The 121,896-nt window shown below is 56.1% G+C and overlaps 6 protein-coding genes across 9 annotated transcripts in view; 4 read left to right on the forward strand and 2 right to left on the reverse strand.

Annotated features, from left to right (window-relative positions):
- The window catches only part of ALG8 (ALG8 alpha-1,3-glucosyltransferase), a 13,072-nt gene extending 9,909 nt beyond the window's left edge, over positions 1-3,163 (forward strand). For both annotated transcript variants that reach the window (XM_078881233.1, XM_078881234.1), the window contains exons 12-13: positions 384-456; positions 1,363-3,163. In XM_078881233.1, coding sequence (XP_078737359.1) covers positions 384-456; positions 1,363-1,606 — 317 coding nt within the window. In that variant the 3' untranslated portion in view covers positions 1,607-3,163. The remainder of the gene's footprint in view (positions 1-383; positions 457-1,362) is intronic.
- Positions 3,164-3,963: 800 nt separating this feature from the next.
- LOC144951012 (NTF2-related export protein 2-like) lies at positions 3,964-8,495 on the forward strand. The gene is made up of 4 exons (XM_078881243.1): positions 3,964-4,322; positions 4,977-5,063; positions 5,788-5,932; positions 6,887-8,495. The coding sequence occupies exons 1-4, from the start codon at positions 4,311-4,313 to the stop codon at positions 7,054-7,056; spliced, it is 414 nt and encodes a 137-aa protein (XP_078737369.1). The 5' UTR covers positions 3,964-4,310; the 3' UTR covers positions 7,057-8,495.
- Positions 8,496-12,848: 4,353 nt separating this feature from the next.
- SNX25 (sorting nexin 25) lies at positions 12,849-35,882 on the reverse strand. Of its 3 annotated transcripts, none has more exons than XM_078881232.1 (20): positions 35,811-35,882; positions 31,707-32,547; positions 29,304-29,388; positions 28,758-28,974; positions 28,110-28,282; positions 27,462-27,648; positions 27,203-27,267; positions 25,750-25,949; positions 24,942-25,073; positions 23,798-24,304; positions 21,642-21,830; positions 21,004-21,135; positions 20,388-20,534; positions 18,973-19,086; positions 17,453-17,617; positions 16,797-16,917; positions 15,904-15,970; positions 15,270-15,451; positions 14,064-14,164; positions 12,849-13,571 (listed from the first exon to the last, which is right to left on the reverse strand). In XM_078881232.1, exons 2-20 carry the CDS (start codon positions 32,202-32,204, stop codon positions 13,398-13,400), a joined length of 3,456 nt encoding a protein of 1,151 aa, XP_078737358.1. In that variant the 5' UTR covers positions 32,205-32,547; positions 35,811-35,882; the 3' UTR covers positions 12,849-13,397. The 3 variants fall into 3 exon arrangements, with proteins under 3 accessions (XP_078737358.1, XP_078737356.1, XP_078737357.1); XM_078881230.1 differs by lacking the exon at positions 35,811-35,882 and adding an exon at positions 35,385-35,800; XM_078881231.1 differs by lacking the exon at positions 35,811-35,882 and adding an exon at positions 35,369-35,800.
- Positions 35,883-37,200: 1,318 nt separating this feature from the next.
- LOC144951011 (uncharacterized) lies at positions 37,201-45,318 on the forward strand. Its single transcript, XM_078881242.1, has 5 exons — positions 37,201-37,455; positions 40,041-41,061; positions 41,896-42,052; positions 42,619-42,724; positions 43,887-45,318. The coding sequence occupies exons 1-5, from the start codon at positions 37,382-37,384 to the stop codon at positions 43,894-43,896; spliced, it is 1,368 nt and encodes a 455-aa protein (XP_078737368.1). The 5' UTR covers positions 37,201-37,381; the 3' UTR covers positions 43,897-45,318.
- Positions 45,319-58,305: 12,987 nt separating this feature from the next.
- Positions 58,306-93,224, forward strand: OCA2 (OCA2 melanosomal transmembrane protein). Its single transcript, XM_078881135.1, has 23 exons — positions 58,306-58,500; positions 59,355-59,516; positions 60,399-60,668; positions 61,950-62,007; positions 79,371-79,443; positions 80,538-80,727; positions 80,852-80,935; positions 81,070-81,223; positions 81,699-81,770; positions 82,802-82,867; positions 83,587-83,643; positions 84,841-84,965; positions 85,431-85,569; positions 86,148-86,280; positions 86,684-86,831; positions 87,559-87,616; positions 88,318-88,426; positions 89,003-89,130; positions 90,149-90,208; positions 90,876-90,980; positions 92,050-92,143; positions 92,561-92,654; positions 93,137-93,224. The coding sequence occupies exons 1-23, from the start codon at positions 58,310-58,312 to the stop codon at positions 93,222-93,224; spliced, it is 2,658 nt and encodes an 885-aa protein (XP_078737261.1). The 5' UTR covers positions 58,306-58,309.
- Positions 93,225-101,141: 7,917 nt separating this feature from the next.
- Positions 101,142-117,870, reverse strand: LOC144951001 (gamma-aminobutyric acid receptor subunit gamma-2-like). Its single transcript, XM_078881222.1, has 9 exons — positions 117,316-117,870; positions 112,841-112,989; positions 112,004-112,071; positions 105,696-105,916; positions 104,715-104,797; positions 102,755-102,892; positions 102,482-102,634; positions 101,738-101,958; positions 101,142-101,508 (listed from the first exon to the last, which is right to left on the reverse strand). Exons 1-9 carry the CDS (start codon positions 117,405-117,407, stop codon positions 101,176-101,178), a joined length of 1,458 nt encoding a protein of 485 aa, XP_078737348.1. The 5' UTR covers positions 117,408-117,870; the 3' UTR covers positions 101,142-101,175.
- Between the last annotated feature and the right edge of the window lie 4,026 nt (positions 117,871-121,896).

Below are 121,896 nucleotides of genomic sequence, written 5' to 3' on the forward strand. Positions count from 1 at the left end.
GAGACGCCTCCAGCACCGCGCACAAAGACAAAGGTCCCCCCTCCGTGTAGCCTGGACAGACTGTCGGGGCAAGTGCTGTTAGTGACAAGCACCTATGAAGTTGCCGCATCATCGTATGGAAATCTATAGCAGCCAAACACTCTAAACGCGTGACGTTGATTCTAAATGTGGAGGGAAAAACCGGAGGACCCGGAGAAAAATCCACGCGACCACGGGGAGAGAGAGAGAGACACGCAAACTCCAAATATGCAGCAGGCTTCGTCAGGGTCGGGATCGAACCCACGGCCTCCTGCAGACCAGGCGAGGTAGTTAACATCTCCTAGCGTCTCACGATCCACGCGTTTTGCACGATTTCACTTTTGACTTCCTATCTCTCTCCACAGAGTTGCCCATCAAGATCGGCCTGATGCTGATGTACACGATCTTTAGCTTCTCCACCCTCAGGTCGCTCGTGTGGTGAGTCCCGATGTCTCTCGAATGTACGTACGTATGTGTGCTGGGTCACGAAGCCCGCATGCCCAGCCACCGCGTGCCCAAGCAGCTTCTGTTTGGCCGCATAGAGGGGGCTAAACGGGCGCGGCGCGGGCTAGAGAAGAGATGGAGCTGATGCGGTACAGGAGGATGTGGAGCTGAGTGGACTTGCCGTTGACCGGTACCAGCGGTGTCAAGATCGGCCTCAGTGGAGGAGGCTCGTGAAGGACGCTACTGGGCAGTTGGAGGCAGTCGCCCTCCAGCAACAATGGAGGGCGGAGGAGCGACGCTCACAAGAAGGGGCCGAGCGGCTAATATGCAGCAAGTAGGCACAGTAGGGGGCACGGATGGTGCATCTACCAGTCTTATCAGTTGGCCAACCAATGGCACCTGGATCTGTCCCGAGACCTCCAGTCGGCGAGCCTTAGACACTTCACGTGGCTTCAAAGTGCACCTGGCCTGGCACGGGCGCCGTGGTGACGTCACCGTCACATGGTGGCGAATGGCGGGTGTTTCGCTGTACTTACGGGACCTTTTTTGCCAGTATCATAATTATGAAAGAATCCGAATAGGCGTTACCTCTCTGGTAGCGAGACAGGAGGTGTTACGACGTCCAAACACCAAATGTAGACACCTATTGGTGTCTGTGTTTAGGTCGTGGTGCGAACGTAACGATAGGGGGTTTCATACATTTTATTTACGTGTCACGCGGGGGCAGCCCATAACGGGGAACCCAGGGGAGACGGACGGCCGGCCATGCGGGGTGAGAACACAAACTCCAGACAGAAAGGCGCCCGAAGCCAGCAGCTGTGAGGCGCGACCATCGCCACAAACGCGCGTCGATTCTCACGGACGGTGCTGCCGCCGGTGTCTCCCCTGCCCCTTGCCCAGCGGCGCCAGGGAGCGCCTGCTGGGCCCGTGCGCCGCGGGCTACCTGGCCGGCCTGGCCGCGCTGGCGCTGCTCGTGGAGGTCGCCTTCCCGCTGTCGCCGTGGCGAAGCGCGCTGCCCTTCCTGCCGCTGCTCGCCACTTCCTGCTACTGCGCCGTGGGCGTCGCCCTCGCCTGGCTCCGCCTCCTGCGCTCGCTGGGCTCCGCCCGCCGCGGCCGAGACGACGACCGGCGGAAGGCGCAGTGACGGCCGGCGGCCATCGCGGTCGTTCAGACATCTTTCGACGACCACGAGGAGGAGGAGGAATTTTCGTTTTACGGACCTCGACCGCCATCCCCGCGATCTTGCCCCTGGGGAAGCACCCCCCCCCCCCCCCCCAGCGGCAGCTGCCCCTGTGCGGCACAAGGCGTACGCAGCACCGGCCTGCAAGTGGGGATTAGGCTGCCAGTAGTGGTAATGTACGAGCAGGTTTACAAACTCGGGCCGTGAAGCCTTCTCCGTTCTAAACGAGGGCATTGGGGATCTCGAACGACCGCTGCGACGCAGTCGGCGGCCTCACCTTCATTCGTGAGCGCACCCACGCGCAGTATTGAACCAGGGTGGTCGCCACCGTCGAATCGCGAACCTCTGCAATGAGCGGGGGGGCAGAAGGGCCACGAAGGGAGGGTGAACTCGCGAGTTCATTGTCAAAATAAAAAATGAGCATCGCTTTTGTCCAGAAGTCGACGGTAGTTGTCCTATGGGTGGATCCTGCCCCCCCCCCTCCCGCCATACGAATGTGGAATTTCCATCGCTGGCCGTGCAGCGTGGCAGTAAACGGGAGAGGAGCCCCGATGCCTCGACCCTCATCTGAGTGGCGGGAGATCCGCTCTGACCTGCAGGCGCCGTCGTGCGTGTCGTGAAGCTTCACTCGGCACTCCGCCGTCCACCACTCCGGCTCTTCTCGTTAGCCTCGCAGGCCTGCTGCGTTGGGCCCGCTGCGTTGGGCCCGCTGCGTTGGGCCCGCTGCGTTGGGCCCGCTGCGTTGGGCCCGCTGCGTTGGGCCCGCTGCGTTGGGCCCGCTGCGTTGGGCCCGCTGCGTCTATTCCACGTTCTTATTTCAGCTTTGTCGGCCTACTGTTGGACGTGCTGGAGTGATTCTCTGAAGCAAGGCGCATTGCAAATGCAATTTTTTTTAATTGACTTTAAAACTGCCTTTGAAGTGGTGCTGTTGTTGGTACGTAGTTTGCGTCTTTAAACGACGTTTACAACGACAGCACGTAACGGGGGAGCGACCTAAAGTGTGAACTCGGTGCTCTGTAGGGTTTTTTATACTTTATAGTCGGGTTTTGTTTCACTTGATGGAGTTGTGACGTATGTTTGTTAAACTTCTTTTGCACCGTACGTAGCCAACCTGTTCTAATCCGAGGTACGGGGGGAGGACGACAAACTACACACGGCAAAGAGCCGAGGTAAATAAATGTGTTCTCAATCTCGATGATGTAACTTCCTAATATGGGCAGGAAGAGCGTTCCAGACGGCCGCAGAAGCGCATCTGAAAGCGCCGCCTTCGATGGCCGAGCCAAAAGGCCGCTGCTGCTGCTGCTGCTGCAAGGATGACCGCAGTTTGCGTGAAGATGGTTTAAAATGAAGTAATCATCGCCATCGTCCGCAGCGATCATCACCGCACGCGAGCATGTGATGCAAGGGTTGGTGGGTCACGGAGACATCTGTGAAAGACTAAAAACCCGCTGAGCTGCGCGATTCCAGTAGGTGGCAGTACAGCAAGTGGGTTAATAAATTTAATCTGATTGTGATCCCCCACGAGTGTGTGCGTCATTTGCTCCTATTGGTGGTACTCCGCTTTCTTCCCACATTCGAATGGAGTTGGTTAAACATCACAAAATGTGTCTCGAGACTCGGTGCGGATTTCCTGGATTAATAAAGAACAATGATGGGGCAACCGATCTTCATCGCCACATTCATCACAACAACCGCTATCTTCATCGCCACAATCATTACACCGTGAACGACTCAACTGGGATTACCGTCCACACACAGCGGCAATCGTCCCCTGCTGGCCGCAAACTCATGCCCAGGGACAGCTGCCACTGGGGATGCCCCTAGGGCTTGACAGCAGAAGCTATGGCCCATAATGACAGGTCAGATCACTCTCGTGGATTAGACTTCCATCCCCTGGTCTCTGAGTTGTCAGCTGCTTCAATGCAATTAGCTTGAACACGACCTCTTCGTTAAATCAGCATCATTAAAAAAATTATAATTGACCAAACATCCCAATGTAGCAACACCTCCTGCGAAGCGTCTTTAGACTCGATGGGTGTTCCTGGCTAAAATATCCTGAGTGGCAAGTAACCTTCCCCGCCTGAGTGGGACATGACATTACAGAACTTAAAAACGTGGAATAATATTGGCAAATGTATGGTTATATAATCAAGGCTCCCAATCACATTGTGAGTTTAACTGATTGCATGTGCTTAAATCAAAAACAGTTTTTGTTTGAACTGTTCAAATTCTTACGTTAGAATAACTCAACTTGTTGGACGTATCTGTTACATCAGTGGCATCGGTTGGTAACGTGCGGTGCGAAAGAAGTTCAACATGCAGGCGGATTGGGGATTGCCTTCATCCAGCATCGGATTTGACCCTGTCGGGGTTTTTTTTGTTCCGCCCTTGGGTCTCACCGATTGTCTCCGTCTGCGCCCGATTCATTTGAACCCTGCCGGCTCAATCACCGAGACCCAAGGGGGCGGAACAAAAAAACCCATTCCCGACTCCCGCGCGCGCAGTTGGAAGTTTCCGCCCGGAACCCCAAGAGCGTTGGCGCCCCATTAGCAACGCGACTCCCGTCAACTTGACGATCGCGACTCGGCGACTCGGCGACTCAGAAACTCGGCGACTCCTCGACTCGTCGCTCTCCACGAGCTCTCTCGTCCTGCCCGCGGCCGTGGCAATGGCCACCCTGGTACGTGGCTCGAAGTCCCGACGATGCGGAGCGTTTTGTCTGTTTCACCCCCCGGTTGGGTTAGAGAGGTGCGGCCTATACCATCGCCAGGCCTGTGCTGTGGGCTCGAGGCTTCGCTACTTTGTCGCGAATTAGACCCGCGATTGTGGTGGTGGTGGTGATGGTGGCGGTGGTGGTAGTGGTGGCGGCGGCGATGGTGGCGGTGATGGTGGTGATGGTGGTAGTGGTGGCGGCGGCGGCGATGGTGGCGGTGATGGTGGCGGTGGTGGTGATGGTGGTGGTGATGGCGACGGTGACGCGATTGTGTGGTGGTGGTGGGGAGCGGTGGTGTAGTGGTTAGCGCTACGCTGCGCTACGAACCCGGCTACCCGAGTTCGATTCCCGCTCATGGCCAACACCGGTGACGATTATCTGAACCGGTCCCGGGACTCCCCTAGGTCGACTCAGCCTAAAATGAGTACCTGGTGCGGTGTGTAAACATCGCCACTAGGGAGACAAAGGCGGTCGGGTGTGGTGCTACCCACCCACTCCCTCGTGTACCGTTCCGGCCTTCATAGGTGCTCGCTAACAGCACTTGCCCCTACAGTCTGTTAAAGCTATACGGGGGATCTTTGTCTTTGTTTTTTTGGTGGCGGTGACACCGTCGTTCTGCAGGACTTTAAGATGGTTGTCGACCAGGCGTGCCGCGCTGCCGAGGAGTTTGTGAGCATCTACTACGAGACGATCGACAAGCGGAGACACGTGCGTTCACACCACTCACCACACACCTCACCAACCACCATCTCACCACCCACCACACCGCACCACCCAACACCCATGACACCACTCACCACACCACCCACCACACCGCACCACTCACCACACCACTCACCATCTCACCACACCACTCACCTCACCACCCACCACCAACCACATCACACCGCACCACTCACCACACCACTCGCCACACCACCCACCGCCTCACACCATACCACACACACCACTCACCTCACCACACCACCCCTCACCTCACCTCACCACACCACCCCTCACCACACCTCACCACACCACACCACACCTCACCACACACCACCCCACACCACCCACCACCCCACACCACCCACCACCCCACACCAAACACCGCACCACAGTCAGAACGTCGTCAGTTCAAATCCCTGTCAGGTTTCAAGCCGGATCACCATCACCATCATGCCATCATTAGTATCATCATTATTAGCTTATTGTCATCAACAACCAGAAGCAGATCTCATCACTTAAAACAACTTTATTTTTCCAGGCAAGGTAGTCCCACTGAGCTGTCTCGCTCTCTTTCAGAAGCGACCTGTCCTCAAATAATAGCTCAACGAACTTGGCATATTACGTCAAAAATGTTTAGTTATTTCTTCTTCGAAGAGACGTCGGGTCCGAGCGATGGGACGTTGCCGTTTGTTGACGCTGCGTGGGGTGCCGCCGTTGTGTGCCGCAGGTGCTCACGAAGCTCTACCTGGAGACCGCCACCCTCGTCTGGAACGGCACGGCCGTCACGGGGCTGGAGGGGCTCGCAAAGTTCTTTGAGCAGCTGCCCTCCAGCGAGCACCAGCCGACCGTGCTCGACTGCCAGCCAGTTCCCGGTGAGCCCACACAGCAGCAGCAGCGCGCTGTGCCGCACCGAATTTGAGACGTCGCACCTGGACGGTTGGGTGGGTGGGTGGTTGGTTGGGTGGTTGGTTGCGTGGGTGGTTGGGTGGTTGGGTGGGTGGTTGGGTGGGTGGGTGGTTGGTTGAGTGGGTGGTTGGGTGGGTGGGTGGTTGGGTGGGTAATGGGTCGAATTGCGTGAATGGTTGGTTGGGTTAACCGAGTTTATGATTGGCTGACTTGATAATATCAAGGAGGGTGGGGTGGGTGAATTCCACGCCCTGCACATCGACAATTAACAACTGCTAAGTGGACTAAATGTGTTACAAATTTAATTGACCAGACTTTAGAGAATCACCGCATGAAATATACAGACTTAAGACACAACTCAAACTCCACTGGGTGTCGTTAAATGGACCAATGCCGACACTTGAATGAAAATCGCTGGCGACGTTAAACTAAAACGAAACTATTAAACTCTTGTTATTTTACCAGGTAAGCTATAGTGCTCTTTTTCAGGAGCGACCTGGCTATCACAAATGATAGCTCAGCGAAGTGGCTTATCACGTGGAAATTTATGTGGAGGGGGAAAACCGGAGGGACCCCGAGAAAAATACACGTGACCACGGGGAGAGAGAGACGCAAACTCCAAATATACAGCAGGCGTCATCAGGGTCGGGATCACACCGACGACCTCCTGTAGACCAGGCGAGGTAGTTAACATCTCACCACGGTGAGAGAGATGCAAACTCCGAATATACAGGTGTCAGGGGTCGGGATTGAACCCACGACCTCCTGTAGACCAGGCGAGGTAGTTATCTCACCACGGAGAGACGCAAACTCCAAATATACAGGTGTCAGGGGTCGAGATGAAACCCGCGACCCCCTGCGTACGTTAACGCTGCTCTGCGTTGTGTCACTTTCTCTCTCGCGCGACGATCGCTCCACAGAGGCCGCGTCGCAGGGCCGCACCACGGTGCTGGTGGTGACGAGCGGCACGGTGAAGTTCGACGGCAACCGGCAGCGCTACTTCAGCCAGAACTTCCTGCTCACGGCGCAAGGGACCGGCGCCGGCACCGTGTGGAAGGTGGCGAGCGACTGTTTCCGCTTCCAAGACTGAACGCCGCGCCCCCCACCCCCCCCCCCCCGTGACTTTGGACCGAGTTTGAGGTTGGGGCAGCAGCAACAGGAACAGCAGAAGCGTCAGCAAGAGGAACGGCAACAGCAGCAGAGGCAGCAATAGCAGTAGGCAGCAGCAACAGCAACAGCAGCAGTAGCAGCAGTAGCAACAAGAACTGCAGGAGCAGCAGTAACAACAGCAGCAACAACAGCAGCAGCAGCAACAACAGCAGCAACAGCAGCAGCGGCAGATGCAGCAGCAACAACAGCAGCAGCAGCAGGGGGCAGCAGCAGTTGTTCACCGATTGGCCGAGCTGCACCGCTGCCGTTTCCTGTTTTGCGTGCTGGTGTCACCTGCTTGACCCGCTGCCCCGACTGGACATCATCTGTTAAAGAGCTTCATGGCTCATCGGTTTCCTCCAGGATAAATGAAAGATTCTGATTCTAACATTGGAGGTGAAATATATTGCGTGATCCGAGCACAAACGTTTTAGCATTGAGAGGAGTCAAATGTTAACGCATTCTAAAGCAACGGCAGCATCATCATCATCACAGCAGCAGCAAGTCTTAGCATCATCTGTGGTAGTAGGAGCGGCAACAGATGCAGTAGCAACAACGGTAACAGCTGCAGCTGATGTTCCTGTATTTCTTACATATTTTATTCAGGCGTTGTATTTGTTTAAATCTCAGTGGCAGTGGTTCTTTGCCGACAATGGTTTTTGTGTTTATCGCTTTAAAGCCACCGCAAGTATTTATTTTTGCCTCCAAATGTTAATTGTGTACAAGCGTTTAACATTTTAGCTTCGAACACTGCTTGCCATTGCCGTGGTTGTAGAAGCGGAAAAAAATATATTTTGTAATTTTGTAATACCTTGAAATGAAAATAAACCGAGGTTTTCCCGAACGAGCGGTAAGCGTAATAGTTCTCCTTACAGCAGAACGCATCGCAGGGCGCTGCTACAATGGGATGTTTGGTCAACGCCATGTTGATGACCAATTCGGCTTTGTGTGGGAGGAAGCCGGACGAAACTGGAGGAAACCTGAGAAAACCGGAAGAAACCGGAATAAACTGGAGAAGCCGGAGGAAACCCACCCCGCACACGAGGGGGACAACACTCGCACCTCCTCAAAGATGGGCTCGGGAAGCCACTAGCCCTCTCCTGGCCACCTCGCAGCCCAAGCAGGTTCATGGGTCCCACAGATTTGCACGGACCAGCATGAACATCGTGGTCAGTCCACTGCTGGATGAGGTCCTACGATGCAACGGTCAGAGCGCACGCAATCCCGTTTCAACGCTCCGTATTCGCTGCGGACATCCTTCTCGGGCGTTGTTCCCTCCTCCGGCTGCCACTTGTGAGTCTTGATCACCCCACCCGACCCCGATCCATCCTAGCGGCGATGTGTTGCCAAAGCCGTCCGGGTGTCCCAGTCACAGTTCTTAAAAAAAAAAATCTTACCAACCACAATGTTGTCTCCGGCGTTACCTGGTCCGCCCGATCCACAACCGCGAAGGAGACGCTGCGGCGATACTCTCCGCTAACTCCTCACGCGCTCGTTTGGGCTTCACCACCCGAAGAATGTGAGATTATAAAGTCGTTGATCTGCTCCCACAGCGACGTCGGCAGCCTCACGCCTCCGTGCAACCCCGGCGGGCTCCGCTCCACCGCGCTGCTCTTCTGTGTGCGCTGTCCACGTCATTTGCCCGCGTTTCTGCTGAGCGCATTGGCAGCGGCGGAGGGGGCGACTCAAAGAGTTTTTAAAATCAAACTTTTAATCGACGAACACCAGCAGCGGGCGCTGCCACGCGGACAGACAATCAAAACGCGGTGTGCGGCGAGCGACCGTTTGCGCGTCTCTCTCGCCCTGTCGCGACGAAACCAAACGCGCGGGGGGGGGGGGGAATGGTTAAAGTGGCGTATTGCACGTGGGATTACGTTGGTCGGCAATCTCCTGGCGGAATGTGTCGTCTGGTTCTGGCAAAACGGGCGAATGTGCGTGGCTTTGGGTGGGGGTTGCGTAGCCCGCGGACCTTGCCGTGTTGTGAACGCGCTCCGCTCCGTGTTGGGGGGGGGGGGGGTTTCGTGCTCCAAGCCACCACTCGTGGTTACTGCCACGTGGGCTGCGAGTTCGACATTCGAGCGATCGTCCTGGGAACATTGACAACCCACATCACGAAGTTTAAAAACGTCTAATTAAAAAAAAGTTAATTTTTTTTGGACCGTTTACGTAATTGACTTCACGTGGCCCCCCAATGCCACGTGGCGACGCCATCGTGGGGGGGGGGGGAGGGGGAGTGTCGACGTGACGGGCACGCGAACCGTTACCCGGGTCGGACTTTGCATTGCCTGCGACACCGCCGGTGCCCTTCGTGTTTGCCGCGAATTTCAGAGGCTCGCGGAGCCAGACTAAGGCACCGTTCGCATCGCTGGAGTCCAGTGCGTGGCGTCTGCTCCCTCCTTCGTTTGCGCACACTCGCACCAGCTCGGCTATCATTTATTTTTTACCGAAAAACGATGGGAGATCGAAGCCTCATACGGTGACACTTTAACTTTGTCATCCTTCCCCCTCCCTCGCCGCACCTCCGATTAGCACGGTCGGCTCACGTGCGGTGGTGTGAAAGAAGTTCAACGTAGGTACATAAACTCAGCCGACATCATTGCACTCTGTGGTCGTTCAGCCGTGCGGTCGGACACGGGTTAGCCAGGATTTCCAGGTGAGCTGGAAGGCCATCAGAAATAAATACAACAAAACGAAAACTATTTTAAATAACTACAACCACCCCGCAACACTGCTCTCTGCATGCGCGGGGTTATCACAGCGCACACGCGGCTGAATGTATTTTTCTATTTTTGCTGGGTGGGTACCCCCGTAAACCGGAAAGTCCTCCCCAAGTAGCCGGGTCTCCGAGAGGTTCACTTCACGATTGGCAGCGTAGCACGGTACCAGGCATTGTGCACTTCCAACTCCGGAGACCGCTCAGGACAGCAGCGGTGCCACCGATATCCCATCGCTCCGGCGTCAAAACGAACACGACCGCACGGCAAAATCAACGTCTCCTCGTGGTCCACCATCTCGACACCATCTCGACACGATCTCTGCACGATCTCTGCACGGCAAAATTATTCATTAGCTGTGTAAACAAGTGATTGGATTTTTTTCTTTCTATGTGCTTATTCGCTTAGTAAATCCTTACAGGGTGGCAAAAACTGACGGGTTAAAACATGAATTGTATGATGTTGTGTGTGTGCGCGTGCTTGTCTGCATGTGTGCGCATGTGTGTGTTGTTGGGAGCGGTGGCGCAGTGGTTAGCGCGCTGCGCTGAGAAGCCGCCGACCTAAGTTTGATTTGCACTCAAGGCCGACTCCGGTGACAATTATCTGAACCGATCCTGGGCCTCCCCTAGGTCGAGTCAGCCTCAAATGAGTACCTGGTGCGAGGTGTAAACAACGCCACTGGGGAGACAAAGGCGGCCGGGCGTGGTGCTGGCCACCCACCCCCCTCGTGTGCCGTGCCGACCTTCTTAGGTGCTCGTTAACAGCACTTGCCCTCAGCAGTCTACAACGCTACGTAGGGGACCTTTGTGTGTGTTGTTTGTGTTGTGTTCATATTTGTGTTGTTTGTGTGCTTATGTTTAAGCGTGTGCGTTTGTGCAGTTATTGGTGACTGGGCTAAGACCCGCTTTAATCACAACCCAGAGTATGTGTCTTTATGTGAGTTTATGGGTCTGTGTGAGTCTATGGGTCTGTGTGAGTCTATGGGTCTCTGTGTGAGTCTATGGGTCTCTGTGTGAGTCTACGGGTCTCTGTATGAGTCTATGAGTCTGTGTGAGTCTGTATGAGTCTATGGGTCTGTGCGAGTCTATAGGTCTCTGTGTGAGTCTATGGGTCTCTGTGTGAGTCTATGGGTCTCTGTGTGAGTCTATGGGTCTGTGTGAGTCTACGGGTCTCTGTGTGAGTTTGTGGGTCTCTGTGTGAGTCTGTGGGTCTCTGTGTGAGTCTACGGGTCTCTGTGAGTCATTGGTGACCAGGCTGAGACCACCATCGACTCTCGCCCATCTTGAGAACCCAGCTTCATCGCGGGCGACCAGCTACTTCGTCCTAAGTGCAATTTCTTAAACCGATTTTCAAACGGCAAGTTTCTGGCTTTTGAAACAAAAGCAATACTACCCCATCAAGAATAATAACAACAACAATACGAATGATAATGATACGAATCAAAGTCGTAGCTCTCTCTAGCGCTGTGTAAACTTAGCGGTGGCGACGCACTGACAGGGGGGGCGCGACGCCAAAACGCCGTGCCCCATCACGCGCTCGGGGTGCCCGGCACGACCGCAAATCTTCCGCGGCAAAGCGGTGGAACGTGGCGACCGCTCCAACGAGCGGCGTCGCCAACGGCCGACCGGCTCCCCGCCTGCCGGCAGCCGGCGCAGTATTCGTGCACGCGCCGCGTAAACATCATTCGGGGCCATCGAGAGGCGTCGCAAACCCGACCCTCGTCACAGTGTAAGTCGCGCGCTCTCAATCCCCGCCCCTCGGTGCCGCGTCCGGCAATTTTTTTCTTCCCCCGTAGGCGTTGGCTCACCGGGACCCGTCTGAGTTTCCGACCGACCGACGGTCGCCGGCTTCGAGCGGGACGCGCCGACGTCGTTCAGAAACGCGCGGCGGCGGTGGCGGCAATTCGAGATTTGGGATCGCAAGTCGAGGCCGCGACGCGCCGCGTCTCCGACCGCGGGGGGGCGAACGTTCAAACGGTGTGACGACGTGCACGGCCGCGGAGCGACGGCAAGCGGTCGCCCCCGTCGCTCGCGAGAGCCCTGGCTCAAGGGGCCGACGTGAGGAGCGGCGTTGGACCCTCCACAAGGACTCGCGGCGCCTTCGCGAATTATCGCGGTTAAAAGTTTACAAGTTCCATGTCGACGAGAGCGACCGTGAACTTTTCGCCGCGGGTGTTTTCAAATCGTCACTCGACCGGAGGAAATAATGGGATCCAGAGATGCCTGGAGAGGGGAGGAGGGGGGGGGGGATAAACAAATAAATCCATAAATCTGGGGGGGGCGATTCGGAGATAATCCAAGGAGGAATGTGAAGAAAGCAGTCGGTGTAAATCCGGAGAAAATACCGCGGGAAAGCTGTGAGAAAGAACGTTGAGAGAAATGGGACGAATCGAGCTCCGGGGAAATCGGGTGGACGAAGACAAACTTGTCCCACGGCGTGGGGAGCGAACTTCTGGGCGAGCTCGATTCTTCCTCGCACGGCGAGTGGGTCGGTCCGAGGCCTTGGCAAGAGGGCACCTGCCATTCAAAACTATTCAACTATTTAGACCTGGCCACCGCGAACGATTGCTCGACGAATTAGCTTCTGTGGAAATTGAGAGCAGGCAAAGACTCTAAAACGCAAAATCCACGCGACCACGGGGAGTGAGAGCGAGAGACGCGCAAACTCCAAACGTACAGCGGTCGGGATCGCACCCACGACCTCCCGCATACCAGGCGAGGTAGTTGACATCTCCTGGCCACGGCAGCGCCCCAAGTGCCCCCGCCTCCCTCGCCCACTCCCCTACCGCCGCGCTATATTCACACACGACGTGTAAACAGCTCAAGTCTCAACGTCGGCGGCTGTCCCCCGGGGCTCCGCCGCAGTCCGACGTTCCGTCCCCCACGCGTACTGAGGGGGGGGGGGGGCTGGTTCTGGGTTTTGAAAGGGAGCCGAACTGCGAAGTGGCGTGTTACGTTACACCCAGCGTGTAACGAGACCCCCCCCCCCCACTCTCTAGACCCCCCCCCACTCTCTAGACGCCCATCCCCCCCACTCTAGACGCGATGCTACATGTAAGCGCGAGAGTGATCTCTCTATCCCTACAGTGCCCACGGGGTGCAGGGGGTGCGTGCGAGCGTGTAAACCATCGCCGCTCACAGCCAAGTGGGTAGACCCTGTAAGAACTTAAGAGGGTGACGATGACGACGATGACGATGATGATGACGATGACGACAACAATTGGTGAAGGGAAGCGAGCATGAAGCCCAGGGACCCAAGCAGCTCCAGCACGGAGTGCCACCCAGATTCATGAAACAAATTGGGGTGAGCAGAACATCACCAGCTCGAGTTCAAGTCGTCGTCAACGCAACGCTCCGAGTGGCATTGCTGACATCACTCCGTCTCTACATCACCATCACATCACTCCGTCTCTGTCTCTACATCACCATCACACATCACTCCGTCTCTGTCTCTACATCACCTCCATCCACCCTGCTCCACCCTGATCCACCCGCTCCACCCGCTCCTGGCGGCGAGATGCAGGGAGGGGGGCGAGCGGGGGGCGAGTTCACGGGGCGAGCGGGCGAGCTTAGTCCAGGTTGTCGTCCGTGTCGATGGCGGTGGTGGCGGTGGTGGCGGCGCTGGTGGTGGTGACGACGTTGGCGGCCGCGCCGGCGCCGGCGGCGGCCGAGTGGTCGCGTGGACGCTCCACCAGCTCCTTGAGCTCCGGGCACAGCTCCAGCAGGAACATCTGCAGCAGCACCTGATGCACGGGGATCAGAGACAAAGATCCCCCGTGTAGCCTTAGCGGACTGTTGGGGCAAGTGCTTCACTCACCATCCATCGCCACCACTCAGCGCCACTCACCACCACTCAGCTTCACTCACCACCACTCAACATCACTCACCACCACTCACCACCACTCACCAACACTCACCAGCACTCACTGCCACTCACCGCCACTCACCAACACTCACCATCATTCACCACCACTCACCACCACTCACCATCACTCACCATCACTCACTACCCATCACCACCACTCACCACCACTCACCACCACTCACTCAGCTTCACTCACCACCACTCACCACCACTCACCAGCACTCACCAGCACTCACCATCACTCACTACCCATCACCACCACTCACCATCACTCACCACCACTCACCACCCATCACCAGTCCACTCACCATCACTCACCACCACTCACCATCACTCACCACCACTCACCACCCATCACCACTCCACTCACGTAAATTAGGTGTTTGTTGGCACGGTTCTCCTGCAGGCCAGCGAGCACCTTTAGGGTTCCGTGCCGGGCGTTCTCCGCCCCCACCAGGCCCTGCAAGAGGTCTGCACGCGGGGGCAGCATTCACGCGCACACGGACGCAAAGCGCGCACGATCACACGGCGCACTAACTCACAACCCACACACACGGCGCACTAACTCACACACACACACGGTGCGCTAACTCACACTCACACACGACACACTAACTCACAACCCACACACACGGCGCACTAACTCACACACACACACGGTGCGCTAACTCACACTCACACACGACACACTAACTCACAACCCACACACACGGCGCACTAACTCACACACACACACAGTGCGCGAACTCACACACACACACACACGGCACACTAACTCATAACTCACACGGCGCACCAACTCACACACACACGGTGCGCTAACAAAGACCCCCCGTGGAGCCTCAACAGACTGTCGGGGAAAGTGCCGTTAGCGAGGAGCGCCTACGAAGGCTGCCACTGCACGCTAGGGGGGTGGGGTGGCCAGCACCGCGCCCGGCCGCCTTTGTCTCCCCACTGCTGATATTTACACATCACCGGGAACTAATTTGAGGCCGAGTCTACCTTGGGGAGGCCCAGGACAGATTCAGATAACGGGAATCGAACCCCGGGTCGAACCTACACACACGTATGCGTGGGCACACACGCGCACACGCAACAACAGCAACCATCGCCATTCGCCACTAAGTGGCGGTGACGTCACCACGGCGCCTGTGCCAGGCTAGGTGCACTTTAAGGCCGTGTGAAGTGTGGAACGCCCGCTGGCAGGAGGTCACGGGACAGACCCAGGTGCCATGGGTCGACTGATTGAGATGAGTGACCGATACACCACCTGTGCCCCCTACTGTGCCAACTCGTTTGAGTTTTATCCACCCGGCGGCGCTCCGCTCGTTGTTGTGAGCGTCGCTCCTCCGCCCTCCGTTGTTGCTGGAGGGCGACTGCCTCTAGCTGCCCACCAGCAGCAGCAGCGTCCTTCACGAGCCTCTTCCACCCACCCTCACTCACCGCCACCCACACTCACCACCACCCCACCATCCATCACCCCCCACCCACACCACCACCCCACCATCCATCACCCCGCCACCCCTGACGTAGCCACGGAGGGGGCTAGGACCGCGTGTGGTGCCGCCCCGCACACCTGGGATGTTCTCGAGGAGTCGCTGGCGTGCGGCCGCCCGGGCCTCGCGAGCGTGCGTGGGCGTGCGCGCGGGCCCGGCCGTGGCGAGGCGCCCGTCAGGCCAGTAGGCCTCGCGCAGCGCGTTCACGTACGACGCCACCATCGTCTCGCTGAACACAAACTCGATGCTCTCGCCGATCTGCCTGTGAGCGGTGGGGGAGGGGGGGGGCATGGGGGAGATGGGGGAGATGGGGGAGGACAGTGGAGATGTTTACACGCTTGATGCTGAGTGCTCATGTTCTGGCTGAGTCGACCTAGGAGAAGCCCAGGACGGCTGTGTGTACACATATATATCACTCGTCACTGGGAATTCAAAGCTGGCCAACCGATCTTTTCTGCAGAGCGAACCAGCGTGTGACCGCTCCAAAGATAAAGATCCCCCGTCTAGCCTCGGCGGACTGTTGGGGCAAGTGCTGTTAGCGATAATATATGCACTATCAGAGTTATGTTTTTTTGTTGCATTATGGCTGCAGGTATTGTGGTCTATGCAAACATGACTCCTTGTAAAAAAGGTGTCAGTTTTGTTGCCAGATAGAAGGGGAAAAAAACAATTATATTTTTTACTGGCAAATGAGGTTCTAATGGTGACCCTCACCTGTTGATGGTTCTCCCGAAAGTGATCTGCACGAAGCCCATGAGCGTCTTCCGCACCCACTTAAACACTGCACGCACACACGCACACACGCACACACGCACACACGCACACACGCACACACGGCGACGGACGGAGACACGCACGCTGTTGGGGGCTGCCGGAGAACGCAGCTTACGGCCGCACAAATCCGCCACGGCAGAGGTCGCAACCGGGTACCCGATACCCGTACCCTACCCGATACCCGGCTACCCGTACCCGGCCGGGTACGGGTACCCGTTTGCGACCCTGGTGCGGCCAGGTACGGGTACGGGTAGGCCGTGAGTCACTGGTGAGTCACCGTTTGTCACTCATTTCCCAACGTCTTGTCTCTTCTCACAATTCAAGTTCCTAGAATCAACCCACCCGTGCCTGCAACATGGCTTCATCCCAGAGGTCGCAATCGGGTACCCGTACCCTACCCGATACCCGTACGGGTAGCCGGGTATCGGGTACGGGTACGGGTACCCGTTTGCGACCCTGGTGCGGCCGGGCACGGGTAAGGAATCAAACCCCGTTTGCGACCTCTGCGCCACGGTGACGGTGACGCCTTCCGGGGCGAGATCGGAGCGATCCCGGGGCGTGCGCGTGACCGTGGCCGCACAGTCCGGAATGCGTGCGGTCGGGTGGAGGACGAGACCCGGACGGTGCAACCTTCACTGTGTGAACCGGAGGCTTGAGATTCAGGTGACGTGATGCACGGTGTTTGATCCCGAGTGGTCTGGAGCCCACGATGTGGAGTGAGCGATGGCGAATCTGTGATCTAGATAGCACCATCTGGAGCGTGCGGTTCAGATCGTGCGGTTCGTGTCGTGCGATCCGTGCCGCGCGATCCGTGCGATCAGTGCCATCCTTACTTCCGCGCAGCTCGAAGATCTCCCCGAGGAGCAGGAAGCAGGGCTCGGCGATGGAGTCGCGCCGGCTCAGCAACCCGTCCACCTCGGAGTCGGAGAGGTCGCTGTCGCTCTCGTCCTCGTCCTAGCGGCGGGGACACCGTGCCACAAACACGCAGGCGGGCAGACGGGCAGGCAGACAGACACGCAGACAAACACGCAGACAGGCAGACGGGCAGGCAGGCAGACACGCAGGCAGACAGGCAGACGGGCAGACAGACACGCAGACAGGCAGGCAGACAAACACGCAGACGGGCAGGGGAGCGGTAGTGTAGCGGTTAGCGCGCTGCGCTATGAACCTGGCGACCCGGGTTCGATTCCCGCTCACGGCTAACACCAGTGACGATTATCTGAACCGGTCCTGAGCCTCCCCTAGGTCGACTCAGCCTTAAATGAGTACCTCGTGCGGTGTGTAAACATCGCCACTGGGGAGACAAAGGCGGTCGGGCGTGGTGCTGGCCATCCACTCCCTCGTGTGCCGTGCCGGCCTTCATAGGTGCTCGCTAACAGCACTTGCCCCTACAGTATGTTAAGGCTATACGGGGGATCTTTATCTTTGTGTGTGCGCGTGTGTGTGAGTGCGCGTGTGAGCGTGGGTACGATTTGACTGCGCGCCTCACGTCCTTATGGGTGAGCAGATCTCCCGGGAGGCGCTCCAGGAGGTTGGCCAGCGAGAAGCCGGAGCTCTTCTTGCAGCTGCCCGTCGTCTTGAGGTAGTCGGGCGAGGGCGAGAGGAAGGCGTACAGCGCCTCGCTCTGACACAGCTTGTCGTCGAAGAGGAGCTTCTGCAATGGGGGGGAGGACGTGGGGGGGCGAGGAGGTGGAGGTCAAGGCTAGCTTGACGAGCGGGCAGGCGAGCGGGCGAGCGAGATAGCGGGCAGGCGAGTGTATGAGTGAGCGAGCGAGTGAGAGATAGCGAGTGAGTGAGAGAATGAGTGAGCGAGCGAGCAGGCGGGCGAGTAAGCCTGTGAGTGAAAGAGAAAGTGAGTGAGAGACTGAGAGAGAGAGATAGCAAGCGAGAGAATGAGTGAGATAGCGAGTGAGTGTGTGAATGAGTGAGCGAGCGAGTGAGAGAGATACAATATGAGCGAGCGAGAGAGTGAGAAAGATCGCGAGTGAGAGAGCAAGCGGGTGAATGAGTGAGCGAGTGAATGAGAAAAATAGCGAGTGAATGAGTAAGTGAATAAGTGAGTGAATGAGTGAGCGAGTGAATGAAGGAGTGAGAAAGATAGCGAGTGAGAGAGCAAGTGGGTGAGAATAAGTGAGCGAGTGAATGAGCGAGTGAGAAAGACAGCGAGCGAATGAGTAAGTGAATCAGTGAGTGAATTAGTGAGCGAGTGAATGAGTGAGAAAGACAGCGAGCGAATGAGTAAGCAAGCGAATGAGTGAGTGAGAATGGTACCATGTGAGTGAGCAAGCGAGTGAGTGAGCGAGTGAGAAAGACAGCGAGCGAATGAGTGAGCAAGCGAATGAGTGAGTGAGAATGGTACCATGTGAGTGAGCAAGCGAGTGAGTGAGCGAGTGAGAAAGACAGCGAGCGAGTGAGTGAGCGAGTGAGAAAGACAGCGAGCGAATGAGTGAGCGAGTGAACGAGAAGCCTTCACTCAGTAGTTGGTATTTCGTGACGATGGTAGCCGAGTAGAAAAGTGGTCACTTTGTCATTACCGGAGAACCATTGCGTTTCTAACGGAGCTCGGGATGAAACCAACGCCGCTCGTTCAAATGAGGCGATGTGTAACGAAGTAGTTGAGTTCTCTCTACGTGGAGGGACGGACACGGGAGGAGGCGGACTGTCTGGCGAGTGGATTTGTGTTGGAGAGCAAATCCACAACATTTACAATCCGAGTGTTGATTTGCTCTCCAACACACCGTTTAGTGCTGTACTAGCGACTAATTGGCACGTTCTGTTTACGTGACAAACCTTACTCATTGGCTGTGTCGGGTGGTGGCGGGTTTAACGACACATTTTATTTTACGCGATCTAACCCAAAAAAATGTCTGTGATAGATGACACTGGTCGCGAAAGCCTCCGTGTTGAACTGATCACTGAAGGCCTAACGGAACAGAAGTGGCCTAGGGCCGACAAGACCCTTAATCCGGACCCGTCACGGTGTTGTTGTTTCGTGTCGCGGCTGGGTACCTCCAGGAAGAGGTTGAGCTGGTTCTTTGACTTCTCCAGGAACTTCTGGTCGATGGATTTGAAGGGGATCTTACTCAGGGTGGGCAGAGGCATTTTCTTCAGTGCAGGGCAGCACTGCACGCACGGAGTTAGACAATCAAAACAAAATCCTCCCACCCACCTCCCCTGCCCGTGTAGCCTTTAACAGACTTTTGGAGGCAGTTAACATCTCCTAGCCACCGTGGCATCACTGGTGCTGGGAGTGAGCGGGTCGCCCGGGGTTCGTAGCGCAGCACGCTAACCACGACGCTACCGCTCCCCACCACAGGACCGGTTCAGATAATCGTCACTGGTGTTGGCCGTGAGCAGGAATCGAACTCGGGTCGCCGGGTTCATAGCGCTAACCACTACACTACCACTTCCATGCACACACACACAGTCAACAACAACCGCCATTCGCCACTAAGTGGCGGTGACGTCACCACGACGCTTGTGCCAGGCCATGTGCACCTTGAGGCCACGTGAAGTGTCGAACGCCCGCTGGCAGGAGGTCACGGGGCAGACCCAGGTGCCACGGGTCGACTGACCGAGATGACCGAGATGACTGGCTGATGCACCACCTGTGCCCCCTACTGTGCCAACTTGCTGTGCTTTAGCCACCCGGCGCTCCGCTCGTTGTTGTGAGCGTCGCTCCTCCGCCCTCCGTTGTTGTTGGAGGGCGACTGCCTCCAACTGCCCAGTAGCGTCCTTCACGAGCCTCCTCCACTGAGGCCGATCTTGACACCGCTGGTACCAGTCATCGGCAAGTCCACTCAGCTCCACGTCCTCCTGTACCACATCACTCCATCTCTTCTCTAGCCCGTGCCGCGCCCGTTTAGCCCCCTCGATCCGGCCGAACAAAAGCTGTTTAGGCATGCGGTGGCTGGGCATGCGGGCTACATGACCCAGCCAACGCAGCCTTGCCTGCCGGAGGAGCTCACTGATGGGGCTTTGCCCAGATCTTTCAAGGACTTGTGAGCTCCTCACACAATCCAGCCTGGTTAAACCCAGGATGGATCGTAGGCAGGCCAGCCTAACACACAGACACACAGACACACCCACACACACACAGACACACCCAGACACACACAGACACACACACACACACAGACACACACACACGCAGCGGTTAGCTCTGCGCTGCGCTACAAACCCAAGTCCGATGCCCGCTCGCGGCCAACACCAGCGACGATCATCGGAACCCCCTCCTGGGCCTTCCCCTAGGTCGACTCGGCCTAAAAACGAGCGCCCGCTGCAGTAGCGCGCGCCGCAAAACAACCCGCACCGGGGAGGCTCCGGCCACGCCGCCCGGTCGTCACGACGCGTCGTCGGCCTTCGCCGGCGCTCGCCGCTCGCGGGGGGGGCGGGGGCGGGGGGGGGGGCGGGGGGAGTCGCACCTCGCAGAGGCGGCGGTGCAGCCGGTGGAAGTCGGCGAGGGTGCGGGACACGACCCAGCCCATGGAGGAGGCCGAGGGGCGCTCGGCCCGGCCCAGCTGCACCATGATCACGTAGCACGGCACCTGCTCGCCGCCCTCCTCCTCCGCCTGGGGAAGCCGTTCCCGCGCACACGGACGCCAAGCGCGCACGATCACACGCAGCACTAACTCACAACTCACACACACGGTGCGCGAACTCACACTCACACACGGCACACTAACTCATAACTCACACACGGCACACGAGGGGGTGGGTGGCCAACACCACGCCAGGCCGCCTCTGTCTCCCCAGTGACGATGTTTACACATCGCACCAGATACTCATTTGACAAGACAAAGATGTTTGTTGTGTGTGTGTGTGTGGGCGACATGCACACGTCTGTACGTAACGCAAAAACAGACACACAGACAGACACACAGACACAAAGACAGACAGACACACAGACAGAGACACAGACACACAGACAGACACACAGACAGACAGGCACACACACAGACATGCAGACACAGACACACACAGACAGACAGACACACACAAAGACACACAGACATACACAGACACAGACACACACACCACCTCGCAGTGGGAGATGGTGGCCGTCCACTGGCCGATCTTCTCCCACCACGTGTCCGTGCGCTCGATGTGGAAGTCCAGCTCCTGGCACTCCTTCCTCAGCGCCGCGATGTCACTCTCCAGCTTGCCCACCATCTGGGGGCGGGGGGGGCGGACGCAGCGGCTCGTTTGTGCCCACTCGTTTGTATTGTTCAGTCTCGTTTGTAGGTTTCCATCTCGTTTGTATTGTTCTGTTTGTCTCGTTTGCATTGTTCTGTGTGTATTGTTCTGTCTCGTTTGTATTGTTCTGTCTTGTTTGTATTGTTCTGTGTGTATTGTTCTGTGTGCATTGTTATGTGTGCATTGTTCTGTCTCGTTTGTATTGTTCTGTCTCGTTTGTATTCTGTGTGTATTGTTCTATCTCGTTTGCATTGTTCTGTGTGTATTGTTCTGTCTCGTTTGTATTGTTCTGTCTCGTTTGTATTGTTCTGTGTGTATTGTTCTGTGTGCATTGTTATGTGTGCATTGTTCTGTCTCGTCTGTACAGTGTCTCATTTGTTCCGTGTCGTTTGTCCCGAGCATTGTTGCCGTGAACGAACAAATGAACGAGCGCGGAGTCACCGCCACCGCCACCAGGGTCGGCGTGACGACGGCCGCCGCACCTTGCGGTCCGGCTTGGGGGCGGTGAGGATGGAGGCCAGCGCCTGCCGCTTGTACTCCAGCTTCTCGCTCAGCTGGTGCAGCTTCGAGACGGCGGCGTCCGTCTGCTCGCAGGGGGGGCTGCCCCCGCCCCCCGCCCCGCCCCCCGCGCCGCCCCTGCCAAGGCCACCGCGGCCGCTACCCTCCTCGGCCTGCGTGGGGCGGTGGGGTTGGGGAGGGGGGGGGGGGTGACAGCAGGAATAGAAGCTCAAGTTTTATCGTCGTTGTCATCATCGGCAGAAGCACGGCATTATCTTTGGGTTTTTTGGTAAAGTCACGTAGGCGAAAACTAAATAAAATAAAAAATAAAACAACGAAATTAAACCACGACGTTTCGGAAGCAACACAAGCATCGGTCATCAGGTGTGACTGCTCCAGCAAAATTCATACGCTACAGTAGTTTTGCTGGAGCAGTCACACCTGATGACTGATGCTTGTGTTGGTTCCGAAACGTCGTTATTTAATTTAGTTGTTTTATTTTTATTTTATTTAGTTTTCACCTACGTGACTTTACCGAAAAAACCAAAGAGTATGGATCCTTGCAGTCACGAAAGCTTCAATTCTAGAATTAACACAGCACTCTCATCTAGAGCCTTATCACCATGAACAGGAACAATCGTAGCATTATATTATCATCAGCAACAGCAGAAGCAGCATTCCCATCGACAGCAGCAGCAGCATTATCTTATCAGTACGGAGGCCTTTGGATAAACACCATCGCCCCCACCCCCTACCGCACAAACTTGGCAGGACACTGCAAGTGCAAGAAGAATAGCAGCCGTCGTGACAACAGCAACAACACAGCGTGGGGAGAGGCCTGGTGCGGGCAGTGGTGTCGATGTGCGATTGGCCTAAAACTCTGGCTCGGCGTTAAACGCGGCACGCGCGGCGTGCGTGCGGTTCCTGCTGTGGCGAGCGTGCATGTGCATGCGTACGTGTGTGCGTGTGCATGCGTACGTGTGTGTGCGCGTGCGAGTGTGCGTGTGTGTGCACGTGCGAGTGTGCGTGTGTGTGCGTGTGGAAGTGCGAGTGTGTGTGCGTGTGTGCGTGTGCACGTGCGAGCATGTGTGTGTGCGTGCACGTGTGGAAGTGAATTTGCACGGTCAGCGCACACCGAGTTCCGCGCGCGTTCGGGGAGCTGCTGCTGCTGCTGCACTGCTGGTAAGTGCCCCGTGGTGCCCGTGTGCTCGCGATCTCTCTCTATTCTTTCTCCAACGATGTCACGAATCACAAATTGGGTTTCTCTCAGTTTGGATGGTCGTGTCGATTTGTGTGACGCTAAACGCTAACCACCACCGCCACCACCAGCCGACGGAGGCAGTCAAACCACGGGATTGAGGGCTTGAGCTGCTGTTATCACCTCACGATGATGATGACGACGATTGCTGGCTGGAATCTCCAGAAAAACGTCTTCAGAGGAAAATTGTCAAAAGTTGCTCGGGCTTTTCAACATCCCCCCTCGCCTCGGGTTTTGCCGATCAACTAAGATCAATCGGCACGTTTTCCCTGCGCGACGTCACAACTCCATTTCGCTCGCTCTCCCGCTGGGCCGGTAGAGGGGGGTTATGGTTAAATAAAAAAATTTGACATGGCGATTCCGAGCCCAAAAGGAACCGATCGTGCTAGCGATTGACCCGAGTCTGCGTTTCCCGATTGCAGCCAAACGCGCACCTCCCCGTTCAAACGAGCAAAGGGCCGCCATTAGGCTCGGGGCCAGTGGTGGAAATTCCACATTACCGTGGCGGGGGTTTAGTCTACTGCCAATTAGCCGACATCGTTAGGGACTGTCGGCACGGATGCTGTTGGCGAGCGGGGGGTGTGACGTGTGTGTGGCGGCGTGGACAGCACCACACGTGCCTGGGTGCCTTTTGTCTCGGCGGCGGTGATGTTCGTTTTGAGGCTGAGTCGACCTAGGGGAGGCCCAGAACTGGTTCAGTTAATCATCGAACGATCGAACTCGGGTCGCTGGGTTCATAGTGCAGGGTGCTAACCGCAACAGTGCACAGACACACACAGAATTGCACACGAGGAAATGCGCACGCACCAACACAATTATGCCAAAGCCTCCCCCCTACTTCTGCCCTCCGCTGCCGCCCAACACAACAGCAGCCGCACTCACGTGAGCGCGAGCGCCTCCATCTTCGTCTCCCTCCTCGCCGTCGTCTTCTTCCATCTCATCATCCTCCTCCTCCTCGTCCTCCTCCTCCTCCTCCTCCACCACTTCCTCCTCCACCACCACCACATCTTCCTCTTCCTCCTCCTCCTCCTCGTCATCTTCCTCCTCCTCCCCTTCCTCCTCGTCGGCCGCCCCGGAGCCCCGCACGACGGCAGAGCGGCGCCCCTCGGGCCGGTCGACGGCGGGCGGCGTGCCGGCGCCCGTGTCGTCCTCCCGGGCGCTGCCCGCCAGCCACGCCTCGTAGGCCCGGCTCACGAGGAACGAGGGGTAGTACTTGTCCCGCAGGGAGGAGGCCACGCCCGCCTGGATGCCGTGCAGCACCTCGGGGCCGCGCTCGCCCGAGATGCACTCCTGCACCGCACGGTAGCTGGCGCGGTCGACCGCAATGGCGCGCCGACTGTCCACGAAGAAGTCCTGGTAAATCTCGCCCACGATCTGAGCCGTGTCGGTCTGTGCGGGGGAAGGGGGGTGGGGTGTAGGGGTCGAAGGTCGAAAGGTCAGCGGTTTTAAGGAGCAGTGGCCAGTTGTGAAGAAGTAGAATTCCCAGAGTGAGGCTCTCCCACCATCGATTGATTTGAATCGGAGCCGAAGGAGGACTGCCCTCCGGCTGTTTCACGCAACTGGCTACAAGTTCGTAGCGATGAGTCGCCTGCTACTGTGAGGCCAGTCTGTCCGGGTCTGTCTATAGACCCCACCAGGACCAGTCTGTCTGTGGTGTGAGAGACCCACCAGGACCAGTCTGTCTGTGTGTTGTGTAGAGACCCCACCAGGACCAGTCTGTCTGTGTGTTGTGTAGAGACCTTACCAGTACCAGTCTGTCTGTGTGTTGTGTAGAGACCCACCAGTACCAGTCTGTCTGTGTGTTGTGTAGAGACCCACCAGTACCAGTCTGTCTGTGTGGTGTGTAGAGACCCACCAGTACCAGTCTGTCTGTGTGTTGTGTAGAGACCCCACCAGGACCAGACTCTCTGTGTGGTGTGTAGACACCGGTCCGTCACACTTAACAACCGGTTGGAGACATTTTGCTGGTAGTTAACAACCGGCATTATCAGGCTGTGGCTGGCGCCGTTGTTGTGTCGCCAGCGACCTTGGGCGCTTGCTTGAGGTGCTCCACCGCCTCCCAGTAGTCCAGCAGCGTGCGCTTGTCCCAGCGCTCCAGGTAGCGGCCGAAGCACTGGCGCGCGGATGCGCTGGCGAGCACCTCCTCGAACCTCAGCAGCTGCGACGGGAAATCGCACGCACGCACAAGGACGCAGATCCCCCGTGCAGCCTTGACAGAACGTCGCGGCGAGTGCTACGCCCGGCCGCCTTTGTCTCCCGAGTGGCGATGTTTACTACACACCGCGCCGGGGTACTCATTTGAGGCCGAGTCGACCTAGGGGAGGCCCAGGACCGGTTCAGATAATCGTCACCGGTGTTGTTGGTGGCCGTGAGCGGGAATCGAACTCGGGCCGTCGGGTTCGTGGTGCGGCGCGCTGCACCACCGCTCCACCCGCACGTACGAACGGACGCACACAGGTACGCGCGCAAAGACTAAGATCCCCCGCGTAGCCCACGTAGGCTGTTGGGACGAGTGCGCCGAGAGCAAGGCCGGCACGGCCTGGGGTGGTCAAATCTCAGGAGGGGCTGAAACGTGGAATTGAACCCAGAATGCCGGCGGCGCTGACGCGGCCATCGTGAAACCGACCGTGCCGACCCTAGAAAAGCCTCGGCGAAACCCACGCACGCTCACGGATCCGTGTTGCAACCTCCGGAGAGCGAACTCGGGCATCGAACCCAGGCGCTCCGCGTGTCCCACCCCCCGGGGTGGCGTGGGCCAGACTCACGCGACGGTGCGGGGTGGTGGTGGTGAGACTCACGCGACAGTGCGGGGTGGTGGTGGTGGTGAGACTCACGCGGCGGTGCGGGGTGGTGGCGGGCGGCCCCCCCCTCTCCCCGTCGGGGACGGCCGTGCCCCCTCCCCGCGGGGGCCAGGCCCCCCCCCCCAGCAGCGCGATGCGCTTGTCGCACTGCGCCCGCGCCACCGTCAGCTGGTTCAGGTAGCGCTTCACGTTTCGCGAGCGCAGCAGCTCCCCCTTGCCGGCCTCCCTGCTCACTGGCGGGTGGGGGGGGCACGTGGGGGTGGGGGGGCACGTGGGGGTGGGGGGTAGAGGGGGCACGGGGGGGTGGGGGGTAGAGGGGGCACGTGGGGGTGGGGGGGCACGGGGAGGTGGGGGGTAGAGGGGGCGGGGGTTGGAATTGGTTGACGCGTCGCACCTCGAATCGATTCTCTCGCGCGTTCGTCTCCGTCGTCGCGTGAGGAGGGAGGGGCGGGGGAGCGTGGGGGGGAGGGAAGGGGAAGTTGAGGGATGTGTGGGGGGGGGGGAAGGGGCTGAGGATGGGGAGGAGGGTCAGCAGGAGGTGGCGGTGGAGGGAGCCCAGGGCCAGTCGGTCCTCGTGGTTTAATTCGCACCGGCGCTGTAATCCGATTACCGGAGTCATCGAGGACTCCACCGATAATAATCGCTTCGGTTCCTCGACCACTCGTGCAGCACGAGAGGGAGTGGGAATAACGACTCTCGCACCTGTTCCCGTGTGTGCCGCTGGACGGGAGGTCACGCTGGTCATTTACAAATCTTCGTCGATTAATCCGTTATCAATGGAGCCGGCGGCGTTGCACCACGAGCTCTGATCAACCCGTCTCGTTTCTATAGACACGGTCACGAAGCGGTAACCTGGTGATCCGTGCAAGTTAACATCAGTCCATCTCCGCGTGCTCACGTGCGCGCGCGCGTGTACGGCACGCACACGAGCGTGTGCGTGGATGTGCACTGAACTTCTTTCGCACCGTACGTAGCCAACCGTGCCAATCGGAGATGCGGAGGCCACGCTGGTTAGAGCGCCGCGCTACGAGCCCGGCGACCCCGTGGGTTCAATCGCCGCTCGCGAACAATAACGGAGTCAGAATATTCCTTTATCCTGGAGGACATCCGACGAGCTACGAAGCTCTTCCGCACAGACGTCCGATGGGCGAACCGCTGCCGAGCCTCCGCTCGCTCGACTCGCTCCCCGTGAACGAGTGACAGCTCGCGCGGAGTGTTAACGTCGCCAGACAAAGGCGGCGGGGCGTGCGTTGGTCCCGGCCCACCCCACCGCCCCGCGCGCCGTGCCGGCCTTCGCAGGCGTTGCTCGCAAACGGATCTTTCCCCCGACAGCCCCTTGAAGGCTATGCGGGGGGGGGGGGGGGGGGCGAGGGCGGGGGGGGGGGGGACCTTTGCCTCGGTGCTCGTAGGCCGCGGGTGAACGGAGGCTCCGCGGGTTTAGCGGGGGATACCGGGCTCCGAGCCCTCGGCGCCATCGGCCTCTCACCGTTCTTGACTTGCGGGAAGTGGCTGAGCGTGGTGGCCTGAATGATCTCCACCATGATCTGGTACCTGCACACGCGGACGCGCGCACGGGCACACGCGGACGACGCGTCAGCCGCTCGACGGTCGCCCTCCTCTCCTCTTGAGCGCAGGACGCCCGGGAGAGGCCCAGAAAGATTGTCAGAAGCGGCCGGTGCGGCGCGTGGGTCGGAGTCGTGACGGAGGCAGACGCGTGTGGGGGGGGGGGGGGTCGAGGCGGTCACCTGAGCTGCATGAGGAAGTCGATGTCGCTGCTGCCGTGGATGAGTTTGACGAAGTCCTCGTAGCTGGGCGCGTAGGCGTAGGAGCGGGGGTGCTTGCCCCCCGCGCCGCCGCGACGCTCCAGCTCGGCGAGGAGCGAGCGGTTCACGAAGTCCGGGTCGCTCAGCAGCTCCACCAGCGGCTTCAGCACTGAGACCAGAGACAAGGATCACCCCCCAGCCCTCCGCCACCTGTCGGGGCGGCTGTCGCGAGTAGCACGGCTAACGAGCGAGCGGGCGGGCAAACACCACGTCCGGCCGCCTTTGCCTCCCCGGTGCCTCCCCGGATCAAATATTCGCCCGCTGTTATCGGTCGCGAGGGAGAATGAAACCCGGGTCGCCGAGTTCCCAGCGCAGGGCCCTAAACCGCGACCGTTCCCGCTCCCTGCTCGGGCACACACACAAAATAAACCAGACTGTTGGGGCGCCGCCGTTTTAGACTGCCGCGCCGGGAGATAGGATCGGCGACTTCCGGCGCCGACCCGAACCGAGAACGCGGCCGAGGCGCGAAGGTGGGGGGCGTGGGGGCGATGTGGGGGGGACGTGGGGAGACGTGGGGGGACGTGGGGGGGATGTGGGGGGGGTGTGGGGGGCAGGAGGCCGTGTGGGCACCTCTCACGGCGAACACCTCCGTGAGGACGACGACGAGGCCCAGGGAGCGAGCGTCGCGCCGCGGCAGCAGCGCCAGCAGCAGCGCCCGCGTGCACGCGCGCACAAACTGCAGCTCCGCCTGCGAGCTGCGCAGGCACGGGTGCAGCGGGAAGGGGAGGCGCTCCGCCTCCCACCTGCCAATCGCAGCGCAGGTCACGCCCACGAGTGAATTGTCTGCGCCTCCAAGCTGTCGATCACGGAACAAGCCTACATCTTGCCAAGGTGGCGAGATGTTAGCTACCTCGCCTGGTCTGCAGGAGGTCGTGGGTTCGATCCCGACCCTGACGCCTGCTGCTGTATATTTGGAGTCTGCGTGTCTCTCTCTCTCCCCGTGGTCGCGTGGATTTTTACCCGGGTCCTCCGGTTTTCTTCCCTCCACATTTAGTAACACGCGTTTACAGTATTTGGCTACTTCTATACATTTCCACGTAATGAGCCACTTCGCTGAGCTATCATTTGTGGCCAGGTCGCTTCTGAAAAAGAACTATACGGCTCAGCGGGCCTTACCTGCTAAAATAAACATTTATTTTCATACAAACACAGTGTTTCGGTGCTAAAAGACAAACCGCAACGGTGAAAACTACAGCGGCACCGGTGCCCGCGACTCACCTGTCGCTGGCGACGCGCAGCGCGGCAAAGTGCGCGGTGAGGGCGCGCGCCAGGTCCCGGGCGACGAGGCGTGGCGCGTCCACACGGCCCAGCCGCGAGCGGGCCTCCCGCACGGCCGCCCACAGGTCCTCGGTGAGCAGGGCCTGCAGCGTCGCCTGGTCCAGGCTCAGGGGCGCGTACCACGAGAGCACAAAGTCCCGCAGCACGTACTCCCACACTGCACGGCGGCGTGGAGGGACGCGGGGTGAGGTGGGAGGGGGGCGGAGGGAGATGCGTGGAGACACGGGGAGACATAAACGAGTACCTGGTGCGGTGTGTAAACACTGACACGGAGACGGCTGGGCGTGGCGCCGGCCTTCATAGGTGCTCGCTAACAGCACTCGCCCCTAGAGTCTGTTAATGCTACACGGCGGGGGGGGGGGTCTTTGTAGGTGTGGTTATTGTTTATGGTTGTGTGGCTGTGTAGTGTGGTTGAGTGGTGTGGTTGTGTGATGTGGCTGTGTAGTGTGGGCATCTTTGTCTTTGTCTATCAGCTGTTCATCGCACCTTCCTTGAGCGCCTTGTCCATGGTGTGAGACAAGTGGATCCGTCTGTTCTGCGAGCACTGCGACGGGATCGCCATTATCGCCCTCTGCAACACGACACGGCACGGGCGCGAGAGTGCGCGCACATCACAAGGGCGGCGTGGCAAAGACCCCCCCTCCTCCTCCTCCCCCCCTCCTCCTCCTCCCCCCTCCTCCTCCTCCCCCCTCCTCCTCCTCCCCCCTCCTCCTCCTCCCCCCTCCTCCTCCTCCCCCCTCCTCCTCCTCCCCCCCTCCTCCTCCTCCCCCCTCCTCCTCCTCCCCCCTCCTCCTCCTCCCCCCTCCTCCTCTTCCTCGTGATACATTTTTTCGTGGCTTTCCAACTGGGACCGAGAGCGCCATTGCCAAAACTCTGTCCGCCCGTCCGTAACGGAGGGAAGAGGGGGGGGGGGGCAGTTCACGGGAACTCTCGTGACGATGATCTAATCCGACTTAAAGTTTGCTATAAAGTTGTGGTGCCGTTTAGGCCCGTGGCCCAAAACTCGGGAGATTAACACCGGCGCCTTGCCGACCAGCGTGGGGCAAGCCGTGCCGCTCCCTGCTGACGACGTCACAATATCGACTGCCGTTCATTTCAAGGCCCACACGCTGGCAGTGTTGTCATTGACGTACGTACGCACGCGTTTTCAACCCTGCGGCGTCACACGCGGCCTGAAGCGTAACTTCATCATCGCCGATGCAATACTTCCCGAGGGCAAACGCCTGAAGGGAGGCGTCACAGACGTCTACCATTTCTTTAGAACCGCTCTTTGTTGTTGCGTTAAGTTTGCTGTCCTTCCCCCGCACCTCCAATTAGCACGGTTGGCTACGTACGGTGCGAAAGAAGTTCGACGTACATACGTACGTGCCTATGCACGATTATCCTTCACATATTAAACGCCGGTTTGCGCCATCGACGTCGCGTCACGGGATCAAGAATCCATCGAGAACTCTCACAGGGCGGGGCGACCCTCTCTGTGTTGTCCGAGCACGGCCCCCGTGGAAGTGGATATCACAGAGCTGCATGCGAGATCGCGTCGCGCGAGCCCTGGGCCACACAGGGGAGAGGGCAGGGCGCTTTCCCAGGCGCGCGCGCGGCAACGGCAAGTAATCCTCGCTCGTCGCAGCGCGGTCGACGCTTTGAAACCGTCTCCGAGCTTGGAATTGATCCAAACGAAGTGCAGAACAAATGAATGTGAATAGCGAAGCTAAAAAATTTCGTGCAGTCGTTCATGACCAGGCCGAGACCATCAACTCGGTAAACCTGAGAACCCGGTTCTCAACCACGGGCGGTGCGCGCAAACCCAGATTCAAGCCCAGCACCTCAGCGGTACTGGCTGCAGTGCCCGGATGCAGCCATTATGAACCCCCCTAAGAGAGACAGCGACATTCAAACCAGGAGACGACATCCAGAGCAAGGGTTAGAACCCAGGATACTTGAGAAATGGCAACCTTAGTGCTCAGATACATCCTGGACTAAAACTTGACTATTTTGTTTATTTTACCAGCTAAAGCCCCTTACTGAGCTGTGTAGCTCCTTTTCAGAAGTGACCCGGCCACAAATGACAGCTCAGCGAAGTTGCTTATGACGTGGAGATTTATAGCAGCAGCCAAATGCCCTGAACACGTGACGTTGATTCTAAATGTGGAGGGAAAAACCGGAGGACCAGGAGACAAATCCACGCGACCCCAAATATACAGCAGGTGTCGTCAGGGTCGGGATTGAACCCACGACCTCCTGTAGACCAGGCGAGGTAGTTAACATCTCACCACGGAGAGAGAGACACGCAAACCCCAAATATACAGCAGGCATCATCAGGGTCAGGATCGAACCCACGACCTCCTGTCGACCAGGCGAGGTAGTTAACATCTCACCACGGAGAGAGAGACACGCAAACCCCAAATATACAGCAGGCATCGTCAGGGTTAGGATCGAACCCACGACCTCCTGTCGACCAGACGAGGTCGTTAACATCTCCTAGCTACCGTGGCTTCCCATCCTCAGTGGTACCAGGTCAGGGCTCAGCCTCCCCATGCCAGGCTTTTGCCCATTGCAAACCCCCCCCCACCCCCCCCTTGTCTTCCCAACGCACGACGCCTCGTCACTTTTCAGACCAAACCCAGATTTCTGCCGCCCTCGCCAGCTACGACCAGGCCCATCCCAACCCCTTCCTCATCCAACCCCTCTTGGTTCAGCTGTCATCGAAACTACGCCACCACTCACGACAGCCCCAATCCTTCATTTCAAATAATTCTCACGCCACGTACAATCTCGCAATTCAACTCGAAAGCGCCTCGGCTAAAATGCGCCGTACGAATCTCGACAAGTCGTTCGGACGCTAGCGCCAGCCTCCCTCCCCCCGCGAGCCGCCCGAGGCGACCGCCTCACCGAGAGCTCCTCCAGGCGCTCCTGGGCCAGCGACCGCCGCTGGAGCCGCCGGCGTCTCCACAGTCGCCGCTGGCGGAAGCGCGGGCCGGGCTCGGCGGCGTCGGCGGCGCCGGGCCTCAGCGCGTCCACCACCCCGAGCGCGAAGCAGACGCCCCACAGCAGCGCCAGCAGCAGCGCCCGCAGCCCCGGCAGCAGCGCCGGTAGCAGCAGCGGCAGGGAGAGCCCCGCGGCCAGCAGCGCCCAGCCCGTGGCGAACACCAGGAGCGAGCGCGAGGGCGGCCCCGGGGAGGACGGAGCGGTGGCGCTCACCGGCGCGGTGGCGCTCACCGGCGCGGTGGCGGTGGCGGCGCAACTGGGAGCCTGTCCCGCTCTGACACTCGTGCCAATGCGTAGGGTGACACTGCTGCTGCTGTTGTTGCTGCTGCTGTTACTGCCGTCAGCACCGCCAGCGCCACCGCCGCCATCTTCTGCAGGCATGGCTGCGGTCGTGTCCATCATGTGAGGCGAGTCATTGCGCTGGCGCTAGTGTGTTTGGCCGGTGGCGGCAATGGTGGTGGTGGAGATGGTGGAGCCAGGAATGATTTTGTGATACAGAGCTTCCGCTGCTGCTGCTGCTGTGTGTGGCGATGCTATTGTTGATGCAACGCTGCTGCTGTGCGTGTGGTGATGCTGATGATTATTGCAACTGATGCTGCTGCTGTTGCCAATGGTGCTGCTGTTGCCAATGTCGATGCTGTTGCTGCTGATGCTGTCTTCAATTCCACTGCTGTTGCTGCGTCCGCTGCAATTGTCTTCACGTTGCCAGTGCTGCTGCTCAAAGTTGCTGTTGCTGCCGTTGTTGCTAAAAGAACAACAGACAAGGAGGAAAAATCATGCAAGTAGCAATGGACTCGACAGTGCTTTCCACAATACACGTTTGTCCTCGACATGATTTAATCGGTGATAACAGCGCTACGTCGTAAGCGAGTTCTATTTGAGTTCACGGCTAACGACAGCGGCGAGTAACATCAGAACGGTGATATAGGGACCAATCAGCACTGCCCAGCGTGGTGAAGTATGCATGTCCCAGTTGCTGTTCCCTCTTCATATTCTCATTACTGCAATATTTTGCTGTCTTTCTTGGATTTTCTGTTTGCACTCAGTCACATATTCACTTTAAGATGTTTTTTTGTTCATGTTTTTGCTTTTTGTTTGTTGCGGTTGCACCCGATTCAAGAGCCGAATGGCTCACAGGGCTATACCTAATCAATGAACTTGAACTTGATTACACGGCTATCACTCATTCACCCCGTTCATTCAACCCATTCATCATCACCATCATCGTCTGTCATCAATTTCTCGTTCACCAAATTCACGCATCACAGATTCGCCCCCATTGCTTCCCCCTCGTCCATTTCATTCACCGCATCTCCACCATTACATTCACACACGAGTTGTTGTCGTTGTCGTTGTTGTACCGTTGTTAACTCTTTGCAAAGCCCCTTGGTTAAGGCGCTGTGTTAATTGCATGAAGATAAGATGCATGTATGTACGGGTGGCGAACTTCTTTCGCACCGTACGTAGCCAACCATGCTCATCGGAGGCACGGAGCTGCCCGTCATGTGCCGTAACTACAATGGTCAAACAGCCAGCAGCAGTGGATTGACAAAAGGGCTGTACAACAATAATGTTATTACTACAGACAACAGCTGTTTCACAAGAGGACAACCGTCGTGTAACAACCACATTAAAATAACCACATTTCGCAAAACCGCATCAAATGCAGTCGCTCTGTGTGGCTGTGTGATGCAGGTCGTGGTCCTGGTGGTCGCTCTGTGTGGCTGTGTGATGCTGGTCCTGGTTCTGGTGGTTGCTCTGTGTGGCTGTGTGATGCTGGTTCTGGTTCTGGTGGTTGCTCTGTGTGGCTGTGTGATGCAGGTCGTGGTTCTGGTGGTCGCTCTGTGTGGCTGTGTGATGCAGGTCGTGGTTCTGGTGGTCACTCTGTGTGGCTGTGTGACGCTGGTCCTGGTCTTGTTGCTCTGTGTGGCTGTGTGATGCAGGTCGTGGTTCTGGTGGTCGCTCTGTGTGGCTGTGTGATGCAGGTCGTGGTCCTGGTGGTCGCTCTGTGTGGCTGTGTGATGCAGGTCGTGGTTCTGGTGGTCGCTCTGTGTGGCTGTGTGATGCAGGTCGTGGTTCTGGTGGTCGCTCTGTGTGGCTGTGTGATGCAGGTCGTGGTTCTGGTGGTCACTCTGTGTGGCTGTGTGACGCTGGTCCTGGTCTTGGTGGTTGCTCTGTGTGGCTGTGTGATGCAGGTCGTGGTCCTGGTGGTCACTCTGTGTGGATGTGTGATGCCGGTCGTGGTTCTGGTGGTCGCTCTGTGTAGCTGTGTGACGCTGGTCCTGGTCTTGGTGGTTGCTCTGTGTGGCTGTGTGATGCAGGTCCTGGTCCTGGTGGTTGCTCTGTGTGGCTGTGTGATGCAGGTCGTGGTTCTGGTGGTCACTCTGTGTGGCTGTGTGATGCTGGTCGTGGTGCTGGTGGTCGCTCTGTGTGGCTGTGTGATGCTAATACAACCACTCACCACCATCACACCACACCACTACACAACCACACTACACATCCACTCACTACACAACCACACACTGCACCACTACACAACCACTCACTACACCACTACACAACCACACACTACACCACTACACACTACACCACTACACACAACCACACACTGCACCACTACACAACCACTCACTACACCACTACACAACCACTCACTACACAACCACACACTACACCACTACACACTACACCACTACACACTACACCACCACACACTGCACCACTACACACTACACCACCACACACTGCACCACTACACACTACACCACTACACAACCACACACTACACCACTACACACTACACCACTACACACTACACCACCACACACTGCACCACTACACACTACACCACTACACAACCACACACTACACCACTACACACTACACCACTACACATAACACCACCACACACTGCACCACTACACACTACACAACCACACACTACACAACCACACACTGCACCACTACACACTACACAACCACACACTACACCACTACACACTACACAACCACACACTGCACCACTACACAACCACTCAGCACCATCACACTACACCACTCAGAACCATCACACTACACCACTACACATAACCACTGTACAGTGACACTACATAACCACTGTACACCACTCCACACTGACACTCTACAAAACCAGACCACACAACCACACTGCACAACCACATTACACCATACCAGACAACCATCACACTACACCACCACGTGACACAACCACACACTACACCACTACACAACCACACTACACATCCACACCACCACACAACCACACTACACATTCACCCACCACACACTTCACCACTACACACAACCACACACTACACCACTACACACAACCACACACTACACAACCACACACACCACACTCCACAACCACATTACACCATACCAGACAACCACCACGTGACACAACCACTCTACGCAACACAACCACAACAACATCACCACCAACAACAACATCACCAACCAACGACAGCAACAACAACAACGGCGGCCTCCATCGCGAACGACAGCCGGGGGGGGGGGGTCAATGAGCCAAAGGGCCTCCTCACCAGAGGGCCGTCTCACCAAGGGGCCGCCTCACCAGAGGGCTGCTGAGGCCGCTACCCACGCACTCTGTGTGTGTAGATGTGTGCCACTGTGTGTGTGCTGTGTGTGTCACTGTGTGTCACTGTGTGTGTGTGCCACTGTGTGTGTGGTTGTGTGTCACTGTGTGTGAGGTTGTGTGTGTGGTTGTGTCACTGTGTGTGTGGTTGTATGTGTGGTTGTGTCACTGTGTGTGTGTGTCACTGTGTGTGTGTGGTAGTTGTGTGTGGTTGTTGTTGTTGTGTGGTTGTGGTGTGGTTGTTGTTGTGTGTGTGTGTGGTAGTTGTTGTTGTTGTGTGGTTGTGTTTTTAACTCCCCACGGCGATGCCCGAGACGCCCCCCCCGGCTCGCGGCGGCGGCGAGCGAGCCGAGTAAATAAATAAACAATCAACAATCACGGCGACGTACCGCGCGTGACGTCATTCCACTAAACACCGGCGCGACGTCACGACAAACAAACCGCGCGATGACATCATCGCGAGAGGGCGCGTGATCGGCGTGACGACTTCACGCACCCCTCCGTCCCTCGACCCACCCAGGTCCCCGCCCAAAGCGCGCGATGACGTCATCGCACGGGGGCGCGATCGGCATGACGTCATCATCCCCCCCCCTCCCCCGACCCCCTTTCACCCCCTCCCCTCGGTGGTCGTTCATTGGCGGGTTAAATGAAAGTTTCCGGTGAGAAACAGTTAAGCAAACGAGGTTAATGGCACTTTAGGTTCCGGACGCTCGTTTTTCTTTTTTTATGCTTACACAGATAAAATCGGTTAAGATCGACCGATACCGTCATGAACGTTCCTTCTAAAGAAACAATTTAATACGCCTGCTACTAATCGAAGCAAAGTTGTTTTTGTAAAATAAAATTACACACGTATGACCCCCCGGAACGTTATTACGTTGTGGGGCGGGGGGAAATAGCAACCGCGGCGGTGACGTCACGCCGTTGCCGAGGTAACGCGTGCGGAGTGGGGGGGAGTTGGGGGGGATGGGGGGAGTCATGGGGGAGGGGAGGGGGGGAGTGGGTGGTGGGGGTGATGGGGGGAGTGGGGGTGAGGGGTGGGGGTGATGGGTGGGAGTGGGGGTTGAGGGGTGGGGGTGATGGGGGGAGTGGGGGTGAGGGGTGGGGGTGATGGGTGGGAGTGGGGGTTGAGGGGTGGGGGTGATGGGTGGGAGTTGGGGGTGAGGGGTGGGGGTGATGGGTGGGAGTGGGGGTGAGGGGTGGGGGTGATGGGGGGGAGTGGGGGTAATGGGAGGGGGTGAGGAGTGGGGGTGAGGAGTGGGGGGTGAGAGGTGATGGGGGGGTGAGGGGTGGGGGTGATGGGAGGGAGTGGGGGGTGAGGGTGATGGGGGGTGAGGGGTGGGGGTGATGGGGGGAGTGGAAGGTGATGGGGGGGAGTGAGGGGTGGGGGGGTGATGGGGGGGGTGAGGGGTGATGGGGGGGGGTGAGGAGTGGGGGTGAGAGGTGATGGGGGGTGAGGGGTGGGGGTGATGGGGGGAGTGAGGAGTGGGGGTGAGAGGTGATGGGGGGTGAGGGGTGGGGGTGATGGGGGGGAGTGGGTGGGGGTGATGGGGGGAGTGGGGGGTGATGGGGGGGGAGTGAGGGGTGGGGGTGATGGGGAGGAGTAGGGGGTGATGGGGGGGGTGATGGGGGGGGGTGAGGGGTGGGGGTGATGGGGGGGGTGAGGGGTGGGGGTGATGGGGGGGGTGATGGGGGGGGGGTGAGGGGTGGGGGTGATGGGGGGGGTGAGGGGTGGGGGTGATGGGGGGGGTGATGGGGGGGGGTGAGGGGTGGGGGTGATGGGGGGGGGAGTTTGAATCGCGGCGGTTTCCGAGTCGCGAGCGGGCGCCGGACGGCGACCGTTTGACCCCCTCCAGCCCACCCCCTCCTCCTCCACCCCGAGTCGTCGTCTTCGTTGTTGTTGTCGTCGTCGCTCAACAGCCCCCCGAGTCGCTAACAACCCGCGAGTCCCCGAGACTCGATGGAGCAAGGCGCGGGTCTCGACTCCTTCTTCGACTCGGACGGCGCCCGCGAGTCGCCGTCTCCGCCCGCCAGGTGCGCCGTGCGCGGCCTTCGAGCGCCGCTCGCAACAACGACGACGACTAACGCTCACACTCGGCCGTTTGAAACTTAAAGAATAAATATCACGCACACAACACACACACACAACACACACACCACACACGCACCACACGCACACCACACGCACCACACACACCACACACACACATACCACACACACACAACACACGCACACACCACACACACACAACACACGCACACACCACACACACGTGTGGCGAGGTGGTGAGCCTACCTCGCCTGGTATAGCAGGGGTTCGATCCCGACCCTGACGACGCCTGCTTGCTGTATATTTGTAGTTTGCGTATCTCTCTCTCATCATCATCACGGTGGCTAAGAGATGTTGACTACCTCGCCTGGTCTGCAGGAGGTCGTGGGTTCCATCCCGACCCTGACGCCTGCTGCTGCTGTATATTTGGAGTCTGCGTGTCTCCGGGTCGTCCCTTACACATGTAGAGCCGCGCGCAGTTCAAGAGGACGAGGTCGATATAACAAATCTCCACACGGAGATAAGACACGAAGCTGGGGCCATCATTTGTGGCCAGGTCGCTTCTGACAAAAGATCTATGAAGATAGCTCAGGGCGTCCTTCCCTGCTCAAAATATATATTTTTAAATCGTCTAATGACTTTCCATGCGCGCTACGAGGCCTTACTTGACCATACTTCCCCGCGCCGGTCATCGCCGTCAACCCCGTTGACAACCTCGGGGTTCCGCCCCCCTCAGAGGTGTGCACCTAGCCTGGCACAAGCCACAGTGGCGTGACGGCGCTTGATGTTGTTGATGTTGTTGATCGGTTCGTTGCGAACGCTGCGCAATGAACGAACGACCCCACAAGTACGAAGTGGGGGGGGGCACATCACGCGATAGGGAATCAAGAGTTGCCTACAACGGAGGAATGAATCCGATGAGTACCCGTAGGTTTGTTCGGTAAAGTCACGTAGGTAAAAAAATAGAAATAATAATAGAAATAAAATTATCCGAATCCGATAAGCTGTAAAGCTCTTTGTTGTTCTTCTTGGTTCTTTCGGTAAAGTAACGTAGAATGGAAATAATAATATAATAAAAATACAACATTAAATAATTCTCACGACGTTTCGGCCACAACGCAAGTAGCCGTCCTCAGGTGGAGAACAGGTCTGTCGAGGAGACAGTCTGAATGACAAGCCCCAGGCTTGGAGCGACTATTTAAGCTGGGATGGAGGGGTGAAGAGCGCCTTGACAAAAGAACGTCGTGAGAATTATTTTATTATGTTTTATTTTTATTATTTCCATTCTACGTGACTTTTACCGAAAGAACCAAGAAGATGAATCCCTGCAGTCACGAAAGCTCTTTGTTGTTGTTACTGCCCCACGCCTCCGCTGACGCTCTCGCCTCGTGCTCGACAACACGTGGATGTGTGAGCATTGTAATCGTCGTGGATCTGCAGCTGAGTAGCGGCATCTAACCTATCTGCACAATGCAGGACACACTCCGTGTTCTTGTGCCGGCCGTATCAAAACGGGAAACGACAAGAAAAAATGTCTTTGTGTTTCTCCCTTGTGATGATGGGACTTTGTAGAATGAACGTAGAGATGTATAAGGGGCACGGGGTAACCTATAAAGATCTGAAGTGGTCTGTGATGAAGTCGGGCACTGGTAAGGGGTGGACAGGTTTACGTGTCAGCCACACGCATATACCAGCGTGGTGAAGTATGGTTCAAAGAAGAAGACAAACCCATTCGTGCAGATGCCTTTATCCATCTGTTGATTGAAAATGGCATTTGCTTACACAACCACACACTGCACCACTACACACTACACCACTACACACTACACCACTACACACTACACCACCACACACTACACCACTACACACAACCACACACTACACCACTACACACAACCACACACTACACCACTACACACTACACCACCACACACTACACCACTACACACAACCACACACTACACCACTACACACTACACCACTACACAACCACACACTACACCACTACACACAACCACACACTAGACCACTACACACAACCACACATTCCACAACCACACACTACACCACTCCTCGACTTGTCCAAAGCGTTTGACACCAGTTCACTGCTGTCGCGTTGAAAGGCTAAAATGCCAAACACATTTCAGATTGCGAAATCAACTCCACGTGCAACATCTCTGACCGATTTCCAGTCATCTCCGTCAACATTAGGCCACCTGGCAGAACCCCCATGGCTAAGGGAGTTCCCCAGGGCTCTGTGCCGGGCAACTATAAAGTTTGTTTTTCTTCACGCCAACAATCTGGGCATCTGCAATGTGCGCTCTGACAGAAACTTTTTTGCCGATGGCACAGCCCCCTTGGACTCCGGGAACTCCATGCAGGACCTCGATAATGTTCAAGTTAAAACCGCAATTAGTGATGTTTTCGTCTTTGTTGTGTTGCTGCTGCGCTTACGCACCACTGATCGAGGGATCATCCGTGTAACAAGTGAAATAAACTTTATCTTTGACTTGATGCTGTACATTTGAGGTGACGTTTGTGTAAATAACGTCTTCTGTGCACAACACAGGCTCGAGATGCCAGCCAATCCGCTCGACAAGGGAGAGGGCAAGCGATCGCCTCCCACCCACAGCGACGACGACTGCAGCAGCAGCAGCAGCGGCAGCTTCAGCAGCAGCAGCAGCAGCTTCAACAGCTACGGCCGCTCGCCCCGGGCTCGCTCCCCAGGCAGGAAGAGCGTCACCACTCCTCCTCTTCTCTCCGACGACTCCGACTCGGACCCGACGTCGTCTGCCGCCTGCCGGAAGGGGCCGAACCGTCGCGCGAAACTGGAAATGAAAATCCCGACGGGGACTCCGAGAGCCGGGGACGACGAGTGCTACTCGGACGACTTCGACGACTGCCTGGAGGAGGCGCGCAAGCGGCTGCGCCGGCTGCGCGCCGAGTCGGTGGCGCACTGCGGAGAATGCCTCGGAGGCGCCGCGCCGGCTCGCGACGGCGCCTGCGGCAGCGAGTCGGGCGGCAGCGTGACCGACGTGACGCCGCTCTCGTCCGCCGGCAGCAGCCCCCGGGACGCGCGCCGGCGGCACGACCGGCGGCCGCCGCCGCGGCAGGAGAACCTGAACTTCCGTCTGCGCGGGCGCGAGCGTCCGCTGGCCGCTCGCAAGGATCCGGCGACGCCGGCGGGCGCCGGCAAACGGGAAGGTGACGGCGGCGAGGAGGAGTTTGACGACCTGCTGCGGTCGGTGTTGAGCGAGAGAAGGGGGCGCGCGCCGGGCGCCGTCGCTGCCGCCGGCGCCGGGAGCCGGCGGACGTCGGCGGGCAGACGGAATTTCTCGTTCAACAACGCCGAGTGCGAGCGCATCGAGCGAGAGAATCGGCGGCTGCTGCGCGAGCTCTGCCACAAGTCGACGGCGCCGGGGCCGGCGGGGGGAGGAGTACGGGGAGGTGGAGGAGTGGGGAGAGGCGGCAGGGATTGCGCCGGGAGGCCCTGCCGCGAGGCGGCGCCGGCGCCGGTGCTGGGCGCTCGTGCCAGCCCCTCCGCCAAGAACCGGCAGAGAGAGCACATGCGCATCGAGAGAGCCAATTATGTGAGGATGCACGCAGAGATGTTGTTGTTCGTATGTACGTTGAACTGCTTTCACACCGTACTTAGCCAACCGCGCGAATTGGAGGTGCGAATTTTATTGTTAAGTCGTCCAGTTGCGTATGTTTGTAATGTGGGTGTAGCGTTATGAAACTGCAAGCAGCCTGTTGAACCCGGTCCCGTTCTGATAACTACGTGCACGTCATCTTACGATTCCGTTCCGATGGCGTAGACGAAAAACTAAAGTAACGTTATTCGTACCGAGACCTCCCGCACCTCCGATTAGCACGGTTTGCTACGTACAGCGCAGAACAAATTCAACGTGCACACGTACAAGGCCATGTGGGAGGGCGTGTGACACAGTTTGGCGCCAGCTATCGTAGAGTTGCGGTCGTGTCGCTGTGGTTGTCTGCGGTGAGTAACGACGTCTTTAAAAACAACGGCGCCGCCACGACGCCTCTCGAAATGAAATGAACGGCGAGCCGCCCGCGGCGCTTTTGAGATGCAGCGGCGAACGTGGACACCCGGCACCCGGCACACGTCTCGTTACTACACCTGCCAACGGGGTTGCCCTTTCAAATGTACCAATTTGAGATGTAAGTGCCTCATCGCAACCTATCTAAAACAAATGATTTAGCGTTGATGTCCACGTTTCCGGTCGGCATGTCCACGCGGGCAGTACACACCGTCCACTGCTGCGTGTGTGCGTGCTGTGTGTGTGCGTGCTGCGTGCGTGTGTGCGTGCTGCGTGCTGTGTGTGCGTGCTGCGTGTGTGCGTGCGTGCGTGCGTGTGTGCGTGCTGTGTGTGCGCGCGCGCCGCTGTGCCATGTGCCGCCAGGCCTTGCTGAAGCGGCTCGAGGCGGCCAAGGTGTCCCCCGGGTTGCGGCGCGCCGAGCAGCTGCGTGACCACGCGCGTCTCACGGGGCAGCCCCTGCCCCCGTTGTCATCCTCCCGGCCAGCCTCGCACAGGTCCAAGTCCCAGGGCCGAGCCACCGGTACGTCAGTCTTTGTTGTGTGTCCGTCTGACTTTGTGTGTGCGAGTGTGTCGATGGATGTATTTGCGGGGGAGACAAAGGCGGTCGGTTGTGGCGTTGGCCACCCACCCACTCGTGTGCCTTGCCGGCCTCCATAGGTGGTCGCTAACAGAACTTGCCCCAACAGTCTTCTGAGGCTATACGGGGGATCTTTGTCTTTTCGTAGGTGTATGTGCGTGCATTTATGTGCGTTATTGTGTGTGTCTATGGGTGGGGAGCGGTAGTGTAGCGCTTAGCGCCGCGTTGCAAACTCGGCGACCCGAGTTCGATTCCCGCTCACGGCTAACACCGGTGACGTATCTCTGAACCGGTCCTGGGCCTCCTCCCGGTCCGCCGAGCCTTAAACGAGTAGCTGGTGCGATGTGTATAAAACATCAGCGCTGGGGAGATGAAGGTAGCCGGCCGCCGCTTCCTCCGTGCGACGGTCCCGACCTTAATCGGTGCCACTCGCTGACAGCACTTTGCCCCCACGGCCCGTGGAGGCTACACGGCGATCTTTGTCATTGCTGCGTGTGCGTGTGTCGCAGAGGGAAGCACCCGTGCGTCCAGCTCCTTTGGGTCCCGTGGCGATCGTGTCCACGGCCTCCAGCCGCGGTCGCTGCTGAGCGCCAGGCCGGCCTGGGACCCCCGCTGGTGATGGAATACGAGTGAACGTGCAGTACATACTCGCAGGGTGCTCCACATTATTTGTTAACACTTATATGGGACTGTCGTTTTTAATGGAAAAAATAACGGATTATAATTCACTGTAACATGATAACAAATGTGCATGTTAATCAAAGAGTTTCCACTTGTTCGCCATCGTTGTCAACACGTGGCCTGGAATCTTCTCCAGGTGGTCTCCAGATCCCGGGGGCACATTTCTCGTGGTGTTGTTGCAAATTCTCAGAAGTGTTAAAACATTTTTTTGAAGCACCCTGTGTGTACATACACACATGGTGAACGCAAAGGATTACAGTCGAACGTACCATGCATAGACACGCACACATACACATGCCCTCTCGCATACTCTCAACGTGTAAGCGGAATGTGTACGAATGTTGGACTTCTTTCGCACCGTACGTAGCCAACCGTGCTAGTCGGAGGTGCGGGGGAAGGACAACAAACTAACACGCAACAAGCAGTTCCAACGACGCTCTTCACACGCGCGCGTGGCCTCACTCGGCACTGGGCGTGCGAGGGCTGACCGGTCGGGATCGGTTTGTGCCGCGCGAGAATCGATTGCTTTCCCAACGCGCCTCTCGTGCCGCTCGCAATCGCGTCACCTACACCCCGCAGCCATCGGAGGCGCCGTACGATGCAATCCGCGACCGCCACCACCGTCTTGTCAAAGTGCGGGGGGCGGTAAATTGTCGCCCACTTAGCCGCCACGTGGCAAAAGCGTGCACGTGGGGGATGCTCCTGCGGTGTCGTGGTTAGCGTCTCTGCACTTGCAGGCCGGGGTTTTTCCCTCGGTTCCATCTCTCGGCAACGGGAGTTGTTTTAACAACGGCGGAGCACGTTTATTACATCTTCAATAAATCATTAAAAACTTCTATTTCTTTGAAGTGGCCTTTCTAAAAGTTATGCCCCCCCTCCCTTCCCCCCCCCCGTACGTTAATTATTATCCTCCAATCAATCGTTAAAACCGCGCAATAAAAAAAGTAACGGGGTTAGTCTACAACCGTGTGCCTTGTAACATTTGCTCTCAAGATGTAATCAGCGAATGGCAGGCTGAACCAGGTACGTTTTAAGCGAATGTATTTTTCTTGTACAACCCGCGTCAAACCTCTCGGCGACGCGTCTCTGTCCGCAGCGCATGGTGACCACACGGGAGCTCGTCACCCGGGGAGCCGGTTGAATCGCGGGGGGCGGATGGGACCCGGATTCAAACCAAGGCCCCCCCCTCCGACGGTGCAGGCTCCGTGGCTCTTGACGTGACCGCCACGTCACCCAAACCCCTTAATTTAAACGTTTGTGTTCGTGTGTCGACCATTAAAATAGGTGCATGGGCGTACCCTGTATAAAACCACGTGTGGCAATGCTTTCCTTTCGCGTATTTTCTATAACTTTCACCGACTCGCAGAGTTACGGCGCGACACACGTGGGTACATCATCGCGTGTAGCTCATCGGCGGATCGCGACGTGCGGTCGGGTGAAGTGTGGGCGACGCCCACGTTTTTCCAAGACGAACGGCCGGCAATGGAAGAGTCGACCAAACACTGACCGGAGCTCCCTCCGGTGCAACCCGGAATCGCGTTGAAGAGCTACGCAGCGCAACCACGGAAAGCCAGCCAGTAGCAAAATACAGTCGGTCATCGATTATCCGGCAGCTTCCAACGTTATCCGGCGGTCCTGGGCCGATCCGGCGAATTCGGCAAAACCGTTCGAAAGCCGGTAACCAGTCTGGCGATCGGCACCGTGCTCGTGACGAAAAAAGTAGCTACGCTTGATTTCAATGTTAAATATTGTTTACGGTACGGTACATTATACACTACATACAACTTAAACAATGACAATACTGCACGTGTATACAGCACCACAGGCAGAGTCTTTGAAATTGAAGATGTAAGTACGGTGCAGTAAATTCAGCAACTTTTTAAAGTCGGATATTTATTTTGGTCTTTGTTTATTTATGCCAATTTCACGTGGTAAACGAATTAAAAACTCTAAAAAAACAACACCTAAAAGCATAACTTCATTCATGAATGTGCAAAAATAAGCAAAGTTAAATTATGGTGTGATTAGTAATTATCTGGCGCTTTTGAAAATCCGAAGCCACCGGATAATCGATTGTCTCGACTGTATTTGTGGAGATTGCCGCTCACGTTCTCGTAGGAGCCCCCTGCGAAAAGAAAAGTCTCGACAGGCAACCGAGGCACTCCTGAGCTGGCGCTGACGGTCCGTGCGTGTCGCTGCTCAACCCAGACGCGGGATGCCCCTCGTCTGCGCTTGGCAAACCTCGGAGCAAGTTTCGTGGAAAGTCCACGGTACGAATTGGCTTTTCCGGAGTGGCACTGACCCAAAGAAAACAGTTGTGCGCTGCGCACAGCGTGCCATCGAATATTACCGGGTGACCGTAACTTTTTCACCGTTCTTTTCTTTTCCGATCTTCCTGCCGCCCAAACGTGGAAGATTGCGACGAAGCGCATCGCGATTTTGCTCGTCGTCAAAATGTCGCAACGCCGCCGACGATTTTACTTTTTGTGGGGTTCCTTCGTCACTCCCTCTCGCCCGCGCGGAAACGGTGGCGCGGGATAAATAAAGTTGAATTTAATTTCACGAAAATGGCTCTCCGTGTCGCTGATTTCACGCGTGTTTCTGACAACCACAACCCATCAGCCAGCACGGCCTTGCATCGATTCATTCCGCATGTGCGTTGGACTTCTTTTGCGCCGTACGTAGCCAACCGTGCTCATCGGAGGCGTGGGTGGGGGGGGGGCAAGGACAACACTAAACACAGATCTCGATTGAGTTCTAAAGAAATTATTTTCAATACGCAACTAATTTTTCAATCCAGAGCACGAGCAAAACTGAACCGGTTTCGACATAGAGCGGCTCATCAGCAGGGCTCAGGCTTGCGTGTAGTTCGACTTGCGGGGGGGGGGGGGGGGGGGGGGGGCTGCCACGGTGGATCGGAGGGAGAAGCACGTGGCCTTTGTGTTGTGTGTGAAGGCGGCGGCTGCACCATCGCTTGGGAAGTAGGGGGCTGTCGGCTCGACGCGCCGGCGATGACCCGCCGGTGCGTGTGACTTGTCAGCTGAGCAGCGGCAGCAGCAGCGGCAAGAGGGGGATTATGGTGACGTTGCTGCCAGGGTTACAGAAGATGATGATGATGTGTGTGTGTGTGGCGCGTTGTGTGCGATGCAGGCTGGGCAAGCTTTGTCGTTTTGTCCGGTGCGACGGTGGCGACGGTGCCGAATTGAAGGTCGCGGTTTCGGTGGACGATGCAGCGGTGCAGTTGAAGTTTTGCGTCGTCCCTTTCTCGTCGCCCACCACGTCGTTGCGGCATCCCGTGACGACCTGTTCGTGCGTGACGGTCTGTTAGTGAGTGGTGACCTGTTCGTCTGTTCGTGAGTGGTGACCTGTTCGTCTGTTTGTGAGTGGTGACCTGTTCGTCTGTTCGTGCGTGGTGACCTGTTCGTCTGTTCGTGAGTGGTGACCTGTTCGTCTGTTCGTGCGTGGTGACCTGTTCGTGTGTGGTGACCTATTCGTCTGTTCGTTAGTGGTGACCTGTTCGTCTGTTCGTGAGTGGTGACCTGTTCGTCTGTTCGTGTGTGGTGACCTGTTCGTCTGTTCGTGAGTGGTGACCTGTTCGTCTGTTCGTGAGTGGTGACCTGTTCGTCTGTTCGTGCGTGGTGACCTGTTCGTCTGTTCGTGAGTGGTGACCTGTTCGTCTGTTCGTGCGTGGTGACCTGTTCGTCTGTTCGTGAGTGGTGACCTGTTCGTCTGTTCGTGCGTGGTGACCTGTTCGTCTGTTCGTGCGTGGTGACCTGTTCGTCTGTTCGTGCGTGGTGACCTGTTCGTCTGTTCGTGCGTGGTGACCTGTTCGTCTGTTCGTGGTGGTGGCCGCCCGCCATCCCAATGCTTCTGTCCGGGATGAACGCAGCTTTTGCGAGTGCCCGAAATCGGGCGTGCGTTCCGAGTGGATTTTTTTGGGGTTTTGTTTGTTATGCACGGGGCGTCTGCAGCTAATATAGCTGAGAACTTACACTCGTCCTTGACAAAGTCACGGGGGGGGGGGGAGGAGGAGGCTCACTTGGATTGGAGGGCGGGACTGGCTTGCCCAGTTTGCTGGTCTTGTGAGCTGCGTGTGACGGCGCTTTTGTACCACGTGGGGTGAGCGCGCGGTGGGTGGGTGAGTGGTGTGAGTGAGTGAGCACCGGGCGGGATTTCACGTGTCCACTGCAATGCGGCCCCGTGACCTCTGGGTCAGTGAGCCGATTGCTGCGTGACTGGAACAATGCGAACATATGACCAGAGTGAGAATTTAATGTATTGCCCCCCACCCCACCCAGCCCCCCCCACCTTTTAGTTGCGCCAGCATTCACGAACGAGTCGGCACATTTTTGATCTTTTAGTCCTGAGTCTTCTCTGTGGCAGCAGTGAGTGGTTAGCTGCAGAGACTGTGATGGAGTTGAGTGGTTAGCTGTGAGTAAGGTCTGTGTCTGATTGAACACAACACTACAGCGCATTAACCAGGAATGTAACACGATGCAGAGGCCACCCAAAACACTCGATGCCTTAATGGGAGGATTATGAGCCGCAAGCCGAGGCATTAGATAAGAGATCAGAGCTCTCTGCTGGGTTTCGTCCAACGCCTTCCCATCACACGGCTCCACTCTCAGATCCCCACGTGAGCTCCCGTTAAACTGCTGCTGCTGCCAGCGAGTCGCTGGTGGGCACGGACCTCCCCCCCCCCCATCCTCATACATTCCGCCCTAGCCTCAGTGAGTGTATGGGTCTCTGTGTGAGTCTCTGGGTCTCTGTGTATGGGTCTGTGTGTGGGTCTCTGTGTGAGTCTGTGGGTCTCTGTGTGAGTCTGTGGGTCTCTGTGTGAGTCTGTGGGTCTCTGAGTGGGTGTCTGTGTATTTGTCTCTGTGTGAGTCTGTGCGTCTGAGTCTATGGGTCTATGTGTGAGTCTATGGGTCTCTGAGTGAGTCTGTAGGTCTCTGTGTATGGGTCTCTGTGTGAGTCTATGGGTCTCTGAGTGAGTATGTGGGTCTCTGTGTATTTGTCTCTGTGTGAGTCTAAGCGTCTGAGTCTATGGGTCTATGTGTGAGTCTGTGGGTCTCTGAGTGAGTCTGTGGGTCTCTATGTATGGGTCTCTGTGTGAGTCTATGGGTCTCTGTGTGAGTCTGTGGGTCTCTGTGTGAGTCTATGGGTCTCTGTGTGAGTCTGTGGGTCTCTGTGTGAGTCTGTGGGTCTCTGTGTGAGTCTATGGGTCTCTGTGTGAGTCTGTGGGACTCTGTGTATGGTTCTCTGTGTGAGTTTATGCGTCTGAGTCTATGGATCTCTGAGCGAGTCAGTGGGTCTCTGAGTGAGTCAGTGGGTCTCTATGTATGGGTCTCTGTGTGAGTCTATGGGTCTCTGAGTGTGATGCTATGGGTCTCTATGGTTTTCTGACTAAGTCTATGGTTCTCTGCGTGAGTCTGCGGGTCTCTATGAGAATATAGGTCTCTGAGAATATAGGTCTCTGTGTGAGTCTATGCTTCTCTATGTGAGTCTATGGGTCTTTGTGTGAGTCTATGGGTCTCTCAATGAGTCTGTGGGTCTCTATGTATGGGTCTTTGTGTGAGTCTATGGGTCTCTATATTGTTCCACTCCATCTGGGTGAGATTCTATTTTTGTTATTTCCCACTTGTATTTAACTTGCCCTGCTGTCTTGTTTATATTCTTTCATATCTTTGACGCCTAATATCGTCGGATCTCCGAAGTCTCACGAGTTGACACTTTCCACACACAAACTCATCGTCGCCCTCCGAGACGATTCAAGATTTCGTTTAAAGAACCGCTTCAGGTCCCACCGATCCTGGGCCTCTCTTCGTGGATTCTTCACGAACATTTTTTATTTCACTGTTTCAAATATATTAGGATTATCCAGACAACAATTGACTATTGTTATTGTCTGGATTTAGATCTTAGAATGAATTTATACGTATGCACAAGATTACAATTAATAAATGAAATCGCTTAAACTAAAAATCGAAAATGCAATTTACAAGATTTATTTAAAATGTTTAACGAATCAAATTTGATTCATTCTGGGGTCAACGGAATGTAAATGCAGTTTAACACGAAGGCTTTCGCGACCAATATCATCCAAAATAGAGGTGTTTTGGGTTAGATCGCGTAATTATATAAATGTGTCGTTAAACCCGCCAACACCCGACACAGCCAACGAGTAAGGGTTAGTGTCACGTAAACAGAACGTGGCCAATTCATCACTAGTACAGCACTAGTGTGTAGTGTATAGTGTAGTGTAGTATACTAGTACAGCACTAATCGGTTGTGTGTTGGAGAGCCAACACACAACTGAACTTCAACATTACATAATCTTACTGTGTGAAAATTACCAGAATTTACATTGAAGTCTTAATTAAGTAAATAACAATGAGACTAAAAAAAAGAATGTCATATATATATTTTTTTACGGTAAACAAATATTTTTTTCCAAAGACCACACACTTTTATTCGCACTCAATAGTAGAAAATACATTATTTTGACCCCAGAATGAATCACATTTGATGTGCTCAATAAAAGTGTGCGGCTTGCATCAAGACACTTGAACACACTGGAAGGAAACCGCCCACTGGTATTGAGCACATCAGATGTGATTAATTCTGGGGGTCAATATAATGTATTTAATACTTTTGGGTACAAATAAAAGTGTGTTGTGCATTGACCTCAACTTGCTTTCTATCTTAAAATCTGTTATAGTCCACTCCGTCCTGGGGGAGGTTCAACAGAGTGTGGGTCACGTGTGCACCTTGGGTATCGTGACTGGGCTCTGGCATGCGTGCATGTGACAGACATGTGACACACACACACCACACATGTGACACACACGCAGACCACACATATGACACACACACACCACACATGTGACACACAGACCACACATGTGACACGCGGACCACACATGTGACACACACACACCACACATGTGACACCACACACAGACCAATGGAATCCGCCTGCCTCTGTATCAGCCAAATGCGTCCCAGGCATCTGCCCGTGTAGACGCTGAAGCCCTGCCTGATACGTTCGGAAAACCCATCCACCCCCATGCGCGCGTGCACGTGCTCCCGTGGGGAATGTTTTGAACCGACGCTGGGCCTCCCTCTAGGTCGACTCAGCCTCAAATGAGTACCTGGTGCGGCGTGCAATAAACATCGTCACTGGGGAGACAAAGGTGGCCGGGCGTGGTGCTGGCCACCCGATCCCATCGTGTGCCGTGCCGGCCTTCACAGGTGCTGCTGCTCGCTAAACAGCACTTGCCCTAACAGTCTGGTAAGGCTACACGGGGGATCTTCGTCTTTATCTTTGTTCCAGTGGTGCGGTTAAGTGTGATTGTGTTCAAGAGTCGATGTGTGTCGGAGCGGTGGCGCAGTGGTTAGCGCACCGTGACAAAGACAAAGCTCCCCGTTACAGACCGTCTTGTCGTATAGCCTCCACAGACTGTAGGGGCAAGTGCTGTTAGCGAGCACCTGTTAAGGCCGGCAAGGCGCACGAGGCGGTGGGTGGCCAGCACCACGCCCGGCCGCCTTTGTCTCCCCAGTGGCGATGTTTACTACGCACCAGGTACTCATTTGAGGCCGAGTCGACCTAGGGGAGGCCCAGGACCGGTTCAGATAATCGTCACCGGTGTTGGCCGTGAGCAGGGAATCGAAGCCGAGTCACGGCTCCCCACTTTCACACACACACGCACAGACAAAGATCCCCCGTATAGCCTCAATAGACCGGTGGGGCAAGTGGCGTTAGCAGCACGCGAGGGAGTGGTGCTGCTGACTCCACGGCTGTGTCGTCTGCAAGTCACACTGCTCCAGGCCCCGTGATTCTCTCTCCGTACGTTATCTCACTCATTCACATTGTCTCATTCGTTCACGTCTCACTCATTCACATGGAAGTCATTCACGGTTTCTCACTGCATTCACATTTATGCATTCACTATTCACATTCTCTCAAAACTCACCCCATCTTTCTAAACTCTCCCCCCTCACCCTCTCTCACCCTCTCTCGATCAGAGGAGATAAGAAGATGCTCGGTGTAGTCGGCACTTTGCTTCGTTCATCATTTCGCTTTTGTTTGTTTGTTTTTTAATGCTTTCCTTTATGTACCCCCCCCCCCTCACTCTCTCTCTCTACACTCTCCCCCTCTCTCTCACCATTTCTCTCTGCTCTCCCCCCTCTGTTTTTTTTTAAAGGAAGGTACTGCATATTTAGTGTACAATTGAGGAGCGGTGGCGCAGTGGTTAGCGCGCTGCGCTACGAACCCGTTCACCCCCAGTTCGATCCCAGCTCAAGGTCGACACCGCCGACGATTATCCGAACCGGTCCCGGGCCTCCCCTATCTCGACTCAGCCCCCTCTCTCTCTCTCACCCTCTCTCTCTCCACTCTCCCCCCCTCTCTCTCCCCCCTCTGTCACATCTCTCTCTCTCTCTCTCACCCTCTCTCTACTCTCCCCTCTCTCCCAACCATTCCCTCTCCACGCGCTCCTCTCCCTCAACCCTCTCAACCCTCTCCTCTCATCCCTCTGCGCTGTCTCTCCCCCCTCCACTCCCTCTCACCTCTCCTCTCTCCCTTCATCTCCCCCCCCTCCTCTCTCCTCCTCGAGTCCCAAGTTGTCATCATTCAATGCTCCAACTCCGACAAGGTGAGGCTACCCGCGCACGTTGTACGAACGATATTCGTTTTAATCTTCATTAGGTATGTTATACTTTACCGAAAGAACCAAAGAGTAATATTAGTTTAGCTGTCATCATTATCATTATCAGCATCACCACTGTCAGTGGGCATTGTCATTCAGGGTGGAGGGGGGGAGATTATATGTAATGTGTATTTATTTAAATCGGGATTATAAGACGCTGCCGATTTTAAGACGCACGCCCAAGAAAGACGAAGAAAGTTCAACAAATCTCGTCTCGCGCACGCATCGTAAGACGCACCCACGAGTCACAAGATTGTGTTGTTGAATATCAGTCGTATTTCATTCACGTGAACTACGCCATGTGTTGTTATGTTCGACTGCGTACATACTTTACGTTTGATTTGCCGCGGTATTATATGTTTGATCGTTAACAGCAGATGAACAAGTTAAAGTATCCAACATGTGAATAAAATAACCGGCATTTAAATACGTTGTCAAATGATCAAACGTAGACGTAATATGTCGTCGATTAGAATTAAGGACATGTTAAACAATAAACGCGTTACTTAAAACGCCGTCCATAACTTACAACACTTTGTTTTCTAAAACTTCTAAAGTTAAACGTTGCCTAAAGATCAAAAAGCAGCGACAGATATCGTGCCACGGTCTGCCTCGACAACGCGGATTGGGGAACACGCCCAGGGTGGAGACATCGCCCCACTGATCTACATCCAGCAGTGAAGCCACCACGGTGGTGGTGATGATGACACTGAGAGAGAGAGGCCCCTCATCCAGCAGTGAAGCGACCACGGTGGTGGTGATGACACTGAGAGAGAGAGAGAGGCCCTCATCCAGCAGTGAAGCGACCACGGTGGTGGTGGTGATGACACTGAGAGAGAGAGGCCCCTCATCCAGCAGTGAAGCCACCACGGTGGTGGTGGTGACATTGAGAGAGAGAGGCCCTCATCCAGCAGTGAAGCCACCACGGTGGTGGTGGTGATGACACTGAGAGAGAGAGGCCCTCATCTAGCAGTGGAGCGACCACGGTGGTGGTGATGATGACACTGAGAGAGAGGCCCTCATCCAGCAGTGGAGCGACGAGACGACTGTGGATGTACAAAGACAAAGATCCCCTGTGTAGCCTTCATAGACGTTTGAGGCAAGTGCTGTGAGCGAGCACCTCTGAAGACCGGAACGGCACACGAGGGGGTGGGTGGCTAGCACCACGCCCGGCCGCCTTTGTCTCCCCAGTGGCGATGTTTACACACCGCGCCAGGTACTCGTTTGAGGCCGAGTCTACCTAGGGGAGGCCCAGCACCGATTTAGATAATCGTCGCCGGTGTTGGCCGTGAGCGGGAATGGAACTCGGGTGGCCGGGTTTGAAGCACAGCGTGGCGCTAACCGCTGCGCCACCGCTCCCCCCACCACATTAACAAAGACAAAGGCGCCCCGTGTAGCCTCTTGACAGACTGCTAGGGGCAAGCCAGCTCTCGGCCAGCACCACAATCAGAACATTGATACTGGAGGAATCCGATGAGCTGTAAAGCTCTTTTGAGAATGGGTGTTACCCTTTCTGGCAATCAAACAGTTGTGTTCAGATGTTAAAGCACCAAACTGAAACCTTTTGCCAGGAGTCATGCCTGCATTGATCGCCTCGACTCGTGGTGAACATGCAAACCAAACAAACCCATGCTCTAAGAGTCCTCGCATTGTCTTCGAACCTGATTGGTCCACACCAGAGACAGCTTTCTTTGAAGCACTTTCTTTCACAGACTCATCATCCACGCCAGTGACAACACCAACAGGCCACTAAGTCACGGTGACGTCACCACGACGCCCGTGCCAGGCTAGGTGCACTTTGAGGCCACGTGAAGTGTCGAAGCCTCGCTGGCAGGAGGAGGTCACGGGACAGACCCGGCAGGTGCCGTGGGTTGACTGCTGTGCCAGGCTAGGTGCAGGAGGAGGTCACGGGACAGACCCGGCAGGTGCCGTGGGTTGACTGCTGTGCCAGGCTAGGTGCAGGAGGAGGTCACGGGACAGACTCAGCAGGTGCCGTGGGTTGACTGCTGTGCCAGGCTAGGTGCAGGAGGAGGTCACGGGACAGACCCGGCAGGTGCCGTGGGTTGACTGCTGTGCCAGGCTAGGTGCAGGAGGGCACGGGACAGACCCGGCAGGTGCCGTGGGTTAACTGCAGTGCCAGGCTAGGTGCAGGAGGAGGTCACGGGACAGACTCAGCAGGTGCCGTGGGTTGACTGCTGTGCCAGGCTAGGTGCAGGAGGAGGTCACGGGACAGACTCAGCAGGTGCCGTGGACTGGCTGGCAAGATGCACGCCGGCTATGACAACAGCGACATTAACCACCGCCACAAACACCGTCGTCATCACACCACTGACATCTCTGTCACCACCGCGTTCGTAATTCCTGCGCCGAGTGCTTCCCCGCAGCAGTTTGGCCCAATTTGGTGCCGCGTGGCAAGCGAGAGAGAGAGCGAGCGAGCGAAAATCCCGTCTCCCCGCTGTGGCACCCTCCCGCATGATGCGATTACATCGTTCCTAAGTCATGCCCCCCCCCCTCTCTCTCTCGCATCACACGTTTAGTTTGTGAACGCCTTGACCCAAATATGCGAGCCTCATTATTTTCTTCAGGCCTTTGTTGATTTTTTGTTGCATAATCGAGGCAATCGAAGCACCTCCGTTGTGATGGGTGGTGGGGCAAAGGGCTTCCTTCGATATTCAGGATTTCGCCTAACGCCTTTTAATTCATCATCATCATGATGCTGCATCGGCAATGACACTCGCTATGTCTGCTTGGGCTCGCACAGTCAACGTGTGACTTGAATTCCATCTTTAATCAAGTGTCTCTCTCTCTCACCACTCTCCCCGTGTCTCTCTCCCCGTGTCTCTCTCCCCGTGTCTCTCCCCGTGTCTCTCTCTCACCACCCTCCCCGTGTCTCTCTCCCCGTGTCTCTCTCTCACCACTCTCCCCGTGTCTCTCTCTCACCACTCTCCCCGTGTCTCTCTCCCCGTGTCTCTCTCCCCGTGTCTCTCTCTCACCACTCTCCCCGTGTCTCTCTCCCCGTGTCTCTCTCCCCGTGTCTCTCCCCCCGTGTCTCTCTCTCACCACTCTCCCCGTGTCTCTCTCCCCGTGTCTCTCTCCCCGTGTCTCTCTCTCCCCGTGTTTCTCCCCACGTGTCTCTCTCCCGTGTCTCTCTCACCACTCTCCTCTGTCACGATGTTGAAGGTGAAAGTTCGTAGTGCGGATGGATTTGTTTATATCTTTATACTTATATATGTGCGTGTGTTTTTGTATGCATCCGTATATTTACATATTTTTTATTTCATACATTTTGTGTATTTTATATATTTAATATATTTTTTATATCCATACAGTATACATATTTAGAATATATATCTTTAAATCTATATATGTTTTTTATATCTATACAGTATATATATTTTGCTATATTTATATATATGTATATGTATTTACTGTATATATACCTATCGAGTGTAAATGTTTTTGAGATTTGTCTGAAATTTGCTGCCTTACTCCACAACGGGTCACGGGATGGAGAAGCGGGCCAAGTCGGGGGGGGCACGAGGGAGGGGGCCATGGATGGGGCATGGGGTGAGGGGCATGGGGGAGGAGGCATGGGGATGGGGGGCATGGGGGAGGGGGCATGGGTGGGGGGGCATGGGTGGGGGCATGGGGGAGGGGGGCATGGGATGGGGGCATGGGGCAGGGGGCATGGGTGGGGGGCATGGGTGGGAGGCATGGGGGAGGGGGCATGGGTGGGGGGGCATGGGTGGGGCATGGGTGGGGGCATGGGGGAGGGGGCATGGGATGGGGGGCATGGGGAAGGGGGCATGGGGGAGGGGGGCATGGGTGGGGGGGCATGGGTGGGGGGGGCATGGGTGGGGGGGCATGGGGAGGAGGCATGGGATGGGGGGCATGGGGGAGGGGCATGGGTGGGGGGGCATGGGTGGGGGGCATGGGGGAGGGGGCATGGGATGGGGGGCATGGGGGAGGGGGGCATGGGTGGAGGGGCATGGGGGAGGGGCATGGGTGGGGGGGCATGGGTGGGGGGGGCATGGGTGGGGGGGCATGGGGGAGGGGGGCATGGGATGGGGGCATGGGGGAGGGGGCATGGGTGGGGGGGCATGGGGGAGGGGGCATGGGTGGGGGGGCATGGGTGAGGGCATGGGGGAGGGGGCATGGGATGGGGGCATGGGGGAGGGGGGCATGGGTGGGGGGGGCATGGGTGGGGGGCATGGGGGAGGGGGCATGGGATGGGGCATGGGGGAGGGGGCATGGGTGGGGGGGCATGGGTGGGGGCATGGGGGAGGGGGCATGGGATGGGGGGCATGGGTGGGGGCATGGGTGGAGGGGCATGGGGGAGGGGGCATGGGTGGGGGGGCATGGGTGGGGGGGCATGGGTGGGGGGCATGGGGGAGGAGGCATGGGATGGGGGGCATGGGGGAGGGGGCATGGGTGGGGGGGCATGGGTGGGGGCATGGAGGAGGGGGCATGGGATGGGGGGCATGGGGCAGGGGGCATGGGTGGGGGGGCATGGGTGGGAGGCATGGGGGAGGGGGCATGGGTGGAGGGGCATGGGGGAGGGGGCATGGGTGGGGGGGCATGGGTGGGGGGGCATGGGGTGGGGGGCATGGGGGAGGGGGCATGGGGTGGAGGGGGGGCATGGGTGGGGGGGCATGGGGTGGGGGGCATGGGGGAGGGGGCATGGGTGGGGGGGCATGGGGGAGGGGGCATGGGTGGAGGGGCATGGGGGAGGGGGCATGGGTGGGGGGGCATGGGTGGGGGGGCATGGGGTGGGGGGCATGGGGGAGGGGGCATGGGGTGGAGGGGGGCATGGGTGGGGGGGCATGGGTGGAGGGGCATGAGGTGGAGGGGGGCATGGGGGAGAGGGCATGGGAGAGGGGGGCATGGGTGGGGGCATGGGGTGGAGGGGCATGAGGTGGAGGGGGGCATGGGTGGGGGCATGTAATGGGGGAGGGGGCCACGTGACGAGACTTTTGGCAGCAGCAGTCCCAGCAGCTCGGACCGCTGTCCAGGAATGAGGGGGGGGGGGGTAAGAGGGGGGGTGAGTGGGGGGTGAGGGGAGGGGGTGAGAGGGGGGTGAGGGGAGGGGGTGAGAGGGGGGGGTGAGGGGAGGAGGTCAGGGGGGGTGAGGGAGGGCGGTGAGAGGGGGGGTGAGAGGGGGGGTGAGGGGAGGGGGTGAGAGGGGGGTGAGGGGGAGGGGTGAGGGGGTGAGGGGAGGGCGGTGAGAGGGGGGGTGAGAGGGGGGGGTGAGGGGAGGGGGTGAGAGGGGGGTGAGGGGAGGGGTGAGGGGGTGAGGGGAGGGCGGTGAGAGGGGGGGTGAGAGGGGGGGGTGAGGGGAGGGGGTGAGAGGGGGGTGAGTGGAGGGCGGTGAGAGGGGTGTGAGAGGGGGGAGGGAGGTGAGAGGGGGGGGGCAGCGGCAGGGTCGAGTTGGAGGCGTGCTTCACGTTGTGATCTTGTTCACACCGCAACGCAGAGGCAAAGATCCCCCGTGTAGCCTTAAGCAGACCCTTGGGGCAAGTGCTGTTAGCGAGCGCCAATGAGGCCCGCCACACGAGGCGCCGCGCCACCGCTGACACCGGCGACGATTATCTGAATCGGCCCTGGTTCTCCCCTAGATCGACTCGGCCTCAAATGAGTACCTGGTGCGGTGTGCAGCGAACGGCTCCACCGACTGCTCACAGAGCCCCCTCGGCTAAGGGGCGAATCTGGGCGGCCGCCCCGGGCCCCGCGCTTTGGGGTAGGGGGGGGGGGCTTCCCCCTCGCGTTTCTGCTGCGTGCCACAAGCGTTGCCGTCGTGGAAGGCGCGCGTCGTGGCGTGAACACCGCCACGCGTCAAGAGTGAACACCGCCACGCGTCGAGCGTGAACACCGCCACGCGTCAATCGTGAACCCGCCACGCCTCGAGCGAGGACCCAAACCGGCGAAACGTCGTGAGCGGCGGCCGCAGCTGCCAAGTGATCTTCATTACACGGCGACAGCAAAGTAGTGGGTGCTTCAAAAACCACGTCAACACTTGCATGGGACGATCGTGTTTAATGGATAAAGAACGGGCACTAACACTGCACTGTAACGTGGTAACAAATGTGATGTTAGTAGCCTCAAAAAGTCAACGAGTCTCCCCCACGTGTCCACCATCGTCGTCAACGCGTGGCCTGGGATCTTCTCCAGGGGTCTCCAGAGCTCGGAGGAGGCGGCGGCGCGTTTCTCGTGGTTGTCGTGGTTGTTGTTGCAGCCGCCGCCGTGTTTACGCGTTTCCGAAGTGCCCTGCTGCTAGGGGATCCTTGTCCCTGCCTCTTGCTGAGCGCCCTCCCTGTGTGTGTTCTCTTTGCCCTGGTTTTGTGTTGCAGGAAATTGGCCCTGAACCCAAAGTTACAATTTTATCCCCAAAAAAATTGCCACGTTCCAAGCAACGTCGTACTCGCCCAGGCCTTGGACGTTAAAAACGCGAGAGACAATTTACGTCGAAGAGCTGAGACGAGCGTTTGAATCAGGCCCCTTGTGAAAGACAACATCTTGGGCATCTCAAAATAAACAATCAAACGTGTTTTTAACATTTTCTTCCTGCCCAAAGCGCTCCACACATCAAGACATTCGACTGCGCGCACTTGAGCTAAGAACAAAACCACATTTTTTGTTAATTTAAATAAAATTGTCATCATTTACCACAGACAAATTACAATTCCCCCCCCCCCACAAACAAAGAGAGAGAGACAATTTGACCAACGCCGGGCTTCGTAAAGAGTCGAGCCCCGCGGGAACGCGACAAAGGCAGTCGGACAGATCCCACGAGGAGGACCTCCCGGACAAAATGTTCTTGGACCCGAAGTCGTCGCAGTGCGAGGCGGGCGGCCATAACAACGCGGCCGAGGTTGGACACGGAGCAGTGGCGATGGCGATGGGCCTCGCGAGCCCCAAGCGACGGGAGAGGCGCTGGGCCAGGAGCCCCGAAAGGTCCCCGCGCCTCGCCACCAACGCAGGGCCGCTCCTGATGAACGCCAGGTGAGGGGGAGGCGGGGCCCACGTTGACTGTACTCACTCGGAGACACGCAGAGACTCGCTCAGAGACTCACTCACTCAGAGGCTCACTCACTCAGAGACTCACTCAGAGACTCACTCACTCAGAGACTCACTCACTCAGAGACTCACTCACCCAGAGGCTCACTCACTCAGAGACTCATTCAGAGACTCACTCAGAGACTCACTCAGAGACTCAGTCAATCACTCAGAGACTCACTCAGAGACTCACTCACTCAGAGACTCACTCACTCAGAGACTCACTCACCCAGAGGCTCACTCACTCAGAGACTCACTCAGAGGCTCACTCACTCAGAGACTCACTCACTCACTCAGACTCACTCACTCAGAGACTCACTCACTCAGAGACTCACTCAGAGACTCACTCACTCAGAGACTCGCTCAGAGACTCACTCATTCACTCAGAGACTCACTCAGAGACTCAGTCAATCACTCAGAGACTCACTCACTCAGAGACTCACTCAGAGACTCACTCACTCAGAGACTCACTCACTCACTCAGAGACTCACTCAGAGACTCACTCACTCACTCAGAGACTCACTCACTCAGAGACTCACTCAGAGACTTTATGATGAAAACGTCGCTGTGATGTCCAGCAGCTCCCACGTCACGGCAGGGGGGGGGCGGGTGGGGGGCTGCGGGGCCCGGGGCAACCTCCCTCCTCCCCCTTCCCCCCCGATGCCTTCGAACTAAAGTGGAGGCATTACTGCTGGTCGCCTCGCAAGTCACGACATCACCCACCCCCCAAAGCGCGGGGCCCGGGGCGGTCACCACCACCGCACCCTCCCGGCCACCCCGATGCAGCGTTACCCCCACAGAGCTCGCCTCAAGTCCGTGACGAGTCGTCTCAGCCCCTTCCCCTCGCCCGTCAGGTGTGAGCAGGGCGGGCGATTTGGCGACGTGACGGTGGGAGACGTGGCGATGGGAGACGTGGCGATGGGAGAGGTGACGGAGAGCACGCCGCTGCTCGCAGCGCCCAGGTGACACGCAGCCTCGCTCGCAACGTCAGCTGTTGGTTGTTGTTGTGGTGGTGCTGTCTCGTCACTCCGTGTGTCTGCTGGTGGTGGTGGTTGTTGTTGTGGTGGTGGTTGTTGTTGTGGTGATGGTTGTTGTGGTGGTGGTGGTGCTATCCCATCACTCAGTGTGTCTGCTGGTAGTGATGGTTGTTGTTGTAGTGGTGGTGATGATGGTTGTTGTTGTGCTGGTGGTGGTTGTTGTTGTGGTGATGGTTGTTGTGGTGGTGGTGCTATCCCATCACTCGGTGTGTCTGCTGGTGGTGGTGGTTGTTGTTGTGGTGGTGATGATGGTTGTTGTTGTGGTGGTGCTCCTCGCTAACGGCACTTACCCCAACAGTCTGTTGAGGCGACAGGGTCAAAGACAAACACTCAAACATGGCTCTCCTCCTTCTTTGAAAGGTTACCGACCCCTCTGCTGTAAACTAAGCTATACAACTATGTTTTATTTGACCAGCTAAGGCCCACCGAGATATATTTTCAGATGCAACCTGGCCACGACTGATAGCTTAACGAAGTGGCTGATCCCGCAGATATTTCTGGCAGCCACATCATCTGAACGCACGACGTTGATTCTAAATGTGGAGGAAAAAACCGGAGGACCCAGAGATCACGCGATCACGGGGAGAGAGACACGCAAACTCCAAATACACAGCAGCAAGCGTCAAGGTCGGGATTGAACCCACGACCTCCTGTATACCAGGCGAGGGAGTTAACATCTCACCACGGAGAGAGAGAGACACGCAAACTCCAAATGCACAGCAGGCGTCAGGGTTGGGATTGAACCCACGACCTCCTGTAGACCAGGCGAGGTAGTTAACATCTCACCACCGCGGCGCCCTACCCTAGGTGGCCGGCCCTGCCCCAGCCGCTGCAGCCGGGGCTACCGGACGATCAGGGCTTCTGGGAGGACAGCTTCAGCCGGGAGGGCAGCGGCGTGCAGAGCCGGTGCCGGCTGGGCAGCGAGGTGGCGGGCCTGTCCCTCTCGCCATCCTCCTCCTCCTCCTCGTCACCCCTCTCGTTCTCCTCCTGCTCCTCCTCCTCCTCGTCACCCTCGCTGGGCCCCGCCGACAAGGCCGAGGGGCTGCACGCCCGGCTCGCGTCCTCGCAGCGCCTGCGGTGAGCGGGGGTCAAAGGTCCCCCAGACTTGGGGGCAAGTGCAAAGAGGTAGCAAGAGCAGCAAACTTTAAAAAATATTTAAATCTAATTGGTTATTTCGGTAAAGTCACGTAGAAGGGAACTAATTAAATAAAACATTAAATAAACAGGTCTGTCGGAAAGACCTGTTCTTCACCCGAGGACGGCTGCTTGCGTTGTGGCCGAAACGTCGTGAGAATGATTTTATTATGTTTAAATTTTATTATTTTATTATTTCCCTTCTACGTGACTTTACCGAAAGAACCAATAAGATGAATCCCTGCAGTCACGAAAGCTTTAAATCGAAATTTCAAATATTTGTATATTATATATAGACTAAAACTATTTTATCTTACCATGTAAGGCCCGCTGAGATGTATAGCTAGGTTTTTAAAAAATATTTAAGATTTTTATTTTTTCTATTTACGTGACTTTACCGAAAGAACCGAGCATGTGTTTAGCTGTTTTATTTCACAAGCGACCTCCCTACCACAAATGATAGCCCCGACGAAGTAAGTGGCTTATTATCATCATGATCATCACGTGGGCATCTATAGCGGCCAAATACTCTAAGGGCGTGACGCTGATTCTAAATGTGGCGGGACAAAACCAGAGGGCCCGGAGAGAAATCCACGCGACCACGGGGAGAGAGAGAGACGCAGACTCCAAATATACAGCAGCAGGCATTGTCAGGGTCGAGATCGAACCCACGATCTCCTGTATACCAGGCGAGGTAGTTAACATCTCCTAGCCACCCTGGCGCCTGTGCAGGCTGGTAAGACGTGTGGGGGTTGGTATGGTCAGTCAGCACCCGCGCCCGGCCGTCTTTGTCTCCTCCCCAGTGTTGATGTTTTACATGCTTCACTAAGTACCACATTTGAGGCAGAGTTAACCTACCAGACGCCCAGTAACCGGTTCATATATTCGCGCAACAATGTTAGCCGTGAGCGTACAAGGACAAAGCCCCCCCGTATAGCCTTTAACAGGTTGTTGGGACAAGTGCTGTGAGCGAGTAATCAACCTATTCAGGCCCGCATGGCTTAACGAGAAAGCAGTGCGGCCAAGCACCCGCGCCCGTTCAATTGATCAAATACTTTACATTCGTCGCATGATGTCCATTGATTAAACAAACTTGCTAAAGGATGAAGGCGATGTAAATGTGTGGCACAATTTTGGTGTGGGCGGTCCGGGCAACCAATCGATATTTTTGGTGTTGTTACATTTAAGATTTCCCTTGCCCCGCTGGTGGCTGTCGTTTTTCAGATCCGTGCTCTGCAACCTGAAGATTTACGGCCTCTTCGTCGTCGTGGTCATCTGCTCTGTGAGTATCCACTATCGGCGACGATGGTTGTCCTGCGTTGTGGATTTGCTGTGTGCGACAATTGGGAAGAGTTTGGGGGAGGGTTCATTGTTTGGGGTAGGTTCATTGTTTGGGGGAGGGTTCCTTGGGGAGAGACGTAACACAGCAGGTGTGTCGGTCGCTTTGCCACACTTTTAAAGATGATACTTTCATGCGCACTTATAGGCAGAACCCCACAAGTATTGTCTGCCTTGTGTGATCTCTATGTGACTTACTTAAGTAAAAGGAACCCGCTTGGACACGCGACGCAACCGAACGACGCCGTCGCCGTTATGCACCCACAGGACTCACGGTCCTGCGTGTCCCCCCAGTTCTCAATAGTCAGCCTGGAGCAATGTGCAGAGCTCTAGCGCCTTCTTTAGTGCCGTGTCTCCCTTGGGGTGACGTCTCCACACTGCAGTGGTAGGTAGAGCAGGTGACCCCCTTGGGGTGACGTCTCCACACTGCAGCGGTGGCCCCGATGGAGATTAAGGGTTGCTTTAAGTATGACAGTTTCGATTTAAAGCTTTCGTGACTGCAGGGATTCATCTTCTTGGTTCTTTTGGTAAAGTCACGTAGAAGGGAAATAATAAAATAATAAAAACAAAACATAATAAAATAAAATTCTCACGACGTTTCGGCCACAACACAAGCAGCCGTCCTCAGGTGAATAACAGGTCTGTCGGAAAGACAGCGTCCGAATGAACACCGCTAAGCTTGGCAGCGTATTTTTAAGCTGGGTCGGTGGAGGAGGGCGCCTTGACAAAGGAATTTACATATCAACAGAGGAATTTAGCATATTTATGGCAAATGCAGATATGGGATTAGTCACTACTTGTGGAATGTGTAGGTGGTGGGGAGGTCTCAAAGTCATATTATGCTCGTGTATTATGTAGGATTAGCAGTATATTTGGAGTTTGCGTGTCTCTCTCTCTCATCATCATCACGGTGGCTAGGAGATGTTAACTACCTCGCCTGGTATGCAGGAGGCCGTGAATTTCGATTTAAAGCTTTCGTGACTGCAGGGATTCATCTTCTTGGTTCTTTCGGTAAAGTCACGTAGAAGGGAAGTAATAAAATAATAAAAATAAAACATAATAAAACAATTCTCACGACGTTTCGGCCACAACGCAAGCAGCCGTCCTCAGGCGAAGAATGAGAACATTATCAAGCTAGGAGCTTATATAGGTGTAGCGAGGAGGCTCTTCAGAAAGGTGAGAGACTCGATTAGCTGAGCCTTCTTATCCCGGAGCTTGTTGAAGGATCTCAAAGTTATGTGGAAACCCTCCCCGTAGAGGCGGTTAAATTTCGATTTAAAGCTTTCGTGACTGCAGGGATTCATCTTCTTGGTTCTTTCGGTAAAGTCACGTAGAAGGGAAGTAATAAAATAATAAAAATAAAACATAATAAAACAATTCTCACGACGTTTCGGCCACAACGCAAGCAGCCGTCCTCAGGCGAAGAATGAGAACATTATCAAGCTAGGAGCTTATATAGGTGTAGGGCTGTTACAGAGAGCCCGTTATGCATGGCAGCCTATGGTAAACAAGCACAGTGGGCGGGGCTACGTCAGTGCACGGGCAGGTGCCCTCTACGACGTCCGCGCTTCGGACGTTACGATCCCCCGGGGCCCCACCCCTCAGGGAGGGGGGTGTATAAAAGGGGAATGTATCGGGAGGCTCGGGAGTGATGTTTAGCTAAAGAAGAGGAGGAGGAAGACGTCTGAGATAGAGCCCTGGACTCCCCCTGGTACGCCGTCCTTATCAGGACCGCGCAGGCTCGAGCCAGTGGCGTGGTACCAGAGCCAGAGCCAGTGCTGGTCTGGACTCTGGGTACCGGGCCCGACTGACCAGTGTCGGGCCAAGATAGCCTCCCCTAGCCCATTAGTGGAGGACTCAGAGGCAGGCTAAGGTTAGCCTAGAGGTGTGTCCTCAGATAGACGGGTGAGGGGGCCGATACCCCCTCAATTGTGTATGTCACAAAGTTGGTATTCAAATAAACAAGTGTGCCTCCAACTCCGGTGTCAACGAGTCGTAAGCGTTACTACATCTGGCGTCAGAAGTGAAACAAAGTACGAACATGGATACACGCCGGACGACTCGAGTCGGAGTACCAGGGGCGGAGGACACCGCTGCAGTTGGAGGGCCCGAGATGGCTGAAGATGCCATCGAGCAGCCGGGGCTGGGTGCATCCACGCCACAGCAGCTGGAGGAAGGGGAGCCGTCGACGGAGGGGCTGAGGCAGGCGCACGCGAAGCTGGCCGAGCTGCTGTATGCCGCAGCCGCCATGCTCGACAACATCACGCGGCTGGGGGCTGCGGGACCGCCACGAGGCGACAGCAGCCAACGACCACAGCGCCTTCCCGCCATTTCAACGGAGCAACATTTTGAAACTCCCGCCATCGCCGCAGCTGCTGTTGAGGGCGTGGCCGCTCTAAGCATCGCGTCCAACGGCGGGAGTACAGTGCCTGCCGCGTCACCACGGGTGCGACCGGCGATGCCATCGCTGCTTCGGGCCGACGCTGAGTCGAGTGAGGGAGACGAGGGAGCGCGATCGTCCTCTGCAGCCGCTGCCTTACATCAGCGACTGCCGCCGCTCAAAGAATTTGTGGGCGAGGAGGGCGACTGGGGCGGCTTCCAGCGGCGCTTCCTCGCTCACCAGGAGATGGCACAGTGGACAGACGCCGAGGCTCTCCGAGCACTGCCAGCACTCCTCGACAGCGACGCCCTCGCCACACTAACATCGGCAACGAAGGAGAGGCGTTCCACGCTGCGGAAGGCGATGCAAGTGCTGTCCGCTGTGTATGGGCCACCATCGGACTGTCGTCAACTCTTTTACGATCGCCAGCGGGGGACGAAGGAGTCGCCCCTGGCGTACCGTACAAGCCTCCTGGCGCTGGCAAAGGAAGCCTTTCCACGGATGGACGACGAGGGGATCGACGCCATGGTGACAGAAAAGATACTTTTGCTGGCGGACGACTTAGACATCGTCATTGTCGCACAGGACGATGCAGAAATGTGCTCCCTCCAAGCGGCCCGTCTCCTCCACGCAAACCTGTCCTCTCAACGACGGAAGGCCAGCAAGGCGGCGAGCGGGCGCGCCGTCGCTGCGGCCACCCTCCCGGCGGAAGAGGTTTGCGCCATCAACCATCGACGGCAGCACGGAGCGGGAGCGCGGGAGGACCGGGCCGGTTCAAGCCGTCTACAACGTCCATCGTCGCCACCAGCGCTTCCACGCTGTTATAACTGCGGCATCCGGGGCCACGTCGCCTCGGGGTGCCGCTCTCCTCGGCAGCGCGGGACGACACCTCAACGGGACGCCGGCCCTCGTCACAAGCTCCACCATCATAATCCGGCGAGTCGCGGCACCCCTCATGTTTGGCTTACGCACACGCCCGTCACACACTCGAACACCGCAGCGAAGGGGGGGCAAATATCGCGTACCATGGCACCAACACGCACCGCTCTGGGTACTCACATTGAACCCAGCCAGTGGTCCGTGTTGGCCCATCGGGTTGTAGCCGCGTCATCGGGGTCGTCGGCCGTTGTGGGTCACATCGATGGGGTCGAGGTGCGCATCCTGGTCGATACAGGGGCATCGGCGACCATTATTTCGGAGTTGATTTATAACATTCTCCCTGCCCAGAGCCGTCCTTTGATGCCTGTTAATGTACCATTCTTTGCTGCTAACGGGGGTTCACTTGGCATCATCGGACAAATTCGAGCCCAGATTTGTGTCGGGGATATTAAATTATCTGGGCCGATTTTTGTTTCCTCCTCGCTGGCGGTTCCGTGCCTGCTGGGGACGGATTTCCTGGCCAAAATGCCGATTAGGATATTAATCGACCAGGGATGCATTGAGCTCCCATCGGGCCGACGCATGGCGTTTCTGCCATCCCCCGCTACGAGCCGGACGGCGTTCGCGACGGTGCCGGCGTTCGTAGATAGAACGGTGCGCGTTCCTCCGGGGGCGCAAATGTTAATTCCTTTGAAACTTCGGCGGCCCTTCGCTAAGGGCATTGGGGCTCAAGGGGTTCTGCTGGGACCGTCTAGGGCCGGGGTCAGTGGACCTAATTTACTCCCGGCCCAGACCATAGTGAGAGGGGAAGGAGAACCCTTCATCGCGGTCCTCAATGTGGGCTCGCAGACGGTGGTGGTCCCACAGGGGACCGTGCTTGCTCACGCAACGCCGGTGCCCTGTGAGGAACCCGTCGCGAGTCATGTCGGCGCTGTCCCTGCACCGCGACCACATTCGGACAGCGATGAAGGGTGGCTCGAGGCGCTTTGCGCGGGATCGACGGACCTGTCAAATTTAGAGCGCCAACGTCTTAAGACACTACTGAGGGAATTTTCCGACGTTTTCAGTCGGGATAAATACGATTTGGGCTGCACTCATCTGCTGCGTCACCATATTGATACGGGTGACAGCGCGCCAATACGCCAGAATCCTTTTCGGTTGAGTCCCGCCGAAAAGGACCATGTCAAATCGGCTGTTGATGACATGCTAGCCGCCGACATCATTTCTCCCTCCAACAGCCCTTGGGGAGCGCCGATCGTCCTGGTTAAGAAGCAGGACGGTTCGTTGCGGTTTTGCGTTGACTTTCGGCGCCTTAATAAAATTACGGTTGCCGACGCATACCCGCTCCCACGGATGGACGAATCGCTTGACGCCTTGGCGGGAGCGCGATTCTTCTCCACATTGGACTTACTTTCGGGATTCTGGCAGCTTCCTCTGGACGATGATTCAAAGCCTAAAACTGCTTTCCGTACTCCGCACGGCCTGTTTCAATTCAACCGGTTGCCGATGGGCTTACACTCAGCGCCGGCAACTTTCCAGCGGTTGATGGAATTGGTTTTGGCTGGATTGCAATGGGAGTCGTGCCTGATTTATTTGGATGACGTCATTGTCTTTGGCAAAACTTTTGAGGAACATCTCCAGAGGTTGCGGGCAGTTTTCCTAAAGATGCGGGCTGCTAATTTGAAATTTAAGCCCCAAAAATGCCATTTGTTACGCGAGTCGGTGCGTTATTTGGGGCACATCGTGGGGCGCTCAGGTATTTCTACCGATCCCACCAAAACGCAGTGTGTTAGCTCCTGGCCGACTCCCACCTCAGTGGGAGAGGTTAGGAGTTTTATTGGGTTTGCGTCGTATTATAGACGCTTCGTCGCTAATTTTGCGACTATCGCCAAACCCCTACATGCTTTGACATCTAAAGGGGTTCGGTTCTGCTGGGGTCAGGAGGAGGAAGCTGCTTTTTGCTCCCTTCGGGACGCTTTGGTAAACGCTCCTCCCCTGATTTACCCTGATTTTTCAAAACCGTTCTTGCTCGACACCGATGCGAGCAACACGGGTATTGGGGGCGTGCTCTCCCAGGTGGTTGACGGCGTGGAACGTGTGGTTGCGTACGGCAGTCGGGTGTTGTCTCCAGCGGAGCAACGGTATTGTGTCACCCGTAGGGAACTGTTGGCAATTGTCCATTTCGTCCAACAGTATCGCCCATATCTGTACGGTCGGCATTTCACCGTCCGCACAGATCATGCGGCACTGCAGTACGCCCTGAGGGTTCAACAGCCATCGGGACAATTGTCCCGATGGTTGGAGGTCCTCCAGGATTACGATTTCCAAACCACATACCGTAAGGGCGTTCGCCACACCAACGCGGACGCTCTGTCACGCTTGCCAACCACCTCCGAGTGTGCATGCCTCCTGGGGTCTGGACGTTGCAGGCCTCCAGGGGACACATCGGTACCTGTCTTGGCGGCCGCCAACGACGACGATGCAATGGTTCCTAATTCGATCGAACAACAGGGCAAAGATTCCCTGTTGGGGTTGCCCGTCATTGAATGGGGGCGCCTCCAGATGGAGGATGTCTCCCTCCTCGGGTGGCGACGTCGCGTTGGCGGTGCGGCGGGGGGAAAAAGAGGTGCTTCCGACGCATGGGAAATGTGCCAAGGTCTGCTAATGCATTGGGACGGGAAGTCACGTCGACATCGGCTGGTTGTCCCTACTGGGTTGCGGGGTAGGGTGGTATGGGCCGCTCATGAGCGCCTCCTACACCTGGGGACCCAAAAGACTCTCGCCTTGCTGCAACTTGATTTTTACTGGCCTGGCATGACGAGGGATGTTGGGGATTTGTTGGGATCGTGCCCTCAATGTGCACAACGCAAACCGCCGGCACGGGAGTCTAACCCGCCCTTGCAATCGATCAAAGTGTCCAGGATAAACGAGCTGGTCGCTCTGGACATTTTGGGACCATTCCCCGCCACCCCCAGAGGGAATAGATATTTGTTGACGGGTGTCGAGTATTTTACACGCTGGCCTATGGCCTGGCCTCTGGCCAACCAGTCGGCAGCAGCCATCGTGGAGGCCTTTGTTCAGGGTTATGTCCTGGACAAAGGTGCTCCGGAGAGGCTGCTGACCGACCAGGGCAGAAATTTTTCCGGTAAACTACTCAGACAAGTCTGCGATCTCCTGGGCACAAAGAAAATTCGGACCTCCCCATATCACCCACAAACTGACGGGATGGTCGAACGTTTGCATCGCACCATCTCGTCCATGTTATCACAACAAGTTTCGGACTCGCAAACGGATTGGGACCTACAAATTCAGGGGGTCTTGGCGGCGTACCGGATGGCACCCCATGCGGCTACGGGGTTTTCTCCCTTTTACCTCATGTACGGCCGAGAACCAGACCCGCCTGTTCGTGCCCAGTTGCGGATCCCTGTGCCGCAGGGAAAAACTAATCTGGCTGACCACGTTAAATTTAATCTGGACAAATTGACCGAGGCACGGGATGCTGCAATGCAAAACTCTGACCTCCGTCAGAAGGCAAATGAGCGCCTCAGATTGAGTCGAGCGCACATGCTGCAGTGGAAGCCGGGGGACAAGGCATGGTTGCACTGCCCCCAGGTGCCACTGGCAACCTCCTCTAAACTGGTGCGGCCGTGGCGGGGCCCTGTGGAAGTGGTGGAGGTGTTACGTCCGCAGTGCGTGCGCATCAAGTGGGGGAAGCGGCGATGGTTCGTGCACCCCTCCAGATTAAAACCCTTCGCTGCGGTACACAACCCCACTTCACACGCGCGTGGCCAAACATGTGGGGGGTCGGCCGACTTGCTGGGTCCGTCTCCGTCGCTCTCACCTAATGCCTTGCCGGCTGTGCCACCTTCAGGAGCATCAGGAGTGACGGGCTCACGCCCGATCACCCCTCCTGCGGATGCCGAGGGTCACGCGGAGTCAGAGGAATGCTCACCTCAAGACGGACAGTCGCCACCTGATGGTCCGCCACGCGGGGTTACCCCGTGTGAGGGGCCCGCTGCAAGGACGCGCGCTAAAATGCGCAAACTGTTGTGAGGCCGGAAAATGTGTACATAGCTGTTGTGTTTATTGGGTGTTGTGTGGATGGTGTGTTTCCCGCTCCTCGGATGTACATATGTTGGGTTCACCGTTTGTTGTGTGTGCGGGGTGGGTTCCCTGCTGGTTGTATATAAGCTGTTTTTTTTACGGAATTCGTATTTATTCGGGGGGGTGCGACGGGTTGTTTCTCATCTTGTTGTTGTGTCTTGTTCTGGTTCCTGTTATGATTCAAAAAAATAGTGAGGCACACGTGAGGGGGTGAAGGCACCTTTATTGTCAAATTTTTGTATGTTGGCAGCCGGGACGGCTGCATGCTATGTGGGGGGGAGTGATGTAGGGCTGTTACAGAGAGCCCGTTATGCATGGCAGCCTATGGTAAACAAGCACAGTGGGCGGGGCTACGTCAGTGCACGGGCAGGTGCCCTCTACGACGTCCGCGCTTCGGACGTTACGATCCCCCGGGGCCCCACCCCTCAGGGAGGGGGGTGTATAAAAGGGGAATGTATCGGGAGGCTCGGGAGTGATGTTTAGCTAAAGAAGAGGAGGAGGAAGACGTCTGAGATAGAGCCCTGGACTCCCCCTGGTACGCCGTCCTTATCAGGACCGCGCAGGCTCGAGCCAGTGGCGTGGTACCAGAGCCAGAGCCAGTGCTGGTCTGGACTCTGGGTACCGGGCCCGACTGACCAGTGTCGGGCCAAGATAGCCTCCCCTAGCCCATTAGTGGAGGACTCAGAGGCAGGCTAAGGTTAGCCTAGAGGTGTGTCCTCAGATAGACGGGTGAGGGGGCCGATACCCCCTCAATTGTGTATGTCACAAAGTTGGTATTCAAATAAACAAGTGTGCCTCCAACTCCGGTGTCAACGAGTCGTAAGCGTTACTACATCTGGCGTCAGAAGTGAAACAAAGTACGAACATGGATACACGCCGGACGACTCGAGTCGGAGTACCAGGGGCGGAGGACACCGCTGCAGTTGGAGGGCCCGAGATGGCTGAAGATGCCATCGAGCAGCCGGGGCTGGGTGCATCCACGCCACAGCAGCTGGAGGAAGGGGAGCCGTCGACGGAGGGGCTGAGGCAGGCGCACGCGAAGCTGGCCGAGCTGCTGTATGCCGCAGCCGCCATGCTCGACAACATCACGCGGCTGGGGGCTGCGGGACCGCCACGAGGCGACAGCAGCCAACGACCACAGCGCCTTCCCGCCATTTCAACGGAGCAACATTTTGAAACTCCCGCCATCGCCGCAGCTGCTGTTGAGGGCGTGGCCGCTCTAAGCATCGCGTCCAACGGCGGGAGTACAGTGCCTGCCGCGTCACCACGGGTGCGACCGGCGATGCCATCGCTGCTTCGGGCCGACGCTGAGTCGAGTGAGGGAGACGAGGGAGCGCGATCGTCCTCTGCAGCCGCTGCCTTACATCAGCGACTGCCGCCGCTCAAAGAATTTGTGGGCGAGGAGGGCGACTGGGGCGGCTTCCAGCGGCGCTTCCTCGCTCACCAGGAGATGGCACAGTGGACAGACGCCGAGGCTCTCCGAGCACTGCCAGCACTCCTCGACAGCGACGCCCTCGCCACACTAACATCGGCAACGAAGGAGAGGCGTTCCACGCTGCGGAAGGCGATGCAAGTGCTGTCCGCTGTGTATGGGCCACCATCGGACTGTCGTCAACTCTTTTACGATCGCCAGCGGGGGACGAAGGAGTCGCCCCTGGCGTACCGTACAAGCCTCCTGGCGCTGGCAAAGGAAGCCTTTCCACGGATGGACGACGAGGGGATCGACGCCATGGTGACAGAAAAGATACTTTTGCTGGCGGACGACTTAGACATCGTCATTGTCGCACAGGACGATGCAGAAATGTGCTCCCTCCAAGCGGCCCGTCTCCTCCACGCAAACCTGTCCTCTCAACGACGGAAGGCCAGCAAGGCGGCGAGCGGGCGCGCCGTCGCTGCGGCCACCCTCCCGGCGGAAGAGGTTTGCGCCATCAACCATCGACGGCAGCACGGAGCGGGAGCGCGGGAGGACCGGGCCGGTTCAAGCCGTCTACAACGTCCATCGTCGCCACCAGCGCTTCCACGCTGTTATAACTGCGGCATCCGGGGCCACGTCGCCTCGGGGTGCCGCTCTCCTCGGCAGCGCGGGACGACACCTCAACGGGACGCCGGCCCTCGTCACAAGCTCCACCATCATAATCCGGCGAGTCGCGGCACCCCTCATGTTTGGCTTACGCACACGCCCGTCACACACTCGAACACCGCAGCGAAGGGGGGGCAAATATCGCGTACCATGGCACCAACACGCACCGCTCTGGGTACTCACATTGAACCCAGCCAGTGGTCCGTGTTGGCCCATCGGGTTGTAGCCGCGTCATCGGGGTCGTCGGCCGTTGTGGGTCACATCGATGGGGTCGAGGTGCGCATCCTGGTCGATACAGGGGCATCGGCGACCATTATTTCGGAGTTGATTTATAACATTCTCCCTGCCCAGAGCCGTCCTTTGATGCCTGTTAATGTACCATTCTTTGCTGCTAACGGGGGTTCACTTGGCATCATCGGACAAATTCGAGCCCAGATTTGTGTCGGGGATATTAAATTATCTGGGCCGATTTTTGTTTCCTCCTCGCTGGCGGTTCCGTGCCTGCTGGGGACGGATTTCCTGGCCAAAATGCCGATTAGGATATTAATCGACCAGGGATGCATTGAGCTCCCATCGGGCCGACGCATGGCGTTTCTGCCATCCCCCGCTACGAGCCGGACGGCGTTCGCGACGGTGCCGGCGTTCGTAGATAGAACGGTGCGCGTTCCTCCGGGGGCGCAAATGTTAATTCCTTTGAAACTTCGGCGGCCCTTCGCTAAGGGCATTGGGGCTCAAGGGGTTCTGCTGGGACCGTCTAGGGCCGGGGTCAGTGGACCTAATTTACTCCCGGCCCAGACCATAGTGAGAGGGGAAGGAGAACCCTTCATCGCGGTCCTCAATGTGGGCTCGCAGACGGTGGTGGTCCCACAGGGGACCGTGCTTGCTCACGCAACGCCGGTGCCCTGTGAGGAACCCGTCGCGAGTCATGTCGGCGCTGTCCCTGCACCGCGACCACATTCGGACAGCGATGAAGGGTGGCTCGAGGCGCTTTGCGCGGGATCGACGGACCTGTCAAATTTAGAGCGCCAACGTCTTAAGACACTACTGAGGGAATTTTCCGACGTTTTCAGTCGGGATAAATACGATTTGGGCTGCACTCATCTGCTGCGTCACCATATTGATACGGGTGACAGCGCGCCAATACGCCAGAATCCTTTTCGGTTGAGTCCCGCCGAAAAGGACCATGTCAAATCGGCTGTTGATGACATGCTAGCCGCCGACATCATTTCTCCCTCCAACAGCCCTTGGGGAGCGCCGATCGTCCTGGTTAAGAAGCAGGACGGTTCGTTGCGGTTTTGCGTTGACTTTCGGCGCCTTAATAAAATTACGGTTGCCGACGCATACCCGCTCCCACGGATGGACGAATCGCTTGACGCCTTGGCGGGAGCGCGATTCTTCTCCACATTGGACTTACTTTCGGGATTCTGGCAGCTTCCTCTGGACGATGATTCAAAGCCTAAAACTGCTTTCCGTACTCCGCACGGCCTGTTTCAATTCAACCGGTTGCCGATGGGCTTACACTCAGCGCCGGCAACTTTCCAGCGGTTGATGGAATTGGTTTTGGCTGGATTGCAATGGGAGTCGTGCCTGATTTATTTGGATGACGTCATTGTCTTTGGCAAAACTTTTGAGGAACATCTCCAGAGGTTGCGGGCAGTTTTCCTAAAGATGCGGGCTGCTAATTTGAAATTTAAGCCCCAAAAATGCCATTTGTTACGCGAGTCGGTGCGTTATTTGGGGCACATCGTGGGGCGCTCAGGTATTTCTACCGATCCCGCCAAAACGCAGTGTGTTAGCTCCTGGCCGACTCCCACCTCAGTGGGAGAGGTTAGGAGTTTTATTGGGTTTGCGTCGTATTATAGACGCTTCGTCGCTAATTTTGCGACTATCGCCAAACCCCTACATGCTTTGACATCTAAAGGGGTTCGGTTCTGCTGGGGTCAGGAGGAGGAAGCTGCTTTTTGCTCCCTTCGGGACGCTTTGGTAAACGCTCCTCCCCTGATTTACCCTGATTTTTCAAAACCGTTCTTGCTCGACACCGATGCGAGCAACACGGGTATTGGGGGCGTGCTCTCCCAGGTGGTTGACGGCGTGGAACGTGTGGTTGCGTACGGCAGTCGGGTGTTGTCTCCAGCGGAGCAACGGTATTGTGTCACCCGTAGGGAACTGTTGGCAATTGTCCATTTCGTCCAACAGTATCGCCCATATCTGTACGGTCGGCATTTCACCGTCCGCACAGATCATGCGGCACTGCAGTACGCCCTGAGGGTTCAACAGCCATCGGGACAATTGTCCCGATGGTTGGAGGTCCTCCAGGATTACGATTTCCAAACCACATACCGTAAGGGCGTTCGCCACACCAACGCGGACGCTCTGTCACGCTTGCCAACCACCTCCGAGTGTGCATGCCTCCTGGGGTCTGGACGTTGCAGGCCTCCAGGGGACACATCGGTACCTGTCTTGGCGGCCGCCAACGACGACGATGCAATGGTTCCTAATTCGATCGAACAACAGGGCAAAGATTCCCTGTTGGGGTTGCCCGTCATTGAATGGGGGCGCCTCCAGATGGAGGATGTCTCCCTCCTCGGGTGGCGACGTCGCGTTGGCGGTGCGGCGGGGGGAAAAAGAGGTGCTTCCGACGCATGGGAAATGTGCCAAGGTCTGCTAATGCATTGGGACGGGAAGTCACGTCGACATCGGCTGGTTGTCCCTACTGGGTTGCGGGGTAGGGTGGTATGGGCCGCTCATGAGCGCCTCCTACACCTGGGGACCCAAAAGACTCTCGCCTTGCTGCAACTTGATTTTTACTGGCCTGGCATGACGAGGGATGTTGGGGATTTGTTGGGATCGTGCCCTCAATGTGCACAACGCAAACCGCCGGCACGGGAGTCTAACCCGCCCTTGCAATCGATCAAAGTGTCCAGGATAAACGAGCTGGTCGCTCTGGACATTTTGGGACCATTCCCCGCCACCCCCAGAGGGAATAGATATTTGTTGACGGGTGTCGAGTATTTTACACGCTGGCCTATGGCCTGGCCTCTGGCCAACCAGTCGGCAGCAGCCATCGTGGAGGCCTTTGTTCAGGGTTATGTCCTGGACAAAGGTGCTCCGGAGAGGCTGCTGACCGACCAGGGCAGAAATTTTTCCGGTAAACTACTCAGACAAGTCTGCGATCTCCTGGGCACAAAGAAAATTCGGACCTCCCCATATCACCCACAAACTGACGGGATGGTCGAACGTTTGCATCGCACCATCTCGTCCATGTTATCACAACAAGTTTCGGACTCGCAAACGGATTGGGACCTACAAATTCAGGGGGTCTTGGCGGCGTACCGGATGGCACCCCATGCGGCTACGGGGTTTTCTCCCTTTTACCTCATGTACGGCCGAGAACCAGACCCGCCTGTTCGTGCCCAGTTGCGGATCCCTGTGCCGCAGGGAAAAACTAATCTGGCTGACCACGTTAAATTTAATCTGGACAAATTGACCGAGGCACGGGATGCTGCAATGCAAAACTCTGACCTCCGTCAGAAGGCAAATGAGCGCCTCAGATTGAGTCGAGCGCACATGCTGCAGTGGAAGCCGGGGGACAAGGCATGGTTGCACTGCCCCCAGGTGCCACTGGCAACCTCCTCTAAACTGGTGCGGCCGTGGCGGGGCCCTGTGGAAGTGGTGGAGGTGTTACGTCCGCAGTGCGTGCGCATCAAGTGGGGGAAGCGGCGATGGTTCGTGCACCCCTCCAGATTAAAACCCTTCGCTGCGGTACACAACCCCACTTCACACGCGCGTGGCCAAACATGTGGGGGGTCGGCCGACTTGCTGGGTCCGTCTCCGTCGCTCTCACCTAATGCCTTGCCGGCTGTGCCACCTTCAGGAGCATCAGGAGTGACGGGCTCACGCCCGATCACCCCTCCTGCGGATGCCGAGGGTCACGCGGAGTCAGAGGAATGCTCACCTCAAGACGGACAGTCGCCACCTGATGGTCCGCCACGCGGGGTTACCCCGTGTGAGGGGCCCGCTGCAAGGACGCGCGCTAAAATGCGCAAACTGTTGTGAGGCCGGAAAATGTGTACATAGCTGTTGTGTTTATTGGGTGTTGTGTGGATGGTGTGTTTCCCGCTCCTCGGATGTACATATGTTGGGTTCACCGTTTGTTGTGTGTGCGGGGTGGGTTCCCTGCTGGTTGTATATAAGCTGTTTTTTTTACGGAATTCGTATTTATTCGGGGGGGTGCGACGGGTTGTTTCTCATCTTGTTGTTGTGTCTTGTTCTGGTTCCTGTTATGATTCAAAAAAATAGTGAGGCACACGTGAGGGGGTGAAGGCACCTTTATTGTCAAATTTTTGTATGTTGGCAGCCGGGACGGCTGCATGCTATGTGGGGGGGAGTGATGTAGGGCTGTTACAGAGAGCCCGTTATGCATGGCAGCCTATGGTAAACAAGCACAGTGGGCGGGGCTACGTCAGTGCACGGGCAGGTGCCCTCTACGACGTCCGCGCTTCGGACGTTACGATCCCCCGGGGCCCCACCCCTCAGGGAGGGGGGTGTATAAAAGGGGAATGTATCGGGAGGCTCGGGAGTGATGTTTAGCTAAAGAAGAGGAGGAGGAAGACGTCTGAGATAGAGCCCTGGACTCCCCCTGGTACGCCGTCCTTATCAGGACCGCGCAGGCTCGAGCCAGTGGCGTGGTACCAGAGCCAGAGCCAGTGCTGGTCTGGACTCTGGGTACCGGGCCCGACTGACCAGTGTCGGGCCAAGATAGCCTCCCCTAGCCCATTAGTGGAGGACTCAGAGGCAGGCTAAGGTTAGCCTAGAGGTGTGTCCTCAGATAGACGGGTGAGGGGGCCGATACCCCCTCAATTGTGTATGTCACAAAGTTGGTATTCAAATAAACAAGTGTGCCTCCAACTCCGGTGTCAACGAGTCGTAAGCGTTACTACATAGGTGTAGCGAGGAGGCTCTTCAGAAAGGTGAGAGACTCGATTAGCTGAGCCTTCTTATCCCGGAGCTTGTTGAAGGATCTCAAAGTTATGTGGAAACCATCCCCGTAGAGGCGGTTAAATTTCGATTTAAAGCTTTCGTGACTGCAGGGATTCATCTTCTTGGTTCTTTCGGTAAAGTCACGTAGAAGGGAAGTAATAAAATAATAAAAATAAAACATAATAAAACAATTCTCACGACGTTTCGGCCACAACGCAAGCAGCCGTCCTCAGGCGAAGAATGAGAACATTATCAAGCTAGGAGCTTATATAGGTGTAGCGAGGAGGCTCTTCAGAAAGGTGAGAGACTCGATTAGCTGAGCCTTCTTATCCCGGAGCTTGTTGAAGGATCTCAAAGTTATGTGGAAACCCTCCCCGTAGAGGCGGTTAAATTTCGATTTAAAGCTTTCGTGACTGCAGGGATTCATCTTCTTGGTTCTTTCGGTAAAGTCACGTAGAAGGGAAGTAATAAAATAATAAAAATAAAACATAATAAAACAATTCTCACGACGTTTCGGCCACAACGCAAGCAGCCGTCCTCAGGCGAAGAATGAGAACATTATCAAGCTAGGAGCTTATATAGGTGTAGCGAGGAGGCTCTTCAGAAAGGTGAGAGACTCGATTAGCTGAGCCTTCTTATCCCGGAGCTTGTTGAAGGATCTCAAAGTTATGTGGAAACCCTCCCCGTAGAGGCGGTTAAATTTCGATTTAAAGCTTTCGTGACTGCAGGGATTCATCTTCTTGGTTCTTTCGGTAAAGTCACGTAGAAGGGAAGTAATAAAATAATAAAAATAAAACATAATAAAACAATTCTCACGACGTTTCGGCCACAACGCAAGCAGCCGTCCTCAGGCGAAGAATGAGAACATTATCAAGCTAGGAGCTTATATAGGTGTAGCGAGGAGGCTCTTCAGAAAGGTGAGAGACTCGATTAGCTGAGCCTTCTTATCCCGGAGCTTGTTGAAGGATCTCAAAGTTATGTGGAAACCCTCCCCGTAGAGGCGGTTAAATTTCGATTTAAAGCTTTCGTGACTGCAGGGATTCATCTTCTTGGTTCTTTCGGTAAAGTCACGTAGAAGGGAAGTAATAAAATAATAAAAATAAAACATAATAAAACAATTCTCACGACGTTTCGGCCACAACGCAAGCAGCCGTCCTCAGGCGAAGAATGAGAACATTATCAAGCTAGGAGCTTATATAGGTGTAGCGAGGAGGCTCTTCAGAAAGGTGAGAGACTCGATTAGCTGAGCCTTCTTATCCCGGAGCTTGTTGAAGGATCTCGGTAAAGTCACGTACGTGACTTTACCGAAAGAACCAAGAAGATGAATCCCTGCAGTCACGAAAGCTTTAAATCGAAATTTAACCGCCTCTACGGGGAGGGTTTCCACATAACTTTGAGATCCTTCAACAAGCTCCGGGATAAGAAGGCTCAGCTAATCGAGTCTCTCACCTTTCTGAAGAGCCTCCTCGCTACACCTATATAAGCTCCTAGCTTGATAATGTTCTCATTCTTCGCCTGAGGACGGCTGCTTGCGTTGTGGCCGAAACGTCGTGAGAATTGTTTTATTATGTTTTATTTTTATTATTTTATTACTTCCCTTCTACGTGACTTTACCGAAAGAACCAAGAAGATGAATCCCTGCAGTCACGAAAGCTTTAAATCGAAATTTAACCGCCTCTACGGGGAGGGTTTCCACATAACTTTGAGATCCTTCAACAAGCTCCGGGATAAGAAGGCTCAGCTAATCGAGTCTCTCACCTTTCTGAAGAGCCTCCTCGCTACACCTATATAAGCTCCTAGCTTGATAATGTTCTCATTCTTCGCCTGAGGACGGCTGCTTGCGTTGTGGCCGAAACGTCGTGAGAATTGTTTTATTATGTTTTATTTTTATTATTTTATTACTTCCCTTCTACGTGACTTTACCGAAAGAACCAAGAAGATGAATCCCTGCAGTCACGAAAGCTTTAAATCGAAATTTAACCGCCTCTACGGGGAGGGTTTCCACATAACTTTGAGATCCTTCAACAAGCTCCGGGATAAGAAGGCTCAGCTAATCGAGTCTCTCACCTTTCTGAAGAGCCTCCTCGCTACACCTATATAAGCTCCTAGCTTGATAATGTTCTCATTCTTCGCCTGAGGACGGCTGCTTGCGTTGTGGCCGAAACGTCGTGAGAATTGTTTTATTATGTTTTATTTTTATTATTTTATTACTTCCCTTCTACGTGACTTTACCGAAAGAACCAAGAAGATGAATCCCTGCAGTCACGAAAGCTTTAAATCGAAATTTAACCGCCTCTACGGGGAGGGTTTCCACATAACTTTGAGATCCTTCAACAAGCTCCGGGATAAGAAGGCTCAGCTAATCGAGTCTCTCACCTTTCTGAAGAGCCTCCTCGCTACACCTATATAAGCTCCTAGCTTGATAATGTTCTCATTCTTCGCCTGAGGACGGCTGCTTGCGTTGTGGCCGAAACGTCGTGAGAATTGTTTTATTATGTTTTATTTTTATTATTTTATTACTTCCCTTCTACGTGACTTTACCGAAAGAACCAAGAAGAGGAGGCCGTGAGTTCGATCTGGACTCTGACGACGCCTGCTGCTGCTGTATATGTGTAGTTTGCGTGTCTCTCTCTCTCTCTCCCCGTGGTCGTGTGGAGTTTTCCCCGAGTCCTCAGGATTTTCCCTCCACATTTTAAATCGACGTCACTACGCCTTCAGAGCCATTTGGCCGCTCTACATCTCCACACGACGATACGGCCACTTCGTTCAGCCATCATTCATGATGGCCATAGCAGCACTTGCCCCAACAGCCCGCTGAGGCTATACGGGGGGGGGGGGGGGGGTGGTGACTTTTGTCTTTGTGTGTGCTACGCGGAGCACGCAGGTGGTGTTCAGCATGTACCCCGACCGGGAGCTCTCGTGGCAGATGTTCGCCGTGTCCGCGGATCAAGAGCACCGTATCCCTTGATCGGATAGCGAACACATTGGGCGCTGCAATACACTACACACTACCATACACTACTTTACAGCAGGGACGTGCGGGCAGGGGAGGCAGGGGAGGCAGGGCCTCACCTGTCATGCTCCAATGAAAATAGCCGTTACGAAATATAAAAAAGAATAATCAAATAAAATAAATATTAAGATTTGTCCACTGATCTGTGTTATAAATGTAATTTCTGTACGATTCCAATCATTTTTATAGTCAAAATCGCCAAATTTGCGGAGCTCCGCTGCAAATACAGGAAGAGACAAGAGGTGAGGCAGCGACGAGCTCAGCCTCCCCTCTGATTGCGCAACCCCTCAGCAACTGGATGGAGCGCGGGCAATAAGCGCGTGCCCGTTACTATCTCAGTATGTCACCAATGTAATGTTTGTAGACCCCTTCATTTCATGTCCTCGCCTTCCATACTCCAGGTAACTTATTTCACGTACGTGTATAAAGATATTTAGGCTCGCTGGTCTCGTCGTGAAACTGCAATGAAAAAGCACCAGGGGAGGCAGCTATCACATCTGCCTCACTGAGGGGGGCGTGTCTAACACGCCCCCCTCAGTGAGGACACGCCCCCTCAGTGAGGACACGCCCCCTCAGTGTGTGAATCTGGCTCTGACACGAGCCAGTGTCTCCCCAGCCATTGACCTCACCGCACGTCACTGCTATACACTACACTATACACTACTATATACTTACACTACTGTACACTACACTACTATACACTACTATACACTACACTGCTATACACTACACTACTATACACTACACTGCTATACACTACACTACTATACACTACTATATACTTACACTACTGTACACTACACTACTATACACTACACACTACTATACACTACACTATACACTACTGTATACTTACACTACTGTACACTACACTCCACTACTATACACTACACTACTACACACTACTATACACTACACGCTACACTACAGCTTGGGCTCTATGGATGCCCGTCGTGTCTGTAATCGTGATTCATCGTTGTGTTCGCGTGCGGCCGCCCGTGACCCCTTGACCCCCCCGCGGCTCTCCGCCCGCCACAGTCATGAACCTGACGGACGCTCGCAGCAGCGCCCTGCTGCGCCTCACTCTCACGGGGCCCTTCTCCCTGGGGGGGGGCCCCGCCGCCCCCGTGGGGGGGGCCGCCACGGGCGACTTCCTGCTCGTGGAGGTCCACCAGCAGGAGGTCGAGCAGCGAGGACGAGCGGGCGGGAGGCCTCCTCGCCGGGTGAGCGACGCGCGGTGGCCAGGAGATGTTGACTGCCTCGCCCGGTACGCGGGAGGTCGTGGGTTTGATCTCGACCCCGAGCGCGCCTGTTGTTGTATATTTGGAGTTTGTTCCCTTCTCCGCGCCGCAGATGCTCTTCAACTGGACCATCCCGCTGGAGTCGAGGAACATGGAACAGACGCTGATGACGCGCGACATCGACACCATCTCGAGGTCAGCGGGCCGCCGCTCCCCGCCCCATACGCGCCGCGTCGTTACGCGTCCGCACGTGCGGCATCCAACGGACGATTCGCCGTCATCATCCCCCTCCCCTCCTCCTCCTCCTCTCGTCGCCGTTGTGCCCGCAGCGACGAGGTGAGCGTGCGGGTGCGGGCCTTCGTGTCGCGGGGCCGCGTCGTGCCGCTGGCCGCGTCGCACCGCTACCAGTACGCGTCCGCCGAGCTGCAGGCCACGGCGGCCGCCCTCATCCTCACCGCGGTCTACGCCTTCATCGTCTTCGAGGTATCGCCGCCCGCTCGCGTTTCACTGCCACCCCCCCACCACCATCCCAGGTGTTGACCGCGTGTGTGCGTGCACGTGTGCGTGTGAGTGTGTGTGCGTGCGCGTGTGCGTGCGCGTGTGCGTGCGCGTGTGAGTGTGTGTGCGTGGAGCGGTAGTGTGGTGGTTAGCGCGCTGCACTACGGAACCCGGCGACCCGAGTTCCATTCTCGCTCACGGCCACCACCGGTGACGATTATCTGAACCGGTCATGCGCCTCCCCTAGGTCGACTCAGCTTCAAATGAGTACCTGGTGCGGTGTGTAAACATCGCCTCTGGGGAGACAAAGGCGGCCGGGCGTGGTGTTGGCCACCCACCCCCTCGTGTGCCACAGTGCCGGCCAACACAGGTGATCGCCAACGGCACTTGGCCTAACAGTCTGTTAATGCTACATGGGGGATCTTTGTCTTTGTGACGTCCATGACGCGGTCCGCTGTAGGTCGTGCACAGGGCACTGGCCGCGATGCTGGGCTCCCTGGCGGCGCTGGCGGTCTTGGCGGCTATCGGCAACGTACGTAAGCGGCCCGTGCGTGCGTGTGTGAGTGCGTGTGTGAGTGCCTGCGTGCGTGCGTGATTGCCTGCATGTGTGAGTGTGTGTGTGAGTGTGCGCGCACGCGTCTACGCTCATAGGTATCGATAAAATTCAATCGGGATGCCGGTAAGAGCCAATAATATTACTAATAACAGTTATGACAACTTTGATCTATGGGAGAATTTTAGGGACTCCTGTACTTACGAACATTTGACTTACGAACTTTTAGTGATACGTACGTGAGCCAATCGATTTGTATGAACACATTAAGCCCCCTCCCCCCCCACGGTCCCCGCACCTGATTGGCTCACAAGTGACGACATCAACTCTGGCTGCCGCCTGATGAGGCTGGTTGTTGTTGTTGTTGTAATTACCGGCGAAACGTCACGGCTACTCGAATTGTAAACGTCGTGGTGTTTACTCTCCTGACACACGACCGGTGTGCGTGCCAAACTCGCTGCTTTCCGGCACGTTTTGTTTACGCGACACAAACATCACCGATTGGCCGTGGTGGGTTGGTGGCGGCCATGTTTTAACGACACATTTCTATTTACGCGACGATCTAACCCCAAAATAAAAACCTCCGCCACTGTGGGTAGCTCCTCTCTAGGATGCCCCTCCCCCCACCAGCGGAGGCTCCTTCAGCCAGCAGTGGAGCGAGCAAGCGAGCGGTTAGCCGGGGCTGCCCCTTCACCTCGCAGCCGAGGAACGGGGGAAAACGTAACCACGTGGCAACTTGGGCCTGCCGCCGTGCGGTGTGTAAGCGTTCGCGCGAGCCAAATCGGCGATTTCGTTACGAGCGTTCCAATGGAATAGGGGGATTGGACACTCATTTGAGGCTGAGTCGACCTAGGGGAGGCCTAGGACCTGTGATTTCGTTTTGATGATGATAACTTGAGACCTGGATTTGAACTCACACCCTCAAGATCGGGAACTGTGATGCCCGTCCTCCGATAATGCACCAGCCTCGTGAACGCTGTCATCATTGTCGATTGTATTTCTGTTCACAGAGGCCAGCCCTCACCACTGTGGTGGCATGGATCGATTACGGGACCTTGGCACTGCTGTTTGGCATGGTAAGGGTGGCAGATAGACGCACGTGCAGACAAAGATCCCCCATATAGCCTCAACAAGTCGTTTGGGCAAGTGCTGTTCACGAGTGGCACCTACGAAGGCCGGCACGGCACACGAGGGGGTGGATGGACAGCACCACACCCGGCCGCCTTTGTCTCTACAGTGGCGATGTTTACTACACACCGCACCAGGTACTCATTTGAGGCTGAGCTGACCTAGTGGAGGCCCAGGACCGGTTCAGATAATCGTCACCGGTGTTGGCCGTGAGCGGGAATCGAACTCGTGTCGCCGGGTTTGTAGTGCAGCGTAGCGCTGATCGCTGCGCCGTCGATTGTTTTGCTACGAATGCCGCTTTGCTGAGCTCTCATGCGGCCAGGTCGCTTCTGGAAAAAGAAGCCGATAGTTCAATGAGCTTTACCTGGAAAGATAAAAAATTGTTTAGTTAAATGTTCGTAGATATTTTAGGTGATTTGTTGACCTTCCCTATACTTTGCACTGCTGTCGTGTTTGTGTAATTGTGTTTGCTGTTGTAGCGTTCTAACCCCGTGCCCTTTACTGGACATTTGTAAAAAATAGCTTCATAGCTCATCGGATTCCTCCTCCAGTATAAAATAAACATTCTGATTGAGTCCCCTCCCTCCCTGCCACCACCACCGTTGCGTCCGCGTCTCAGCGTCATCGGCGTGTTCGCGAGTGACCGTCCGCGCGTCTCGCCCGACAGATGATCCTCGTTGCGGTGTTTTCCGAGACGGGATTTTTCGACTGGTGCGCCGTCATGGTGAGCAGGGCAGCGCAGCGCTTTCGTCTGCGCGGCCGCTGGTGTGGGGATCCCACGTGGCCGCTCTCCCTCTACCTTACATGACCACTTTGGGGGCGCATTTTATAATGATAATGATCATATTATTATTTAATAGTGTAATCCGGCGTGTTGCCATGCCCCTCCGCCCCCCCCCCCCCCCCCGAGTTAAACCACCAGAAGATGGTCCTCCAGAGCAACACGTGGCCATCTTCCTTAAGACATCTGTCCCCGTGATAAAGCGGCAGCGCGTTCATAACGATCTTGTGGAAGATGGCTCTCCACACCCATCCCGGATTCTCTCAATTTTCTCAGCGTTCCCTCTCTACCTAAGATCTTGAACTCTCCCTTCACCCCTCTGCCGTGACGTCTCATCCCCCGCACTAATTGACTCGTCGACGTTGTGGGGCGGGTGCCGTCCTGCGATTTGCCCTTTGTATTTTGCCAGGTGCAAGGCGGCCACTGAGTCACCACGTAGCTCGTTTAGCGGAAGCGACCGTGGCCATCGCACATGACAGCTCAGCCAAGTGGCCTCATCGCCATCACGTGGAAATGTATCGCAGCAGACAAACAACTGTAATAGGCAGGAGGACCCGGAGACAAATCCACGCGACCACGAGGAGATAGGCACACAAATTCTAAATAGACAGCAGCAGGCATTGTCAAGGTCGAGATCGAACCTACGGCCTCCTGTACACCAGGCGAGATAGTTAACATCTCATATCCACCATGATGATGAGAGAGATAGACGCAAACTCCAAATATGAGGCAGGCATTGTCAGGGTCGAGATCGAACCCACGGCCTCCTGCATACCAGGCGAGGTAGTCAACATCTCCTAGCCACCATGATGATAATGATGAGAGAGATAGACGCAAACTCCAAATATGAGGCAGGCATTGTCAGGGTCGGGATCGAACCCACGTCCTCCTGCACACCAGGCGAGGTTGTCAACATCTCCTAGCCACCATGATGATAATGATGAGAGAGATAGACGCAAACTCCAAATATGAGGCAGGCATTGTCAGGGTCGGGATCGAACCCGTGTCCTCCTGCACACCAGGCGAGGTAGTCAACATCTCCTGGCCACAGTGGCGCCCTCCGGAGAGCGCCTTGCGATTCCTCTGAGGACCGCGGGGTAACGGTCGCCCTCCACCGCCTCCTCCTGTCTCGGGCCTCAGGCCTACAAGGTGTCCAGGGGCCGCGTGTGGCCCATGATGTTCGTCCTCTGCTTCTTGGCCGCCATCTTGTCGGCCTTCCTGGACAACGTCACCACGATGCTCCTCTTCACGCCGGTCACGATCCGGTGACGCGCACCAGGCCCCCCCCCCCCCACCACCTCGTCCCACCCCCACCTCGTCCCCCCCACTCACTCACTCACTCACCCACCTACTCATTAACCCACCCACTCACTCACCCACCCAACCACTCACCCACCCACTTACTCACCCACCCACACACTCACCCACCCACCCACCCACACACTCACCCACCCACCCACCCACTCACTCACTCACCCACCCACCTACCCACTCACCCACCCACTCACCCACCTCCCCACTCACCCACCTACCCACCTACCCACTCACCCACTCACCCACCCACCCACTCACTCACCCACCCACCCACCTACCCACTCACCCACCCACTCACCCACCCACCCACTAACCCACTCACTCACCCACCCACCCACCTACCCACCCGCCCACTCACCCACTCACCCACCCACCCACTCACTTATCCACCCACTCACCCACCTATCCACACGCAGGCTGTGCGAGGTGGTGAACCTGGACCCCCGCTACGTCCTCATCGCCGAAGTTCTCTTCACCAACATCGGCGGCGCCGCCACGGCCGTGGGAGACCCCCCCAACGTCATCATCGTCTCCAACCCGCGGCTGCAGGCCCTGGTGAGCGCGCCTTCTCTCATCGTCATCGTGGTGGCCAGGAGATGTTGACTACCTCGCCTGGTCTACTGGAGGTCGTCGGTTCGATCCCGACCCTGACAATGCCTGTTGCTATATATTTAGAATTTGTGTGCCAATCTCCTCGTGGTCGCGTGGATTTGTCTCCGGGTCCTCATTTCTTTTACAGTTGTTTCCACGTGACGATGATGATGATGATGCTATAAGCCACTTCGTTGAGCTGTCATTTGTGGCCAAGTCGCTTCTGAAAGAGCTACACAGCTCAGCGGACTTTACCTGCACACCATTTAGCATCTTCTTTGACCACGCAGTTCGAGGAGATTTTGCTTGGGTGCAGGTAAGCGGATGAGCGAGCGGGCAAGCGGGTGAGTGGGCGGGCGAGCGAGCGGGTTAGCGGGTGAATGGGCGAACGAGCGGGCGATCGAGCATGGGAGCGTGAGAGCGGATGAGTGAGCGAGCGGACGAGCGGGTGAGCGGATGAGTGAGCGAGCGGACGAGCGGGTGAGCGGGTGAGTGAGCGAGCGTGAGAGCGGGTGAGCGAGCTTGTGCTGCGCGTGGCACAGGGCATCGAGTTCGCGTCGTTCACGCTGCACATGCTGCCCGGGATCGTCCTGGTGAGCGCCGTCTCCTTCCCCTTCCTGCGGCTGCTCTTCTGCGGCACCAAACTCTACAACCGCGAGCCGGCGGACATCATGGGTGGGTGAGCGCCGTGGGTGGGTGAGCGCCGTGGGTGGGTGAGCGCCGTGGGTGGGTGAGCGCCTGTGGTTGGGTGAGCGCCTGTGGTTGGGTGAGCGCCGTGGGTGGGTGAGCGCCGTGGGTGGGTGAGCGCCTGTGGGTGGGTGAGCGCCTGTGGTTGGGTGAGCGCCTGTGGTTGGGTGAGCGCCGTGGGTGGGTGAGCGCCTGTGGTTGGGTGAGCGCCTGTGGTTGGGTGAGCGCCGTGGGTGGGTGAGCGCCGTGGGTGGGTGAGCGCCTGTGGGTGGGTGAGCGCCTGTGGTTGGGTGAGCGCCGTGGGTGGGTGAGCGCCGCTCACCGAGTTGTTGTTGTTGTGCCGCTCACCGAGTTGCTGTTGTTGTTGTTGTCGTCGTGGGTGTCCGAGCAGAGCTGCAGCACGAGGTGCTCGTGTGGAAGCTGGCGGCGCAGAGGATCACTCCGGCGAGCCGCGAGGAGACCACCGTCAAGTGCCTGCTCATGCACAAGGTGCTCAGCCTGGAGGAGCTCCTGCGCAAGAAGATGAACACCTTCCGCAGGTGACGGGGGGAGCACGCGGCTCTCACCCCCCACCACCAAAACCATCACCCCCACCACCACCCCTCCACCCCCCCCACCACCACCACCACCCCCCCCACCACCACCACCACCCCAACCACCACAACCCTCCCCACGATGATGACGACAATCACGATGATGATGATCACGATGATGATGATCACGATGATGATGATCACGATGATGATCACGATGATGATGATCACGATGATGATGATGATCACGATGATGATCACCCCCTTGGTTGGACTATCACTTGTGACAGGCCGGGTCGCCTCTGAACAAAGAGCTCCATCGCAGCTCTTTGGCAGAGTAAAGAGTGGAGTGTGTGAGAGAGATTTTAGTGGTGCCCTGTTCACCTTGGCAGAGTAAAGAGTGGAGTGTGTTACAGAGATTTTAGTCGTTTCCTGTCCACCTTGGGGTGCCGCAGTGATGTCCCCTGGCCCCCCGCACCATTTAAAGTCTTCTCTGACCACGTGGTTAGCTAAGCTCTATCCAGCAGCTCGTTGGGCCTGGTACAATACACAAAGTCGCCTTCCAGGCGATCGCTCTCAACCTGCGCCTTGCCCATCGGCCCTTGGCGGTGGACGACTGCTGCAAAATTTCTGAATAACGTTCATTTACACCCCCCCATCCCCCCACCCCCCCATCCCCCCATCCCCCCACCCCCCATCCTCCCATATCCCCATCGTGGTGGCGGTGCCGCAGGCAAATCTCGGAGGAAGACGAGAACTGGGAGGAGAACATCCAGGAGCTGCAGAAGAAGGTGACGAGTCTAAGGGGGCCTTCTCTGGAGGGGAGGAGGAGGAGTGGGGGGAGGGGGGGAGGGGGGGGAGGAGGGGGAGGGGGGGGGTCCCGCGGGGTATTTTTTGGCTCCCACCCCCCCCAAATTTCTGTCTTTTTTTATTCCGTGCGTAGAGGCTCCATAGGGACACATACCGATGGCACAAGAGGGATTGGACACTCGGCACAATAGGATCTCTAGACTGTGTCTGTCTCTCTGTCATTGTCTAGAGACACAGAGACACAGAGACTTAGAGACACAGAGCGCGCTCTCTCTCTCTGTCTCGAGACAAAACAACGAGTGGAGCGCCGGGCGACGAAAACGCTGAGACTTGGCACAGCAGAGGGGATTGGGCGGTGCTTCTGTCGGTCATCTCAGTCGGTCAACCCATGGCACCTGCTGGGTCTGTCCCGTGACCTCCTTGCCAGCGAGCCTTCGACACTTCACGTGATGGCCTCAGGGTGCACCTGGCCTGGCACGGGAGCCGCAGTGAAGTCACCGTCAGTTGTTGTCGTGCACGAAGTGAACCCTGTGCGGTGTGGAAACACCAACAATGGGGAGACAAAGGCGGCCGGGCGTGGTGCTGGCCACCCGCCCCATCCGTGCGCCGTGCAGGCCTCCGTAGCACTTGCCCCGACCGTCTGTCGAGGCTACACGGGTGACCTTTGTCTTTGCGTTGGCAGCACCACATTACGGACACGGCGCTGCTCTGCAAGTGCGTCGCCGTCACGAGCGCCGTGCTCGCCACCTTCTTCGTCAGCTCCCTCGTCCCCGGCATACACCTCGACCTCGGTAAGGTCACCGCGACCTCGGTGACGTCACGGTGACCTCGTGAGGTCACGGCTACCTCACTGACGTCACGGCTACCTTGGTGAGGTCACGGCAGCCTCGTGAGGTCACCGCTAGCTTGGCTTCATGTCGGGTCAAATCTCTGCTTCAGTGTTCATCGCTGAGGCTCAGAGAGTCAGACTAAGGCTTCATGCCATGTCACTGCTAGTGCTGGCTGACGCATTGTGTGACGCTGATGATATTGATGCTGATGATAATGATGTTGATGATGCTGGTGATGATGCTGGCGATGAAGCTGATAATGTCGATGATGCTGATGATGCATTTGCTGATGATGCTGGTGATGAAGCTGATGATGTTGACGATGCTGACGATGCTGACGATGCTGATGATGTTGATGATAATGATGATGCTGATGATGCTGACGATGTTGATGCTGATGTTGATGCTAATGTTGATGCTGATGTTGATGCTGATGATGCTGACGATGTTGACGATGCTGATGATGTTGATGCTGATGTTGATGCTGATGATGCTGACGATGTTGACGATGTTGACGATGTTGATGGCCGTGTGCAGGCTGGATCGCCATGCTGGGTGCCATGTGGCTCCTGGTGCTGGCCGACGTTCAGGACTTTGACGTCATCCTGCACCGCGTCGAGTGGGCCACGCTGCTGTTCTTCTCCGCGCTCTTCATCCTCATGGAGGTGCCGACTCGAGACAGAGACAACGATCGCCCCCCCCCCCCGGCGTAGCCGCTACCGGGCCTTTGTCTCCCCGGTGACGATGTTTACACACCGCACCAGGTATTTATTTGAGGCTGAGTCGATCTAGGGGAGGCCCAGGACCAGTTCAGATGATCGTCACCGGTGTTAGCCACGAGCGGGAATAGAACTCGGGTCGCCAGGTTCGTAGCGTAGCGCGCTGACCGCTACCCACACACACACAGACACACACACACACACACAGGTACACACACACACCGAATCACACACAGACACACAGACACACACAGGTACACACACACCGAATCACACACAGACACACACACAAAGATACAACAAAGATCATTCTCGCCATCATCATCGTTGCTTTACATTTTTTGTATCGCGGTCGATGTTCATCATCATCAATCATTTTTGTCATCATAATTGTCATCAATGACGTCATAATTATCATCAAAATCATCATCAATGTCATGACCACGATGATAGTGATCGTCGTCATCGCCATGATCCATTTCCGTTGCCTCTCCGACCTCGTGACCTCGCGACCTCGTGACCTCACGACTTCGCGACCCCGTGACTTCTTGACCTCACGACCTCGTGACTACATGACCGCGTAACTCCGCGACCTCGCGACCCTATGAACCCGTGATCTCACGACCTCACGACTTTGTGACCTCGTGACCTTGTAACCTGACCTAACGACCTCACGACCTCGTGACCTCGCGATCCCATCGAGGCGCTGTCCGGGCCCACCACACGTCAGCTGTGTCTCTGTTTCTATTGTCACCACGCGTCAGCTGTGTCTCTGTTTCTATTGTCACCACACGTCAGCTGTGTCTCTGTTTCTATTGTCACCACGCGTCAGCTGTGTCTCTGTTTCTATTGTCACCACACGTCAGCTGTGTCTCTGTTTCTATTGTCACCACGCGTCAGCTGTGTCTCTGTTTCTATTGTCACCACACGTCAGCTGTGTTTGTTTTCGTTGTCGCGCTCGCAGGCGTTGGCTCACCTGCGGCTCATCGACTACATTGGACGGCAGACGTCGAGTCTCATCAAGGTGGACACGTGGCCCCGCACGCACACACGGCACGCCGGGGGACTCCTCGGGGGGGGGGGGGGGAGACGCGGGGGGACACTGAGAGACACTGGGAGACACAGGGAGACACTGGGAGACACAGGGAGACACAGAGAGACACAGAGACACAGGGAGACCCTGGGAGACACTGGGAGACACTGGGAGACACAGAGAGACACAGGGAGACCCTGGGAGACACTGGGAGACACGGGGAGACACAGAGACACAGGGAGACCCTGGGAGACACTGGGAGACACGGGGAGACACAGAGACACAGGGAGACCCTGGGAGACACTGGGAGACACGGGGAGACACAGAGAGACACTGGGAGACACTGGGAGACACAGGGAGACACAGAGAGACACAGGGAGACACAGGAGACACAGAGAGACACAGGGAGACACAGGGAGACACTGGGGGATAGGGGACAACACGAGTAGTGTGACGACGACGTTGTTGTTGTGGTGGTTGTGTTGTTGGTGTTGTTGTTGTGTTGTTGTGTTGTTGTGGTGTTTGTGTTGTTGATGTTGTTGTTGTGTTGTTGTGTTGTTGTGGTGGTTGTGTTGTTGATGTTGTTGTTGTTGTGTTGTTGTGTTGTTGTGGTGGTTGTGTTGTTGATGTTGTTGATGTTGTTGACGTATCCCCGCAGGCCGTGCCGGCGGAGAGCCGCCTGGTGGTGGCGTGTGTCCTCGTCCTGTGGGTGGCCGCCCTCGCCTCGTCCCTCATCGACAACATCCCCTTCACGGCCACCATGGTGCCCTCACACACAACAACAACAACCACCACAACCACCACAACTACCAATTACAACCAGCTTCATCAGGCGACAGCCAGATTTGTGGCTAAATCCTCCCGAGTCGTTCCTTGACGTCGCTTGCGAGCCCTTCACGTGCGAAGGGGGAGGGGGGGTTAGTGAATGCATCTAAATGACAATGGGCATCGATTGGGTTATCAATGTGGTAATCGGCGTACATTACACACGCACATTGATCTTGCACCTGCTGTCGATTGTGTGCACTACAATAGCAGGACCTGTTGTTGGCTGCGGCGTGCAGGTAATCACTGTTGACGCATGGGGACCTGTAGAGGAATGCATTTAAACATTGCATTGTTTGATGATTCGCTTGCAAGCAGTGCTAATCCTGTAGCTATCCGACCGGTTAAATTCAGTTTTATTTATCTCAATTTCGATAGATTCTCTACTTAGTCTTGGCCAGTAGTAGCTAGTTTTGCACAGAACTCCAACATTATCAAAATTGAGTGTCCTTGTTGGCACGCGTGTCCTGCTACTGCCGACAGTTGTATCTGGCAGTGTTCCATATTCATTTGGTGTCCTCTTAGTCTCGTGCTGATCGTCCTCTCTGCCCAACGTCGCGTTTGCCGCAAGAGCACTTCACCCGGTGTTCATAGCTGCGGTAACACATCTCTTGTGCCAGATGTGAATTTCTGTGTTTTATGCACCGTGCCAAATCTGACTCGGGTGTTTTGTTTTTCCCAAAATCTGACTAGTTTATCAGTTACTCCCGCAATGTTTAATAGTTTAAATTACTTGGTCAGTCTCAACTCTCGTGTTATTTAATTTGGTTTTGGCATTCAGGGCCCTGTTGATTTGTGCATCATTGTCACCGTTCAATTGCAACGCTTCTTCTTTAACATTTCACTTCTCACACCATCACCACCTGACACTTTCTTAGCCCGATGTATGAGCGTCTTGATGAGAGTGGATTTCTGTGCGGGGTGATCGTGTGCCACAGTGCGCACTTGCTCCAACAGCCTGTGTGGGCTACACGGGGGATCTTTGCCTCTGTGTGTGCGTGTCACAGATTCCGGTGTTGCTAAATCTGAGCCAGGACCCGGATGTGAACCTCCCGATCAAGCCGCTGATCTACTCGCTGGCATTCGGAGCCTGCCTGGGAGGTGATGGAGGAGATGCCCTCTGATCCATCACCATACCCAGTGACTTACACCCGTTGATTCAATACCCACTGATCCACCGCGTCTGTAATTCCGCACAATCAGCAGCGAGAAAGGTAGCCGGGTGGCGATGGTGGTGGTGATGGTGATGACAGAGAGTGATGATGATTATGATGATGTTGATGTGTGTTGAAAATTAAACACTGAGTGATGATGATGTCGGTGGTGATGGTGATGGACCCCTGATGATGTTGATGATGTTGATGATGTTGGTGACGATGGTGATGATGATGTTGGTTGTGTGCGTAGGGAATGGAACTGACGACGATGATGATGTTGACGATGATGATGGGCGTATGGAATGAACATTCATGATGATGATGATGTTGATGTTGACGATGTCGATGATCGTGTGCGCAGGTAACGGAACGCTGATCGGAGCGTCGTCCAACGTGGTCTGCGCTGGCATCGCGGAGCAGCACGGATACGGCTTCTCATTCATGCAGTTCTTCAAGTGAGAGGCGCGGCTACACACGCACAAAGACAAAGACGCCCCGCATAGCCTCACCCACCTTTGACGCAAGCGCTGTTAGTGAGCAGCACCTATGAAGGCCGGCGCCACCACACGAGGGGGCGGGTGGCCAGCACCACGCCCGGCCGCCTTTGTCTCCCCAGTGGCGATGTTTACTGCACACCGTGCTGGGCTACTAGTTTGAGGCTGAGGTGACCTCGGTGAAGTCCGGGACGGTTCAGATCATCGTCACCGATGTTGGGGATCGAATTCGGGTCGTCGGATTTGGAGTGCACCGCGTTTATCTGAACCGGTCCTGGGCCTCCCCTAGGTCGACTTAGCCTCAAACGATTACCTGGTGTGTGGTGCGGTGCTGGCTACCCACCCCCTCGTGCGCCGTTCCGCCCTTCATAGGCGCTGCTCGCTGACAGCACTTGCCCCTACAGTCTGCTAAGGCTACACGGGGGATCTTTGTCTTTGTCCAGGCTGGGATTCCCCATGATGCTGCTGTCCACCACGGTGGCCACGGCCTACCTCCTCGTGTGCCACGGGGTGCTCGAGTGGAACTCGTAGGGGACTCCGGGACCCGGGGACTCCGACGGCGCTCCGACGGGCCTCTCGCGCCGTGAACCCTGCCGGAGTTGGGCGTCTTCGCTGTCGCTGCGGCGACCGCTACGGATCGGCTGTGTGTATCCTAGTGGTAGTGCCTTACGCCAGCCGCTCAGGCAGCGTTCTGGGGAAGAGTGAGCGGGCGAATGTCGTCCCTGCGTCTTGATGGGGTTCGCTTCATCCCGTGGTCAAATAAAGGATCGGACGACACGATGTGTGTGTGTTTGGGGTGTGTGTGTTAGGGATGCGTGTGTGTGTGTTAGGGATGTGTGTGTGTGTTAGGGATGTGTGTGTGTGTTCGGGATGTGTGTGTGTGTTAGGGATGTGTGTGTGTGTTAGGGATGCGTGTGTGTGTGTTAGGGATGTGTGTGTGTGTGTTAGGGATGTGTGTGTGTTAGGGATGTGTGTGTTCGGGATGTGTGTGTGTGTGTGTGTTAGGGATGTGTGAGACACACACACCCAGAAGTGACACACACCCAGCAGAGATACGCACGATTTCGCCATAACTGCAATGTATTTGATGCACCACATTCATGTACACGCCTGCAGACGCCTCTCTCTCTCGACGTCTCCGCAACAGGGTGGAGAGGGAGGGGGCACGACACGCCACGAGTGGAGATAGAACGTCACGAGTGGAGATGGAACGCCACAGGTGATTCGTTTTCGTTCACAAAGTGCTCGGCTTTGACACCACAGTTACAGGACAACGTCGCATATCCCACCCTCGCAATGTAACCCAATGCAGCGAAACCGGAGTCATCATCAGTATCAGTAGTGGTGGTTATTATTATGATTGTATCGCCTGTCAATGACTCGGCCGAACGAGTCAACATTCCCTGCTGCTCGAGAGTGGCTTGAGGTGACTCGAAGCGGCGGATTCGTGTCGCTCGCTCGCTCACCGTGGGTGAGTTTGACGGCAAATACTCACCCGCTCACTCACCCTCCCACCCGCTCACTCACCCTCCCACCCACCGATCTACTCACTCACTCTCCCACCCATCCACTCACTCACCCTCCCACCCACTCACCTACCCACCCACCCATCTACTCACTCACTCTCCCACCCACTCACCTACCCACCCACCCATCTACTCACTCACCCTCCCACCCATCCACTCACTCACCCTCCCACCCACTCACCTACCCACCCACCCATCTACTCACTCACCCTCCCACCCATCCACTCACTCACCCTCCCACCCACTCACCCACTCACCCACTCACCCACTCACTCACCCACCCACTCACTCACCCACCCACCTACCCACCCACCCACCACCCACCACTCACTCACTCACTCACTCACCCACCCACCACCCACTCACTCACCCACCCACCCACTCACCTACCCACCCACCACCCACCACTCACCCACTCACTCACCCACCCACTCACCCACTCACCCACCCACTCACCCACCACCCACCCAATCACTAACTCACCTACCCACCGACCCACCACCCACCCACTCGCTCGCTCACTCACTCACCCACCCACTCACGCACCTACCCACCCACTCGCTCACCCACCCACTCACTCACCTACCCACCCACTCGCTCACCCACCCACTCGCTCACTCACTCACTCACCCACCCACTCACTCACCTACCCACCCACTCGTGGGGAAGGAGCCACAACGCCTCGAATCTCACAGCCGTCAACCCCTGGTCAGTGCCCCACCTCGTCACGGACCAACTCGGCCCTCATTGGTCACCCCGTGCCCCTCCCTTATACATCTCAACGTCCATGCCACAAAGTCCCATCACAAGGGAGAAACACAAACAAAGAGACTAAAGACATTGTGTAGCCCGTCCCCGTACAATAATGCGTGGTGAGCCGTGTGGCTTGACAGCTGTGGAATATCGTGTCCCCCCCACCGCGGCCACGTGGCCGCCTGCCACGTGGTGACTGCTTCGGCCATCGTCAACCCCGCGGCTCGCATGCGCCCGCCACGGCCTGGATCCTCGCCAGAACGCAAATCGGCGGTCCGGGCGGGCGGGCGGGCGCCGTGGAGATGGAGCGCCGTGCCCAGCGTGAGAGCAAACGTCATCAGGTCGCCACGTAAGAACGGGGCAATAGCACGGGAGGTGTCAAGATGTTCAAACACCAAACGGAAACCGTTCGCGAGGAATCCTCTCACTGCATCAGCCACGCTCGCTACTTGTGGCGAACAGAGAACGAGCAGCACGCCCCGGTCGTCTATGACGTCGGTGGTGACGATGCGTTGCCTTTGACGCTGATTGGTCCACACCAGAGACAGCTTCCTCTAGAGCCCGGTCTCACAGCGTCAGAGCAGAGGGCAATGCCACCACGTGACCATCACAGGGGCAATGCCACCACGTGACCAGCACAGGGCAATGCCACGAGGCGACCATCATAGGGGCAATGCCACCACGTGACCATCACAGGGGCAATGCCACCACGTGACCAGCACAGGGCAATGCCACGAGGCGACCATCATAGGGGCAATGCCACCACGTGACCATCACAGGGGCAATGCCACCACGTGACCAGCACAGGGCAATGCCGCTGTAGGGGCATGCAGAGCTCGGTGTCAGCAGCTACAAAGCTCCCAGAACATCAGATCGGTAACAAACCGAATCATCATCCCTAAGCACTCCCTCCGGATATATTTGTCTCTGCCGTAACAATAAAACTACTACGACATTAATTATCGTTAGTCGTGGTCGTAATTTGTAAAATCAGGGCCTTCAATTTGTCAAGCAGCCGTCAAAGTTTGCCACTTCTTTGACGGCGGATTGGCACGGATGTTTGGCACGGATGTTTGGCACGGATGTTTGGCACTCACAATCTGACACGGAATTCTCGGTGACCCTTTGGCTTGGAGTGTGGCCGCGACTCTGCTCACAAAATCCACGACTCCCCCCCCCCCCCCCCCAGGCTGGTGGCGACCCCCCACGCCACCCCCACGTGGCCTGCCGCAGACTGCCGGGGGGCGAGCACACGAGGGGGTGGCTGGCCAGCAACCACGCCCGACCACCTTTGTCTCCCCGATACTTTTTTTAAACCCTGCGCCAGGTACTCATTTAAGGCTGAGTCGACCTAGGGGTGGGTGGGTGTGGAGAGGGGGGGGGCCCAGGAATGGGGTTCTGATTTCTGATATTCGCCTCCGTTATCGATCGCTGGACATGGAGTCGAACTCGGCGGGCTGGGGTTTGTAGCAGAGGCGAGGTGGGGACGTCGGGGGCGGGGTGGAGGGGAGGAGGAGCGGGCGAGGACATACAGGAGAGGGGGGGGGGGGCTCGGGGGGGGGGCTGGGGGGGGAATTCTGTGGGGGAGGGTGATGATGGTGGTGGTGATGATGATGGTGGTGGTGATGATGGTGGTGGTGGTGATGGTGATGATGGTGGTGGTGATGATGGTGGTGATGATGATGATGGTGATGATGATGGTGGTGATGATGGTAGTGGTGGTGATGGTGGTGATGATGATGATGGTGGTGATGATGGTAGTGGTGGTGATGGTGGTGGTGGTGATGGTGGTGGTGGTGATGGTGGTGGTGATGGTAGTGATGGGACTGCGAGGGTGGTGGGGCCTGGGGCCACGTGTCGACCGTGCGACGCGCTGCGGGACCTGGCAGAGGGAAGGGAGCGATGGCGACATACGGCGCCACCCACAACACCTGGTCATGACCTCGTGACCTTTCCTTCAACAAGACTGAATGATTGTCATAACGTGATGGTGATCACGACAGTGATGGTGATGATGGCGATGATGATAGTGACAACGTATGTACATTGAACTTCTTTCGCACCGTATGATGACAGCGGGTCCTACTAACCCACGGAATGCACACGCGCCGCTGATGATGATGATGATATAAATTGTTATTTCCCCAAAGTTGAATCGTGTACATCTCTGTTCCCACGCGTTTCTTCAATAATTCTGGTGAAATATACATCACGGATATTGTCAGAGTACACAGATTGGGCTGTGACGTGGACAAGCAACGTGCTGGTTGTATAAACGCAGGGAAGAACAAGAACATTCAAGTGCCAAGCTGCTCCACATTCCCATATCGCGGCTCGCTATCTTGGCTGCAGGAGGAATACTGAAACTAAAGCCAGAAACTTATTTTATTTTACCGGGTAAGGCCCCCTGAGCCACCAACGATAGCTGAGCTAAGTGGCTTATCAGCATCACCATCACCACCACCACGTGGAAATGTAGAGCAGCAAAAATACTCTGAACGCTGTGACGTCCATTCTAAATGTGGAGGGAAAACCCGGAGAGAGAGAAAGAGAGAGACGCAAACTCCAAATCTACAGCAGCAGCAGCAGCCGCCGGGGTCAGGGCTGGGATCGAACCCACGACCTCCTGTACAGCCGGCGAGGGAGTCAACACCTCCTGGCCACATGACCATCTCCTGACCACGTGACCATCTCCTGGTCACGTGGACACCTCCTGGCCACGTGGACACCTCTTGACCACGTGGACATCTCCTGGCGTCGAGTGGCTGCGGGAGCCACGTGACCCCCTAGAGAAATGCCCTTTCTTGCGAGCGGTGTTCATCAATGCTTAAACTCCCTCCCCCCCCCTGTATTCTAGAAACAAGGAATTTCCACATTCCTATGACAGGGGCAGTCCATCCTCAAACACCACAATGGCAGCAACAAAGACAAAGATCCCCCGTGTATCATCAACAGACTGTTGGGGCAAGTGCTGTTCGTAGCACCCATGAATCACCATCCCACAATCGCCATTAATCATCACCGTGGGGTGGTTAAAACATGAGTACCGCGTTGTGGGGCAGTCGAGTGTGCTCATCCTTACTCTCGTGGTGACTGGTCCTCGTCCTAGGAATGTGGAATTTCGGAGCGAGGTGTGTCTTGTTCCTTACAAACACAATAGTAGTGTATAGTGTAGTTTATAGTAGTGTATAATGTAGTGTATAGTGTAGTGTATAGTAGTGTATAGTGTAGTGTATAGTAGTGTAGTGTATAGTAGTGTATAGTAGTGTAGTGTATAGTGTATAGTAGTGTAGTGCCTCCATAGAGCCCAATGTGTTTGCTTACTGACCATTCCCCTGTTAACGACGCGCTGTTGTTGGTACAGTAAATATAAATTAATGCATTGATTAACCGTGTTTATTTTAATATTACGTGTAAATATATTGTTAGTATCTTTCTGTGTTAATATCCATTGTTTAAATGTTATAAAGTCCATTTTGTGGGTGAAAGAGGGTAACTTTCAATGCTACCTTAACCGTGCATTTTCTCTATTCGCTCAATGACCAAATCACCGAACGACCAGTTTCGTGGCACCAATGCCCGTCGTCAGGAGGGCTTCTACTATGTTTACATACAGAGCTGACTCAGACAGGGGCGACACCAGCTTTTGGCCAGGGGGTCTTAATCCAGCAGTGGATTGATCATAGCCGACGACGGCGATGATGTTGGTTTAACAATTCAAAGAAATAACCACGATGCGGGGAGTTCGTATTGCGTGGGACTTCGGAATAATTAGTGGTCATCAGTGAGCCATGCCAACGACAGGGCCGCTACGAATGCCAATCGTATCATCAGTTTAACACGGAGGCTTTCACGACCAATGGTATCCACAGTAGAGGAGTTTGGGGTTAGATCGCGTGAATAAATAAATGCATCGTTAAACCCCCCACCACCCGGCACGGCCCTTCAGCGAGGGTTGTCGCGTACACAGAACGTGCCAAATCGTTACCAGTATGGCACCACCGGTCGTGTGTGGGAGAGTAAACCCACTACGACGTTTGCGATCTGAGTACGACGTTTCACCAGCAATTGCAACCAGCATCTTCAGGCGACAGCCAGACTCGTGGAGAAATCCTCCTGCTTCGTTCTTGAACAAATTTCTCCACAATTCTGGCAGTCGCCTGATGATGCCGGTCGTAACTTCTGGCGAAACTGTCCAACACAAAAACCGTTTAGTGCTCAACTAGTAACTCATTGGCACGTTTTGTTCACGTGACAACACCTCGCTAAGGGGCCGTGCCGGGTGGTGGCGGTGTGTTTAACGACCCACGGCTCGCACGAGGAGCGGCGCCGTTGCCGGAGCGCAAAGCCACGCTTCAGTCCGAAGGAAAGGGGGAGCAAGGAAAAGGAGAAACCTTATAGACCCTGTGACGTCAACCGCGGTTTGCATCCGAGCGCGGGCGAGCGCTTTCGCGCGACGTGAGACTGGATGGGACGGCGCGTGCGACGGCGGGCGTCTCACGCTGGGACGGCCGCCACCGTCCGGGACGCCACCGAATGCCACCGTGGGATTCACCGCCGTTGTCGTTTTTCCGTTGTGCTTTTTGTTGTTGTTGTTGCTGCCAAGTACAAAAGAATATTCGCTCCGAAGTTTCTCATCAGCAGTTCGCTTCCCCCACGGGAAACCCCGTGCCTGGAGTCTTGCCGCTGGGCCGTGCGTGACCGCAATCAGTCGGAGGAGTGATCCAACGAGTGAGAGGGAGCGACATCGGTCGCGTATCCACCGCACGGACAGCGGGGTCTGGCACACTTTCATCTTACGGCTCTTAGTTTATTATTTTAGTTTGAGCCAACACTTTCTATCGTGGTACTTTTATTTGCTTCCGTAAGTTGGTTTTCATTGTGTCGGAGGAATGAAAATATATTACATTTTTTAATTGCGAATGCGGCGATGGGCGTCTATCCCTGGTGTAACGGGCGGATTAGTCCACTCAGCTACCCCAACACGACCACGCTACCCTGGTGTAACGGGCGGATTAGTCCACTCAGCTACCCCAACACGACCACGCTACCCTGGTGTAACGGGTGGATTACTCCACTCAGCTACCCCAACACGACCACGCTACTCTGGTGTAACGGGCGGATTAGTCCACTCAGCTACCCCAACACGGCCACCGAATCGAGGAGAAATGTCACGAAGGGAGGAACCCTCATTCGGGCCGTGACGACGGACGGCGCGACGGGCGGTGATGGCGCATCGCGGTGCCACGGCGACCCCAGTCCCGTGGTCTCGTGACACCCGTGTGTGTGTGTGTTCGTATGTACGTACGCGACACGTTTAACATTACCGTAAGCTATCGGGAGTGTTTACCCTCGTTATAATAGTGTCGATCCGCACAACTCTGTGTTCCACAATTCCGAAACGCGTGCGCGCACAAAAGACAAAGATCTCCCGTGTAGCCCTAACAGACCGTTGGGGCGAGTGCTGTTAGCGAGCACCTATGAAGGCCGGCACAGCACACGAGGGGGTGGGTGGCCAGCACCACGCCCGGCTGCCTTTTTTTCCCCAGTGGCGATGTTTACACACCGCACCGGGTACTCATTTTGAGGCTTAGTTGACCTACGGTAGGCCCAGATATTCGTCACCGATGTTGGCCGTGAGCAGGAATCGAACTTGGGTTACCTGGTTTGTAGAACAGCGCGCTAACCGCTACATTACCGTTCCCCACACAATTGCACACACACACAGTGATACACACACCGCCGCCTCCACCACCACCTCTACCATCACCACCACCGCTCTCGCCCCGCGGTTGTGACGATCGGTGAAGCGCCGTGCGCGTGCGGGAGAGTCAACGGCGGTCGCCCAGAGCCGGCCTCGCGGCCACAGAAACGTGGACTTTCCATTCGCCGCACCGGCTCGGGCGGCGACGGTCGCTCGCGCGCAAGGTACCGGCGGGGTGGCCCACGGTTCGACCCCGGGACGGGGGGCGGGGGGATGACTGTCGCGACCGGCACTCACCGCAACCTCCCCCCCTGCCGCCCTGTCGCGTTACGGTCGATGACCCCCCCCCACGAACCCCCCGGGTGTGTTCTGCTATCCCCACCGCCGCCCACTCCGCCACAATATACAACATTCCCCCCAAGTTGCCCCCCACGCCGCCCACCGCCCCCACCGCCCCCACCGCAATCGCTCGCGCACGACGCGCCGGCCGGAGGAGCGGTCACAGGTACAGGTAGGTCACCCAGTAGACGAGGTTGAAGAGGGCGAACGAGGTGGGGAAGAAGATGCGAGCGTAGGAGTCGAGCTGCACGATGTGGATGTGGGCCCTGCCCTGGCGCCACGCGCCGCTCCGGCACTCGTCCACGCAGCAGAAGAACCCCGAGCAGTCCTTTCCCTCGAGGCAGTCGGCGGCGACGCCGGCGGGGGGGCACCCCGACCGCAGTGGGGGGGGCGTCGGAGGGGGAGGGGGAGGGGCGAGGAGGCGCGAAGGAGCCAGGGCGTTGTTGAGACGCTCGGAGCGCATGCGCACCTTGAGCAGCCCGTGGTAGTGGCTCTGTGTGGGAGGTGAGGGAGGGGGTGGTGGGGGTGGTGGTGGTGGGAGGAGGGGAGGGAGGAGGAGGAGGAGAGAGAGAGGAGAGACATTGCAAGAGTGATTGAGGAGGAAGTGGTGACCATGACGATCTGAGCAGTCGAGGCTCAGCGTCTCTCACTCGGCCATCACAAACCTCCCCGTGGGTGTCTATCCACCCCCCTGCCCCCCCCCCCCCGTCCCCGTCACTTACCTGTGGGGGTCGTGGCGGGGGCTTCTCCTTGGGCTTCTTGCCGGCGTTCTGCTTCTGCTGCATGACGAAGAAGGTGAGCGTGGCGTACTCGATCATGGCGGCGAAGACAAAGAAGAAGCACACCGTGACGAAGAGGTCCATGGCCGTGGCGTACGACACCTTGGGCAGCGTCTTGCGCGAGATGGTGCTCAGGGTGGTCATCGTGAGCACCGTCGTGATGCCTGCACGGGGCGGGGGGGGGGGGAAGGAGCGCGAGAGAGGAGGGGGTGAGAGAGGTAGAGAAGAGAAAGAAGGAGGAGAGGGAGTGGGGGAGGAGGAGTGGGGGAGAAGGAGTGGAGTCGCTGAGTGAGGGAACCGTGAGAGTGACAGTCACTAATTGAGGTTCTGTGCAGGTGTGACCCCAGGTGTGACCCCAGGTGTGACCCCAGGTGTCACCCCAGGTGTGACCCCATGTGTCATCCCAGGTGTCACTCCAGGTGTCATCCCAGGTGTTATCCCAGGTGTCACTCCAGGTGTGACCCCAGGTGTGACCCCAGGTGTGACCCCAGGTGTGACCCCAGGTGTGACCCCATGTGTCATCCCAGGTGTCACCCCCAGGTGTCACCCCAGGTGTGACCCCAGGTGTCACCCCAGGTGTGACCCCAGGTGTCACCCCAGGTGTCACCCAGGTGAGACCCCAGGTGTGCCACAATCTCGGGGCCGCTGGGAATGTGGTGGCCGCCGTGCGTGGATTTGCGTGCCCACCCAGGGCGGTGCGTGCCGGCGTCGCGTCTCTGTTGATCCAGAAGGAGACCCAGGAGAGCACGACGATGAGGATGCAGGGGATGTAGGTCTGGATGGTGAAGTAGCCCATCCTCCGCACCAGCTCAAAGTACACGGCCATCACGACGTAGTCACCTGCCACGGAGACACGGATTGAGATCATGGTTGTGGCTGTGGCTGTGGATTGAGATCGTGGTTGTGGTTGTGGCTGTGGTTGTGGCTGTAGACGGTGGTGGTGGTGTTGGCGGGTGGTACCGGAGGGAGTCTTGAGAATGTTGGTGATGTTGCGCAGGCCGACGAACGAGAACTGGTAGAGCTTCCAGTTCTGTTGGTTGGCGAGCTCCACGGAGCTGCTGCTCCAGCGGTAGATGATCTCGTCCTTCGGGTAGCCGTCTTGCACAACAACAACAACAATCAAACAACATCGCCAACAACAACATCGTCAACAACAACAAGATCGTCAACAACAACATCGTCAACAACAACAACATCGTCAGTTTAACGAATTGCCCGATGATGTTGGATGTAATTCCAAGCGAAACGTCGCACTCAAAATTGTAAATGATGTTGATTTACTCTTCAACACACCGGTAGGCTAAAATAGTGAACTATTTTGTCTTTTTCAACGTGTCACACTTTTTTGCCGATTGGCCGTGTCGGGGGGTGGAGGATTACGACACATTTATACATAACGCGATCTCACCCAAAAACTTTTATTATGAACAACATCGTCGTCGTCGTCGAAGCGTGCGTGGGTATCCGTGTGTGTGTGTATCCGTGTGTGTGTGTGTATCCGTGTGTGTGTGTGTATCCGTGTGTGTGTGGGTATCCGTGTGTGTGTGTGTGGGTGTCTGTGTGTCCGTGTGTTTGTGTGTGTGTGTATCCGTGTGTGTGTGGGTATCCGTGTGTGTGTGTGTGGGTGTCTGTGTGTCCGTGTGTTTGTGTGTGTGGGTGTCCGTGTGTGTGTGTGTGGGTATCCGTGTGCGTGTGTATCCGTGTGTGTGTGTGTGGGTATCCGTGTGTGTGTGTGTGGGTGTCTGTGTGTCCGTGTGTTTGTGTGTGTGGGTGTCCGTGTGTGTGTGTGTGCGTGGGTATCCGTGTGTGTGTGTGTGGGTGTCTGTGTGTCCGTGTGTTTGTGTGTGTGGGTGTCCGTGTGTGTGTGTGCGTGGGTATCCGTGTGTGTGTGTGTGGGTGTCTGTGTGTCCGTGTGTTTGTGTGTGTGGGTGTCCGTGTGTGTGTGTGCGTGGGTATCCGTGTGTGTGTGTGTGGGTGTCTGTGTGTCCGTGTGTTTGTGTGTGTGGGTGTCCGTGTGTGTGTGTGCGTGGGTATCCGTGTGTGTGTGTGTGGGTGTCTGTGTGTCCGTGTGTTTGTGTGTGTGGGTGTCCGTGTGTGTGTGTGCGTGGGTATCCGTGTGTGTGTGTGTGTGGGTGTCTGTGTGTGCGTGTGTTTGTGTGCGTGGGTGTCTGTGTGTCCGTGTGTTTGTGTGCGTGGGTATCCGTGTGTGTGTGGGTGTCTGTGTGTGCGTGTGTTTGTGTGTGTGGGTGTCTGTGTGTCCGTGTGTTTGTGTGCGTGGGTATCCGTGTGTGTGTGGGTGTCTGTGTGTGGGTGTCTGTGTGTGCTGTGTGTGTGTGTGTGGGTGTCTGTGTGTGTGCGTGTGTGCGTGTGTGTGTGTGGGTGTCTGTGTGTGTGTGCGTGGGTATCCGTGTGTGTGGGTGTGTGTGGGTATCCGTGTGTTTGTGTGTGTGGGTGTCCGTGTGTGCGTGGTGACTCAAGTTCGAATTAGCTCACGGCCACCAACACCGGTGAGGATTATCTGAACCGGTCCTGGGCCTCCCCTAGGTCGACTCGGCCTCAAACGAGTACCCGCTAAGTGTGTAGTAAACATCGCCACTGGGGAGACAAAGGCGGTCGGGCGTGGTGTTGACTACCCACCGACTCGTGTGCCGTGCCGGCCTTCACAGGTGCTGCTCGCTAACAGCACTTGCCCCTACAGTCTGTTAAGGCTACACGGGGGATCTTTGTTCTTTGTTTTGTGTGAGCGTGCCTGCATGTGCGTGCGTGTGTGCATGCATGCGTGAGTGTGCATGCATGCGTGTGCGTGCGTGCGCGTGTGTGTGCGTGCATATGCGTGTGTGTGTGCATGCATGCGTGTGCGTGCGTGCATGCATGCTGAGTGTGCGTGTGCGTGCGTGTGGAGGGAGGGGGGGCTGCTCACAGCTGGAGAACTCGAGGGGGCACGCGTGCTCGTCCATGGGGAAGTTGTGGAGCGCCAGCTGACACTCGGCGTGGATCGTCAGCCTGCGGCGCAGCGCGCAGACACACGAGACACACGCGGCGGCGGGACGGACAGACAGACGACTTGGTGAACAGTCAGACCGGTGAATTTCTGGTTTCGGCCGAAACCGAAACCAGACCGAAAGTTAAAAATTGACTTTCGGACGAAATCGAAGCCGAAACCGAAAGTTGAACTTCACTTTCGACCGAGACCGAAACAGAAAAGGTTTATAACCGAAGTTACCGAACAAGATTTATGACACACTGTACTCGCTTTACTACCCGGCTTCGCCCGGGACTTGGATTCACCACGGCCGGCCGCCTTTGTCTCCCCAGTGGCGATGCTGACATACCACACCACTTACTCGTTTGAGGCCGAGTCACCGGAGTGTGTAGAGCACGTGACCCCCCCCCCCCACTCTCACCAGGTGAGTGTAGACCACGTGACCCCCCCCCCCACTCTCACCAGGTGAGTGTAGACCACGTGACCCCCCACACTCTCACCAGGTGAGTGTAGACCACGTGACCCCCCCCCCCCACTCTCACCAGGTGAGTGTAGACCACGTGCCCCCCCCCCCCACTCTCACCAGGTGAGTGTAGACCACGTGACCCCCCCCCCCACACTCTCACCAGGTGAGTGTAGACCACGTGACCCCCCCCCCCCCACTCTCACCAGGTGAGTGTAGACCACGTGACCCCCCCCCCCCCACTCTCACCAGGTGAGTGTAGACCACGTGACCCCCCCCCCCCACTCTCACCAGGTGAGTGTAGACCACGTGACCCCCCCCCCACACTCTCACCAGGTGAGTGTAGACCACGTGACCCCCCCCCCCACTCTCACCAGGTGAGTGTAGACCACGTGACCCCCCCCACACTCTCACCAGGTGAGTGTAGACCACGTGACCCCCCCCCCCACTCTCACCGGAGTGTGTAGAGAACGCGTCCCGTGTTCCAGATCCTCAGCAGCTGATTGGGCGTCGTGATCCAGTGCGTGTCGGCCATCTTGGAGTTGCGGAAGAACGTGTCTGGGATCCAGATCTTGCCCACCATGTTGCTGTTGAGGCGCAGCACCTTCATGGTGTGGTTGAAGCGCAGGCGGCTGTCGTGCCACGTCTGGGCGAAGAACAGGTCGATGGTGTACTCCTGCCACGCGGGACACACGCGCGGGACACACACACATGGGACACAGACATGGGACACACATACACACGGGACACACACACACACAAACACGGGACACACACACACGTGACAAACATCACACGGGACACACACACAGGACACACACACGGGACACACACACGGGACACACACACGGGACACACACACGGGACACACACACACGGGACACACACACACGGGACACACACACACACACATGGGACACACACACACACACGGGACACACACACACATGGGACACACACACACGTGACAAACATCACATGGGACACACACACACGGGACACACACACACGTGACAAACATCACACGGGACACACACACGGGACACACACACGGGACACACACACGGGACACACACACGGGACACACACACACGGGACACACACACACGGGACACACACACATGGGACACACACACACACACGGACACACACACACACACGGGACACACACACACACACGGGTCACACACACACACACGGGACACACACACACGGGACACACACACACACACGGGACACACACACACACACGGGGCACACACACACGGGACACACACACACACACACATGGGACACACACACACACACGGGACACACACACACACACGGGACACACACACACACGGGACACACACACACACACCATGGGACACACACACCACACGGACACACACACGGGACACACACACGGGACACACACACGGGACACACACACACACATGGGACACACACACACACACACGGGACACACACACACGGGACACCACACACACATGGGACACACACACACACACACGGGACACACACACACACACACACACGGGACACACACACACGGGACACACACACACACACATGGGACACACACACACACGGGACACACACACGGGACACACACACACACATGGGACACACACACACACGGGACACACACACACGGGACACACACACACACATGGGACACACACACACACACGGGACACACACACACACACGGGACACACACACACGGGACACACACACACACACACATGGGACACACACACACACGGGACACACACACGGGACACACACACACGGGACACACACACACACATGGGACACACACACACGGGACACACAAACACACACGGGACACACACACACACATGGGACACACACACACATGGGACACACACACACATGGGACACACACACACACGGGGCACACACACACACATGGGACACACACACACACGGGACACACACACACACATGGGACACACACACACACGGGACACACACACACACGGGACACACACACACACACATGGGACACACACACAAACGCGTGCGTGCGTGTGGTCGTTGTTCGACACGCGCGTGTCCTTGTCCATTGACGTGGTCAGTATCAGCAGGGTCTGGGGTAACTCATTTGAGGCTGAGTCGAGCTAGAGGAGGCCCAAGACTGAGTTCACATGTTCATCACCGATGTTTGTATTGACCGTGAGCGGGGATCGAACCGGGCTCTCCGGGTTCGTGGCGCCACCAGACTCCCCACAGGTACAAGGTCGCACGCACAATCACACACACACACAATCACACACACACACACAGACACACACAGACACACACACAATCACACACACACAGACACACACAATCACACACACACACAATCACACACACACAGACACACACAATCACACACACACACACAATCACACACACACAGACACACACAATCACACACACACAGACACACACAATCACACACACAGACACACACAATCACACACACACACAATCACACATACACACAATCACACACACACACAGACACACAAAGATCCCCCGTATAGCCTTAACAGACTGTAGGGGCAAGTGCTGTTAGCGAGCACCTATGAAGGCCGGAACGGTACACGAGGGGGTGGGTGGCCAGCACCACGCCCGACCGCCTTTGTCTCCCTAGTGGCGATATTTACACACCGCACCAGGTACTCATTTGAGGCTGAGGCGACCTAGGGGAGGCCCAGGACCGGTTCAGATAATCGTCACTGGCGGTGTTGGCCGTGAGCGGGAATCGAACCCGGGTCGCCAGGTTCATAGCGCAGCGCGCTGCACTACCGCTCCCCACACACAGACACACACACACAGACACACACACGCACAATCACACACACACACAATCACACACACACACAATCACACACACAGACGAACACACGCACACACAAATCACACACGCACAATCACACAATCAATCACACACACACAATCACACACGCACAATGACACACTAACACTCAATCACAGCGACACACGATCACCCACCCTACACAGGCAGCGAGTGATTGTTTTGATTTCGTAGGAACCCCGCTTGGACCACTTCACGGTCGCTAACGGTGGCCGTTTGGTGCAGTGCAGCATGGAGAGAGAGAGGGGAGGGGTGAGAGGGGAGAGCGAGGAGAGGGGGGGGTAGAGAGAGGGGGAAGGGGTAAGGAGGAGGAGAGAAGAACGTGACATCTTTTGTGAAATCTTTCATTTAAAAAGGGGGGTAGGGGGCACATAAAGCAAAGCATTGAAAAAAAAACCGAAATGATGAACGAAGCAAAGTGCCGACTACACCGAGCATCTTCTTGTTTCCTCTGAAAAAAGGAGCGAGGAGAGAGAGGAGAGAGAGCAGGGGAGAGTATTTTTAGACGCCGTGAATCACGCTCGATGCTCTGCGCATGTGCGTGTGTGTGTACGTGTGTGCGTGTGTGTGTGCGTGTGTGCGTGTGTACGTGTGTGTGTGCGTGTGTGCGTGTGTGTGTGCGTGCGTGTGTGTGTGCGTGCGTGTGTGCGTGCGTGTGAGTGCGTGCGCGTGTGTGCGTGTATGTGTGTGTGTGTGCGTGTATGTGTGCATGTGTGTGTGTGTGCGTGTGTGTGCGTGTGTATGTGCGTGTGTGTGTGCGTGTGTGTGTGTGCGCGCTATTCGAGTCCCATTCCCACGTCCACTCCCCGAACGCACGCGCGACAGCTCGTCACGCGCTGCCTCGTCCCGTCCACCTCGTCACGACGACGACGACTCTCGACTCACGCTCCCTCCCTCCCCCTCCCACTCCGATCAGAACAGGCGCGCACGAGAGAGACTGCTCAGTTGTTCGGCGATTTGTCTCGTTCATCGTGCCGGGGTCTTCTTTGGCTGTTTTCGAGTTTGCTCTCACCGCCTTTTAAGTGCGGGAGGTGCAACACGTTTACACAGAGCAACCACAACCAGGAAACGCCTCGGAAATCCCCTCTCCATCTCTCCACCGCACTCTCCCTCGTGTTTCTAACAACACGGCATCACTTCTGGTCGTCTCGTAGCTTCCTATGAAAGCTCAGAGAGCTCCATCTGCGGCTCTCCACCCTCCACCACGGAGCGCGCGGCCTCCTCCGTCGCCCGCTGCTCCTCGAAGGCCGCCACGGCCGCGGGTGGCGGAGCTCCGGCCACACCGAGGCGCCCACCGGAGCACGGTGGGCGTGTCGGTGGCCAGCTGAGCATGGCCCACGAGTCAATCGACGTGGCCAACCCCAGGTCCCGATCCGTCACAGTTCCGCGGCCTGAAGACGAAGATCGTCGGGGTGAAGTGGACGCTGAACTCGAGCGGCGGAGGTCCCCGATGCGTTTGTCCCTCGGCCCAGAGTAAAGCCGCCTCCAGAGAGAGATGCGGGCCAGGGACCTTTCTCCACACGGCCACCAAGGCAGTGGCATCCAGGAGCCCCTCCCTGTAGCTCCCTATAGGGGCCCCATGTCCCCAAGCCGCCTCCCCGCGAACAATCCGGCGTGCCGAGTGCGCGTCCTGGCCAAGCATCGCTGCGGGAGGTGCAGGCACCGAATCTTTCCTTTGTCGGTGACCGGGCCGCACACGTCCGGTGTGCGGGTGGGTGGTGACCTCGCTGGCCTTGACCGTCGCCGCGAGCACCCTGCCCTTCGCCACTTCAGTCTCGGGGATGAGCTCGGGGGTCGAGGGTCGCTACACCACAGGAGGTGCCGTCAAGGTGGCTGTGGAAGGGTTCCCCTCGCCACGCTGTCCTCCGCAGACGCCCTCATCCTCAAACGCCAGGCGGCCTCTCCCCGATGAAAACAGCGAGGCGGCGTGACTCCTCGCAAGGGACCTTGGGGACAACCTCCGCACCGCCTCCCTGCACCCACTCAAGCTCAAGGGGTCGCTGAACGTGGGTTTGGCGCACGGTGCTTGTTCTTGACAGGACGCGCGACAGGACATGCTACAGGACGTGCTACAGGACGCGCTACAGGGCAGGGCTTCTGCACCGCAGCCGCAGGGCCCAGCTCGGTCACGCGCTCCAACACGCCCTTGTCGGGGATGTGGGGCGGCACGTTGGAGATGACCACTCGTGCTGCCGACGTAGCCAGCGGTTTCGGTGGGACGTCGAGGCCGCCGATGGCCGTCCCCTTCTCGACGGCGGTGTGGGCCGCCCTCTCCGTCATCGGGAAGAAATCGGATTTTCCGTTCACCTTTCTACGCGCGCGTGCGCGATGGAGGCTGGTGGGACGACGGTCGCCGGGGCCTCGATGGTGGTGGTGGTGCTCGAGGCGAAGCAACGGATGCCGCACTCGCACGACGGAAGCAGCAGAAGTCGCTGCTGCTGCTGCTGCCCACTGCGGGGGCTGGGCTAGGAGCAGGGGCCTGAGTGGAGGGTCCCATGACTCCAGCAAGATTGGCAGCTGCAGCCTGGCTGTGTGTAGGAAGCCACGTGGCTCTTCCTACCCCCAACTACGACCTGGTCGAGGTGGCAAAACATTTGGTGCAAGACGGTCTATCACGTGGTGTGTCTATCACGTGGTGTGTCTGTCACGTGGTGTGTCGATCACGTGGTGTGTCTATCACGTGGTGTGTCTATCACGTGGTGTGTCTTTCACCTGGTGTGTCGATCACGTGGTGTGTCTATCACGTGGTGCGTCTATCACGTTGTGTGTGTATCACGTGGTGTGTCTATCACGTGGCTTGTCTGTCACGTGGTGCGTCTGTCACGTGACGCGTCTATCACGTGGTGTGTCTATCGTGGTTCGTCTATCACGTGGTGTGTTTTGACGACGTCTTAAAACTGTGCGCACTGTCACACAGAGCTCCCTCGGAGAGACATTAAAAATAATAGTTAATCACCTTCAGTGGCATAGCAAACAAAACGAGCCGCGTGACACAAACTACAGGGTGTTGAGAACGACCGACCTCGCACGCGAATGGGAGGGCCCAGAGAGCGCGGTGTGTGACGGTGACTCGCGGCAAGGGAAGTAACAGAAACATCGGAGAGGGAGCGACAACACACGACATGATGAACATTGTGAACACGCTCACAAACTTAGCAAGGGGGGTCCAAAGGGGATGGAGTCGGGGGTGCACTGCATCCCCTGCACTCACAGCCACTCACAGCGACTCGTGTGTGTGGTACTGCACCGGCGGCGTGTCCACGTGGAACACACCGAAACGAAAGAAACAAAATGGAATATCACAAACTCCAATAGTTTTAGGAAAACTCAAAATAAAATGGGGAAAAAGGCGCTGTGGCTGTGAAATGATCTCGGGGATTGTGCAGAGAGCAGAGACGCCGCCAGTGGACTGCAGCGAGCGAAGCCCCCACGCCCGAAGCAGTGAAACGCAGCAAAGAACGAAGAGACAAACAAAACGAATGATACAAATGCGTGTAAAGAAGAACACTCACTGGTGAAAAAATAGTGACGAAATGAAAGTGTTTAGAGGTAAGGGCCTGGAGCTCTGCGTGAACACAGCTCTCTCTCTCTGCTCCCCTCCTCTCGATCTCTCTCCCTCCCTCCGCAAAGCGAGCGCTGATTTACCAAACCGTGTCCCGTGCACGAATTGTGGAGATGTTAACGACCTCGCCCGGTGTACGGGAGGTCACCGGCTGGATCCCGACCCTGACGCACGCTGGGCACCTCCGCCACGTAAACAGCGCGAACGGGGAGACAAAGGCGGACGAATGAATAGCTGCTGCTGCTCGCTAACGGCACTTGCCCTAGCAGCAGGCTACACGGGGGAGCTTTGCCTTGGCTTCTTACCATGTTGATGGCGGACACGGGGCCGATGCTGTTGACGAAGATGTCCACTTCCACCTTGGTGGGTCGCACTGCGGGACAGGAGCGGGGTCAGCTGGAGTGGTGGTGATAGTGGTGGTGGTGGTGATAGTGGTGGTGGTGGTGGTGATAGTGGTGGTGGTGGTGGACGTGGTGGTGGTGATAGTGGTGGTGGTGGTGGTGGTGATAGTGGTGGTGGTGGTGGACGTGGTGGTGGTGATAGTGGTGATAGCGGTGGTGGTGATAGTGGTGGTGGTGGTGGTGATAGCGGTGGTGGTGGTGATAGTGGTGGTGATAGTGGTGGTGATGTTGATGGTAGTGGTGATGTTAATAACGTTGGTGATGTTGATGATGGTGATAATGTTGATGATGGTGATGTTGATGATGGTGGTAATGTTGATGATGGTGGTAATGTTGATGATGGTGGTAATGTTGATGATGGTGATGTTGATGATGGTGATGTTGATGATGGTGGTGATGTTGATGATGGTGGTGATGTTGGTGATGTTGATAATGGTAATGTTGATGGCGTTGGTGATGTTGATGATGTTGGTGATGTTGATAATGGTAATGTTGATAATGGTGATGTTAATGATGGTGGTGAAGTTGATGGTGGCGGTGATGTTGATGATGGTGGCGATGATGTTGATGATGTTGATGATGGTAATGTTGATGATGGTGGTGAAGTTGATGGTGGTGGTGATGATGTTGATGATGGTGGCGGTGATGTTGATGATGGTGGTGATGATGGTGATGGTAATGTTGATGATGGTGATGTTGATGATGATGATGGTGGCGGTGATGTTGATGATGTTGACTCACTTCCGATGCCGGGGCGCAGCTTGTTGTCGTACCCCTCCAGCATGCGGTTGAGGATCTGCGTGACGTCACTCTCGTAGACTTTCGGGGCCAGGACCCACGTCTTGTTGAGCGTCAGGTCCTCGTAGTCGTCGCTCTCGATCTTCCCATTGCTGGCACGACACACACCACACACACCACACACACATCACACACACCACACACGCAGCAGCAGCGGGGGTGAGTGGGCACGGCCAATCAGTAAACAAAGTGTCACACTTTCGTTCATTAGGACGCCGTCTTTCCGACAGACCCGTTCTTCACCTGAGGACGGCTGCTTGCGTTGTGGCCGAAACGTCGTGATAATTTTATCTTGTTTTATTTTTATTATTTTATTATTTCCCTTCTACGTGACTTTACCGAAAGAACCAAGAATATAAAAAAGTGTCACACGTTGACACAAGACATAATAGTTCACTACTTTAGCATACCACCGGTGTGTTGAAGAGTGAATCCGCAACATTGACAATCTGAGTAGTGCGACGTTTCGCTGGTAGTTACAACCAGCAACAGCATCGGGCGATTTGCCAGACTGGTGACGTCATCATTTGACCATTCAGGTGCAGAGATCAAAGGCGGAGGAGGGGGGGTTAAACACATCCCTGCTGCGGAGGGAGCTGGTAGGAACGTTGGGTTGCTCGGTCAATGGCCTGCAGGGTCAACGGCGGCGTGGTGTATTCCGCAAATATGCCCGACTGTGAGGGCGGGCACAAGCCGGCGTGAGTAGGTTAAACGTTGAGTTTTATAAGGGCACCACTGGGTGACCAGCCCCTCCCCACCCTACCCACCCAGCCCCTCCCCACCCAGCCCTACCCTCCCCACCCAGCCCCTCTCCACCCTCCCCTCCCCACCCAGCCCCTCCCTTCACGACGGACGGACGGACGCAATAATCCCCTGTGGGCTGGTGTAACCAGAAGGTTCCTACCAGTATGTAATTGATCAGTAATCAGTTCATTGTTATGGTTCCCCTATAGGGAGTTGTGTGTTATCTAATAACTGAACCCAATCGCGATACCTAATCAGGTGCAGAGATCAGAGGAGGGGGGAGAGGGGTTATTGTAATTACAGACTTCGTGAGTAATCAGTTAATTAGTATGTGTTTCCCCCTATAAGGAATTGTAATTGTAAGATGTATTATTTAATAATACGCTTCCAGGCCGCACGAAGCCTGTCTCTGTCACAGCGATTGAAATTATTTGCATTTTTCGCAATTTCAATGGATTCTCTAATTGGTGTTAGCCAGTAATAATGATTTGAATCGGTCCTGTCAGCCTCCTACCGACTCACCCACCCACCAACTCGCTCCTTCACCAACTCACCCAACTCCTCACATCACAACGAATCTCAATGATATTCACAATTATATTCACAACGCAACATGTACACATACACACCACGTACACACACACCACGCACACACACCACGTACACACACCACACACGCGTACACCACACACACCACACACACACCACCTACACACACACACCACGTACACACACACCACCTACACACACCACGCACACACACACCACCTACACACACACACTACGTACACACACACACCACACACACACACACCACCTACACACACACGCCGCGTACACACACACACCACGTACACACACACACACACCACGTACACACACACACCACACACACACACACCATCTACACACACGCCGCGTACACACACACACCACGTACACACACACACCACGTACACACACACACCACGTACACACACACACACCACCTACACACACACGCCGCGTACACACACACACCACGTACACACACACACCACGTACACACACACACACCACGTACACACACACACCACACACACACACACCACCTACACACACACGCCGCGTACACACACACACCACGTACACACACACACGAACCACACACACACCACGTACACACACACCACGTACACACACACACGAACCACACACACACCACGTACACACACACACACACCACCTACACACACACCGCGTACACACACACACACCACGTACACACACACACACCACGCACACACGCACACCACCTACACACACACCACGTACACACACACACCACGTACACACACACACACCGCGTACACACACACACACCACGCACACACGCACACCACCTACACACACACCACGTACACACACACCACATTATTGACACACCACCTACACAATTTACATAATGGATTCGACTCAATGCTGAGCCAATAATCGCCAACAACAGACACGACACACGACACAACACAACACACGACACAACAGACGACACAACGCACACACCACACAACACAACACACAACACAACACACAACAGACGACACAACATACGACACAACGGACACATCGCAATGTATCGTGGATGATGTTCACAAAGCAGAATTCATAAATTGTGATCGACATTTATTAATTTACGAGTGACGCACACGATTCTCGCAACACCACACAAGCACACACACACACGTACACACACAAGCACACATACACACACGTACACACACACATACACACACACGTACACACACAAGCACACACACACACGTACACACACACACAAGCACACATACACACGTACACACACAAGCACACATACACACACGTACACACACATACACACACACACGTACACACACAAGCACACATACACACACGTACACACAGTACACACACACGTACACACACACGTACACACAAGCACACACACACGTACACAAATACACACACACACGCACACACACACGTACACACACACGTACACACACGTACACACACAAGCACACATACACACACGTACACACACACGTACACACACGTACACACACAAGCACACATACACACACGTACACACAGTACACACACGCACACACACACGTACACACACACGTACACACACAAGCACACATACACACACATACACACAGTACACACACACACACGTACACACACACGCACACACACACGTACACACACACACACACGTACGCACGCACACGTACACACAAGCACACACACGTACACACATACACGTACACACACACGTACACACATACACACACGTACACACACGCACGTACACACACACACCACACACACACACGTACACACACCACACACACCACACACGTACACGCCACTGGCTATTCACGATGAAGGCGAACCCACAGCCACACCGCACAGCAATGCATCACCATCGATTAGGGGCTGTCATTGATGGTTCTTAACCAATCCTTAGCCAACAAAGACAAAGATCCCCCGTGTAGCCTGGGGCAAGTGCTGTCAGCGAGCACCTACGAAGGCCGGCACGGCACACGAGGGGGTGGGTTGGTCACCACCACGCCCGGCCGCCTTTGTCTCCCCAGTGGCGACGATTATACGCAGCACTCGGGGATAATTGGAGAATCGTCACCGGTGTTGGCCGTGAGCGGGAATCGAACTCGGGTCGCCGGGTTCGTAGCGCAGCGCTAACCGCTGCCCCACCGCTCCCCATGTCAGACACACACAGACACAGAGACATAGAGAGACACACACACAGACACACACAGACACACACACAGAGACATAGAGAGACACACACACAGACACACACAGACACAACATCATGGGCTCACCATTCCTTATGGACACACACACACTCCCTATAACACACACACACAAACTCCCTATAACACACACACACACTCTATAACATACACACTCCCTATGACACACACACACTCCCTATGACACACACACACACTCTATAACACACACACACACTCCATATAACACACACACACTCCCTATGACACACACACACACACACTCCCTATGACACACACACACTCCCTATAACACACACACACTCTCTATAACACACACACACTCCCTATAACACACACACACACCCTATAACACACGCACGCAGAGACAAAAATCGTCAACTCGATGATTTCGGCGAATAATTTCCTCCCCTAAATTTTGTAAAATTTCACGACAAAGCGAGATTCTGTCTGCAACACGCGAACACAGACACACGAACAACACACACACAACACACACACTGACACACACACAGACCCACACCGACACGCACACACACAGACCCACACACGACACTGACACACACAGACACACACACAGACACACACACGAACACCACACACTGACACACACTGACACACACAGACCCACACCGACACGCACAGACACACAGACCCACACACGACACAGACACACACTGACACACACACAGACCCACACACGACACAGACAAACACACTGACACAGACACACTGACACACACACGAACAACACACACACTGACACACACACTGACACACACACACAACACACACCGACACGCACAGACACACAGACCCACACACGACACAGACACACACACAGACCCACACACGACACAGACAATCCGTTCTTACCAGACACGATGTAGATGCATGACGAACAGGAGAAGGAGTAGAATGAGCATCTTCTCGTGAAACTCGACACGGCTGGCTACTGCAGTTGTCATAGACCCATCACTCTCACCTCTCTCTCTCTCTCTGTGTCTCTCTCTGTGTGTCTCTCTGTCTGTCCGTCTCACATCATCACCAAGCTCCTCGTCCGCACCCACAGTCCTCTGTCCGCTATCGCAGCGACGTGAAGAGCGCGCTGGTGACCAGCGCGAGCAGATGTCAACTCGGTGCCTGCTGACGTCCGCGGACGTTATGGACGCACGATGATGATGATGACGACGACTATTCCTACAACTATTACTGCTGCTACGTCGCTCTAGCAGACAACCACAGCACCACCACCACCACCGCCGCAGGCTCCTTGTTCGTGGTGATGTTGTTCGTGGTGATGTTGTTAGTGGTGATTTCTCCTCCTGCTGCTGCTGTTGTTTATTCGGATGTCAACAACAATTCTGGTTTCCAGTGACCCCCCCCCCAACTCTCTTCCTCCTTCACCCTCCACCACCTCCTCCACCTCCTTCCTCAATCCCCTTGCCCCCCCCCCCCCGACGAGACGAGACCACAGTAGCAGCAGCAGGGCGGAGAAAGCGACGCGATCCGCTGCGGGCTGCTGGTCGCACGGAGCTTGAAGACGCGCGGAGCTTCGTCTCGCTCACTCGCCACAAACATCCACACACACAGCTCCTCGCCCTGCTGCTGGTGGTGGCGGTGGTGGTGGTGGCGGCGGTGGTGACGGTGGTGGTGATGACTTTGAAGGTTGTAGCGGCTTCTGCTGCTGGCAAGGGATGTCGGGTTATATCGGCAATGGCTGCTGCTGGCACTCCACTCTGAATACCAATGAGGTTGACATCCTTTGTGTTGTGTGTGAGAGAGAAGAGCCTGCCGTGTCTGTGTGTGTGTCTGTGTGTGCGTGTGTGTCTGTGTGTGTGTCTGTATGTGTGTGTGTCTGTCTGTATCTATGTGTGTATCTGTGTGTGTGTCTGTGTGTCATGTCATGATATGACAGCATAGCAACAGTCTGGGCCACTGGACAGGTTCCGCAGGATTGGAAGGATGCACTGGTGGTCCCCCTCATTAAGAAGGGAGACCGCACAGACTGTAACAACTATAGGGGCATCTCACTCCTCAGTGTGCCGGGAAAGGTCCTGGCAAGGATTATTCAACATCGCCTTGCTAGGCACGCTGAGGAGACGCTTGCGGAGCCCCAATGCGGTTTCAGGAAAGGGCGGTCCTGCACAGATGCCATATTTTCTGTCTGTCTGCTACAGCAGAGGTGTAGGGAATTCCAACAAGACCTACATCTCTGCTTTATTGACCTGGTCAAGGCCTATGATACCATCAGTAGGACTGGGCTCTGGGTTGTTCTTCGTGCTTTCGGAGTCCCTGACCCTCTGCTCACGATCATTAAGGACCTTCATGATGGTGAGTGGGCCCGGGTAAAACTACGTGGCCGGGAGTCAGAGCCATTCCCTGTACACCTTGGGGTGCGACAGGGATGTCCTCTGGCTCCCACATTATCTAACATCTATTTCGACCACGTAGTTCGTGACGTCTTCAATAGCTGCACCGGAGGGATTTCCATCTGGTACAGATATAATGGGAGGCTTATCGATGCCCAGGTGCAGTCAAAGGATGGCTCTCTATTGGTCAACCACGTTATGTATGCCGACGACCTGGTAATTGCAGCTCACTCAGAGGAGGAATTGGAGGCGCTGCTGCTGAAACTGGAGCATGCCACTAAGAGGTGGGGCCTTACCATCAGCCCCACCAAAACGAAGCACCTGCCTGGGTATTTTGTACCATCGGGCACTCCACCCCCTGAACTCCCAATCGGTGATGGGGCAGTTGTGGAGAGAGTGGAGAGTTTCCCATACCTGGGCAGTGTGCTCATGACCGGCTCCGTTTAAACAGCAGAGGTCGCACTCCGAATCAGTTGAGCGGCATTATATTTTAATTAGTTGCGTAACGCTGTGTTGAGGCTACCTGGTCTGTTGCTCCGCACGAAGCTTCAGGTCTTCTCGGCCACAGTCATTCCCTCCCTTCTCTACGCTTGCGAAACGTGGACCCCTCTAATGGAGCATCTTCGCCGGTTAGAAACATTTAGGCTGGCCTGCCTACGATCCATCCTGGGTTTAACCAGGCTGGATTGTGTGAGGAGCTCACAAATCCTTGAAAGATCTGGACAAATTCCCATTGGTGAGCTCCTCCGGCAGGCAAGGCTGCGTTGGCTGGGTCATGTAGCCCGCATGCCCAGCCACCGCATGCCTAAACAGCTTTTGTTCGACCGGATCGAGGAGACTAAACGGGCGCGGCACGAGCTAGAGAAGAGATGGAGTGATGTGGTACAGGAGGACGTGGAACTGAGTGGACTTGCCGTTGACTGGTACCAGTGGTGTCAAGATCAGGTGTGAAATCCACAGCAAGAACATTTTCTTGCTGTGGATTTCACACCTGATGATGATTGCTTGTGTTGCAGTCGAAACTTCGTGAGAATTTTTATTGTTTAATGTTTGTATTATTTTATTATTTCCCTTCTACACGACTTTACCGAAATAACCAAAAATATGAATCCACATATACAAACACAGAGACAATTTCAACCGAGAAGATGGATTCCACACATTGTATATGTCCACATATACAAACACAGAGACAATTTCAACCGAGAAGATGGATACTGGCTCAGCAATCATTGGAAGGACGTAATAAACCACTTCGGATCTTAACTGATTGTTGTTCACGTTGATGGTGACTTTCAGACCGCAGTCCACTCACTGGCATTAACTGTGTATCTTGTGTTCTCCACAGGGAATGCATTATTTGCTCCGCTGCGGATCTCCTGCCACCGCTCTCCCATTCACATGTGTCATTGCTTCTACATACTATTAACATGCCCTCCCTTTGTTAATGCTACCCACCCCTCCCTTTGGTGCTGCTGATCCTGCATAATGCATGGGCATAATATGACTTTGAAACCCCCCCGCCCACCTCCTACGCATTTCCCATGAATATGCTAAATTCCTCTTGATATGCACATTCTTTTGTTAAGGCTCTCTTCTTCTTCCACCTCCAACTCAGCTTATATATAAGCTCCTAGCTTGGCAGTGTCTCATTCTTCACATGAAGACGGCTGCTTGCGTTGTAGCCGTAAACGTCGTGAGAATTGTTTTATTATGTTTTATTTTTATTATTTTATTACTTCCCTTCTACGTGACTTTACCGAAAGAACCAAGAAGACGATTGCAGCTAGGTGTAATCTTTGAACAGTCATCACCAATTAAATATTTTCGTTGCCTCAATGTCATTCAGTTGGGTTCTGTCGAATTTGATTTAATAAACGTTGAGGTGAGCCCCCACACGAGAAAGAATGAAATAAATAACCCCCACAGATACTAACGATGATACAATATTCACTTAAAGTAATCAACAATTTAAATGGTTTTCATGCAAAGGGGTAAAATCAATCATATCACCCTGAGCCGAAGCAGTTGGATCTCTTCACAACTTCTGGCAAAACCTCCCGGTGCTGCTGCTGCTGCTGCTGGACGTCTCACGGTATTCAAATCGTGAATGTCTGAGCGGGTTCCCTCTCCAGCACACACACACACACAGGCAGCACACACACACACACAGGCAGCACACATACACAGACACACACACAGGCAGCACACACACACACAGACACACACACACACAGACACACACACACACAGGCACACACACAGACACACACACACAGGCACACACACAGACACACACACACAGGCACACACACAGGCAGCACACACACACACAGACACACACAGGCACACACACAGACACACAGACACACACACAGGCAACACACACACAGTCTCACACACACACAGGCACACACACAGACACACACACACAGGCAGCACACACACACAGACACACACAGGCAGCACACACACACACAGACACACACACACAGGCACACACACAGACACACACACACAGGCAACACACACAGTCTCACACACAACAACCGCCATTCGCCACTAAGTGGCGGTGACGTCACCACGACGCTTGTGCCAGGCCATGTGCACCTTGAGGCCACGTGAAGTGTCGAACGCCCGCTGGCAGGAGGTCACGGGGCAGACCCAGGTGCCACGGGTCGACTGACCGAGATGACCGAGATGACTGGCTGATGCACCACCTGTGCCCCCTACTGTGCCAACTTGCTGTGCTTTAGCCACCCGGCGCTCCGCTCGTTGGTGTGAGCGTCGCTCCTCCGCCCTCCGTTGTTGTTGGAGGGCGACTGCCTCCAACTGCCCAGTAGCGTCCTTCACGAGCCTCCTCCACTGAGGCCGATCTTGACACCGCTGGTACCAGTCATCGGCAAGTCCACTCAGCTCCACGTCCTCCTGTACCACATCACTCCATCTCTTCTCTAGCCCGTGCCGCGCCCGTTTAGCCCCCTCGATCCGGCCGAACAAAAGCTGTTTAGGCATGCGGTGGCTGGGCATGCGGGCTACATGACCCAGCCAACGCAGCCTTGCCTGCCGGAGGAGCTCACTGATG

Source organism: Lampetra fluviatilis, chromosome 60, assembly GCF_964198595.1.
Source record: "Lampetra fluviatilis chromosome 60, kcLamFluv1.1, whole genome shotgun sequence".
NCBI lineage: Eukaryota > Metazoa > Chordata > Hyperoartia > Petromyzontiformes > Petromyzontidae > Lampetra > Lampetra fluviatilis.

What these genes read in the sequence shown, in the direction of transcription:
- LOC144951012 (XM_078881243.1), top strand. An exon ending in CGATCGACAAGCGGAGACAC is followed by an intron (nt 5,064 to 5,787) that starts GTGCGTTCACAC and finishes TGTGTGCCGCAG; the next exon opens with GTGCTCACGAAGCTCTACCT. An exon ending in CGACTGCCAGCCAGTTCCCG is followed by an intron (nt 5,933 to 6,886) that starts GTGAGCCCACAC and finishes ATCGCTCCACAG; the next exon opens with AGGCCGCGTCGCAGGGCCGC.
- SNX25 (XM_078881232.1), bottom strand. Translation starts at nt 32,204, where the DNA reads ATGATGGACACGACCGCAGCCATGCCTGCAGAAGATGGCGGCGGTGGC. An exon ending in AGCGCCTGGAGGAGCTCTCG is followed by an intron (nt 29,389 to 31,706) that starts GTGAGGCGGTCG and finishes GTCGTGTTGCAG; the next exon opens with AGGGCGATAATGGCGATCCC. An exon ending in CTTCCCGCAAGTCAAGAACG is followed by an intron (nt 25,950 to 27,202) that starts GTGAGAGGCCGA and finishes CCCACCCGCCAG; the next exon opens with TGAGCAGGGAGGCCGGCAAG.
- LOC144951011 (XM_078881242.1), top strand. Translation starts at nt 37,382, where the DNA reads ATGGAGCAAGGCGCGGGTCTCGACTCCTTCTTCGACTCGGACGGCGCC. An exon ending in TCGCCGTCTCCGCCCGCCAG is followed by an intron (nt 37,456 to 40,040) that starts GTGCGCCGTGCG and finishes TGCACAACACAG; the next exon opens with GCTCGAGATGCCAGCCAATC. An exon ending in GCATCGAGAGAGCCAATTAT is followed by an intron (nt 41,062 to 41,895) that starts GTGAGGATGCAC and finishes ATGTGCCGCCAG; the next exon opens with GCCTTGCTGAAGCGGCTCGA.
- OCA2 (XM_078881135.1), top strand. Translation starts at nt 58,310, where the DNA reads ATGTTCTTGGACCCGAAGTCGTCGCAGTGCGAGGCGGGCGGCCATAAC. An exon ending in CGAGCCGGCGGACATCATGG is followed by an intron (nt 86,281 to 86,683) that starts GTGGGTGAGCGC and finishes GTGTCCGAGCAG; the next exon opens with AGCTGCAGCACGAGGTGCTC. An exon ending in CGGCATACACCTCGACCTCG is followed by an intron (nt 88,427 to 89,002) that starts GTAAGGTCACCG and finishes GGCCGTGTGCAG; the next exon opens with GCTGGATCGCCATGCTGGGT.
- LOC144951001 (XM_078881222.1), bottom strand. Translation starts at nt 117,407, where the DNA reads ATGACAACTGCAGTAGCCAGCCGTGTCGAGTTTCACGAGAAGATGCTC. An exon ending in CGCGTTCTCTACACACTCCG is followed by an intron (nt 104,798 to 105,695) that starts GTGAGAGTGGGG and finishes GCTGCGCCGCAG; the next exon opens with GCTGACGATCCACGCCGAGT. An exon ending in GCCGGCACGCACCGCCCTGG is followed by an intron (nt 101,959 to 102,481) that starts GTGGGCACGCAA and finishes CGCCCCGTGCAG; the next exon opens with GCATCACGACGGTGCTCACG.